Consider the following 121,003-nt stretch of genomic DNA (forward strand, 5'->3'; position numbering starts at 1 on the left):
GCCTAGCCTGGCACTCGCTCTGGAGACCAGGCTGGCCTCGAACTCACAGAGATCTGCCTGCCCCTGCCTCCCCAGTGCTGGGATTAAAGGTGTGTGCCACCAACGCCCGGCAAGATTTATTCATTTTTATTTGCAGGGAGTTTTTGCCTTCAGAATGTCTGTGTGCCACATGAATTCCTGGTGCCTACAGAAGCCAGAATAGGGTGTCAGATTCCCTGGAACCGGATGGTTGTTAGCTGCTATGTGAATTCTGGGGACCTGGGTCCTCTGGAAGAGTAACCAGTGTTCTTAACTTTGGGTCATCTCTCCAGCCCCACTTAAAGAAAATACGTGTGTGTGTGTGTGTGTGTGTGTGTGTGTGTGTGTGTGTGCTCTCGCGTGTGAGCATGTATACATGATATGCATATGTGGGTATGGGAGTATGTACCATGACACATGTGTGCAGATCAGAAGACAATTCTGTGAAGTTCTCTCTTTCCACCATTATGTGGGTTCTGGGGAATGGAACTCAGGACACCAAGATTGTATAACAAGTTTCTTTACACAGCTTGCCAGCTTTTTTTTTTTTTTTTTTTTTAAACTTAAAAACAATTTATTGTGCGCAGGTATTCGTGTGAGTTCCAGAAGTAGGTTCTCTTCTGCCACCTTGTGGACGATTGAATTCAGGTCATCAGGCCTATACAAAAGTCTTTCCAACCATTGAACAATCTTTTTTGTTGTTTGTTTTCAACAACAGGGTTTCTCTTCGTTGCCCTGGCTGTCCTGGATCTTGCTCTGTAGATAAGGCTAGCCTCGAACTCAGAAATCTGCCTCCAAGATTCTGGTATTAAAGGCAGGAGACACGGTTTTTCCTGGTCTTACTTCTGGAAGTCGCTTTCTGAGGCAGCCTACTCGTGTGGTCTTTGTGACTTCCACTATGGCATACTGCGGCCAGGGTCAGACGGTGCAGCCCATCAAACTCATCTTCAAATATTTGCAAATTAGGTCTCGGATTCAGGTGTGGCTATATGAGCAAGCGAATATGTGGATAGAGGGTTGTTTTACTGGCTTTGATGAGTATATGAACCTCATATTAGATGATACAGAGAGATCCACTCTAAAACAAAGTCAAGGAAGCAACTGGATTGGATCATGCTGAAAGGAGACAATATTACTCTGCTCCAAAGTGTTTCCGACTATAAACTCAGGCACTCGAGAAGCTGAAGAGGAAGTACAATGTTTTTAAAGGTTTCTTCTGCTTGGAGCACAGTCTGAAACATTTATTCATATTGTTTTAGTGGCCCTTATGTTATTATCAGGTGACAATAAATGCTGTGAGATTGTTTTTATTAAAAAAAAATAAAAGCTGGGCATTGGTGGCGCACGCTTTTAATCCCAGCACTTGGGAGGCAGAGGCAGGCGGATCTCTGTGAGATCGATACCAGCCTAGCCTACAGAGCAAGTTCCAGGACAGGCTCTAAACCCTGTCTCAAAAAACCAAAAAAAAAAAAAAAACCCAAAAAACCAAAAAAAAAAAAAAAAAAAAAAGCATGAGCCATTACTGCCTGGCCCCAGTGAGCAATCTTGCCTGCCCACTTTCTGTTTTTTTTGTTTTTTGTTTTTTGTTTTGTTTTTGGTTTTTTAGATAGGGTTTCTCTGTGTAGTCTTGACTGTCATGGAACTCACTCTGCAGACCAGGCTGGCCTCTCGAACTCACAGAGCTCTCCTGCTTCTGCCTCTGGGGCACTGAGATTAAAAGCATGCACCATCACTGCCTGGCCTATTAGGGTTTTTTGTTTTTTGTTTCTTTTTGTTTTTTCAAGACAAGTTTTCTCTGTAGCTTTGGAGCCTGTCTTGGAACTCAATGGAACTCGCTCTGTAGACCAGGCTGGCCTCAAACTCACAGAGATCCAGCTGTCTCTGCCTCCCAAGTGTTGGGATTAAAGGTGTGCACCACCACTGCATGGCTGGGCCTATGTGTTTTTAAGACAAGATTTACTCGTGGGGCATAGTGGCATACACCTTTAATCCCAGCACTTGGGAGGCAGGTGAATCTCTGATTTTGAGGCCAGCCTGGTCTACATAGTGAATTCTAGGACAGCCAGGGCTACACACAGAAAACCTGTCTCAAAAAACAAAAACAAACCTTACTATGTAACCTAGGCTGGCTTCAAACCTGCACTGATACTCTTGTTCAGCCGTCTGAGTGCTGTGATTATAGAGATGAGTTATTGAGCCTAGCTAAATCAGCAGATTCCTGGATCCAAAGCCTTTAACCTTTTTCCTGGGCTACTCTAGGATATTGGCTAGATTCAGACATCTCAGATGCTAGAGTATCTGAAATGTAGATTTTAGAATTTAGTGTAAAGGAATGTTAGCATTTTAGCATAAATCTTGGCATTTAGGGAGCAGATCCTTCATATGTTACCAGGGCTGATTGATTTCACCTGACCTTAAGCAAAACTACCCTACTTTTCAATTTTATTTATTTCTTTTGTGTGTGTAAATGCTGGGCAGTTCCCTTGTGTTCGTCCTTTTCTAGGTTCCCCCTCCTATCTCTTCTGTGAACTGGTTTTCTCTGGGAGCTTTGCCCAGGCGTTTGGTAGATAGCCAGGCCAGTGTGTGTGTGTGTGTGTGTGTGTGTGTGATCAATTTCTGGCCACAGCTGACTAAGTGAGGGGGTATAGAGTATTCCTCCAGCTACATGTTCATGAGGCAGCTGGCAGAGAAGCCGGTGATTGGCACTGCTCATGCTGTTCAATCATGGACACCTCTCCCCTTTTCTGGCTCTACACTTTCTCCCTTCTCAGCTAGCTGCTTGGTATACAGATGCCCATTTCCCCTTTCCTAAGCTCTGTCCTCAGAACATTTCCTAGGGGAGGAGCTCTCTATTAGGGTTCCTTCCCAGAAGTTTGGCTGGACTTCATTAAGCTTCTTTAAACAGGGCACTACGTGGGGGGACTTTTAAGGATCTAATTCTAGCCTTGGTCTTGGGAAAGGACCTCAGTTCTTGGTGATGTGTGGGTCTGTGCCCTCTCTCATGTACTCTTGTATGCTCTCTCTCCCCATCTCTCCTTTCTCCCTCCCTCTCTATTTTCTTTTTGAGTCAGGGTCTCACTATGCAGAATTTTAACTTTAAAACATGTTTTTTAGCTGAGCGGTGATGGCACACGTCTTTAATCCCAGCACTCAGGAAGCAGAGACAGGGAGATCTCTTGAGGAAGCTGAACTTGAGTCTGGTGCCTTAGACCACTCGGCCACCCTGACATGACAACAGGTGGATGTTTTGTGAGTTCGAGGCCAGCCTGGTATACAGATCAAATTCTAGGACAATCTTCAAAGCTACAGAGAAACTCTGTCTCAAAAAACAAAACAACCCCCCAAAACAAAACAACAACCAAAAAACTCACAAAAAAACAAAACAAAACCCAAAACATGTTTTTTTATGTTTATGAGTGCAAAACCCAAAACATGTTTTTTTTTTTTTTCTGTATGTGAGTGTTTTGCCTGTATATGCCCCTATACTCATTGAAGATAGAAGAGGGTGTAAGATGCCTTGGAACTAGAGTTATAGATGTTTGTGAGCCACCACATGGGTGTTGTAAATCAAATCCAAGTCCTTTGCAAGAACAGCCAGTGCTCCTAACTGCTGGGCCATCTCCCCTACCCTAGCCTTTGAACTTTTGATTTTCCTGACTCCATCTCCCTAGTATTGTGACTACAAGCATGAGACTTGTAATCCTTACCCCCTTATGTGTGTGTTTACAGTGGTGAGATTTACTGTAGGGCTTTATACATGATAGGCTCTACCACTGAGCTATATACCCCAAGTCCTGTATTTTAAACATTTAAGAGTCTCACTAAATTGCCCAGGCTGGCCTTGAACTTGTGACTATCCTGCTTCAGCTTCCTGAGTATCTGAGATCGCAGACCTTCCTCAGTAGGCCTGGCTTGTCCTTCAGTCTTTAACAAAAACGTCTGGAGTTCAATTCACAAGATAGCTTAGAATGGTCTATAATTCCTGTGCCAGGGATCTGATGCCCTCTTCTGGCCTTTGAGGACTTCATGTGGCACACAGACATCCACACAGGCAAAAAGACCAATCTGCATAGAATTAAAATAAACTTAAAAATGTATAACCTGGAACTTGCTATGAATCCCTAGCTGGCCTAGAATTAGCTCATGAACCTTCTGCCTCAGTCTTCAGAGTGCTGTGATTACAGGTGTATGGCATCTTGTTTGGTCCAGTTAGTGATCAATTAGTGAATAGTGCAACCATCCCTTGCTGCTAAGGGGAGTAGGGGATATGAACTTGGAAGCCAGAAAGACCCAAGTTAGAACACAGGTCAGCAACTGGGCATGGTGGTACATGCCTTTAATCCCAGCACTCAGGAGGCAGAGGCAGGGGAGCTACACAGAGAAATCCTGGCTCAAGAAAACAAGCAAAAACTAGCAAACAAAAAGCACAGAGGTCTGCTCTTAGTACTTCTGTCTCAGTTTCCTTATCAATAAAATGGTAATAGTGTATAGGCTATGCAGAATTTACAAATGAGGTACAAATGATAGTGTAAACTAGCCAGCTCATATGTCATGCAAACACTGAATAAATGGCATTCAAGTATGTACGTGTGTATGTAACACACGTCTTTTTATTTATTTTTATTATTTTTGTGTGCCGTGTATGGGTGTGTGCAATGTGAATACAGGTTCTCAAGGAGGCTAGTGGTGTCAGATCTCCATGGAGTTGGAATTACAAGTGGTTGTGTGCTGCCCAACATGGATGATGTGAACTTTATTCTGGTCCTCAATAAGAGCAGTGCATGCTCTTAGCCGATGGACCTTCTATCTCTTCAGCTCCTTACGCATTTTTTATTTTGTATATTTTTAAGGCAGGTTCTCATGTAGCCTAGGCTGGCCTTGAACTTGTAGATCCTCCTGCCTCTACCTATAAGTGCTGGGATCAAGCCCTCAAAGGAGTGGCGTTTCTCCTCCTGGTGAGCAGGCCTACCTCTTTAGACACTGTGCCCTGAAGCTGAACCACGCCCACAGTCCTCTCCCCATGGCACACAAAACGAGGGAAACCATCTCCTTCCTTAGCTCGCTTACCAGTTAACTCTGTCTGCCAAGTCCCTGGAGCCTAGCTCCCCGCCACACGCAGTCCTGTCCAGACTCCCAAAGTCTCGCCCAGGGATCTTTGATTCTTTTTCTTGTCCTTCTGCTCCACGAGCTACGGTCCAGTCCTCGACGGCACACAGAACCCGATCCTTGGGTTGCCTCATCCACAGAATCTGGTCCCTTTATGTCCCCGCTGAGTACTCCACACCTCAACCGCCTCCTCTAACTTTGTGGCCTCGCCACGACGCGGCTCCGACCCACTCCAAGCGGTCCCGCAGAGCATCCTTAGGTTACCCAGCAGCATCTCTTCAGTCTCTGCCGGGCCCCGCCCCCTTTGGCACCGCCCCCGACAGCCTGTCCTCCGAAGCTCCGCCCCCCGAGGCCCGGGGTAGGGTGGCGGCTGGCTCAGCAGCCCTGCCGCCCTCTGCCCTGGGCGCTGGGTCGGAGCCGGCCGGGTACGGTGGGACCGGGCGAGCGCAGCGGACTGGGACTTCGAGGCGAAGATGGCGTCAGGCAGACGCGCTCCGCGCACCGGGCTGCTGGAACTGCGCTCCGGGGCGGGCTCCGGGGCGGGAGGCGAGCGGTGGCAGCGGGTGTTGCTCACTCTGGCGGAGGACGCGCTGACCGTGAGCCCCGCCGACGGCGAGCCCGGCCCGGAGCCCGAGCCCGCGCAGTTCAACGGAGCCGCTGAGCCAGGCACTGCGCCCCCGCAGCTGTCAGAGGCTCTGCTGCTCCAGCGGCGCCGCGTGACGGTGCGCAAGGCCGACGCCGGCGGGCTGGGCATCAGCATCAAGGGTAGGTGGGGGGCACTGAGGGCATGGGGTCGTGGTGTCTATGCTGCTGCGAAGTGCCCAGGGGTCACGGGGCCTGGCAGAGCAAGGAGACTAGATAGCCAAAAGCCTGCTGTCTGAGCTGGAGCAGAGCTTGAGGGGAGGAAGGAACAGGAGTGAGGAAGGAGGAACACCAAGGTCGGAAGGGGCTTGGGGAGTTGGAGATCTTACAGGGAGCTCAGCAGACACAAGTGTGGAAGTGTGCGGGCGCACCAAGGACATGGGTTCGTAGTTCTGTGTTGAAGCAAAATGGTAGCTATAGGTATCAAGGGCATGAGGATCCTCAGGAAGGCAGACGACGGGGCGAAAAGGGACACTACTAGGACAAGAAGGGGGAAGTTCTGAGACACAACCTAAGTGCACAGGTGAAGGCCTGGCCAGTAAGAACCTAGATATCTTGGGCTCCAGAAGGTTGTATGCCTAGACTGGGAGTCTCGATGACTAGGTTTGAGTCTCCTCATCTGTCCATTTGTACCATGGACAGGGGGAAAGGGTGAGCCAGAGCTGCCATTCCTTCTTGAGAGTTCTTCGCCTCTAAGACTAACGACTGTTTGACAGGGTCTGGTGTATCCCAGGCTGGCCTCATAGTCACTACGTAGCAAAGGATAACACCGAAGTAATCCCAGAGTGCTGGGATTACTGGAATGTGAGGCTAAAATAGGTTTATGTTGTGCTGGGGATCAAGCCTAGAGCTTTATACATGTTAGACAAGCACTTTACCAACTGACTGCTTCCCCAGGTCACTTAGGCTGCAACCGGAGTTCTGGATCTCTGTGTGAACTTGGTCAAGTCACTCCCTATCTCTGAATCTGTTTTGGTAACTATATGATGAGGATGTTTCTGAGAGCAGGGCTTGCCAACATGTGATGAGAGGAAGAGAGGCCAGGAGGGACTCTCAAATCAGCTGAATGTGGTGCTTAAAATCCATGGGCACACCAGCTTCTGGTGCTTAAAATCCATGTGTATCCCTGACGTCTGGTGTTTTTTTTTTTTTTTTTTTTTTTTTTTGGTTTTTTGAGACAGGGTTTCTCTGTGTAGCTTTGGAGCCTATCCTGGCACTCGCTCTGGAGACCAGGCTGGCCTCGAACTCACAGAGATCCGCCTGCCTCTGCCTCCCAAGTGCTGGGATTAAAGGCATGCACCACCAACACCGGGCCTGACTTCTGGTGTTTAAAATCCATGTGCACCCCCAGCTTCTGGTGCTTAAAATCCATGTGTATCCTCAACTTCTGGGTTCACCATTCTTGCCTTGTCTACCAGTTTCAGCCCTCAACAGACTGCCAGCCTTTTTTAAAAAAACTGAATGTGTCGGTACATTCCCAGGCCTCCTGGGAGCTGACTGTATTCATTGATACCTTGTCTAGACTTTGGCCCAGGTTAGGAAGTGGGCATGGTGGTGAATGCCACTGTGTGCTAGGCGCTGTGTTCATTATGCTTAGTTCAGGGTCTACTTCATTTTGAGCATCAGTGCTAAAAAGACTCAAAAGGGAAAAGTGACTTTCCCAGGATCAGTCTGTGTACAGCAGAACCAGGACTTCAATCTTAATTATAGAGCCTTTATTGCCCTAAAGACTGCCCAGGGAGTCAGTTCTTCCCAGGAAGGGGTAAATTCCCAGGTAGTGAACCCCAAGAGTCTAAAGGAGAAACGGGAGAACAGGGAGTGGGCACCAGCTTTAATCCCAAACTCTGGTATAGGCTAGGGAAATAGCAATAAAAAAATACACTTGGTGTGTCAGAGCAGACAGACAGACTAACTCTTCGAGGAGCAGGGTCTTACCAAGGTACAGAGACACTACCCAAATCTGTACCTCCAGGTGATTGAAAGGATATTTTGGTGGGACTTTAGGGAATTTCATTCACTTCCTCCTGGATTGAAGACTGGGCTCCTGTTGCCATGGTAACTTCCCTTCTGGGGTCCAGCTGAGTCCCAGGCAGCTGGGAATGGTCATAGCTTCAAATGGAATGGAAGGCCTTACATTTAGGTGGAGAGGCTGGATATAAATAGAAACACCTTCCTCTCCTAGGCCTCAAGCCTTTTGCAGTGCCATGAGCAACTGTTGGCCTGGGTGGGGGTTGGGAGTGAGGTGTTCCAGGCTCAGATGTCACCAATTTATATAACCTTGAAACAATGACCTCTTGCTCTGTGCCACCAGTCTCTCTTCTTCAGTACTTTGAGGGTGGATCAGGAACGTGATATCTGAGGGTCTGACTTGAGTCTATATAGAGTCGACATTGATTTTTCTTTTTTGGAGACTGTTATACTGTCCTGAAACTTCATATGTGGAACAAGTTGGTCTTGAATTTGCAGTAATCCTTTATTCATTGTCACCTCGGTGCTTCGATTACAAGTATGTACCACCATACCCAGCCCCGCTAACTATTTAAAGAGACATTTGGTCTGGGTGTGGTGATGCATACCTTTAATCTTAGCACTCCAGAGGCAGAGGCAGGTAGATCTCTCCAAGTTTCAGACTAGCCTGTTAGACATAGTGAGTTCCAGGCCAGTCGGGGCTGCATAGTGAGATCCTTTCTCAAACAAACAAAACCACAAACAAAACAAGCAAAAGACATTTGAGGCTGATGAGATGACTCAGAAGCAGTGGTTTTCAACCTTCCTAATGCTTTGACCTTTTAACATAATTCTTCATGTTGTGATGACCCCCAACCTTAAAATTATTTTTGTTGCTATTTCATAACTGTCATTTTGGCCTGGTGGTGGTGGTGGCTCACACCTTTAATCCTAGCATTTGGGAGGCAGAGGCAAGCAATCTCTGTGAGTTAGAGACCAGCCTGGTCTACAGAGTGAGTTCCAGGACAGGCTCCAAAGCTACAAAGAAACCCTGTCTTGAACCCCCCCAAAAGATAACTGTAATTTTGCTACTGTTATGAACCATAATGTAAAGATGTGATATAAAGACTATCTGATTCCACCCCTGTGAAAGAGTCGTTTGACCCTCAAAGGGGTTGTGATCCAGTGGTTGAGAACCACTGGCTCAGAGGGTAAAGATGTCTTCTCTCAAGACTGCAGACCAGATTGATCTCCAGGACCCAAATGGTCCTGGAGAGAACCAAGTCCTGCAAGTTGTCCTCTGACTCCCACATTGTACTATATAGGACATGTGTATTTGTATACACGCATAAGACACAAAATAAATACATGTTGAATTATTTAAAATGACATTTGAGATTTTAACAATAAAGTAGTTCAGTGAAATGTATTATTTTCTTAGATCAGAGATGAAATTCAGATATACTTTTGAAATTTCTAGAACTTAAGGCCTTCCTTTCCAGTGTGAATCCTGGTTAGTAAAGCCCATTTAACTATTTATTTTTGAGATGGCCTTGTATACATCCCAGGCCGGCCTCAAACTCCCTTCATAGCTGAGGTTGATCTGAACTTCTGGCCTTCCCCACCCCCTTCCCCACATTAACTTCCCAAGTGCTGGGATAGCAGGCTTTGTGTACCACACCCAGCTCTGGATTCTAAAACTTGCTGATTGTAGAAGAGGTCCCTTCAGGCCATAGCAACCACTACTTTTCCCTTGACTCTAGATGGGGGTTATCAGTAAATTTTCATACTGTAGAAAATTGCTTAAAATCCAAAACATTTAAAAAATCAGTGAAGTGGTGAACAAACAAAACATTTAAACAAAAGATCTAGGAACCAAAATATAGCATTATGGATTTAGAAAATATATTATTTGTCTGTCTTGCTATATCTCTGAGTGACTCTGCACTCAAGGCACTCCATTCCTGCCTCAGCCTCCTAAATGTTGGAATTGTGGCTGCATGTCACCAAGTCTGGCTGTGGTCAAACTCCTAAGTTTCCTCCCTTTATTTCTCACTATTTGCTCATTTTCCCTTTCCCAGCACTGAGTCAGAATCAATTTCACCTTGGTAAGTTTCCCATTTTGAAGCACACGCCTCAGTTTCCCCTTCCTTCTGTGCCTGTGCAGGGGGCCGGGAAAACAAGATGCCTATTCTCATTTCCAAGATCTTCAAGGGACTGGCAGCAGACCAGACGGAGGCACTCTTTGTTGGGGATGCCATCCTGTCTGTGAATGGTGAAGATTTGTCCTCTGCCACCCATGATGAAGCCGTACAGGCCCTCAAGAAGACAGGCAAGGAGGTGGTGCTGGAGGGTAAGTACCAGGGAACAGAGCCGGAGGGCTGGGAAGGGCTGTTGTAATTTCTTTCCTGCTTACCCCAGGCACCAAGTGGCTCCAGCCTGGTCTTGAGGGATGGGATGTGGGCATGAAAATAGAATCAGCACCTACCTGGGGTCACCCTGGGGGGAGAAGCACAGAGCTAAGTAGCACTGGTTTGTATTTCTTGTCTCTCATTCACTAGTAGTGTGGTCTTGGACAAATCACTTCATTTCCAAGAACCTTGATTTCATCTTAAAATGGGGACATAACTCCGGGCTCTCTGGGTTGTGACTAGGATTTGTCACCTATTGGGAAGCTAAGGGAAAGGGAAGAATGGGGACTGGGAAAGGACAACTAGATTCTTTGCTAAAGGGCTGATGGAGCATTTAACTTCAGGTTCTTTTATCATCTGTGGCCCTCAAATCCTGAGATATGTAGTGACTCGTCACATCCAGTGAGGACCAGAGAAGTGCTTTGAGGAGAACCTTAATTGGGTGGCTCTCTCCACAACCTGTTCATGTGTGGTCTTGGAGACACTCACTTTTTCTGGGTCTCAGTTTCTCCATTGTTGCATAAGCCCCGTGATGTGGTTATTTGTTATCTGCCTTTTGACACTCTCAGGAGGTTTCTGCTTTGCTCAGCCCTTTCCTCAAGCTCCACTCTGTCAGCTCCAAACGCCTGTGGGGGCCTGAAGAATGTATTTTTGGCTTCTTGCCCAGAATGGGAACTGAGAGATGGTGGGGGCTGATACACAGTGCCATGGCTAGCAAAGCTGCTGAGCTCAGTCCCAGACTCAAATCCTGCCAAGTTTCCCCACAGGGGTCTCCAAGACGCCACAGAAGTAGAGAGGCTTTGGGACCTTGGGTGACCTTTGACACTTTCAAAGACTTATTTTTATCTCATGTGAATGGGTGTTTGCTGGCCTGTATGTTTGTGTATAGTACCTTGCCTGCATGTCTGTGCACTACGTATGTGTATAGTACCCTGGTCCTCCTTTAACCCACTCTTAACCATTGAGCTATTATTGCCCTAGACCCTCACCTTTGCCATGTTTGTGGTTCAAGACCTCAACTCCCATGCAGTTTTATTTTTCTTCATATTTTAGGCTCATCTACAACTGGTATTGATACATTTTATTTCATTGTGCATAGTGTTTTGTTTCTCAGTCTAGAATGTTAATCCTTAAAAGGTTAAAAGTATATCAAGCAGGGCTGGGGAGATGGCTCTGAGGTTAAGAGCACTTGCTGCTCTTCCAGAGGTCTTGAGTTCAATTCCCAGTAACCACATGGTGGATCACAAACATCTATAATGAGATCTGGTGCCCTCTTCTGATCTGCAGGAATATATGCTGCAGGCATAACACTTTATACATAACAAATAAATAAATCTCTTTTTAAAAAAAAAAGTATATCAAGCAGTTACATGAGTAATATAATCAAGGTCAGGTCTACTTTAATCACAGCAGCACTCAGGATGCAGAGGCAGGAAGACCTTTGTGAGTTCAAGGCCAGTCTGGTCTATATAGGGAGGTCCAGGTAAGCTAGAACTACAAAATGAGATCCTGTCTCAAAAAAGAATAAGAATAAGAAATTGGAATGGAGAGATGGTTCAGCAGTTACTCCTCTTCTGGAGGATTGAGTTTGATTCCAAGCACCCACATAATGGTTTACAACCACCTGAAACTCCAGAAACTCTAGTTCCAGGGGATTCAACACCCTCTTCTGACCTCTGGGGGCACCAGGCATGCAAGTGGCACACATAGCTACATACAGTCAAAATACACATTAAAAATGAATAGACCTAATAAAAAGAAAAAAAAAGTCATATTCCCAGGGCCTCTGGTCTTCCAGGCAGCATTCCTCCAGTGAGATATATCCCCCAGCTCCTATCAATCATATTTAACAACACAGTCAACAAATAGGATCATACATGTTATAGATATGAGAGAGACTTTCCACTTCAGACATCTTATTGTTTTGATGGTTATAGCCAGTGACGTGATTTAAAATAATGGGCATTAATTGAAACATCACATTTTATTGTATTTATAGGATTTATTTTAAACTTATGGTTTGACGGTATAAAGTAAAAATATGGCAGGAAGATATGGCTGAGTTTATGGCAGTGGGAGCATGCACCTGGGACTGCTCACACCCAGGTGGATAACATTGCAGTTGATGCTAAGGCTTCTTTAGTTTCTGCTATTTGAAGCTCTTAATTTGTTTGTTCATTTTGAGACAGGGTCTTTTTGTTTTACTCTGGCTATCCTGGAATTTTATATTTAGACCAGATTGGCATTGAACTCACAGAAATCTGTCTGCCTCTTGCTCCCAAGTGCTGGAATTAAAGACACATACCACTGTACCTGGATTACTGTTCAAAACCTTAGTTCTATAGATGGCAATTTTTTTTTTTTTTTCCGAGACAGGGTTTCTCTGTGGCTTTGGAGCCTATCCTGGAACTAGCTCTTGTAGACCAGGCTGGTCTCGAACTCACAGAGATCCACCTGCCTCTGCCTCCTGAGTGCTGGGATTAAAGGCATGCACCACCAACGCCTGGCAGATGGCAAAATTTTATCAGAGCCTTGTTCCTAATCTATACTCTCTCATCTTTAGGATGATAATATTTTATCATAGCACATACATCATTCTGAGAAGGATGAATGATTGACATTTGATGAGAGGTGGAGACAGGAAGATCAAAATTCAAGGTCATCCTTGGCTAGGAGAGCCTGGATCTGGTAAGGGAAGGTAGGGAGGGATCTGAGAGACTGTGTAGGTAGACACCCTAGCCCCGCCCAATAGTCCTGGGACAGGTACCAGGTGGACCCGGGACTATTGGGTGGGGCTAGGGTAAAAGGGGAATTGTACCGGGTCCACCTGGTACCTGTCCCAGGACTATTGGACGGGGCTAGGGTGTCTCCCTACAAGACTGCTCAGTGGTTAAGAGTACTTATTTATTGCTCTTTTAGAGGACCCAAGTTTAGTTGCCAGTCTCCAGGTCAGTGGTTCACAACTGCCTATAACTCCAGCTCCAGGGATCCAATGTCCTCTTCTGGCCTCCACAGACAACCTCACATTTATCTGTGGTACATACAGATAAAGACACACACACACACACACACACACACACACACACACACACACACACACACACTTATTAAAAGAATAATAGCAGCTGGGCATAGTGGTACATATCTTTAATCCCAGCACTCCGAGGTAAAAAGGCAAGTGAATGTCCATGAGTTTGAGGGAAAGCCTGGTATACATAGTTCAGATCAGCCAAGGCCTACATAGTGAGACTGTCTCAAAAACAAACAAAAGAATACTAACAAAGAAGGTAATTGAAACATCTCCCCTCACACCTTCATTTTATGTGTTGCTTATTTGTTGTAGTTTCAAGTAGCCCAGGCTGGCTTTGAACTCCCGATTCTCCTGCTATCATCTTTTGAATGTGGGGATTACAGGCTATGCCACTATGCCTGGATTCTTAAATTTTTTTTTTTTTCTGAGACAGGGTTTCTCTGTAGCTTTGTAGATGGAGTTTCTGTCCCACTTGTTCCCACAGACTCTTTGAACCCCAAATAAACACACAGAGGCTTATAATAATTATAAACTGGCCAATGGCTCAGGCTTCTTATTGGCTAGCTCTTTCTTAATTATTAACCCATTTCTAATAATCTAAGTATTTCCACATGGTCTTTTCTTACCGGAGAAGGGTCCAGACCTGTTAACTCCTTCCTCAGCTCCATGGAGACTCTCTTGCAACCTCTCTCTGTGACCTCTCCCCAGAGTTCTCCTCATCTTGTAGCCCCACCTATACAGACTGCCTGGCTACTTGCCAATCAGTGTTTTATTCATCAACCAATAAGAGAAATATATATACAGAAGGACATCCCCCATCAATCTTTAGTTATGTGTATGTCTGTATATGGGTTTGTGTATGTGAGTGCAGGTGACCTTGGATGCCAGAGGTGTCAGATTCCCTAGAGCTGGAGTTACCGTTCAATATAGGTGCTTGAAACTGAACTTGGGTCTTCTGGAAGAGCACTATGAGCTCTGAACTGCCAGAGCTCACTCTAGCCCCTCCAGCCCCCATGACTGGATTTTTTTTTTTGAGACAGTGTCTCATGTTGACCAGGATGGTCTTGTACTCACAGACATAAGATGCCCAAGCTTCTGGCATTAAAGGATATACCATCATATATGTCTTTTTAAAAAGTTTTTTAAAAAGATTTTATTTATTTATTATGTATACAACATTCTGCTTCCATGTATATCTGCACACCAGAAGAGGGCACTGGTTCTCATAAGGGATGGTTGTGAGCCACCATGTGGTTTCTGGGAATTGAACTCAGGACCTCTGGAAGAACAGCCAGTGCTCTTAATCGAGTCATCTCTCCAGCCCCTTAAAAAAGTTTTTTAAGATAGAGTCTTACTGTTTAGCTCAGGCTGATGAATTTACCCACCTTTTGCCCTAGCCTCTTAGCTATTAGGATTGTATGTCTTTTGTTTTTTTTCCTCCTCCTCCTTTTGGTTTTTCAAAACAGGGTTTCTCTGTGTAGCCCTGGGTGTCCTGGAACTCACTCTGTAGAGAGAGCTGCCTGCCTCTGCTTTCTGAGTGCTACGATTAAAGGTGTGAGCCACCGTTGTATGTCTTAATCACTATGTTCAGCTTTCCAGTTTTTCTTACTTGAACTCTCATTTTCTCTCCCTCCCTCTCCCAGCTCCCTGTTGTTTTGTGGTGGTGGGAGTGCTAGAGCTGAACTTAAAGGCTAGGCAGGTTATCTATCACTGAGCTCTGTTCCCAGCCCCGAAGTCTCTTTTGAGCTGGTCTTCTGGCCAACTGTCTCATGGAAAGGGGGAGTTTCCTTCAGGACAGCACCACAGGCTGGGTGAGGAACTGGGCTCAAGTCTGCACTGCAGGAGTGATTTGAAAAGCCTGGAGGACAGATGGATGCTGGGTTGCCCTTGTTCCTTGAGACTTTGAGGAGTTTGTATGAATTAGGCACTCAATTTTTCCTATTTGGAACCAGGGCTCTTAGGGGCTTGCCAGGGCCAAGGTTCCCTGAGAGCCCAGTCACTGGTTGCAACTTCCCCATTCCCCAACCTACTTCTAAGGCTTCTTGGATGAGCCATGGAAGGCTGGTCTGTCATTTGGATGTGAACTTGGCAAGGTGGCTTGGTGGATATAGAATCCCTGAGAATGTCCAGTAAGGACAGGTGTCACCAGTGAACTCTAGGTGTTTCCAATAGGCCTCCCTCCCTGGGCTGAGTTGGAGACCTGAGCATGTCTCCTAGAGCTTTTTTTCTGCTAAGTCAGGGATCTGCACAAATCTTCTGAGGCTTTTTTCAGCCACAGGGAAATGTTTGTCACTAGAGCCTGGGTGTAAGCTGGCAGCCAATATGCCTCTGTCTGCTGCTTAGAGAGGCCCATTGTGTGTGCAGATCTCATGCCAGGACTAGCCTGGGCCCTTAGAGACCAGGCCAGGGAGAAGAGGGAGGGATACCTACAAGGAAAATGCCCTTCTTTCTTTCGTTCGTTTTCCAGTTTGGCTGAACATACTGACAGTGACAGTAGTGAGTCTGTCATTCATTGAAAAATAATACTAAGAATTGGGGGCTGGAGAGATGGTTCAGTGGTTTAGAGCACTGGCTGCTCTTCCAGAGGTCCTGAGTTCAATTCCCAGCAACCACATGGTGGCTCACAACCATCTATAATGGGAGCTGGTGCCCTCTTGTGTCATGTGGGCATATGTGCAAGTGGAGCACTCATATGCGTAAAATACATAGAAATAAAAAAATACTAAGGCACAGTAAAAACTCATAAAGTAAGTCTAAGTGCTTTATTGAAAGTGGGAGAGTTACATGTAATACAGAGATTATGGCTTTTAAAGATAAACAAAAAGATGGCCAGGGTGGAACAAATCGTAAACTCATGAGACTGAACAAGAAAATCGATCTGAGCATTTAGAGCCAGAGCCATCGTGGGCAACACAGTGAGGGACTATTTTTTTTTTTTTTCAAGACAGGATTTCTCTGTAGCTTTGGAGCCTGTCCTGGAACTCATAGAGATCTGCCTGCCTCTGCTTCCCAAGTGCTGGGATTAAAGGCGTGCGCCACCACCATCTGGCTTGTGTGCTTTCTAAGTGCAGCACATAATGCTCATCAAAGAATCTTCCTTTTGTGATGGTCAGGGGCTATTTCAGAGAACCACAGCTGCTCAAGGTGCAGAGACTAAGTGACTTTGATGTGCCCAGCCTCAAATGGGACACTTGTAACATAACCCCTATAACCTAAGGCTAAGGGAAAACAAAAAGGGGGTGAAAAGATTGTAGGAACCAGAGGACCAAGGGAATTGCTACAGAGATAGAGTCTTCTGGACATGACAGGGATGCTGTGACCATGAACTGTCAATGATCAGTTGCCTGATTAGAGCACACACCAAGTTGACATGGCAACAGGGATGGGGAAAGGTTCAGAAGGCCCCACCCCCACTGAAGAGCTACAGGCAGTTACTGGCTACTGAAGGAGGAAGTTCTGGAGCTGGAGAGATGGCTCAGCTGTTAAGAGAACTGGCTGCTCTTCCAGAGGACCTAGATTCAATTCCCAGCACCTTCATGGCAGCTCACAACTGTCTGTAACTCCAGGATCCAGCACCCTCACACAGGCAAAACACAGATAAAAAATAAATTAATTAATAAAAAAACCGAGTCAGTTTTCTGTAGGGATCAGCTGCCTGATAGAGGGCATTTGTGTATAAACAATTTTAATTATAGAAGAAGAGGACATGGGTTTGAGAAGCAGATATAGTGAAGGGGACACGAGAAGACTTGGAAGGGTAGGAGTGAGATTCTAATGGCAGACAAACCCTTCCTTCTAACAGTAGTCCCTCCCATGAACCACACTCCAAATATGTATTCATAGGTACATGACAGAGTCGTATCAGGGTTTTCTAGGATGTGAGAGCCTATGGACAACATGCATGTCTGTGATGAACATCAACAGCACAAACCAATGTGAGCGCCCTCACTGGTGCATGTCATTCTGTGCCCTGGTGTCTGCATCCAGTCCTGGACCAGAAGGAAAGAGGAAATATTTGCTAGAAGAATGAGTGAACTTAGCATGGTAGAGCTTGCCTGTAATCATGCCAAGGAGGCTACACAAACACGACGATGACAGAGGGCCCATGAGACAGCTCAGTAGGCAAAGGTGCTGGCTGTTAAGCCTACTACCTGAGCACAGTCCCTTGGGCCCACATGCTGGAAGGAGGAAACTGACTCCCACAAGTTGTCCTCTGACCTCCACACATGCACAGTGATTCTTACACATAAACATCATACACACATTAACATACAAAATAAACAAAGGTGTAATTTAAAAATTAAAAAAAATGGGGCTTAGTGATTAAGGACATGAACAGTTTTGCAAGAGGACCAGAGTTCAGTTCCCAGAAATCATGTTGGGCAGCTCACAACTGCCTGTAACTCTAGCTCCAGGATTCAATCCCCTGGCCTCCATGGGTACTTATACTCGGATGTACATACCCATAACCATACATATACATAATTAAAATTTTAATTGAGAAATAAAGGACTAGCACATTTGTTTAGCATGGGCACATCCCATGGTACAAGACACCAAAGCATGCTAGGCACTGTGTTTTTTTTTTTTTTTTTTTTTTTTTTGGTTTTTCGAGACAGGGTTTCTCTGTGTAGCTTTTGGAGCCTATCCTGGCACTTGCTCTGGAGACCAGGCTGACCTCGAACTCACAGAGATCCGCCTACCTCTGCCTCCTGAGTGCTGGGATTAAAGGCGTGCACCACAAACGCCCGGCTGCTAGGCACTGTGTTAAGTGCCTTCCCTATGTCATCTCATTGGATCCTCAATGCCACCCCCTTGAGTGAAAATGAGGACACTGAAACTCAGGTGAGGTTACTTACCTAAGGTCACACTTGCCTAGTCTACAAAGTGAGTTACAGGTAAGTCAAGGCTACACACTTTCTCAAAAACAAGCAGATAAATAAATAAAAATATAAATTTTGAGCTCAAATCTCTGAGAAGCAATGTTCTTAAATACTCCTAGTGCATAGCATATTACCTGCGTGTGGCAAGATACCTGGCACTGTAAATAAAATAAAATAAAATAAAAAAGCCAGATATAGTGACACACTTGGGCGACTGAGGCAGGAGGATTGCTAAGACTAGCCAGGTATGGTCTACACAGGGATAACCAGGGCTGCATAATAAGACCCCATCTCAAAAAGTTACAAGTCCTTAACTTATAAGCACAAGCATATAAAGTTCCCCGATGTAAAAATATCAATAGAGATTATCATTGTGAAGTTGGGATGGAAGGGAGGGGGCGTTGTTGTTCTTGTTGTTTAAACATATAGCTCAGGCTGGCCTTGAACTCCTCCTGCCTCCACCTCCCAAGGTCCTATGTATGGGCAAGCGCTCCACCACTGAGTAGTATCTCAGCCCTGACTATGAGGTGACCTCCTTAATTCCCCGTTGTTTCATTCTGGATAGTGTATGCTGCTTTTTAATTTTTAAAACAACTTTATTTTTCTCAGGAGATGGTTCATCAGGTAAAGATGCTTGCAGCCTAGCCTGACAATCTAATGGCCAGGTTGTCCTCTGACCTCTACATGTACACCATGATGCAGAGGCAACTCATGCATGCAAATACATAAATACATACACACATACACACAAAAACATAAAGAAATCCATAAATAAGGCCCCTTCCAACTCAGAAATTATAGAATCAGAGTTCTACAATCTTTTGATTTTGTGTGTCAGTGTGATTTTGGTGATGCATGAGTTGTGGGTCCCTAGGGAAGCTTAGAGTCCAGTCTCTAGGTGTGTTGTGGGGATTGAACTGAGGTCATCACTCACCACCTGATGAGCCCTATCACTGGCCTCGCTGGCCCTAAAGTTTTAGGATCTTTTTGTTTTTTGGAGACAGAGTTTCTCTGTGTAACAGCCCTGGCTGTCCTGGAACTTGTTTTGTAGACTAGGCTGGCCTTGAATTTACAGGGATCCTTTGGCCTCTGCTTCTGCCTCCCTTGTGCTGGGATTAAGAGTGGATGCCACCACCTTCCTGCCTGAGTTTTAGGATCTTAATAATGGGAGAAAGAATTGTTTTTGTTGTTTGTTGAGAAAGGGTCTCACTCTGTAGCCCTACCTTGCCTGGAACTCACAATTAGACCAGGCAGGCAACTGTGACTTTAGGCAAGTAACCTTCATCTAAAGACCCAGAAGTTTTTCTGTTTGTTTTGTTTGTGGGAGAGGTGATGGTTTTGGGAAGTAAACACTGCCACTGTACTACTTCCCAGCCCTAATTATTTTTATTAATTTTTTGTATTGTGTGCGTGCTTATGTGAATGAACACACATGTGCATAGGTCAGAGAAGAACATGCAGGAGTCAGTTCTCTTCCTCCAGCATGGGGAGACTGAACTCAGGTCATTAGGCTTGACAGTGAGTGCCTTTACCTATTGAGCCATCTCACTGGGAATAGCCAAGCATTTCAATTGAGTTGTGCAGATCAGGCCAGGGTTGGATTAAGCCAACTTTTGTCTGTGGGGAGTCACATGATCCAAAGTTATGAGTGTGCAGCCAAAAAAATGTCTCCTTGAGAACAATGGTCAGAATAACAGGTCTTTGCATTCATGGGAGTCCTAGACAGGGTTTCCATTTATGTCTGTTCCAGGCACAGAAGTCCCTCTGGCACCTAAGAGGCGCAGAATACTCAGCTCTTCTGAATAGGTAACCAAAAATTAACTACATCCACTTTAAAACTGTTAACATGTGCAGCCAAATCCCATGGGATACACAGCAGTGTCTATCTCCTAGAGGAGCAGCAGAGTTGGCTGGCCTCGGAGTTCCAAGGACCCATAACAGAAAAGCTCAAATTTCACAAGCCAGAATGAGCCTGGAAACCTTCTTAAAGATTTAGGAATGACACCTGCAATCAGGAACGTTGTGGAAAAAGTACAAAAGGTCAGAGACGTACCCCCCTCCCCCCCAGTCAATCTTCACACACCCTCAAGATCCAACATGTACAGAGCTCAGTGCCAGCCCTGGAGGAGGCGGTAGGGCTCAGAAGTACACAATGGCTTCTGCTCTCGGAGAGTTTCTAGGTTGGAGGAATAGTTCGGTGGTACAGTACTTGCCAGTCATACATGGGGGCCTGGGATTTGTTTTTGAGATATTTGAGATAGGGTTTCTCCGAGTGTCCCTGACTGTGAAGCCCTGGGTTTGATTCCAGCACTGGGGAAAAAACAACTTCTAGCCTAGATGCTTGAAATGCAGAATGTCATCCTTATGAATGGGCTGGCTTTGGCTTTACATGAATTACTCTGTTTGGGGGAGGGTTCGAGACAAGATTTCTCCATGTAGCCCTGGCTGTCCTGGAACTTGCTCTGTGGACCAGGCTGGCCTCGAACTCAGAGATCTGCCTGGCTTTACTGCCCCCTTCTCCCTAGCGCTGGGATTAAAAACATTTGCCACCACCACCCAGCCTACATGCATTATTCTTTAATCTTGGGAGGGAAAAAGCATGGCAGAGAGTATCATCCAAGACTGAGGCAATAGTGGCCTCTGTAACAGATAGAAATCAGTTCAATTGGAGTCAGAATCTTCTTAGCGCAGGACTTAAGAAACATTACTTATTCTCGGAGCTGGAGAGACGGCCCAGTGACTAGGAAAGCTTGCTGCTCCTGCAAATGGCTTTGGTTCAGTTTCCAGAACCCACACCAGGCTGTTCACACTGTTAACCACAGCTACAGAAGAGGAGGCCACCCTTTTCTGGCCTCCAAAGGCACATGTAGTTATATGTATATACATGTGCATATATATAATTAAAAGTAATAGCAGTTCTTTTAGTCTAGGCTTTTATCATAAACATTTTTACATGCTAATATATACTTGTCTTTTTTATTTTATTTTATTTTTGGCAGGTTGGCTGGTTGGTTAGTTGGTTGGTTGGGTTTTTTTTTTGTTTTTTTGTTTTTTTTTTGTTTTGTTTTGTTTTTCCGATACAGGGTTTCTCTGTGTAACAGTCCTGGAACCCACTTTGTAGACCAGGGGATCTGAGACCCTCTTTTGGTGTCTGTGGCTACTTGCACCCATGCACTACCTAGCCACATAAAATTTAAAAGAAGGAAGGAAGGTTTCCACTCCCCCTCCCCCCACAGGGTTTCTCTTCAAAGACCTGGATGTCCTGGAACTATCTTTATAGATCAGGCTGACCTCAAACTCATAGAGATCTGCCTTCCTTTGCTTCCCCAATGCTGGGATTAAAGGTGTGCACCACTACTTGGTTTAAGAAGTTTTTTTTTTAATAGACATTTATTTTTTTCTCTGTGTATATGAGTGTTGTGTCTGCAAACATATGTATACTACTTGTGTGCCTAGCACCTTTAGAAGGCAGGACAGCCCTGGGAACTAGAGTTAAGGCTAGTTGGTTCTTGGTTTTTAGAGACGGTTTCTCAGTGTAACAGTACTGGCTGTCCTGGAACTTGTTTTGTAGACCTGGCTGGACTTGAACTCAGAGATCCACCTGCCTCTGCCTCCTGAGTGCCAGGATTAATGGTATGTGCCACCACTGCCCGGCCTATGTGGTTCTTAATGTTGCTCTTCATGCCTCAGCCACCAGTGCTGGAATTACAGGCATGCATTACCACACTTGGTTTGTGTTATTCTTCTGCTAGCTAGTGTAGGTCAATCAAATGCTAGTAGAAGCTGGGTGTGCCCTGGAAAATGAGATTGGGTTCCTCTGTTCACAGTATTGACATTTGGATTAGAGTAGAGAGGCCTTAGATTAGTAAAAAGATAAGTCCATAGTATAATTTCAACAGGGGAAGTAACCACCCACTCTGAACAGACAGGGAACAGGTTGAGCGTAGCCAACAGATTTTCCAAGATTCCAGGCCAGGACATTTAGTCACAGGCACTTAATGAGCCCTGGGATGCATTCTGAACATTTTTTGCATTGAGCCAAAACAAATGACTCCTCTTAGCAAGACATATGAGACCCTGTGCTCTTAGTTAAACTGGGCAGGGGTATGGCCTTGCTCCATTGTAGAATCTAGTGGAATGCCTTGAGTGGAATCTCTTCCTGTGTCCTGGGGCCAGAGCTAACCTCTGGCTTCCTTCATTATCCTCAGCTTCCTGTGTGAGCTTGTCCAGGCTTCTGGGCCAGAGACTTGCCTGGGGAGAATGTGGACTCTGGCTGGGCCTAACGTCATAGATTCCATGACCCTGGCGACCAGCCACAGTCATGTCCCTCAGTGCTAGAAGCCATAGTCTGTAGTCAGTCCCACCCTATCTGCTCAAATGAGTCAGGCAGAAATCAGAGTGGGAGGCAACTTCGGAACTGGGCTATTTATGGCCAAACTCTGGGGCCCCCAGGTTTCCACCCTCATTCAGGGAGAGGTCACTTGGTCTGTGAAATCCAAGCTCTGTTTCTGGCACCAGCTAGAACACTCCTCATTTATAGTACATTCCTGTGGGAATGGAGAAAGATGACCTGGTTCAGGGACAGCCAGACGAGCGGTGACTCTAATGGTTTCTTTGGCTTCAGAGTTGACAAATGTTCATTTGCTGAGCATGTAGCATATGAGAAGCCAGCCGGATTCTGAGGGCATAGATGAGTCACATGAAGTTCTTGCCCTGACAGTGTTCTCTCCAGGTGGGAACACTGATCTCAGGGGACCGGAGTTGGGTTCCCAGCATCCACATAAAGTTGCTCACAACCACCTGTGACTTCAGCTCTAGGGGATCCAACACCTCTGGCCTCCACAGGCACCTGTTAGACAGATGCAAGGAAACAGCCATTTTTCTGCTGGTCTCCTCTCTTCTTGCTTTGTATTTTGTGACATAAGGAATGATCGACTTGAGCTATGGCAGTCCTCCTGTGGCTATGACAGTGAAGGCAAGAGTAAGACCCAGACACTAGTGTCACACTTATCCCCTGAACTAAAGCTAAATTACCTTCCTTAGTTTTTTTTTTTTTTCCCCTTTTCAGTCATTTAAGATAGGGCCTAATTCTGTAACCCAAGCTAACCTATAACTCTTGACAATTCAATTGCCTTAGACTCTCCCAAGTGCTAGGATTACAGGTGTGAGCCACAATGCCTCCTCAAGATTCTGTCTTCTCTCTCCTTATAAAAGGCAGATTGATCTCAGATTCCCTATATAGTTAAGGATGACTCTGAATTCCTCAGGCCTGGCCAATCTCAAGACTTTGCTTCTATTTCTTTTCTTTTCTGTACAGGTTTCTCTGTAACAGTTCTTGGGAGTTCTGAAACTCAGTCTGTAAACCAGGCTGGCTCAAACTCACAGGTCTGCCTGCCTCTACCTCCCGAGTCCTGGGCTAAGGGTGTGCGCCACCACCATCCAGGTTTGTTTCTATTTCTTTTGAGACAGGTCTCAAGTGTCCTGGGTTTGAATGTGCTTTATAACTGGATATAATCTTAGCCTTGGGATCCTCCTGCATCCAACTCCCAGGATAAACTCTTTGGATCCCAGTCTGGCAGCTTTTTGGCTCAGATGTCCTTTCCTGTCCCTAGCACAGCTTGTAGGGTAGGGTCACATGTCAGAGAAGCATATATTCTAGGACTGTCCTGCCCATTGTGGTTGCCCTTAGTTCTCTGTGACTATTTGAGTTTACTTCTAGTTGTTTTAAATTACTGTTTACTGGTAGGCAGGGATGGGGGTATGACACAGTGTTTATATGGAGGTAAGGGAAGAGGATGACTTTTAGAGTTGGTTCTCACCTCCCAACAGTATGGGTTCTAGGAATCAAACTCAGGTCATTGGACTTGGTGGCAAGTGCCTTTACCTGATGAGCCTCTTGTTAGCCCTAAGTTTTTTTTTTTTTATTTATTTTTTTTCCTTCTTCGAGACAGGGTTTCTCTGTGTAGTTTTGGAGACTGTCCTGGAATTCACTCTGTAGATCAGGCTGGCCTCGAACTCATAGAGATCTGCCTGTCTTTGCCTCCTGAGTGCTGGGATTAAAGGTGTGTGGCACCAGCACCCGGCTTGTTGTAGACAGTCTTGTTTAACTCATATTGGCTCTGGATTCTTTATGTAGCCAAGGATGACCTTGAACTTCAGACCTTCCTGTTTTTGTCCGATGAGTGCTGAGATTACCAGTGTTTGTGGGCCACCACACCTGGTTTCTAAAATTAATTTTAATTGCAGCAGTAAAAATTTTTTGATTCTGTTTAGGGACTGGAGAGACAGCTCAGTGGTTAAGAGAACTGCTGTTCTTGTAGAGGGGCTGGGTTTGGTTCCCAGTCCTCATATCAGGTGGACTCTCAATTGCTTGTAACACCAGCTCCAGGGGATCTGAGACCCTCTTTTGGTGTCTGTGGCTACTTGCACCCATGCAGTGCCTAGCCACATAAAATAAAAAGAAAAAACAATCTTTTAAGCAATTCTGTTTGTACTGGTCTCATTCCATGTACTCATTGCAGTGTGTGACCAGAGGCAGACTCTTTTGTATAGAGCAATACATTTCAACCATCACAGAAGGTCCACTGTACCCTCTCAGTGATATTGTGAGATCTGCCAGGGTCCCTGGGCACATATACTGCTTAAGATACTAACTGCCCATGTAAGAAATAAACCCATTAACCACTGTGCCTTAAAGATAATAAAAGTAAGCCAGGGGATGGTGGTGACACACCCCTTCATTCCTAGGCCGAGGCAGGCAGATCTCTGAGTTCAAGGTCAGTCTGGTCTACAGAGTGAGTTCCAGGACAGTCAGGTCTACAAAGAGAAACTTTATCTCAAAAAAAAATTAGCTGGACTTGATCTTACATGCCTACAATCCAGTATTGGGGAGGACAGTATGAGACTCTGTTTCAAAAAGGCCAACAACAGGGCTGGAGAGATGGCTCATCCGATAAGAGCACTTGTTCTTGCAGAGGACCTGGGCATAATTCCTAGCACCCACATGGCATTCATGGTGTCCTCTCCTGACTGCTAAGGAGACCAGGCACACATGTGGTATACAGACATACATTTGAGCAAAACTTTCATACACATAAAATAAAATAAGTAAATCTGAAAGGAAAATTAAAAGGCCAAGAATGTAGTGGAAGTTTTTCTCTTCTTTTTCCTTCCCTTTATTCCTTCCTTCCTCTCTTCCTTCTTCTCTCCATCCTCTTTCATTCTTCCTACTTTTTATTTTATTCTATATTACATTTATTTATTGCTTTTTAAAATTTTTTTCTAGACAGGGTTTCTCTGTGTGGTTTTGACTATCCTGGAATTTACTCTATAGACAAGGCTGGCCTTGAATTTACAGAGGCTCTGCCTGCCTCTGCCCCTGCCACTGCCTCTGCTTCTGGAGTGCTGGGATCAAAGGCAGGTGCTACCACGCCTGGACTGTAGCAATGGTTCTCAACCCGTGTGTCGAGACCCCCACAGGGTTGGATATAGGCTAACCTGCATATCAGATATTTGCATTTCAATTTATAATAGTAGCAAAATTACATTTATAAAGTAGCAATGAAATAGTTCTATGATTGAGGGGTGTCTCTGTATCGTGAAGAACTGTATTAAAGGGCTACAGCATTAGGACAGTTTAGAGCCACACTCTGTGGCATCCAATTCTTGTCAATCCTCCTGCCCCATCCTCCTGAGTTCTGGGATTACAGGTGTGAACCATCATACAACTCTGTCTTCATTTCTTATACCCCCTTCCATTGCTTCTTTCTTTCTCTCTCTCTCTCTCTCTTTCTCTCTCTCTCTCTCTCTGTGTGTGTGTGTGTGTGTGTGTGTGTGTGTTACCAAGGATTGAACTCAGGAATCTGAACATGGAAGACACGTATTCTGCTGGAGTCACTTCCTGCCCCCCCCCTTTTTTTTTGAAGAGATGGGCTTGTGCGGCCCAGGCTAGTCTCAAACTCCTGATTTCTCTTTTTCTAGCTCTCAAATGCTTGGTTTACAGTCATGTGCTTATTTTATTTACTTTGTTTTTTTTTTCTTTTTTGTCTTGGAACTTGCTCTGTAGATCAGGCTGGCCTTGAAGTAGGATTATTGAGATGGGGTCTAGCTAAATCACCCATGCTGACCTCAACTCCTGACGCTTCTGTCTGATATCACCATGCCTGGAAGATGTTTTGCTTTAAATCAAACATCATCTTTAAAAATTTTAAATAGTGACAGAGAGAGAGAGAGAGAAAGAGAGAGAGAGAGAGAGAGAGAGAGAGAGAGAGAGAGAGAGAGAGAAAGAGAGAGAGTGTGTGTTTACCTGTGCTTGATAGCTCAAATGTTATGTTTAGGTAAGGGTTCCAAGTCTGATGTTAGCAATTCTGAGATGATTGCATCTGTTTATGGACTGCACTATTTTAAAAATTATTTTCATTTTACTATTTTATGTTTTGGAGTATTTTACCTGAATTTATGTCTGTGTACCATTTGCATGAATGGCCCATTGATGTCAGAAGAGGGCATTGGATCCTTTGGAACTGGAGTTAGAGACAGTTGTGAACTGCCATGTGGGTTCAGGGAATAGAATCTGGGTCCTCTGGAAGAGCAGCCAGTGCTCTTAACCACTGGGCCATCTGTCCAGCTCCATAAAGTAAGCTTTTAATTAACTAGCGACAATTGTGATATATGCTACATGGAGTTCATGCAGCAATGGTAACAGGCGGCCTCTCTTCTTGCCAGTTAAATACATGAAGGAGGTCTCACCGTATTTCAAGAATTCTGCTGGCGGGACCTCGGTTGGCTGGGACTCACCTCCTGCCTCACCTCTTCAGCGTCAGCCTTCTTCCCCTGGTCCCCAGCCCAGGAACCTCAGTGAGGCCAAACATATATCCTTGAAGATGGCATATGTCTCAAGGAGGTGCACGCCCACTGACCCGGAACCCAGGTGAGGCTGGAGTGGGGAGGCACTCAGATAATACAAACGAAGGATATCTGTGTTGTATGTAAGTGACAAACATCATACCAGCATCCATGCTGGCATGAAGCAGGTGCTTCACAACTGAGTCAAATGGACGCATGACTTAACTCTAGGGTGATGGTATGCACTGCTTGTTTTCTCTTCTCTTCTCTTCTCTTCTCTTCTCTTCTCTTCTCTTCTCTTCTCTTCTCTTCTCTTCTCTTCTCTTCTCTTCTCGCTGGGATCAAAGGTGTGTGCCACACTGCCCTTTGTCTCATCTTCCTCTGGGAAATTAACAGGTGAGCAGGAACTTGGCTTAGGGAGGAGCCCTGGCTTCCAGCCTTGGTTCTCCTTGGCTTTCTTCTTCTTAAGAAAGGGTCTCAAGTAGCTGGAGCTATTCTCAATTTCGCTGTGTAGCCCAGGAGGACCTTGAACTTCTGCTTGATCCTCCTGCTTTCACTTTACCAGTGGTGTGATTACAGGGTGCACTACCACATCTGGTATTTTGAATTGCATCCTTGTGCTGGGAGAACTAGACAATGTGTGTAGCGAGGGGTGGATTTGGTCTGTCTTTGGAAAGGTTTTCCTTTGATTTCCAGAGACCTCTGTCAAAGCCTCAGAGGTTAGAACTGGGTCATGTGGCTGGCATAACTGCAAGGGAATCCATGGACTCAAGTCCTTTGCTTTCAGCTCTGCAGTAGAGGAAGGCAGGGGCAAAGCTGGATGGGCTAGGTGTTGGGAGTAGCCTCCCCTTTCTGCCCTACTCCTTGTAGTACAGAAATCCAAAGGGGAGCGAATCTTTAACGGAACACAAAACATTTTGGAAAACCTTTCCAGTATCACTGTTGCTCTCCCTCCACACTTGATGGCATGGCTTTTTGTTTCTTTTCTCTCTACCCATTTTATCTCATTTCCCAACCTGTTTTTTTTTTTTTTTCTTTTTTTCTTTTTCGAGAAGGGGTCTGTATAGTTTAGGTAGTTCAGTGTTTTAAAATTTTGAATTACATTTATGTATTTGTTTATTTTGTATGTGCATGCATGTGCACATGCCACAATGTATGTGTGATGGCTGGAGGACAACTTTTCTCTTCTACCATGGGAATCAGGTTGCTGAGCTTGGCTGCAATGCCTCTACCCACCCTGGTGATAATGTGCTGACACTACAGACGGGACATCACACCTGGTTGCTCTCTTTTTCTCTTTTTCTTTTTCTTTTTTCTTTTTGGTTTTTTGAGACAAGATTTCTTTGCGGCTGTCTCTGGAAATTGCTCTGTAGACTAGGCTGGCCTTGAACTCACAAAGATACACCTGCCCCTGCCTCCTAAGTGCTGGGATTAAAGGCGTGTGCCACCAACGCCCGGCCAGCCAGTGCTCTTAACCTCTGAGCCATCTCTTCAGCCCTAAACACAATCCTTATCTCTCATGGACAGCCTGTGTGGCTTCTTCCAGTTTGGCAGTGGGTGGCTTTCTTGAACTAGATGTCTGGGATGGATAGCTGGCCAGTGACATGTCCTATCTTTTATCCCATTGTGCCTTCAGGTATCTGGAGATAGGGGCAGCAGATGGCCAGGATACCCTGTTCTTGAGGGCCAAGGATGAGGCCAGTGCAAGGTCATGGGCAGGTGCCATCCAAGCCCAGATCAGCACTTTCATACCTTGGGTCAAGGATGAGCTGCAGGCACTGCTGACAGCCACAGGTACAGCTGGGAGCCAGGACATCAAGCAGATTGGCTGGCTGACAGAACAGGTGCTTGCTGGGCCCCATTTCTGTCACACCTTATCACCCCATGCCCTCCCGGCCCTTTGACCTCTTTCATCCCATCCGTCCTCATTACCTTTTTGCTTGCAGTTGCCCAGTGGAGGTACAGCCCCAACCCTGGCCCTGCTGACAGAGAAGGAGTTGCTCCTTTACTGCTCTCTCCCCCAAACTCGAGAGGCCCTGAGCAGGCCAGCCCGTACTGCCCCGCTCATCGCCACCAGGTACTGAAGAGCAGGAACGCTCGGTGTTATACTCAGACTTGGGAGGGTGGTGTTCCAGATGGACCCCAGAAGCCCCAAACCCCAGTGCTGTTCTGCCTCCAGCTATTTCCCAGGTGATCTGAAGCAAGTTCTGCTCCCTACAGCCACAATTTCCCCCATTTATAAAGTTGAGGCTCAGAACAGAAAAATGTGAAGTGCTAACTGTCACTCAGTTATTGATACCTTCATCTTGTACTGCACGGTTCAGGGGACACACAGTGACATGAATAGTTACTGCCCTCAGGGAGAATCCGGAGTCAGTCAGGAGACAAACCCAGAATAACCATTATGTATGTCTAGCCATTACATTGAAGGTTATAGGAGACACTTAGCTGTCTGGCTTGGCCAGGGAAGACTTAAGGAGAAGGTGACACTTGAAATGGACTTTGATGAATAAGAACTGTAGCTTTTGAGGAAGCAAGGGAGAGCATCTTAGGTGTGGCCAGAGGTACAGAGGCATGGAGGGCTAGAACATGTTCATGACCTGTAAATGTGGCAGAACCACATACAGAATCCACATGGGAACTGGGGGGGAAAGAGACAGAGCTGCTGTCTGGTGAAGGAACACTGTGTTAGCAGGATTTTTTTTTTTTTTTTTTTGTGTGTGTGTATGTGTGTGTGTGCATGCACGTGAGTGCATACAAATATAGAAACCAGAAGTCATATTCAGGTACCTTTTTCTATTTAGCTCTACCTTATTTTTTGAGACTTTGTCTTTCATCAAACCTAGAGGTTGTTATTTTTGGCTAGACTGGCTAGCCATTAAGTTCACACAATCCACCTGTCTCTGCTCCCTCCAGTCCTGAGGTTTCAGATATATGCCACCACATTTGGCTTTACCATATATACATATATGTTTATGTATATATATATATATTTGTATATATATGTATTTATGTTAATTTTTGTGAGACAAAGTCTTACTATGTATCCATGGCTGGTTAGGAATTTGCACATGGACCAAGCTGACCTTGAACTGCTCTAAGTGCTGGGATTAAAGGCATGTGTTATCATGCCCACTCCATATTCTTTTTTAGAGACAGGGTCTCTCATTGGACTCAGAGCTTGTTTTGACTAGACTGACAGGCCAGTGACCCCTGTCTCAGCTTCCCCTAGCGCTGGGGCTGCAGGTGTCTGCTGCCATGTTTGGCTTTTACATAGATGCTAGGGACCCAAACTCAGGTTCACATGCTTGAACAGTAAGCACTTTTCCCACTGAGGCATCTCCCCAGTCCCAGCAGTGTCGCTGGAGGGGTTAAGCTGGGAAGTCAGGAGACTGCGACTAGCTGTATTCTAGAGGACACTCCTGCCACAGAGGACTTATGCTGGGGAGGGGAGGGCAGTAGCTGAGAGCCTGCCACATCTTTGGGAGACATGGGCTGAGGGAAGCAGGGGGTGGAGGAAGCATATGGAGAAGAATCATGGCATTTGCAGTAGAAAGTGCATGGGTGGGAACTCACAGGCTCAGTGCTTGCCAGATGGGAGAGGGCAGGAGGTGTCCTGGATGAATAGGAGGTTTGGAGTGTGTGCGTTGGTGTGGGCAGTGGGTCTGGAGTGAGGGTGCCTATGGAGGAGGTTCAATGGGATGCTGAGTCAGCAACAAGATGCTGAGTCAGGTCCAGAGTATATGTGGAAACATAGGGAATGTGGCTCAGAGGCTTGGTGGCTGTTGGGTCTGAGGCTCAGGGCTGGAGTGTGGGACTTAGTAGAGGCTCTAAAGGCAAACAGAGTGGGTAGAGTGAGGGACAGAGGTTGCTAAGGGCCATAATGTAGAGGTCTGCTGGCCAGAGAGGGCCAGTGAACTGCCTAAGGCCACAGCAGCAAATGAGAATCAAGCTGCAAGGTCTGGGGTCCTTGTTCCATGTCTCCTCTCTCTGGATTGGGTTCTCGGCCAGTGGACAAGTGGCAGGTTTTGGATTGCCTGCCTAGTCAAGTGATTTGTTAATTAAGACAATTATTTATTAAACAGCTACTATGTGCTCAGTTTAAATTGCTGGGAATATAGTGTTGCATAAAATAGACAAAAACTTCTATTTTAGAGACATTCTAGGGAAAAAGGCAAAAGCCTACTGAAACTAATAAGTAAAATATATAATTACATTTGAGTGTGGGGGCACATACCTGAAATTCTAGTACTTAGGAGGCTGAAGCTGGAGGTTCAAGGCAAGTTCAAGATCAGCCTGGTCTACACAGTGAATTCCAGGCTAGCAAGGCTACCTAGTGAGACCCTGCTCAAATAATAAAAGCATTCAAAATGCATAATTTCAGCAGTCCTGATGAAAAGTAAGGCCAGTGAGTGACAAAGGAGCTATTTTAGACAGATCTTCTCAGAGGAGGGGATATTTGAACAAAGATCCACAGGACGTGAAGAAGTGAGCCAGTGGGAGATAGGGAGGGGACAGTATCTGTGAGGACTCCACTAAGGTTGAAGTGAGTCAGGGGAAGGTGGAGGAGACACACCCCCTGTAATTCCTGTCCTCTGTAAGACACTGAAGGATGCAGGTCACTTCCCTGGCCCCACCCCACCCCACCCCACCTCAAAGTCTCATGCTTGTCCCTCTGCTCTGCATACAGGCTGGTGCACTCGGGCCCCTCCAAGGGCTCAGTGCTCTATGACGCAGAACTCTCCTTTGCCCTGCGCACGGGCACACGTCACGGTGTGGACACTCATCTATTCAGTGTGGAGTCACCACAAGAGCTGGCAGCCTGGACTCGACAGCTGGTGGATGGCTGCCATCGGGCTGCCGAAGGTGTACAGGAAGTGTCTACAGGTGTGCCAGGTGGAGCCTCTTGTGCCTAGAGGCGTTCAAGTTTGTTTGTTTGTTTTTTTCTTTATGACATTTGTGGAGGGGAATAAGGAATGGAGGTTGGGCCTTTTAAGAGGTCCCTGTTTGGGGTATGCAAGTGCTCTGGGAGGAAGGGAGACATTTTTTCTTAGAGTCTTTCTTATGTTATCCTTGTGATTCTGCTCGTAAGGATACATGGTGGTGTGCCCCTTTAATTCTAGCACTTGAGAGGCAGAGGCAGAGGCAGGTGGATCTCTGTGGGTTTGAGGCCAGCCTGGTCTACATAGCAAGTTCCAGGCAAGCCAGGGCTGCACTGTGAGAATCTGTCTTGGGGGTGAGGCTATAGGTAAGATAGTATACCAGTGTTAGCTTTGAATTTCAGGTAAACAATGAACACTTATTTATATGTCAATCTAAATTACCCACTTTAAATTTCATAGATTTAAATTTAACCAGGCAATCCTGTGCCTTTATGGGATAAACTGTGTACATCGCAGAAATTAACTCTCGTTTATTTTATTGTGCTAGAATTGAACCCAAGACCTTGCACGTGATAGCTGAATCCTCTCTCACAGAGCCTTCCAGCCCAAGCTTCTCCAACACATGTGCTAGAAGTGGGGCTAGATGCAGCTGGAGGTTCTCTGAAGGCCTGCTCTTCTGTATTTTAGGATAGGGGTGACTGGGCAGGTGGTTGTTCAGGTGTGATGAAAGAGTGAGCCTCCCATATCTGGGGGAAATCAAGCCAGATTCTGGGGGCTTCTTTTGAAGTTGAGTGGAGCTTGTGATCTTTGAAGTAGCCTCAGAGCAGCCTGTGTTCACTGCTTTCCTGCAGCCTGCACGTGGAATGGCCGTCCCTGTAACCTCTCTGTGCACATCGACAAGGGCTTCACGCTGTGGGCAGCTGAGCCAGGAGCAGCCCGAGCCGTACTTCTCCGACAGCCCTTCGAGAAACTTCAGATGTCATCAGATGATGGCACGAGTCTCCTTTTCCTGGACTTTGGGGGAGCTGAAGGAGAAATTGTAAGTGGGGCGGGGGGGGGGGGACGGGGGACACCTCTGCATCCTGGGGGTGGGGAATGCTATCCCGGAGGCCAGGCTGGAAAGAGCCCCTGATGCTTTTCTCTGTCCACTCTGCAGCAGCTGGACCTGCATTCGTGTCCTAAAACTATGGTCTTTATCATCCACTCCTTCCTCTCGGCCAAAGTCACCCGCTTGGGGCTCTTGGCCTAGAAGTTGTCAGATGCACTAGCCCTGAAGAGGATCACTTACCCCGTGACTTGACTTGTCCTTCTGCCGACTGCCTACTCATCTTTGGTCTGAGGGAAGGGAGAGGAGGGGAACATGGGCCCTACAGACCAGCCTGAGGAAGGCCGGCTTGGTCTTGGGGAATAGGACTCAGACCTGGGACAGTGGGTCTGGCTTGCGACGGGGCAGCCTTCCTACTGCTCACCTCCACCAGTGCCTTTTGAAGAGAGATATTTTGTGTACACAGAAGCCATTCCGACCCTGGGACCTGCCCCTGTGGGGATTCTGTCTCCAGTCAACAGCAGAGCTGCCAGGCCTCCTGGAGGCCCCTATGCCACCCCTGAGATCTCTGCAGCTGGTCAGTGGCAAGAGGAAGAAGAGGAACCTTTCTGTTCACTTTCTCCTGAGCCCAGGGGGGCCTCTGTCTTCTCCTCCTCCTCTTCCTCCTCCTCTTCTTCCTCCTCCTCCTCTTCTCTCTCTCTCTCTCTCTCTCTCTCTCTCTCTCTCTCTCTCTCTCTCCTCCTTCTTCTTGGATAATAAACAGCCTGTGACACAGAGGCGGCCTGGCTCTATGTCTGTGGTTTGTGTCTTGACATTTGGACTCTGAGGTGGCTCTGCAGTCCCAAGAGGAACCAGACCAAGATGTGAGACCCTTCTGGAGAACTGGGCCTCAAAGTGAATACAGGCTTTATCTGTGCTCTGTGACAAACGACTGTGCAATCTAGCAGCTCAAAGCAACTAGTATTCATTATGTTTTTCATTATGGGGGTGGGAAATCTAAGAGTGCCTGAGTTGAATTTATTTCTGTTTGAAGTCTCAAGAAATTTCATTCAATGAGGAAATTGTCCCATGAAGTTACTTAATTAGCATGTTTGGAAATTAGGCACCAAGAAATAGGGAGATGCATGTAGGTGAAGATTTTCCAGTCTGGCTTACCCATCCATCTCACTCCTGCACCCACCAACCCACGGGTCACCTACAAGTATCTAGGATACATCTTGTGCTAGTCTTTGGTGATGTAAAACCAGCAGGTCTCTATCCTCAGCAGGAAGAACTCCATCAAAATCAAATGTGTGATTCCAATTGGTCAGACACAGGGAGTAAGTGGAGAGGATGGTGGGACATCAGCTGGTCTCATTTCTGTAGGAGACACTGAAGCAGGGACAGCTTATAGAAACACGCTTCAGTCAGTTTCTCCGGAGAGAACACTGCGGCACAAGCACCAAACAAACCCGGTTCAATCTCCATGGCTATAACAACAGGCATTTATTTTCACTGTCCTGGCTGTGCCTAGACTACAGTTTTACTAGTTAAAACTGGGCTGAGAGCAGCGTACTTTTGCTCCTGGCTGTTGATTGGGGTTCCTCATCCTGCGGTAGGCCAGTGGAGTGTGAAGAACAGTCAATCACATAGAGCATTCAGGCCATCTGCCTGTCAGCAGTGAGAAGGAGAGCACACCCTGCTCACAGTAAGGTGGAGGGGGAGTGAGTGAGTGAGCGAGTGCTTGTTATCAGAACTTTCAGCAGCCAGTAGAATTCGGTGAAAGAGGGATGAACATCAGGTCCTAAAGCAGAGAGAATATGAGGTTCCCAATCTCCTGAAATCATAGGGTTTGGTTTATTTTTTCAAACTTCACGGCCCCAAATCCCACACTGGCCTAGGAATCCACAGTTGATCTCTGGACTACTGCCACAGCCCCAGTGCCTTTCTGATCCTTTGGCCCCTCCTTACCCTTTTTCTCCCCATGCCTCACCACAGTGTATTCACCACACAGTTGGCACTTTGTAGGCAAGGACACTGGAGTCAGCAGTGATTAGTTGGCCATGGTTATCCAACTGTCAGAAGCATAGCCCCAGCGGGAACCCAGCCAGTCTGAGGTTGAGTTAGTCAGAGCTAAGAATAGGACTTTGGGATCAGACTGAACTATGGGTGGGTCCCAACTACTGCACAGCTCTGTCTTGTAGTGTGAGCCTTTGTATGTGACTACTCTTGTATTCCTCATCTTTAAGTCTGTAAAATGAGTTAATCTCATATATTTTTTTTTTATGAAATCAAAAAGGAATTTTCTGAGACAGGTCTTACTCCAGACTTGCCTGGAACTCACCATATTGTCTAGGTAGCGTTGAATTCCCTACCTCTTGCTTCTGCTTCCTGAGTGCTGATTTACACATACAAATTCTTGAGATAGGGTCACACGTAGCCCAGGCTAGCTTTGAACTCCTAATGTAGCTGAGGCTGGCCTTGAACTCCTGATTCTTCTGCTTCCACCTTCCAAGCACTGTTATAGGCATGTGCAGCATACCTTTTTATACACTTTTTGTTTTAAAAAGTTTGTTTATTAGCCAGGCTTTGGTGGTGCACACCTTTAATCCCAGCACTCGGGAGGCAGAGGCAGGCGGATCTCTGTGAGTTGGAGGCCAGCCTGGTCTCCAGAATGAGTGCCAGGATAGGCTCCAAAGCTACACAGAGAAAACCTGTCTCAAAAAACCAAAAAAAAAGTTTATTTATTTATCAAGACAAATTCTCACTATTCAGCCCAGGCTGGCTTGGAGCTAGATATGTATAGGCCAGACTTAACCTCAAATTCACAGAGACCTGCCTGCCTCTGTTTCTGCATGAGGGAGGGCTCTGCCTTTATCTATCTATCTATCTATCTATCTATCTATCTATCTATCCATTTATTTAGTTTTTGATTCTTGAGCTGAGACAGTGAGAAAGATGATTTTTTTGTGTGAGGTGAACATGATAACCACTATACTACGGAAACAACACGCTTAGATGATTTATTGTGTACGAGTTACACTTGGCCACATGTGAGAACAGAATGAGTCCAGAATGCCACAGGTCCAGGGCAGAGGCCAGCGGGACTGTTTTGGTTGTGATGTCAACAGTCAAGTGTCTCAGGTGGTTTCTGTGAGCAGATGGTGATGTTCCAGGTCCATTGAGACTTATAGCAACAGTAGCACACAGTCCAACAACTTGTACCAGCCTCCCAGGCTTCAGAGTCCCTTACTTCTGCTCCTTCAGCCTTCGTGGGTGGATGAGCTAGTTTACTTGGACCTCTGCCTCATCTTTCTTCCCTTGTGCTTCAGCCTGCACATTGGCTTCTTCCTCCACTTTGATCTCATGGCGCAAGAGTTGCAAGCAAGATGGTGCTAAGGCCGAGAGAGGGCTCTGCCTTTATGGCCTAATCACTTTGCAAAGATCCTACCTCCTATTACCATTTTCTTGAAGGTTACAATTTCAATATGTGGATTTGAGGGAGACACCACATTGAGACCATAGCACTATCTGTATATTTGAAATAGTAGAATGAGGTGGAGAGTGAGGCCCAGAATGCCCTACACAGATTTTCAGAGTTACCGTACTAAAGAAACCAGTTACTCTAGCTTCGGTTGGAGGCTACGGGGTTTTTGGCTTCCCACACAGAGGTGTTTCCAGCTTCCCACACAGAGGTGTTTCTGACTTTCTGCACAGATTCACAACACAGATGAAAACAAAACAAAACAAAACAAAACAAAACAAAAACTTATTGTTCCAGAGGAAGGCTGGGAATGCCCCTCTCCTTCCCTCCACCCAAATCGAGTGTTTTGGTGGGAGTAGTGACAGGAACATGCCAGGAGGGGGCGCCTTTCCTCTGTTATCATGCCAGGCTTGTGGAATTTAAACTGTCCACATTCCACATGCAATTTGTGTTTCAACCACATGTTTACACTTTAAAACTAGGTGTTATGGTGGAGCTTGAAAAACACCTATGTTACACAGGGTGGTTCTCACCTCAGGGCTCTGGTCTGTCTGAATCCTGCTCTCAGCATTTTCCTGAGTGTGGAGTCTATAGGTTAGGTCTAAGGGAGAAGAGGCACCTTGGCTAGAGGCATGAACCACAGGGAAGGGAGAGTGGCTGAGAGTGTCAAGGCCCAGCCACGTGACAGGCAAAGACGTGGTGAGGAATAACTGAGCTGTCCAAGGCCATTTGGGAGATTCAGGAAAGGTGAGGCAGTTCAGAGGTAGCCACAGAAACCCCTCTTTAATTTCGTTTACATTTACTTACTATGAGACCGAGTCTTACTATGTATCTCTGTCTGGCCTTGAATTTATAAAGACCAGCCGCCTCTGCCTCCTGAGTGTTGGGATTACTGAAGTATGCTGGGCCAGGAGACATTTAATGTATATGTATCTGTGTGTGTGTTTGGCGGCCGGAGGGTGGGGTTGCGTATCCCATGGTGTATCTGTGGAGGTCAGAGGACTTGGGGTAGTCAATTCTCTTCTTTCACCTTGTGGATTCTGGGGATTGGAACTCAGGCTGTCAGGCTCTGCTACCTGAGTGTTGGAGTTACCAAAGTGTGATACCTCGCCAAGAGACAGTGTGCGTGCGTGTGAGTGTGTGTGTGTTGGTGTGTTGGGGGAGGGGGGTGTCGAATGTCCCCTGGCATATTTGTGGAGGTCAGAGGACTTGCAGGAGTCAATTTTCTTTCACCTTGTATGTTCTGGGGTTCGAACTTAGGTCCTCACGCTTGGCAGCAGGTGTCTTACACTCTGAGCCACCTTACCAGCCCCATCGGCCCCTTTCCATTAAGGGCCTGGTGCAGGGAGGAAAGGAGTACATGTGACAGACGGGTGACAAGGTAGAGCCCCTACTTTCCAAGGGCAGAACACTCCTAAGAATCCCTCATTTTCTTGGGACAAGGGTAGATGCAGACTCTCAGGGTGCCCACGTGCCCAACCTGTTTGTTTTTCGAGACAGGGTTTCTCCGTGTATCCCTGGCTGTCCTGGAACTCTCTCTGAGACCAGGCTGGCCTCAAACTCAGAGATCCACCTGCTCCTGCCTCTCGAGTGCTGGGACTAAAGACGCGCGCCACCACCGCTCGGCCCAACCTGGTTTTTAAGCTTTATTTAAAATTTTTTGGTTAGCATATAAATAATTGGGTTTCCCACCCAAATATTTTTCAAAGCCCGTAGCTTGAGTCTACCAGGCCGGTAGGAAACACTTCCGTTAGAACACCGTTGGCGGAAGTCACGGCGGAACAGAAGTTGCACGCCTCGGCGCGCAGAGGAGGACGCCTGAGAGCGACCCTCACCAGCGGACAGAGCTTCCGGTTCGGACGCGGGGTCTCGCGGTTGTGGGAGGTGAGAGGCTTGAGAGGGACTTGCTGCGGGTGACCTGCCGTGGCGTGGGCGCGCTCGCGGCGTCCCGGAAAAGCCAGGAGCACTGGGGGAAGGTGTCACTGGGCGGCGTGAGGCCCCGAGAGAGGCCGCTGCGAATGTAGCTCAGTCCCGCTGCCTACTTCTGTATGCGCTTGGCCAAGTCACCGGGTCCTTCGGAGCCCTAGCCTCTCCCGTTGGGATGCAGAGATGGGGGTCGGACCGGCCTTGCTGGGTGGCTGCGGGGGTTCTCCTGGGCGTGCACGCAGAGCCCCCTTGCCACGCCCAGCACCAGTATCTACCCAATCGCGTGCTTGGATGTGGCGGGCGGTTCCGCCCCCTTCACTGACATTAAGAGCTCCGCCCTGCGCTGTGCGGTGCAAAGCTTTAAGCTTGCATTTGATGCCCCCACCAGGTTCCACAGAGAGGATCGCTGCCCCATCCCAACGCTCTTAAAGAAGGCTCCCTGATCCGGGGCTTGCCTGGCCAGGCAGCAGTCACATTGACTTTACTTAAGGCCCATCCTGTGAAAAGATGTGTGAGGTGTAAATGAGTGGTTGCTGAAGTCTTAGTATGCCTCTTTGGGTCGTTCCCCTCCCGCCCCACTTCTTTAAAAGTATTATGTGTGTGTGAGTGTGCGCACAGCGAGTGATGGTCAGAGTCATTCCTCTCTCCACTGTCAGTTCTTTCCATTCACGGTGGGTTCAGGAGCTCTTAACTGAGGATTTCAGACTTGAGCCTCGGGCATTTTTACCCACTGAGCCATCTTGTCCCTTGTCCATTTTTTTTTTTTTTTTTTTAAGACAGGGTTCTTCTCTGTGAAGCCTTGGTTGTTTTAGAGCTCACTCTATAAACCAGGCTGGCCTCTGCCTCGGAAAAGCTGGCATTAAAGTCGAGTGTTACCACATCCAGCATGAGAGACCAAGTTTTTTTTTTTTTAAATCTTTTAAGATTTTATTTATTTATTTTGTATAGTCTTTTGCCTGCATGCCAGCAGAGGGCACCGGATCTCATTTAAGGTGGTTGTGAGCCACCACGTGGTTGCTGGGAATTGAACTCAGACCTCTGGAAGAACAGTCAGTGGTCTTAACCGCTGAGCCATCTCTTCAGCCCGAGACCAAGTTTTTAGAGACCTTGCTAGGTTGTCCAGGCAGGCCTGGAACCCCTGGGCTCAAATGATCTTCCTGCCTTATCCTTCCAAGGCACTGAGACTGCAGTTTTACCATGCTTGGGTTAAGGTAAACTATCAAGAGTACTTTTGAACTGGATATGGTGGTCTATGCTGGTGATTCTAGTACTTGGAAGACGGAGGCAGGAGGGATGAGGAGTTTGAGGCTGGTCTGCACTATAGACCAATATCTCAAAATATGAACAAACAAAACCTAGGGCTCCCCCCCCCCCAGCCTGGACTACATAGTGAGTTCCAGGCCAGCTCAGGATAATACTAAGATTGTCTCAACACCTCTTATGCCCCCACCCCACCCCCAAAGCATCCTCTCTTCTGCTTTTGTGAGGGGCAAGTGTCCAGAGTAGTACCTGTATAGAGTGTGCAGTAAATGTTGGTATGCCTCACTCTTTTGCAGATTTAGGACCACAGGTGTCATGCATCCTTTACAATGTGTCCTCCAAGCACAGAGGTCTCTAAAATGGGGGCCACTGAGCTCTGTGTCCTGGCTGCTGCTCAGGACCTGCAGGGCACATAGCAGTGTCCCCAGCTCTTCATGTCTTAGTTCAGAGGGGCAGAGCTCAGAAGGTGTTGAGAAGGATTTCAGCTCCAGGCTAGCCGCCGGACCAACTTTTCAGCATTTTTTAAGAAGTGCTTCGGTTCTTCAAGAGAAACCATCTTTTCCAGAAGTGGAGGACCCACCCCCGTATCTCACAGGGGATGAACTTCTAGGAAGGCAGAGAAAAGGTTAGTTTTACTTCTCCCTTCCCTTTGGCTTCCTTCCTTTCTCTGTCGCAGCCTCTGTGGCTCGACTGTCTTAGCAGTGTGGGCAGGTTGCTCAGTTACAGAATCATCAGGCTCTCCCAAGCAGCATTGCTGTAAAGAAACTCATAGGTTGGGCAGGGGAAGAGTTGTGTGTTACAGTGATTGCCTAGCGTGCTTGAAGCTCTGTTCTTCAGCCTCAACACTTCAAAAGACAAACTAGAACTCAGAGCTGTGCACACAGGAATTGGAGTCCTCTCTTTGGTTGCTTTTGGAAACACTATAATCTGTGTTCTAATTACAGTTTTTAAAGTTCCATTTAAATTTCACATTTACTCTATGTGTCTCTGTGTGTGGCACATGTGGATGTCAGAGGACAACTTGTGAGAGATGGTTGTCTCCTTCTACCATGTGTCATCAGGCTTGGTGGCAGAAGCCTTCAACCATTGAGCCATCTTGCTCAACTCTGCCCCTTACCTTTTGAATCTGGGTCTTGCTCTGTAACCCAGGTTAGTGTAAAACTCATAATCCTCTTGCCTCAGCCTCTTAACTTCTGGAATTACTGATGTCTGTCATCACTTCTGATTTAGAGTTTTATTCTTGGGGCTGGCAAGATAACTCAGAAGTTGCTTGCCACCAAGTCTGATGACCTGAGTTCGATCCCTGGAACCCACAAGGTGAAAGGGGAGAACTTACTACCACAAATTGTCCTTTGACTTCTGAAATGGCATATGTGACCCCCCCTTCCAAAGTATATAAAAAATTATCTAGGCCCGTGGTAAATACCTTTTATCTCAGCATTTGGCAGGCAGAGGCAGAGCATGGCCAGCCTGGTCTACATAGTGAGTTCTAGGCTAGCCAGAGCTGCATAGTGAGACCCTGGCTTAAAAAAAAGAAGAGCTGATGTTTCCTATTCTGTTTTGCTTTTTTGAGAAAGAATCAGTCTCTTTAGTCCAGGTTTGCCTGGAGCTCACTGTGTAGCTCATTCTGGTTTCAAGTTCATGATAATCCTCCTGCCTTGGCCCCCCATGCCCTGCTTCTAGTTGGAATAATAGCCTTCTGATGGTAATGGGGTTGTAACTAGAAATATGATTTGAAAGGGTCTACCAAAGTGTGAAATCCATGTTTTGGAACTTGGTGTAAATTTGTATTTTTACTTCATAATATGACCGTGTCTGCTTTCGTTTTTTTTTAGTCTGTGGTGTCTGTACCCTCTGGTCAGTGCTGCTGCTCCCAGAGGTTAGAGGACCTCTTGTTTAGAGGGAGGACTGTAATACGGGGATTTGAATTTAGTTCTTTCTCAGATGGATAAAAATGATCGTTAGTCTTCCCTGTTCTAATTGTTTCTGTAGCCCTATGCCCTTATTTCTTAAGGGGCACATTTCCCCTGTATTTAAACACCCTGTTTATTATAGGTGTGTGTATACGATATTGTGTTTCCTTTGTTCTAAAAGGCTATTATTAATTTGGGGGTACATCTGGCAGCTGATGGTATTTTAGGGTCAAGGCAGCAGGGGACTTTGTGGATGACAAGTTGCCTCAGGTGTCTCTGAGCACTTTGGGAAGGAGGCTGAAGACCCACATGGCCCTCTGCCTACTCAATCTCCCTTTCATTGCAGTCTACCTCGAGACCTATGGCTGCCAGATGAACGTGAATGACACAGAGATAGCCTGGTCCATTTTACAGAAGAGCGGATTCCTGCGGACCAGCAACCTCCAAGAGGTGCTTGCACCCCCTGCCTCCCTGTTTCCTGGGCCTGGGCTGCCCTGCCTTGGTGCAGATTCTTAGATGCAGTGAGTTTTTGGGGAGAAGATGTTGCCTGCTGAGTTAGTTCCTTTGAGTGAAGTGTACTGTAGGACTAGCGTATGCTGGTGTTCCAGCTATTTTGAGCCTTCATGATGCTGTTGATCTTCAGGAGAGGGGTTATCAGACTTGGTGTGGTCACACGTGTCTGCAATCCCAGCCTTGGGAAGTAGAGGCAGGAAGGTCTGGAATTTGAGGCCATGTTGACTGTAGGGCATGACTGTGTCTCCAGAGCAGCCAAACCCAACCCAACCAAACCAGAACAAAACAAAGCTATCTTGTGGAGTGAAGGTGAGGCTCGAGGGTTAGTGCATAATGGGTACAAAGCTTTCCCCGGGAAGTTCTGGAAGGAGATGGTGGTGATGGTTGCACTATAGTGTTCTTATTATAGCACTGTATCCTTAAAAATGGTTAAAATAAGATGTATGTATGTTTTACCATAATAATAGGAAAAAAGTAGGTGGACTGCATAGTAGTGATTTTGCAAGGTCAATGTCAAAGTTTATAAGTTTCTTTTTTTTGTTCTTCATTAGGCTGATGTGATCCTTCTTGTCACGTGCTCTATCAGGTACAAATTTGTTCTTTCCATAGGGAGTGAATAGATTGTGTGTAATCGTGTCAAGGAGGCTTGCTTATGGAGATGAGCCAATGCCTCGAGGCCACCGAGAGTTAATGGTTTTTCTGTAATAGAGATACTCTTGATATAAGTGGCTGATGTGTGATGAGCATGTCTTGTGGGTTCGGTTCCATGTGTACAGCATACATGGATGTACTAGTTTAATTCTCACAGTAGCAATTCTGTGAGTTTTTTTTTTTTTTTTCCTCTCACCAGACCCATTTTATCTGAGTACAGATTACAGGTAATACACACCTGTAATCTCTGCACTGCAGAAGTTGGGAGGATTGTGAGTTATAGACCAGCCTGGACTACACAATGAAACTGTCTACAAAGCAAACAGTAATCACAAAAATGCCCAAACCAAGCTCTGTACATTATATAGAATTTTTAAACCCAAAGTGCTGAGGTCCCAAATTTCCTAAAGTTTTTTGGTCACTGATGGCATATTCTTTTTTGTTTTTATTTTATTTTTTATTTTATTTTTTGTTTCTTGAGATAGGGTTTCTCTGTGTATCCCTGGCTGTCCTGGAACTAGCTCTGTAGACCGGGCTGGCCTCAAACTCATAGATTCACCTGCCTCTGCCTCCTGAGTGCTGGGATTAAAGGCATGCACCACCACCACCTGGCTCTAATGTCATATTCTTTAATATATATACCTGATTTGAGGTGTAGCCAATGGTTGGGAAACAGAATTCTGAAAAGATATGAGTGGTATCTTCAGAGCTTGCCAAGAAGTACCTGATCACAGGAAATTCATCAAAAGTGATAGACTTGAGAGATGGCTCAGCAGTTAAGAGCACTGACTGCTCTTCTAGAGGACTCAGGCTCAATCCCTAGCTCCCACATGGCAGCTTACAACCGTCTGTAGTTCCAATTCTAGGGGATCAGATCCCAGACACAGGGGTGGTGGGAGCACATACATGTAGGCAAAATACCCATACACATAACAAATTTTAAAAATGAATTAAGAAAAAGTGAACACATCCTCTTTTTTTGTTGTTTATTGCTGTTGAAGGCATGTTAGTGTTACTATTTCCACAGCTGCCTTTCACGTTAGTTTGTTAATCTGACACATTTTTTATGGGACCTGTGGAATGATACTGAGTTGGTTGTTATGGGAGATTTGGAAATGAACCTTCTATCATAAAGCCAGGCTCCAAAGAACTTGGTCTCACATGGGGACTAAGACAGGTGTGTAAGTAGTCTACTAACATCTGATGGAAAATATTAAGTAAATATCATATATAAACTGGGGTGGTGGTTTATGCCTATAATCTCAGTACTTGGGTAGTCAAGAAATATGGGTGAGTTTGAGGACAGCTCAGGCTACATAATGTGTTTTAGGGTAGCCTGGGCTACAGGATGTGTGAAACAACAAAAACAAAATTCCATGTTCAGGAGAAGTAGAGTTAAGGTAGAGGGTACTTGAAGGGAGGAGAGTCACAGAGGAGCTGGGGAAGGGCTTGTGAAGAATGGAGCTTTTGGGTTTTGCTTGAAAGCTAGTCTGGATTTTGAGATGTGTAGGGAGGATATTGTTAGAGGGAAGAGGATGATTGCAAGTGGTGCTTTCCCAGTTTGCCTCTGTGTGCCTTCCCTGAATTCAACGTAGATGCCTTTGCAAGGACTCAGATGGCTTTCATTTTCTCCTCGCTGTCCTGCTCTCCTATCCTGCTCATTTTGGCCTCTTTGGATTTTGCAGAGAGAAGGCTGAGCAGACCATCTGGAACCGTTTACATCAGCTGAAGGCCCTGAAGACAAAACGATCACGTTCCCGGGTACCTCTGAGGATTGGGATTCTAGGTATCCATTCATTTTCAGAATGAATTTTTCCATTTTGAGACTTGGGTTCCTAGAGTTTTTCCTTTAGAGCAGTGGTTCTCAGCCTTCCTCATTCTGCAACCCTTCAGTTGTGGCCCCCCCAACCATAAAATTATTTTCATTGCTACTTTCATAACTGTAATTTTGCTACTGTTATGAATCGAAATGTCGGTATTGATATGCAGGATATCTGATATGTGACCACAGATTGAGAATTGCTGCTTTAGAGGCCTGGATAACAGGGTGTAAATTAGCCATATCTACCCCATGAATCTCTTTTACTTGATGTTAGAGATTGCAAGATTAAATGAGATGAAGCTTCTAAAAGATCTTTTTGTAGCACTTAGAAATAATAGATGTCCCAGGCAGGGGTGCATGCCTTTAATCCCAGCACTTGGAAGGCAGAAGCAGGTGGATTTCTGTGAGTTCGAGGCTAGCTTGGTCTACGGAGTGACCGAACAGCCAGGACTGTTACACAGAAACCCTGTCTCAAAAAAAGCCAAAACCAAAACCAAAATAAAAACCAAAAACCAAAAAACTCAACCAACCAACAAACAAAAAACCTTCAAAAGAGTAGGATAATGGTATTCCTGCTATGAGGGATTTAACAGCTTGCATTTAGCAGGGTGGTAGTGGTGCACGCCTTTAATCCCAGCACTCAGGAGGCAGAAAGAGGCAGGCAGATCTCTGTGAGTTAGAGGCCAGCCTGGTCTACAGAGTGAGTTCTAGGACAACCAGAGTTGGTACACAGAGAGAGAAACCCTGTCTCAAAAAACAAAACAAAACAAAAACCCAAACAAACAAACAAATAAAGAAATAGTAGATGCTCAGATAGTGATGTGTTTTCCCTAGAACCTGATGCAGTTCATGTAGTACAGAGAGGGAGAGACAGTTTCAGCATTTGGAGTCTGGAGGGCAACACGAGTTTCCAGTGTAGTTACCTGTCATGTGAACTACGGAAGCAAGCCCAAGTGAAAATCCAGGCCTGTCTTGACCAATATGGTAGTCAGTAGTCACATTTGAAAAACAATTTCAAAAATGCACTTCTTCCTTTGCATCAGACACATCTCAGCTTCTCAGCAGCCACAGCTGATGAGGGTCCACCAATTTACACAGCACCTCCAGTCATTTCCATCCAGCACGTCCCTTCTCCTTGTTTGAAAGCTCTGTTGGACAGTTCTGGTCTAGGTGGTCAGGAAACATACTTCAAAAATAAGTGCTTGGGGGGTTGGCCAGATGGCTCAGCAGGGAAAGCACTTGCCATCAAGTCTATTGAACTGCCTTTGATTTTGGGGATGTACATGGTAGGAGGAGAGAACCAACTACCCCACTTTGACCTCCACATGGGTACTGTAGCATGTGCACACCCACACACACGCTAAATAAATAAATAAATGCAAAAAATACCCCAATCAAAAGAAAAATCTATGCATCCTTTCTGACCCCAATTTGGTTAATATATTTAACTTTATGCTTAGTGGACCGTGTCCATTGTAGTATAGTTAACTTAATCACTCTTGATAGTCAACACACAGTGTATCCAGTCATACTGATTAATATAGATAGATGCTAGAGGAGTTTTCTTCCTTTTCACTTCATTATAGTTGCCCTTGGGTATAAAATCTTTTGGAATTTTAGAAACCCCCATGGAAAAATGTAAAATAATGGTTGTATACATCAACTCACCATTTTAATCATTTTATATATATTCTGTAGTATTAAGTATATTCACGTGCTTATGCAGCCATTACTACTGTAAGTGTTCCAGCTCTGAGGGGAGCTAAGAAATACCCCAAAGTCACACTGTACAGCAAACCTCACACAAGAGATTTATTGAAGGAGATGCAAGAGGGAGTATTTTAGTTTTTTTTGTTGCTGTGATGAAGCACCCTGACCAAAAGGGAAGAAAAGGTTTTATTTGACTTTGCAATTCCAGGTTACAGTTTATCACTGAGGGGAAGTCAAGACAGGAAGGCAGGAAGTCAAGCAGCTAGTCACATGACGTCCACAATCAAGGCTGAGAGAGAATATGTGCATCATTTCTTTTCTCTCTCTCTCTCTCTCTCTCTCTCTCTCTCTCTCTCTCTCTCTCTCGGTTTTTTGATACAGGGTTTCTCTGTGTAACAGCTCTGGCTTTCCTGAAGACCAGACTGGCCTCAAACTCACAGAGATCTGCCTGCCTCTGCCTCCTGAGTGCTGGGATTAAAGGTGTGCGCCACCAACGCCCGGCACCCCACCCAATAATTAAAAAAATTGAAAAAAATTATTTAACTTTATTTTATGTGCATTGGTATAAAGGTGTCAGATCCCCTGAACTGGAGTTAGAGATAGTTATGAGCTGCCATGTGAGTGCTGGGAATGAACCAGGGTCCTCTGGAAGAGCAGCCAGTGTTCTTAACTGCTGAGCCATCTCTCCAGCCCCTAATTGTTTTTAAAATCTTTTTTAATAGATGATTTCCTTCCTTCCTTCCTTCCTTCCTTCCTTCCTTCCTTCCTTCCTTCCTTCCTTCCTTCCTTCCTGCCTTCCTTCCTGCCTTCCTTCCTCCCTGCCTCCCTCCCTCCCTGCCTCCCTCCTCCCTTCTTTTCTCTTTATTTTTAAGATTTATTTATTATGTATACAGTGTTCTGTCAGTGTGTATGCCTGCAGGCCAGAAGAGGGCACCAGATCTCATGGTTGTGAGTCATTATGTGGCTGCTAGGAATTGAACTCAGCAACTCTGGAAGAGCAGTCAGTGCTCTTAACCTCTGAGCCATCACAACCAAACTATGGGGCCGGAGAGATGTATTAGCAGTTAAGAGCATATATTGTTCTTTCAGAGGATCCTCGTTTGGTTCCCAGCATTTGTGTTGGGCAATTCACAACTGCCTGTAATTGCAGACCCAGGGGATCCAACACTCTTTACTGAACTGCAGGCACCTGCAGTCATGTGCACATACACAAGCACACATTCACATAAACAAAAATAATAAAACAATCTTTAAGAAAACCCCAAACAACTAACCATTCCAAAGACTTTGTAAAAGGTATGCTTTTAGGTTTTATAGTCTTAATAAAATGATGGTTTGGGGGTACAAATTTTATCTGCATAATTATTTATATAATTTCTCATGGGTTTAGCAAGTATTGTGGGCTGAAAGAGAAAAAAGCGTTAAGTGTAGTTGTAAACTTATAGACAGACTTCTGATGTAAGGATATCTTTTATCTTAGTGGTAAGTAATCTTTAACTGTGAGAAGAGGTGGTTCATGTTTGAGAGGCTTTGGGGGGCAGGGAATGCAGCTCACTCATGGTGTGCTTGGTTAGTATGTGGGAGGCTCTGACTTGCACCTCCAGCAGTGATGGAAAAAATGGGGGAAAGGCTTTTGGATGCCTCCCTGCACATTCCAGACATTTAATTGATTTGCTCTGAATATTTCTATGGTTTTCTTGTATTTGAAGATGTGGGTTCAGTTGTGTGGGTCCAGTTTTGCAGGGTAATACTAAACTCAGAGAAGTTTTCTGTACCCTGGTCTCCAGGGCAAGTTATAAATTATGTGCACTGAACAAAAGCCAGGAAAACAGGTGAACTGCAGAAGAGGTACTAGTTTCTTTTGCTTCCCAGGCTGCATGGCTGAGAGACTGAAGGGAGAGATCCTCAACAGGGAGAAAACAGTCGATCTCTTGGCTGGACCGGATGCCTATCGAGACCTTCCCCGGCTGCTGGCTGTTGTGGAGTCAGGTCAGCAGGCAGCAAACGTGCTTCTCTCTCTGGATGAGACCTATGCAGATATCATGCCAGTCCAAACAAGCCCCAGTGCCACTTCTGCCTTTGTGTGAGTCATCATGTGAGACCTGGAGGATGAGCATGTTTCAGTTTACTGTGTTGAGCATAAGGGAAAGGAATGCATTTGAACAGTTATGGTACAACATGCAGAAAACAACATGTGATACCGTAAGACTCCTCACACCCATCATCCCTGCTTTCTCAGGCCATTTCTCAAAGATTTCCATGTCAGTCATTCTTATTTAATCTTTCTAGAAGTATTCCTTGTATATGTAGTCATATACTCATATGGATACTTTTCTTACCCTCCTTTTAAAACATAAATATTATTGTTCTAAGTTTATTTTCACTTAAGGGAATGCCTTGGGCTTTCTTGATAGAAAGCTTTTTTTTTTTTTTTTTTTTTTTTTAAACTGCTGTAGTGTGTGCTCACAATCTGAGGCCAAAGCAGGAGGATTGTTGTGAGTTTATGGTCACTCTGGGGTTGATTGTTGCTCCAGGCTAATCTGTGTTATTTGGAAAGCCCTTGTTTCAGAAATAGAAAACAACAGCTGGGAAGAAAGAGGCTCATACTTATAATCCTAACAGTTGGGAGCAGGAGGCAGGAATATTGCTTGCTGTGCGTTCAAGGGCAGTCTGGGCTCCACAGCATGTACTAGGCAATTTAGAGCTCCATTGAGAGACCTTGTGTCAGAAAACCAAAGCTAGAGTCAGATATGATGATGCATATCTGTAAACACAACACTTGGAAATGGAGGCAGGAGCATCAGGAGTTCAAGATCCTCATCCATGTTTTTTGCTATATACCAGTTTAAGTCTAGTCTGACCCACAGAAGACCCTGTCTCAAAGAAAAAGATTGTATGAGAAATGCAAGCTATATTTTAAATTCAGGATCTTTTTGTTTTGCTTTGTTTTTGCTTTTTGAGACAGGGTTTCTCTGTGTAACAGTCCTGGCTGTCCTGGAACTCACTTTGTAGACCAGGCTGGTCTTGAACTCACTGAGACCCATCTGCCTCTGCCTCCCAAGTGCTGGGATTAAAGGCATGCACCACCACCGCCTGGCCTCAGAGTGTCTTTTATAACATAGGTAGACATAGAGTTTGTTTTCAATCTCTGCATAAAAAATTCCATCTAATATACCTATCAAAACGGTAGAAACTCCACAGTGCTGAGTCAGACCGTTTCCCCTCAACACTATGCTTCCTCACCAACATGTCTACCAATTACAGTCTGGTTCATATTCTGTGATTATACACTTACGGATTTCACATTAGTTCAGTGTGAGCTTAGAAGCAGGAGGATCCAGAGCCAAAGAAAAATCCCAAGAGAGCTGCAGAGATGGGACATGCTAAGACAGCATTGCTCCCCTGTTAACTGTGTTCTTGTACTTTCTTCCCTAGGTCGATCATGCGGGGCTGTGACAACATGTGCAGTTACTGCATTGTTCCTTTCACTCGTGGCCGGGAGAGGAGTCGGCCGGTTGCCTCCATTCTAGATGAAGTGAGGAAGCTCTCTGAGCAGGTGAGGTTATCCAAGCTTTCTTCATACGAGCATGTTCTGGACAGGCTGAGGATAGCCTTTCTAGCTTTGTAGCCTGTGGTGTCTCCTCCACCTCTGTCTGATCCACAGATAGTTCCATCACTGATAGCTTGTAAAATCTCAGTTTTTACTTGCTTAAATACTAAAGTTATCCCCTCCTCCCCATTTTAAGTTCTCCTACAGTACAAAACTCCTTTAGGATAGATATATTCTGTTTTAGGGATTGAGATGGTAACAGAAACCTGCCTTTACTTCCTGAGAGTTGGGATTACAGGCAGGTACACTCTTAAGGTCTTACTCTGTTGTTCAGTCTTTAGATAAGGTACTCCAGTGTGAGATTATCAGATTAAAGACAGGTTTCTTTATGGCTCTTGGTAGATTGAGCTAATTTTTAATTAGTGGTTTGAGATGAAGCCGTTCAAGAAGGTTAAACTTGTTTTCAACATGTTTTTCCTGTTTTTAGGGGCTAAAAGAAGTGACACTTCTTGGTCAGAATGTTAATAGTTTTCGGGACAATTCAGAGATCCAGTTCAATAATGCAGTGCCTACCAACCTCAGTCGTGGCTTCACTACCAACTATAAAACCAAACAAGGGGGGCTTCGCTTTTCCCATCTTCTGGATCAGGTTTCAAGAATAGACCCTGAAATGAGGATCCGTTTCACCTCTCCCCACCCCAAGGATTTTCCTGATGAGGTGAGTGTTGCTGATATTTAGTGTTGTGACAAACTTTTAGCAGCATCCTGAAGCATATTATTACCTGGACCCAGAAGTATACGGCAGAGACCTTGAATCCTGCTTTGGGGATTCTGTGTTACACTGCAATGTCTCCTTGCAGAATTACTGGCCTTTTGGCAAAACTTAAATTCCCCTAAGATCAGTGAGGCGATAGGATGGTTTTCAGTGGGAACTTGGGGCCACTTGTGTAGTGAGAAGTTTATCAAGGTGGGCAGCTGCATGGTGGAGATACAGTGAGAACAGCAAGGGAGGCAATGTGATGTAGTGGGAAGCCTGAGGCACACGTGGGTTCAAATCCCAGCTCTTGGTCAGTGAGTGATACATGCTTATAGTCCTAGCTTTGGGAGCTTATGAGTGTCAGGCCAGTAAGGGCAACTTAGCAAGACTGTCTCTTTTTTTCTTTTGTTTTTTGAGATGGTTTCTCTGTGTAACAGTCCTGACTGTTCTGGATGTCCTGGAATTCACTTTGTAGACCAGGCTGGCCTTGAATTCAGAGATCCATCTACCTTTGCCTCCCAAGTGCTGGGGTTAAAGGTGTGTGCCACCACTGCCTGGCTCTTTCTTCCTATTTTTTGAGACAGGTCTCAGTCCATGTTGGTCTGTGTAGTTGAGGCTGGCCTTGAACTCCTGATTCTTCCCCTCTCCTCCAAGTGCTGAGATTACAGATGTGCACTATCATGCCTAGTTTTATGCACTGCTGAGGATTGAACCCAGAGCCTCATGAATGCCAAGCAGTCACTACACTAACTGAGCTTTATCCTCAGTTCCCAATCAACCTTTTCATTACTTGAAAATTAGCCTCTGAGGAGAAACAATGAGAGGAGTATACTACCAAGTACTATGTTACACACCTTTAATTCCAGGACTCAGGAGGCAGGGTCAGGCAGAATGCCTGTAAACAAAACAAAACAACAGCAACCCCCTCCTGATATGGGATAATGTTCTTGTTCACTGTAAATATTTGTCACCTCTATCGGTTTAATAAAATACTGATTGGCCAGGAGCCAGGCAGGAGACATAAGCGGGGCTATGAGAATTCTGGGAAAAAGAAGGCAGAGTGAGTCGAGAACCAGAGGCAGAAGAAGCAAGATGAGAATGAGATGAGGCACCAAGCCATGCAGCTAAACATAGATAAGGATTGTGGGTTAATTTAAGTTGTAAGAGTTTGTTAGTAAGAAGCCTGGGCAATAGGCCAAACCGTTTATAATTAATATAAGCCTCTGAGTGTTTATTTGGGACTAAAGGGCTGCAGGACCTGACAGGACAGAAACTTCCATCTGCACCCTTTCAGAATGTATAGAATATTCTTTTTTACATGATTCTTTGATGAGACTTAGGTAACCCATATTGTGTTTTGTTTAATCAGGTTCTACAGCTGATTCATGAGAGACACAACATCTGCAAGCAGATCCATCTGCCAGCCCAGAGTGGAAGCAACCGTGTACTGGATGCCATGAGGAGAGGGTCAGACATACTTGGGGAGAGGACATCCTTAACCATTCCAGTTTTTCTGAATCACTAAACACTGCATTTGTTGCTAAGGACCTAGTATAGTATATGACACACAGTAGCAAATTAATAAGTGGTTGTTGTTTGAATGTATCTATGGACAGCTGAACTTTCTTCTGTGTATCCCCTAAGCAGAGTAAGCATTGAGCCTCTCATTTGCTTAACATTTTTTTAAAATTAAGTGCTTGCTGGGTGCCATATTTGAAATTTTAGCCTTTTACCTTGCAAGAATAATAAAGTTTTTTAGGTCTTAGAATATGAATGTAGATACTCACTTTGGAAATAAGTTTGCAGAGGTGAAACTGGAGGGGGGTAATATGACCTAAGGCAAAGCTCACAGAACTAGAACTTGGCCTTATTTTCCACAGAGGCAAAGATCTAGGGATCCTCTTTTTTTACGTGTATGTGTGTTTTGCCTGCGTGTATGCCTGCACCATGTGCATGCACTTCTCACGGAGGCCAGAAGAGGGCATCAGATCCCCTGCAATGGGAGTGGCAGATGATTGTGAGCTGCCATGTGGACGCTAGGAACTGAACCTGGGCCCTCTGCAGCGGCAGCTAGTTCTCTTAACCATCGAGCTATCTCTCCAGCCCCTAGAGGTCCTCTTAACTGTTTACTTTTTTTCTTGATTTATTAAATGAAAGGTCCTTAGGAGCTGGAACATGTGTGCATGTAAATCAGAGGACAATTGTCAGGAGTTGGTTTTCTTCTTCTACCATGTAGGTTCCAGGGATTGAACTGAAGTCATCAGGTTTGGTAGAAAGTATCTACTTGCTGAAACATCTCACTGGCTCAAAGGGGTGCTTTCATGTACTCTTCTACTGTGATTTGTGGTTGTGAAATCACAAATCGAAAAATGAATATACGTGGGAATTCATAGTATTATCTTTCTATAGTACTCATTTAAATAAGATTGAGTCAGGTGTGGTGGTGTAGCCCTAAGAGCCCAGCACTTGGGAGATAGAGCTAGGTGGAACAGAAGTTTAAGGCTAACTTCAGCTTCATGAGAACTTATCGTAACCTTGCTTCTCCTCTCAACTAGGTCTTTTCTTTTTGTTCTTTACTGCAGATATTCAAGGGAAGCTTATGTGGCATTGGTTCATCATATCAGAGAATGTATCCCAGGTACATTAAGAAATGCTGAGCACATTACCGCAGTCCAAATTCATCTTGCTCAATTTCCAGCCTCTTTGGCAAATTCCTTATGGTGTCATTTCATAGTTTTTGGTATTTTTATGTTCATTTGCTGCTTCTCTGTTTTCCTCTCTCTGTTCCACTTTTCCTTTCCATCTTTCTGACTGTGTGCATATTGCAAGAGATTAAATCCAAGCCTCATGTCTTGTGGACATATGCTCTGCCACTGAAGAGTAGCTCTAGCGCTTGAATTTTGACACAGTGTCTTGTTATGTTGCTCAGGGTGGCCTTGAACTTGGTCTTCTACTTTCATTGTTATTGCTGGGATTATAAACACGCACTATCATGTATTCTACTTTAATTAGGCAGATTTTAGACATCCCATTATACCTTTTCCCCCTTTCTCCTAATAAGATTACTGTTTTTGCTTCATTTTGCTTATATTTGATTGAGAATGTCAGAAATTTCCCTCAACTTTTATTTATTTATTTTTTCCTTTTTGAGCCCAGAGCTTACTAGACTAGGTTGGCCTTGAACTCACAAAGACCCACTTGCCTCTGTCTCCTGAGTGCTGAGACTAAAGATATGTGCCACCGTGCTTCTTGTATTATGTACACATACTTTTGTGGGTTGTTTTTGTTTGTTGGTTTGTTTTTTTGGTTTTTCGAGACAGGGTTTCTCTGTGGCTTTGGAGGCTGTCCTGGAACTACCTCTTGTAGACCAGGCTGGTCTCGAACTCACAGAGATCCACCTGCCTCTGCCTCCCCAGTGCTGGGACTAAAGGCATATGCCACCACCACCCAGCTGTACACATACTTTTGTTCTGATGGGGCAGGATGCTATGGCAGCTGGGTATACTGGCTTTGTATTGAGTACTGTATTATTGGTTATATGACAACAAAGAAGATTTGTAATTTATAAAATGGAGTAAATAGTAGTCATGTCATTTAATTTTGGGGAGTAATTGAATAGCTAATGACATGTAGCACTTTTTTTTTTTTTTTTTTTGATATTTTGAGACAGGGTTTCTCTGTTTAACAGTCCTAGCTGTCCTGGAACTTGCTCTGTACACCAGACTGGCCTCAAACTCACAGAGCTCCATCTGTCTTTGCCTCCCAAGTAATGGGATTTAAGGCATGTGCCACCACTGCCCGGCCATATAGCAATTTCCAAGTATTCAGTATCTGATAGTTTTGCTACTGCATTGTAAATGAACATAATGCTAATTTAAATTCAGTGTTTGATCATATATACATATACACAGTTATTATAAATTAAAATACATAGATACGGTCTAGTTTAGAGGTTGAATGGGTTCTGTCCCTAGCACAGTAGGAAAAAAAAATCCCCTATCAAAACAATAGCAACAAAACAAGATACATAGATGTATATGTTTATGTGAAGCACCGAAAGATTGACTAGTAAAAGTAGGACTTGGGAGCTGGAGTGTTAGTGTTAGCACAACAGTGCTTGTCTAGCATATATACAAGGCTCTGGGTTTAGTCTTTAGCACTGTCCCTCACCCTCCCCATGCAGAAGCAGGGCTGTTTGAAACTGCTCGTCTATAGTGTCTCTGAATCTAGCATTTGAAACCAAGATTTATTTTCTAGGGCTTAAGGAAATGTAGAGGGAGGAGCCAGTTCTGTCATGTTGTAGAAAAACAAGCCTCTTTCCCCTTGCTCTGTAATGACTTCTGAGCAGCTTTCCTTCCTTCTGTAATACGTAAATGCCCACATTCCTTCTGAGGTCGGCAGTAGCAGTCTCTAAGCACTGGTCCTTTGTTGAATATTGACAGGTGTGAGCCTCAGCAGCGACTTCATCACTGGCTTCTGTGGAGAGACAGAGGATGATCACCTGCAGACAGTGTCTTTACTTCGAGAAGTTCAGTATAATGCCGGTTTTCTCTTTGCATACAGCATGAGGCAGGTAAGTCCTGAATGGGAGACAATTAGCATCGTTTTCTTACCAGCTTGGGACTCATTGGAGGTGGTTGGGTAGAAAGAGTTTGACTTTGTAAAATCCCAGGATTTTTTGTTTGTTTTGAGACAGAGTCTCAGAACCAGGCTGGCCTTGAACTCAGAGATCTACCTGGTTCTGCTCTTGTTTGCTGGAATTAAAGGTGTGTGCCACCACACCCAGCTATATCACAGCATCTTACCGTCATTTTCTCTAATTAATTTTAATTTCTCTAATTTAATTTTAATTTCTCTAATTAATTCTCTAGTTAATTTTTGCTCTGGCTGGACTCAAGCCTGTTTTCCTTCTGCTTCACTTGGCTGCCTGATCATTAGCATTATGGGTGTTAGACACTACAGCCAACAAACCTCAGCAAATTGATATGAAAAAATTACCATGCTGGGCTGGGCTGCGGTGGTGGTGCATTCCTTTGATCCCAGTGCTCAAGAGGCAGAGACAGGCCAATCTATGTGAGTTGGAGGCCAGCCTGGTCTATGGAGTGAGTTCCAGGACAGCCAAGGGATACACAGAGAAACCCTGTCTCGAAAAAACAAAAAACACATAAAACCCAAAAAGATTGGGGCTGGAGAGATTGCTCAGTGGTTAAGATTACTGGCTGGTCTTTCAGAGGTGCCGAGTTCAATGCCCACCAACCACATGATGGCTCACAACCATCTATAATGAGATCTGGTGCCCTCTTCTGGCCTGCAGGCATACATGTAGACAGAATACTGTATAAATAATAAATAAATAAAACTTAAAAAAATTACCAAGCTAGTGTTCCTATTTATGAACTATTTTGCAGGTAGCTGGGTTTGGTGATATATGGCTGTAATCCTAGAACTTAGGAGGTTGAGGCAGGGGAATCTTAAGTTTGAAACAGGTCTGGACTATAGATTGAGACTGTCTTAAAAACAAAACAAACAAATAAATAAGTAAATCAAGACAAAATTGAAGTCCAGTGCTCAGTGTTCTGTAGTCAGTGTAAGTGGGCCAGTATCTTTTACAGTATTTCAGAAGTGAGACTTCCCCAGAGCCTGGACATCACAGATGCACAAGAGAAATTATTTATAAGACTGGTCTACTCGGGAAGTGGCCTGTCAACACACAATGGAAGTATGGCACTCAAAATGTGCCTTTGTCATGTAGTAACAGTGACCTTGTCTAAAGTCCTTAGTTGCTTCCTGAAGTGGGAATAGCAGTACCAGCTTAGGCGTGTTTTGAGGCTTGAATAAGATAGTGCATGTAACCCACTTAGAGTGGTGCTTCCTACAGTGCCATCGGATGGTTATCATTACTTACAACATGCTGACATCGAGTAGGATCTTATACCCAGTCCCCATTCTGTTTTCCTCTGTGGATATGGTAGTTCTTTCAGGGTAGATTGGTTTGAATCTCCAGACAGTGGTGTTTAGCTTTTCCTTTTATTCCTTGACTTTTTCCTAGCTCAGTGGTGTTCTCCACTTGATTTGAGCATGAGAATAAAGACATATATAAGTGTATACCCAGGATAGTTTTTAAACACTTTTCAAGGATAATTATTGTTTCTGACTAGGTAATAGGTGCTTATGGAATGAAGTGTGAAGGTTAAAACACTTCTTCCTTTTGTTGCTCCCAGGCTTAGTTCTCTTTTTGAAGGCAATTACTCTTAGTGATTTCTCTTTTTTTTTTTTTAAAGATTTTATTTATTTAGTATATATACAACACTGTGTTTCCATGTATATCTGCACACCAGAAGAGGGCACCAGATCCTATTACAGATGGTTGTGAGCCACCATGTGGTTGCTGGGAATTGAACTCAGGACCTCTGGAAGAGCAGCCAGTGCTCTTAACCTCTGAGCCATCTCGCCAGCCCCACTCTTAGTGATTTCTTTCTTTTATCAGTTTCCAGATACATGTTATGTGTTCATAAACATGAATGCTTTCTACACCAACGACATGCATGTTGATTAGATTTTACTAATTTCAGATTTTGGAGTATTTTGGAACAATTACATTAGTATTTGTGGTGTTATCTTATTAACAGTTGCTTAACACTCCATTGTGTTGATAGACCATAATTTATTAGGTACTAGTTAGTGAGTATTCAGGCTGCTTTATATCTGTGTCTCTATAAACAGCGCTGGTGAGTAGCTTAGTGTATGCATTATTTAGTCTGTGTCCAAATATAAACTTAGGACTAGTATGAAGACTAACTTTGAGTCTGTGATTTTCTTTTCTTTTCTTTTTTTTAATGGTTTTTTGAGACAGGGTTTCTTTGTATTGTTGTGGAGCCTGTCCTGGAACTCATTCTGTAGACCAGACTGGCATTGAATTGACAGAGATCTGCCTGACTCTGGGATTAAAGGCGAGTGCCACCAGCACCTGGCCTGAGTCTGTGATTTTTTAAATGTATTTATTTGTATACTTATTGATTTTGTGTATGCCTGTTTGTAGGGGTGTGCATGTGTTGTAGTGTGTGTAGGTCAGAGGGCCACTTGCTGGAGTTGGTTCTTTCATTCCACTGTATGGGGCTAGGATTGGATTCAGGTCATCAGTCTTGGTGTCAGGCACCTTTGCCCACTGACCCATCCTGCCAGCCATGAGTGTGATTTTCATTTGCTAAATTTAGAATGAATCTACAAAGATCTATTTTAGTTGCCCTTTTCTCATGGAATGTTCCCAGAACTAGAGAAATAAATGTGGTTCAGGTTTGGATTTTGGACCAAATTACATGTCTGTAACTTGTGAGTAGAATGAATATATTCCCTCCTTTGTGCCCTGAGGATTCTCTAACTCCTTAGTGACCTGGGTTCTGTTTTGTTTTTTAATAGAAGACACGGGCATATCATAGGCTGAAGGACGATGTTCCAGAAGAAGTCAAATTAAGGCGTTTGGAGGAACTTATTACTGTCTTCAGAGAAGAGGCGTCAAGAGCCAACCAGACCTCAGTGGGTTGTACCCAGCTAGTATTGGTTGAAGGGGTAAGTTCACATGCATGGTTTTTGCCTTTTAGAATAACACTATGTGTCTCTTTTATGTCGGTCTTACTTTTTTGAGACCTGGTCTCATGTAGTTTACCTAGGTTGATCTTAAAATTGCTATGTAGCTAAGGGTGACCTTGAATTTCTGATCCTCCTGCATATATCTTCCTAAGCACTGGGATTACAGGAGTGCACCCTCATGCCCCGGTTATGTGGTGTTGTATCAAACCCAGGGCCTCCTGCGTGCTAGACAAACACTGTACAATCAATCTCAAGCCCAAAATGTCTTACTTTTTTCATTTTATGACCTTGCTGGTTTATTTTCTTGTTGGTGTTTTGAATTTTCTTTCTTTCTTTCTCTTTTTTTTCAAGAGAGTGTTTCTCTAAGTATCCCTGTAAAGATTCATTGATTCATTAAAATAGTCAACAGAACTTTGTTTCTGTTGTGCACCACATGTTGTCCTATTGTTGAATCAGCCACACAAAGTGAGACTTCAGATTTCCTCATTAAGAAATGCTCTGTTCAAATTGAGAACATGGGAAGAGGGGGGAGGGAGCTACGAGAATGAGAAGGGAAGAAAAGAAAGAATGCAGAGGTCATGAGGGAGCAGAAAGGTTGAGTCAGTTGTAGATTAGAAGAAAAGGTATGTGATAGGTAGGGTTTTAGTTGGGGGGATGGTAGGGGAGGAAGGGAGGGAGAAGGGAACTGGGATTGTCAGGTAATTCAATCTTGTTTGTAATTCAAATAAAAAGTCAAAAAAAAAAAAAAAGAAAGAAATGTTCTGTGGGGCTGGATAGGTGGCTCAGCCGTTAAGAGCACTGCCTGCTCTTCCAAAGGTCCTGAGTTCAATTCCCAGCAACCACATGGTGGCTCAAACCATCTGTAATGAGACCTGGTACCCTCTTCTGGCCTTGTAGGGATACGTAAATAAATTAATTAAAAAGAAAAAAGAAAGAAAAGAAATGCTTTGTGATAGACCCAGGAGAGCCTCAGACAACAGGAGCAGTGTCTGCCTCCTAAAACTTCTAGAACTCCTGACAGATGCATATATTCTCTCTGTTTTCTGCAGTTCAGCAAACGTTCTTCCACAGACCTGTGTGGCCGGAATGATGCAAACCTTAAGGTGATCTTCCCTGATGCAGAGGTGGAGGATGTCACTAACTCTGGGCTCAAGGTCAGAGCTCAGCCTGGGGACTATGTGCTGGTGAAGGTAAGGTGTTTTGAGTTTCCTTGTTCTGTCTGTCTGACAAAACCTCAGAACACAACCAGTTTACTAGCTGGAGGCCCCTTCCCTTTCCTGACATTGGACCAAGAAATGCTCTTCTTAAAGTTGGGAATTCCCAGTGTGGGTGCTGGGAACTAAACTTAGGCCCTCTGGAAGATCAGCACTTTCTCTTCACCACTAAGCCACCTCTGAGACCCTATTTTCCTATTTTTAGTCGTGTGTATGTGTATGTCTGTTTTACTATTTTTAGTCGTGTGTATGTGTATGTCTGTGCACGGGAATGCAGGTACTTGCAGAGGTCAGAAGTTTCAGATCTCCCTGGAGCTCGAGTTAGAAGTGATTGTGGGTGCTAGGAACTAATTCAAATCCTCAGGAAGAGCAATATGCACCCCCTTCTTTCCTCTAAATTCATTCATTTACTTTATGTGTATAGATGTTTTGCTTGCATGTGTAGCTATTCACCATGTGTGTGCCTGGAGCCTGTGGAGGACAGAAGAGGGCTTTGGATCCCTCCTGGGACTGGAGTTACAGACAATGTGAGCTGCCATGTGGGTCCTGGGAATTGAAACCTGGTCCTCTGGAAGAGCAGCCATTGCTCTTGTCTGCTGAGCCATCTCTCCAACCCCCACAGTATGTGCTCTTATTTTCCGAGAGTGCCCAAGATTATTTTTTAAGATAGCAGTGTAACTTTGGATTTAGTTGCTATATGCAAGGTGGTGCAGTAAAGAAATTACTGACATGACCGCTCCGTTATTAGGGAAGGATTTTATTGTGAATAAGAGAGAGAAAGAGGCATCTGGAAGAGTCCAGAGCAGTGAGTAAAACAAACTGACTGGACATAGCCAGGGTTACCTGTGAGAGAAAAGAGACTAGCCAGAAAGGGGATAGTGAGGATAGCAAGCGTAGACAGGGGCAGGGGACACAAAGAGAGCAGGGATCTGAGATGAGAAAGGCCAGTGTGGACTTTGAAACATATTACTAATACTTGCGAGTAGGGATTGAGTGAGCCTGGAGGCAGCATGGGCTTTGATATGAAACCACAGGTAGCCATTTGTCTCTCTGCCAGAGGTAAGGGAAATTACTTCTTTTGACAGATGGGAACTAGTTTCACAAGTTGTCAAGGAAAACATGCTTTTATCTAACTGCTGGAAATCCTCTTATAATTCAGTTTGAGCTCATTTCTGGATATTTGGATTGCCTGAGCTCTAACAGTTGCCTTTTAATTTTGCCTCTTATCTTTTTCTCATTGTAATTAACTATGGATCACTTGATAAAAAGCAATTAGGTTGGTGATCAGGTTGTAATTTTTTTCTCCTGAAGACAGGGTTTTTCTGTGTAGCCCTGGATGTACTGGAACTAGCTCTGTAGACCCGGCCGGCCTAGAACACAGAGATCTGCCTGTCTCTCCCTCTACCTCTGGAGTGTTGATATTAAAGGCATGCACTGTCACTGCTCAGCTATTTATTGTATCTTTTGATACACGTTTTCTCTATGTAGCTCTAACTGTCCTGGAACTCTCTATGTAGATAAGGCTGTCCTTTAATTCACAGAAATCTGCCTGTCTCTGTGACCCCCATTCCCCCCATTCCAAGAGCTGAGGTTAAAGGCAAGTTCTGGCCTGGCAGACAACTTTGTTGTTATTTTTGTTTTCTGAGACAGAGTTTTCACTTTGTTGCCCTGGCCTGGAATTCACTATGTAGACCAAGCTGACCTTGAATTTACAGAGAGAGATATGGATATCTCAGATTTCTGAGTGCTGGGATTAAAGGCTGTGTCACTTCACCTAGCTTCTGGTACAAGACTTTAATCACAACACTGGGGAGGAGATAGGATCTCTATGGTTTACTGTCCAGCTGGGCCACCCTAGTTGATAAGCCCAAGTCCCAGTGTGACACTGTCTCAAAAACCAGGTGAGTAGCTCTTGTGCAATGACACCAAGGTTGATCTCTGGCCTCCACATATTCATGCACAAAGTGCATATATCCATATTATTTGTGCAGTTGTTCACAATGAATAGATAAATAAAAGTAAAAAATTTGTCCTCAAACCAAAAATAAAAGTTCATATCTTATCAAGGTTCCCATGCTATGATAATATAATTCTCTTTTGAGGCAGGGTCTATGTATCTGTGACTGGCCTGAAACTCACTATGGAGACTAGGCCTACCTGGAACTCAAGAGAGCATTTCTTTCTGAGCATTGGGATAAAAGGTGTGCATCACCAAGTCTGGTTTACCTACAGATTTGAATTAACTGGTTTGTTAAAGATTTAAATTCTATAAATTGAAAGGAATTTTGGGCTACTTATGGCAACACTCTCTCTTAGTTTAATATAAAAACATATAGAGCACCTGGAGAGATGGATTATCAATTAAGAGCACTTCTTCCTCTTCTAGAGGATCCAAGTTCCCTTTCCAGCACCTATTCCAGGCAGTCCACAAGCTCCTGTTTTAGGCAAGCCAGCTAAAGATTCATAGAGGGACTGTGTCTTCCTTCCTTCCCCACCAAAAGAAAAAATATATTATTCTTAGTAGAAACAAGGTTGAAATGAATACCTCAAAAAACACAGAGCTAAACTGCACACAATTGAGAATGGCTTAACTAAAAGCTAAAAGGTAGCCAGATTAGTAAGGCGGGAGGATAGCAATTGTGGAATAGAATATTTAACTATGTAAAGATATGTTTGAGGGAAGCCTGAGCGTCAGGCCCAGGAGCAGCCTTAGAGGGAGGCCTGAGCCACTGGCCCAGGAGCAGGGAGTGACTGCTGGAGGAAATGACAGCAGCAACTTCCAACAGTGGCTTCCAGAAGCTATCACAAGAAGTTCCTGTGGGAAAGTGCACCTGTGTCCCAGCCAGCATCCATTGCCATTTCTTGGTTCAAGATACCCCACTGTTATAGTGACCACTGGAACCTCAGCACCACCTTACATAGAGGAGCAATCACTGGAGCGGTGGTCCTTCTTCCTACTGTAGCTGTAGGCCCACCTGCACCTTGAGGAGCGACTGCCTGAGCCTTGGGCCCACTTCCACCAGGAAGAGTGATCACTGGAGGCTCTGTTCTGATTGTACATGAAGGAGTGGTCAACGGAACCACAGCTCCCAACTATACCATTTGGAGAAAGAGAGACCCCCTGAAGCACAAGCTCCTCCTATACCGATTGGAAGAAGAGAGGCATAGACAACAAGGTAAGAACACACTCAACAACATAAAGAGCAATATGGCACCACTAGAAACTAGTGGTGCTACAACAGCAAGGCCTGAACATCCCAATGGAGATGAAGCAGAAGACAACGACCTTAAACATAACTTTTTGAGGATGATTGAGGCCCTTAAAGAGGAAAAGAAAAAGTCCCTTAAAGAAATGGAGGAAAAGACAAACAATTGGGAGATAACGAAAAATCCCTTAAAGAAAACCAAGAAAAAGCATTCAAACATGTGAAGGAAACGATTCAAGATTTGAAATCTGAAATAGAGTCAATGAAGAAAACACAAACCAAGGGAACTCTGGAAATGGAAAATCTGGGTAAACAATCAGGAACCACAAATGCAAATATAAACAATAGAATACAAGAGATGGAAGAGAGAATTTCAGGCATTGAAGATACAATATTGGAAATAGACTAATTGGTCAAAGAAAATGTTAAATCCAACAAATCCTTAACACAAAACATGCAGGAAATCTGGGACACTAAGAAAAGACTGAACCTAAGAATAATAGGGATAGAAGAAAAAGTCCAACTCAAAGACATAGAAAATATATTCAACAAAGTCATAGAAGAAAACTTTCCCAACCTAGAGAAGGACATGCCTATGAAAGTACAAGAATCTTACAGAACACCAAGTAGACTGGACCAATAAAAAAGTTCCCTCACCACATAATAATCAAAACAATAAGCATACAGAATAAAGAAAGAATATTAAGAACTGCAAAATAAAAGGTCCAGGTAACATATAAAGGCAGACTTACACCTGACTTCTCAATAGAAACAATGAAAGCCAGAAGGTCCTGGACACACATTATGCAGACACTAAGGGACCACGGATGCCAGCCCAGACTACTATACCCAGCAAAGCTTTCAATAATCATAGATGGAGAAAACAAAATATTTCATGATAAAGCCAGATTTAAACAATACCTGTCCACAAACTCAGCCCTATAGAAAGTACTAGAAGGAAAATGCCAAGGAAGTCAGCTACATTCACAAGAACACAGGCAATAGATGAGCTTGTAGCAGCAAATCTGAAAGAAGGGAATTGAACACACAATGCCATCACCACCAACAAAAACAAAAATAACAGCAACTAGCAATCACTGGTCATTAATATCCATTAGTATGAATGGTCTCAAATCATCTATAAAAAGACACAAGCTAATAAATTGGATACAAAAACAGAATCCATCCTCCTGCTGCATACAAGAAACACACCTCAACCTTAGACAAACATTACCTCAGTTAGGATTGAGAAAAATTTTCCAATCAGAGGGACCTAAGAAACAAGCTGTCCTAATATCTAACAAAATAGACTTCTAACTAAAATCAATCAAAAAAGATGAAAAAGGGCATCATATTCATCATTGGAAAAACCCATCAAAAGGAAGTCTCAATTCTTAATATCTATGCCCCAAACACAAGGTCTCCGCATTTGTAAAAGAAACATTACTAAAGCTTAAATCATGAATTAAGCCCCCCACACTAATAGTGGGAGACTTCAGCATCCCACTGTCACCACTGGACAGGTCTGCCAGACAGAAGCTTAACAGAGAAATAAGGGAACTAATATGTTATGACTCAAATGGACTTAACAGACATCTATAGAACATTCCACCCAAAGACAAAAGAATATACTTTCTTCTTAACACTGCATGGAACCTTCTCAAAAATAGACAACATACTCAGTAACAAAACAAACCTCAACAGATATAAAAAAATTGGAATAACTCCAGGTATCTAATCGGATCATCATGGCTTAAAGTTAGAATTCAACAACAAATTGCATAAAGCCTAAAAACACATAGAAATTTAACAGTGATCAGCTGATTCACCACTGGGTCAAGGAAGAAATAAGGAAAGAAATTAAAGACTTCTTAAAATTTAATGAAAATGACCCCATAACATTGCCCGATTTATGGGACACAATGAAAGTAGTGCTAAGAGAAAAGTTCATAGCACTAAATGCCTACATAAAGAAGCTGGAAAAATCCCACACTAGTGAATTAACAGAACACCTGAAAGTGCTAGAAGAAAAGCAGAGTCACCCAGAAGGAGTAGACAGCAAGAAATAGTCAAATTGAAGGCTGAGATCAATAAAATAGAAACAAAGAAAACAATACAAAGAATCAATGAGACAAAGAATTGGTTCTTTGAGAAATTCAGCAAAATAGACAAACCTTTATCCAAATTAATCAAGACACAGAGAATATCCAAATTAACAAAATCAGAAACAAAAAGGCGGACATAACAACATACACTAAGGAAATACAGAGAATCATCAGGACATAGTTTAAAAACCTGTACTCCACAAAATTGGAAGACTTTAAGGAGATGGACAATTTTCTAGATAAGTACCACATACCAAAATGAAATCAAGAACAGATAAAGAACTGTAACCCCTAAGGAAGTACAAACAGTTATCAATAGTCTCCCAACCAAAAAAAGCCCAGGGCTAGATAGTTTCAGTGCAGAATTCTACCAGAAATTCAAAGAAGAGCTAATACCATTACTCCTGAAATTATTCCACACAATAAAAACAAAAGGAACATTGCCAAACTTTTTACAAGGCTACAGTTACCCTGATACCTAAATCACACAAAGACACAACTAAGAGGATTACAGACCAATTACCCTCATGAACATTGATGCAAAAATACTCAATAAAATACTGGCAAACTGAATCCAAGAACACATCAGAAAAATCATTCACTATTACCAAGTAGGATTCATCCCAGTGATTCAACATATGAAAATCTGTCAATGTAATCCACCATATAAACAAACTGAAAGAAAAACATGACATGGTCGTCTCATTAGATGCTGAAAAAGCCTTTGACAAAATTCAACACCCTTCATGATAAAGGCAATATACAGTAACCCAACAGCCAACATCAAACTTAATGGAGAGAAACTCAAAATGATCCCACTGAAATCAGTAACAAGACAAGGCTGTCCACTCTGTCTAAATCTATTTAATATGGTACTAGAAGTTCTAGCCAGAGCAATAAGACCACAAAAGGAGATCAAGGGGATACAAATTGGAAAAGAAGTCAAACCTTCACTATTTGCTGATGATATGGTAGTTTACATAAGAGACCCCCAAAATTCTACCAGGGGACTCCTACAACTGATAAACACCTACAGTAATGTAGCAGGATACAAGATTAACTAAAAAAAAAAAATCAGTAGCCCTCCTATATATAAATGATAAACAGGGTGAGAAAGAAATCAGAGAAATATCCATCTTTACAATAGCCACAAATAACATAACGTATCTTGGGGTAACTCTAGCCAAACAAGTGAAAGACCTGTATGAGAAGAACTTTAAGTCTCTAAAGAAGATATCAAAAAAATGGAAAGATCTTCCATGCTCATGGATAGGTAGGATCAACATAGTAAAAATGGTAATCCTACCAAAAGTAATCTACAGTTTCAATGCAATCTCCCTCAAAATCCCAGCACAATTCTTCACAGAACTGGAAAGAATAATACTCAACTTGATATGGAAAAACAAACAAACAAAAAACCTCAGGATAGCCAAAACAACCCTGTATAATAAAGGATCACCTGGGGGCATCACAATCCCTGACTTCAAGCTCTATTATAGAGATACAGAAATGAAAACAGCTTGGTATTGGCACAAAAATAGACAGGTGGACCAATGGAATCGAATACCCTGATATCAACCCACACTCCTATGAACACCTTATAAGAAGCTAAAAATATAAAATGGAAAAAGGAACACATTTTTGACAGATGGTTGTAGTATAACTGGAAGTTGACATGTAGAAGACTGAAAATAGATCCATAACTATCGCCATGCACAAAACTTAAGCCCAATTGGATCAAAAACCTCAATATAAATCCATCCACACTGAACCTCATAGAAGAGAAAGTGGGAAATACCCTTGAATGCATAGGCACAGGAGACCACTTCCTAAATGTAACTAACACCAGTAGCACAGACACTGGTATCAACAATTAATAATTGAGAACTAATGAAACTGAGAAACTTCTCTAAAGCAAAAGACAAAATGACTCTCTACAGAATAGGAAAAGGTCTTCACCAACTTCACATCTGACAGAGGGTTGATCTCCAAAATATACAAAGAATTCAAGATACTGGACATCAAACTACCACATAATCCAATTAAAAATGGGGTACAAATCTAAACAGAGAATTCTCAACAGAACAATCTCAAATGGTGGAAAGACACTTAAGGAAATGCTCAACATCCTTAGTCATATGGAAATGCAAATCAAAACACTCTAAGATATCTTATACTGATCATAATAGTTAAGATCAAAAACACTGATGACAGCTTATGCTGGAGAGGATGTGGAGTAAGGGGAACACTCCTCTATTGCTGCTGGGAGTTTGAACTTGTACAGCCTCTGTGGAAATCAGTATGGTGATTTCTAAGAAAATTAGCAATTGATCTACCTCAAGACCCTGCAATACCGCTTTTGGGCATGTACCCAAAGGAGACACATTCACACCACAAGGACATTTGCTCAACTATGTTCATAGCAACATTATTCATGATAGCTAGAACTTGGGAACAACCTTGATGCCCCTCAACAGAAGAATGGATAAAAAAAATGTGATACATTTACACAATGAAGTACTACTCAGCAGTAAGAAACAATGACATCCTAAAATTTGCAGGCAAATGGACGGAACTAGAAAAAAGCCATCCTGAGTGAGGTAATCCAGACCCAGAAAGACAAATATAGTATTAACTCACTCATAAGTCAATACCAGACATAAAGCAAAAGATACCCAGCCTACAATCCACAACCCCAGAGAAGCTAGAACCCTCTTCCAGAAACAGATGGAAGCAGATGCAGAAATTCACAACTAACTTTTGGGCTAAGCTCTTGGAGTACAATCAAGGTGAGGGAGGAGTGATAATCTGAACAAAGGAGTCAAGACCATGGTGGGGAAACCCACAGAATCAGCTGACCCGGGCTAGTGAGAGATTACTGACTCAGGTCTGACAACCCGAGAACCTGCATAAGACTGAACTGCACTCCCTGAATACAGGTGACAGTGGTGTGGCTGGGGCAATAATATATGAGGCCACCGGCAGTGGGTCCAAGATCTAACTCTAATGCACAAACTGACTTTGTGGAATCTAGGCATGGGGATGGGGTAGAGTGAGGAGCTGGGGGGAGGGGAGGAGGACCTTGTTCCTGCCTCAAGGAGATGATGGGACAGACTTAGTAGACTTCCTAGGGGAGGCCTCACCCTCTCCGAGGAGCAGATGGGAGGAGAAAGTGGGATTGGAATGTAAGTAATAATAATAAAACAATGTAGAAAAAAAAGAAAAACCAAACAACCAACCAAAGAAAAAGAAAGAAAAAAACAACCAGCAAAACAAAGAAACAACAAAAAAAGATATGTTACATTTGTTTATGCTGCATTTGTTTAGTTATGTAAAGATGTGTTGCTATTTAACCTTGCCTGCCGAAGGCACCTGATTGGTCAAATAAAAAGAGAACAGCCAATATCTAGGCAGAAGCGGGATCGTTGGGGCTAGGGGGGCGGAGAGAAAAGGGGAGCCAGCCAGCCAGCAGGGGGCCAGCCATGTGCACAGGAAGCAGGAAAGCAGGATGGACAGTGTGTAGATGAGGTAAACGAACCTTGGGGCAGCACATAGATGAAAAGAAATGGGTTAATTTAAGTTAAAAAAAAAAAACAACAAAACATAGAGAAACAAGCCTAAGCTAAGGCTGAGCATTCATGATTAATACGTCTCCGTGTCATGATTTGGGGACTGGCAGTTCAAGAAAGCCTGCTACAAATAGCCACAAATTCAAGGCTAGTCTGGACATAGTGAGTTCCAGGCCAGCCTGGGCTATTTCACAGAATGAAACACTGTCCCTGTCTCTGTCTCTGTCTCTGTGTCTGTCTCTCTTTTGGAGACAGGATTTCTCTGTGTAGCCCTGGCTGCCCTGGAACTCTCTGTGTAGACCAGGCTGGCCTCAAATTCACAGAGATCAGCCACCCTCTGCTTCCTGAATGCTAAGATTAAAGGTGTGCACCACCACAGCCCTGCCCAGTGAATTCTTACAGTGACCTCACTCAGGTAACTATTTCTGAGATCAAAAAGAATGGCTTTTGGGACCCAGAAATGCTCTTCATGTGCTTCCTAGTTACTCCCCAGCCATCTGAGTGCTGGAACTGTAGGCTTGTGCCATACCCCGTCCCACTTTTGTACTATAGTTTGGTTTTGTCTGGTTTTGATTTCTTGTAAACTGAATTCTATAGTATGTAGCTTGAATTTATGCCTCCTTTTCCTCAACTTATACCCCGTGGTTATTTTGTGAGTGTGTTTTTCTACCACAACAGTTTGTTGTGTGTTTATTGCTGATGGGCCATATTGGTTGTTTCCAGGTAGGAGCTCGTACATGTGATAGTGCTATGTGTTTCCCTGTGCATGTGCTGTAAGGCACATCTCTGTTGGGTATGTGACTGGGTATTGCTGGTCATAGCGTGGCTCTGGTCATGGGAATAGCCCAGGTGCTTTTACACCCCTCCTAGAAGGGCTAGAGAATTCTAGAAATTTCACCTTCTCTGCTTCTGTTCTTGTTGTCCTCTAGGGTCTGCCCCATGACAGCTGGTGTGATCTTTCTGATTCAAATCATTTACCCTGAGGCTTGGGCCCTCCATTGGCTTTTCACTGGAGCCAGAGAGTGATTCAGGCCTATGTGATCTGTACTGGCTACTTTCCAACTTGATGGTCTTCACTCATTCTCTGTTGACCTTTTTGTTGCTTAGACTCTGTTCTCAGGAACTTATACATGCTGTTTTGGCTTGGGAGGTTCTTGCTCTTTCCCTGGTTCCTTTCTTTTAATTTTGAGGTTACCTCTCCATGCTCACCTCTGAACATCATTGTTTAGAAGCAACTTTTCCTGCCTAATTCCCATGCCTATTAACCACTTGCCCCCCACAATTTTTAGAGTAATTTTTAGTGCCTGAAATCATTTTTATTACCTGTCTTCCTCTGAAACTCTGTTGTGGGTAAGGAAGTCTGTATTCCAATCAGGTATTCAGCTGTGTGCCCCATTAGAATACCGATTAATTACTGTGGTTGTGATGTTCATGGTCCCTCACAGACCTCACACACCTGATGGAGTGTGTGGCTTCTTACCTCATATGCATTGCCGTTCTGTCTGATGTGTCTTCCTTTCAGGTTTGAGGTAACATAAGTACCATGAACTTCCTGTCATCTCTATCCATGTTCCTGCATCTATGGTACTGTCAGGTTACATTGTCTTTTGCTGGGTTTTCTTTCAGATTACCTCTGCCAGTTCTCAAACTCTCAAAGGACACATTCTCTGCAGGACCACTTTGAAAGACTCATCAATGCATTGCTTGACCTGAGTGGATGGCTTAACAGTGGACTTGGCCAGTTTTTCCTTATGCTTTGGAGACAAGGCAGTGATCATGAAGCACCTTTGTACCAAATGGAAGAGCACATTTCTTTGTCACTTGAACAGCTTTTTACAACAATAAATTTCATAAATTAATGGCTCCTTTGTCTCTACGTTTCATTTTTATCTTGGCTTATTTACGGGTTTCTTTTCTGTCTCTATGTTAAGTGCTTCTCAGCACAGTGTTTGTTATTAAATGCTATTGACTCAGTTGCTAACCACCTCTACTTGTTCATTTACTTATTTATTTTGGCCTGAGTGTTTTCATCATGGTCGTCTTTTTTCAGCTTTTCCCTATTAATAGGCTCTGAGCAATGAATGGTTCTTGGCTTATTTCCTATTACACTTATTTTCATGAAGTAAAAACAAAAAGCACAAAAATCAAAATCCATGATGATAGCATGGAATAATTAGAACTAGATTTCAGTTCAAATCTTTACTCCTTTAGCAATTATATGAGGATTGTGGGTATAACTCAGTGGTATAATACTTGTTAAGAGTAAGCAAGGCCCTAGATTAGATCCCCAGCACCACATGGGGAAAAAGAAAAATAATTCTTGTAATGCTCCCACTCACCTCTTCCCCTGAGGTAGGTTCTTTTGTAATTGGGGCAGGCCTTGAATTTGCTGCTCCCTCTTCCTGAATGCTAGAATTAAAGTCATGAACCACCACACCAGGTATGCATATCTGGGGATCAAATCTAGAGCTTCATGCATGCTGAGCAAGTACTTCCCACTAACTGAGATATATCAACAGGTCCACTGTAAGCTCTTACCAATAGAAATAGTCCTTGAAATACTTCTGAATGCTTCTGAAACAGACTGTGTATTTGGACATGCTGAACTGTTAATTGTGTCTGGCCGTGATCTGCTTCAGACACTCTGCTGACTAGCATGCCAGCCCAGGGGAGCCTTCTTCAGTATGGTTCAGTCCTGAACAGTTGATTCTATTTTCAGTGTCCAACATTTATTTATTTATTTATTTATTTATTTATTTATTTACTTTTTTTATGTGCATTGGTGTTTTGCCTGCATATACGTTTGTATGAGGGTGTCAGTTCTTGGCTTAGCTGCCATGTAAGTGCTGGGAATTGAAGCCAGGTCCTCTGGAAGAACAGTCAGTGCTCTTAACCACTGAGCCATCTCTCCAGCCTCGTTAGTGTCCATCTTATCCTGAAGAGAACATCTGTTATGGCTCTTTTCCCAATTCTTTAAAAGTAAATTTTCCAAGCATAACAAAAGTTACCAGAAGGAAAATGACAAGAAGACCCAGATGAAAATCGTATGTAATTGGACATTTCTCTTGGACTGCCTATTCCCAAATACCTGGCAGCTGCTTTCCAAATAATTGACTTGGAGACATAATGTTACTTCTAAATGTTTGGCTGATAGCTCAGGCTTATTACTAACTAGCTCTTACATTTTAAGTTAACCCATATTCTTTATTTATGCTCTGCCACGTGGTGGTACCTTATTTAGCATGGTGAGTTCATCTCCTGCTCCCTCTGCATCTGATTGGGGATTCCTGACTCTGCCCTTCTCCTTCCCAGCATTCTCAATTTGACTTTCTTGCCTAACTTCCTACCCAGCTACCAGCCTTCTGCTTTTTATTAACCAATGAAAGTAATACATATTCATGGTGTAGAAAAGATTGTTCCATAGCAATCATACTCCCCAAGGGATGCCAGATCAGAAGTGGTGTCTACTCTTGGTTGCATGTGGTGCTGGACCGGCTCTCTCTGCCTTCCATCAATCTTGCCCCTGATTTATATCCCAGATACCAAAGAGACTTTGTATCTTTTGTGCCAAAAAGATAAAGGGTACAGTTTTATAAGGAAACAACAACAGAAGTCTTCACCCTAAATTTATAACACAAATGTGAACCTTTAAATGATTCTTCTACAGACAACTCTGAATAACTCAAAGATGGCCCAATGATATCTCTAGCTCAGGAAACTATTGACAGCTTTTATGTAGGAGTGTTAGTTGCTTCGTTTTTTTGACTAGTCAGTATCCCACAATTGTTTTTCATCCATCATTTAAATACTCTACAATTGCCTAAGTGTGGATATAATGGCATTCTTTTCTACCTTTTAAGCCCCTGCAATTTAGAAGATGATTCCCTGCCCCTTGGGAATTAACTACTGTTTAAGTGGAATGCATTTTGCTTCCACAGCTCAATTTCAGGAATCAGTGAATAGTTGTTTGGGAGACTTGCTCGCTTACTCTTTTTTTACTTAAGGCTTTGGCTTTATGTATGTTTAAATCTAAGGAAATTTTTAATTCTGTATTTCATTTCATAGTTAAAATTCATTTAGTGTATACCATTGCTATTTGTTGCTTAATATTTTTTTTGATGCAAACAGCACGAGGCTTTATTATAGTTGTTTAACGAGCTAACCCCATTTTAGCTCGGTTCTTTCATCCACCCACCATGGCAGATGGCTAGAAAGACAGCTCGAAGTGTCTGCATAGAGATCTTATAGGGCAGCGTAAAGGGAGTGTCTAGGGGTATGCACAGGCTCAGGATTGGTGTGCCTCCAGGCTTGGAGGGTTTGCCCTGTGTTGATTGGTCAACTGGTTGTTATGGCCCATAGGCCCTCCCAGGGTGGTTGCTATGCTCTTCGAGTCATTGCTGTGCACTTGTCGGTAAAGCACACCCAGAATGGTAAAGCATAGCACCACCAGCTAACTTCTGATTGGCTCCTTGCCACGAGGCAGGCATCTAACCTCCTAGTGACTAAGACAAGGTCAGACAAGCATGTGTTCGGCTGTTATGGCTGCCGAAATGGGGAGCTGGTCCCTTCATTCCCCCATTTTTTTTTTTGAAATTCCAATCATGGAATTGCTGTCTCTCTCGAGTCCCCATCAGGGAGTGAGAGATATTGGCATCCCCATGCAAGGGAGTTTCTTCTGACTTAGCATTTCAACCAGGGAAAATGGGCGACGTATTCTTTCCCATGCTATTTCCTGCTGACTTTGGGATGAAGTTAGGGACCTAAGAAGGCTGAAATGCTAGTCAAAAGCAAAAGAGGGAATTTAGGCAATGGGGAATCCATCAGAAGCTGTTGGCAGACTCTGTTGCAGAGACAGGGGGTGTCCACATCAGCTGGACTGGTTCACATCCACAGCAAGTCTAGGGTTCGCAGTCTATTTAGGAACAGCCTGTTGTCAGCAACTAATATACTCAGATGTGTCTGCCAGAAGCAGAAACCTGTTTAAGACATGTTTAAACTAGGAACAGAAGTTAAAACTTATTTACTGAAGCCCACAGTGCAGAAAAAGCAGATATCTGGATATCTGTTCAAACAGTAGGAACATATTTATAATTTTGAATCCTAGCAAAAATACAGATTTGGTCTAGAAGCATGTACATTTTTCTTCTGTCCAGAGAGCTAGGTATGGATTGGACAGAGGTGCCTTTGACCTGATGAAAAGCCCTTTAAGTTTATACTTAGATGACAACCAAAATAAACCTAAAAACCTTGAGCTTGTGTCTGAACAGTAGATAGTCATTATTTTATCAGCTAACATGCTGACTATAGCCTTGTGGATCTGACTGTCTGATGCCGTCAAGCTGACAACCATTAATATTTCAGAGATCTGAGAAGGGTATATTTTATCCGAATCTACTAAAATGTAACAGAAGCCAGTTAGAAGCCAGTCCATATACAGTTAGCCATACCCAAGTCTCTCCATTATCACTGGAGGCAGATGACTCAAAGAACAGTAATCTTTGCCAGGCCTATAAGGTGAGAGGTTTTTTTTTTTCTCTCTGTGGAAGAGGGACATGGAAAAGACTGACCTTGTTTTGTTTAGGCAAAGGGGGTGCAATCAATTTTCCAGTGTCCAGCAGCTTTGTCCACAGTCTTGGCCAGGTCCTGGCAGGCGGCAGGTATCACATTTGAACATCTCTCTCACTGGTCCAGGTGCAGGAACTGGGGTGCTTCATAATCTTCTTTGGAGACTTTGGGTCACTGTCAGGATCTGGCAGTCTGTCTGATATTATAAACTTTAAAGATAACATTTTAAATGCCATATTCTGCAGGTCTCTGAAGCATTAGATGTCTGTTTAGTTACCTGCCTTAAGCACATATTAAGCACACAGGTGGCTAGGTAAGGTCTTATTTCTGTAATTAATTTTCAGTCTGACTGTAACTGGTTTTAACTTAGAAAAATATTTGAAACTTAGCACAGCTGAATTTAAAACTGCATAGAGTTACCTTATATTCCTTAAACAGTAGCTACATGTACACATTTTAGCTGCGTGCTTAAACTTAACTTCTTTCTGAGACAGGGTTTTTCTGTGGCTTTGGAGGCTGTCCTGGAACTCGCTTTGTCGACCAGGCTGGCCTTGAACTCAAAGATCCACCCGCCTCTGCCTCCCAAGTGCTGGGATTAAAGGTATGCACCACAAACGCCCTAAACTTAACTTCTGAAAACATAAACTGTAACATCTTATTAGCAGCTTTTATAAAACAAGAACCTTCATTGTCAGGCTTTGCTTAAAAATGATTCTAAATTGAAGCTCTTTAAGCAAAAACATTAATAAAAACATTTTAAAAAAGCATAAACATTTAGAAAACTGGTTTTAAAAAGAAATTTAAAATCCCTTAATGTCTTTCTGTAATATATAGAAGCATTAACATTTTAAATCTTAATTGAAAAACTTGTTTCTAAGATGGTACCTCTAATTTCCATGCAGTCATCTTTAGTCAAGATGTCGGTTTAAGTATCTTTTTTTCAACCTTAGCAAAATGGCTACCAGTCAGCCATGTGACCAGTTTGCCGTGTGACTGGCTATAAAATGGAGGTGACTTGCACCATTTGTTTTAGCTGTATGCTTGTAACAGAGCTTAGGTTATGCCAGGAAACAGAACATTTTAAAACAAGCATACATAATTTACTTGAGAAATAAACAGAACTTTTAAATCAGAATTAACTTAGTATGGTTAAAATTTAACTTATTTTACCAATTTTTAAAATTTGTAGACATGAGAAACCATAGCAAACAGTTTACATTGTTCTCTGACTTTTAACAACCTTTTCTCTGACCTTCGACAATTTTCCTCTGACCTTCTATGGCTTGCTTTAACCCTCTATAACTTTCTATATACCTTTGGTTTATTCCTCTGATCTTTTAGACATTCTTAGACAAATTTCTCTTTCCCTTTCCCTCTTTATTACTTTAGTCTCCTACATTCTCTGTATTTCTCAGTCAACATAAAAACTCTTATCAAAGTCCCTTTTATAGTTTTTAATATCTTTAAGGCCATTTCTTTAGAAGGTCCCGATCAGGCCAGATAGTTCATCTGCCCCAGCTCCATGTGCTCAGGGCAGAGACCTGGGGATGTGTGTGCTGGTAATCCCAGACCCTTTGTCAATGCAGGGGTGGGAAAAAGACCCTTGTGGTCTCCCTGCATGCCATGTGTGTGGAGCATAGAGAAGGCCGGGCAGCCAGGCAGATGGTGGCCTTTCAACCATATGCTCAGGGCAGGGAAACTCCCGCCACAAGCCAGGACCCACAGCAGGATGGCATTTGGGGCAGAGACAGCCCCACTTCCCATGCCTCACAGACCAGCAGGTGAGGATAGAAAAACAAGACTCACCTATATTGGCCAGGCTCAGCTGTGAGGGCCCCAGCAATGGTTGGAGTTCAGAGTAGCAGCCTCAGGGGACTCCGCTGCAGCACATTCTAACCCATGGCACATGGGCAGAGGAACTCCTGAACCATGCCACGTGCTCAGGGCAGCAAGAAAAGACCCCTGACCCATGCATACCAAGTGCGTGGGCAGTAGGGACAGAAAGAGATGCTTAACAAACACACAGCACAAATGTGAAACTTGGACAGACAGCACAGTAACACAGACTAGGGTCCTATTCAGAATTTCAGATGGCTTGTTGCTTAATATTTTTTAAAAAAGATTTCTTTTTACTTTTATGTGCATGTGTGTGTCTGTGTTTGAGTATATATGGGTGTGTTCAGGTTCCTGTGGAGTCTGGAAGAGTGGTGTTGGATCCCAAAAATGAAGTTACAGGTGGTTGTGAGCTTCCTGACGTGGGTGCTTGGCACTGAACTTAGGTTCTCTGCAAGAGCAGCATGAACAAGGCAACTGTAATAAGAGAAAGCATTTAATTGGGGGGCTTGCTTACAGTGTCACAGTTAGTCCATTATCATGGCAGGGAGTATGACAGCATTCGGGCAGATACTGGAGTGGTGGCTGAGAACTACATTCTGATCCATAGGCAGAGAGGGAGAGACAGAGACAGAGAGACAGACAGACAGACAGATAGACAGACAGACAGACAGACACACACACACACACACACACACACACACAGACTCTGAGTTTAACATGGAACCTCAAAACCCTAGTGAGACCGGCCTCAAACTCATAGACCTGCCTGCCTCTGCCTCCTGAGCGCTGGGATTAAAGGCGTGTGCCACCACTGCCCGGCTGCCACATACTCTTTACCATTGCTTGTTCTCTCTAGTCCTTAAATTTTTTTGTGTGTTTATTTATCTTGTGTGTGTGTGTGTGTGTGTGTGTGTGTGTGTGTGTGTGTGTATGTGTGTGTGTGTATCAGAGAGAGAGAGAGAGAGAGAGATAGAGAGAGAGAGAGATAGAGAGAGAGAGAGGGAGAGGGAGAGGGAGAGGGAGAGGGAGAGGAGGAGGTCAGAGAACAACTTACAGGAGTTGGTTTTCTCCTTCCACAGTGTAGGTCATACATGTAGGTTTGTCAAGCTTGGTGACAAGTGACTTTATTTGTTGAGCCATCTTGTTGCCTCCTAGTTGGTAAGTGTGCTGGATAGTTTTATGTCAACTTGTTGCAAGCTAGTTATTTGAGAGGAGGGATCCTCAATTAAGAAAAGGTCTCTGTGGTGATATATTGCTTATGATCTGTTAAAGCCACTGAAGATCTGAATGCAAAGCTAGCCACAGCCATAGATGTGGGCAGTGATGGCACATACCTTTAATCTCAGAACTCGGGAGACAGAGGCAGATGAATCTCTGTGAGTTGAAGGGCACCTGGGACTACATGAGAGTGAATCAGTCTAAAATAGAAACAGAGCTCATGCCTTTAATACCAGCACTAGAGAGGTATGTAAGATAGGAGCAGGGCATTCAGTATTCAGTCTTGGGCACTTTGAGGTCAGGATTGCCCCAGCCTTGGTAGAGGTAAGAGCTCTCTGCTGGTTTGGCTGCTTTGCTTTTCTGATCTTCAACTTGAAACCCAATATCTGTCTCTGGGTTTTTATTATTCATGCTACAGGTCTCCATAAGATCCATCTGTAGGCAAATATGCAGGGCATTTTCTTAATTAGTGATTGATGGGGTAGGGTCCTGGGTTCTGAAAGAAAATAGGCTGACAACATCAACTTAAATGAAGAAAAACTCAAAGCAATACCAATAAAATCAGGAACAGGACAAGGCTGTTCACTCTCTCCATATCTATTTAATATGGTTCTCAAAGTTCTAGCTAGAGCAATAAGACAACAAAAGGAGATCAAGGGAATACAAATTGGAAAAGAAGAAGTCAAACTTTTACTATTTGCAGATGATATTATAGTATTCATAAGTGATCCCAAAAATTCTACCAGGGAACTCCTACAGCTGATAAACACCTTCAGTAATCTGGCAGGGTGTGGCTGCCCTTGGCCACCACTAAGTCCAAGTATTAGGTGAAAGCCTGGAGATTTGGATGAACCACAAGACAACTGGTTATTTTCTGAGAGAATATCTCTCACCTTTATTGTGGAGCAGCCCTATATACAAACTTACAAAAACCCCAGGTCAAAGGGTTCACAACAGGATATTGATCCTAGTGGGATGAGGTCAGGAAAATAGGAGGTACCTGTGGTTATGCTGGAAAACAACTCTTAAAGACCCTGTGGGGGCTGGGTCCCAACATCAGGGTATTGATGATTACAAAGTGGAGTCAGAGATATGTTGATAACCAGTAGTTTATTGGGGAAAATACACAAAGGAACCAGTGACCAAGTTTGCACCTGAGCAGGACAGACCCAGAAATGCTTCCCAGTCAGTTCAGTCAAGCCAGAGAGAGCCTCATTCTTGCCTCCCTGCTTCTTAAACCCCTGTTATGTAACTGTGGCCACGCCCAAGTAGGCGTGGTCAGCGGTACATCTAATCAGGGTTTCTCCCTACAGCAAGGTACAAGATAAACTAAAAAAAATCAGTAGCCCCCTATATACAAATGATAAATTGGATGAGAAAGAAATCAGAGAAACATTTCCCTCACTCTCACTAAACAAGTGAAAGACCTGCATGAGAAGAACTTTTAAGTCTTTGAAGAAAGAAATTGAAGAAGATATCAGAAAATGGAAAAATCTCCCATGCTCTTGGATAGGTAGGATCAACATAGTAAAAATGGTAATCTTAACAAAAGCAATCTACAGATTCAATGCAATCTCCATCAAAATCCCAGCACAATTCTTCACAGACCTGGAAAGAATAATACTCAAGTTTGTGTGGAAAAACACAAAACCCAGGATAGCCAAAACAACCCTGTGCAATAAAGGAACTTCTAGAGGCATCACCATCATTGACTTCAAGCTCTACTATAAAACTATAATAATAAAAACAGCTTGGTATTGGCATAAAAACAGATATGTGGATCAATGGAATTGAAGACACAGATATTAATCCACACACCTATGAACACCTGATACTTGACAAAGAAGCCAAAATTGTACAATGGAAAAAAGAAAGCATCTTCAGCAAGTCTCTGTGTCTTGATTTGGGAGCTGGTTGGTGGCCCAACAGAAAAAGCCTTTTACAAAAATCATGGTCATGTTCTTCATGGCAGTAAATCACTTTCTGTTGCCAACTTCTGTTTAAGTTACTTTTTGTTGATATGATAAAACACCATGACCAAAACAGCTTATGGAAGAGTTTATTTTGGCTTACCATCCCAGAGAATGAGTCCATAATAAACTGGAGAGTCCTATCCTGTAGTGGCTCAGTCCTTGAAGCTAGGTGTCACAGTAGTCCTAATCTGACATTGGAGGTCTGGAGGGTTCCTGAATAGCTGCTGATCTTCAATCTATATTGGTTTTTTTTTTCTCTCTCTCTCTTTCTCTCTCTTTTGAGACAGGGTTTCTCTATGTAGCTTTGGAGCCTATCGTGGCACTCGCTCTGTAGACCAGGCTGGCCTCCAACTCACAGAGATCCTCCTGCCTCTGCCTCCGGAGTGCTGGGATTAAAGGTGTGGGCCACCCATGCCCTGCTTCAGTCTATTTTGGAAGCTCAGAGTAGTTTCTAATATTGAAGAAGGAATGGCACAGCAACAGGATAAATAAACTTGCCAGTGAGAGTGAGGGCAAGCAGGCAAAAACCAATGTTTCCTTCTCCCAGGTCTTCTTATCTAGGTTGCCACCAGAAGGTGTTACCCACTTTTAGGGTGGATCTTCCTGCTTCAAATAACCTGACTAAGAAAAGGCCTCACAGAATACTCAGTAGCTTATGTTTTAGGTGATCCAGTCACTCTGACAACCAAGATTAGCTGTAACAGATTCCATGAAACTGAAGTTACAGCTGGTTGTGAGTCACTATGCTTGCACTGTTGATTGAACTCAGGTCCTCTGCAAGAGGGAAAGTACTCTTAACCAGCCCCTTGACTTGGTAAGTTTTGACATGTGTATATCTGTGACACTTCTTAAATCAAACACTGGCTGTGTTCATCAGTCTGAAGTATTTCTTGTGTTCCTTTGCAGTCTCTCTCATGGATTTTCATGTTACAACCCTTTTATTCCACTCCCCCAAATCATTTATTAAACAATATTGTTGAGGTGGTTTCTCTGTGTAACCCTGGTTGTCTTGGAACTCACTCAGTAGACCAGGCTGGTCTCAAACTCACAGGGATTTGCCTGAGTGCTGGGAGTAAAGGCATGGGTTCCCACCGTCTGGCTATTAAACAACATTTTTATAGTTTGTAATATTTCCAAATATTCCTGAAACACTAGAGCCAGAACAAGTGGTATGACATTCTTTTCCAACCAATGGCCATGGCCCACTTACAGATACTAGTAACAGTTGCAACAGGTATTCCATCAGGGAACAAACCGTGTCCTATAGAATCTTCTTTTTTTTTTTTTTGTGACAGGGTTCCTTTGTGTAGCCCTGGGTGTCCTGGAGTTAGCTCTGTAGACCAGGCTGGCCTCAAACTCACAGAGCTCCTCCTGCCTTTGCCTCCAAAGTGCTGGGATTAAAGGCATGCACCACCAACTCCTGGCTGAATTTCCCTATTTTGTTCCTGTTTTCTGTTGTGTTGTTTTGAGACTAGGGATCAAACCTAGGGCTTTATGCTAATCTCTGAACCAAATCTTCAATCTTGTGATTTCTGTCTTATTTCAAAGCTATATGTATCTCACTTCGGTAACTTTTTTTGTAATGGCATAGGTACACGCTAAATATTCATAAGCACAGAAATATAAAATAAAACTAATATGCATTAACAAGAGAACGATACCACCATGTGTCAGCCAGAGAAACTGTCTCCTTTCTGGGAAGCCAGCAGGACCACAGGAAGCCAGGAAATGAAGCTTACCTAGCTGGTGACAAACACCCCTTCTTCCCAGTAATGGGGAGGAGATGCCCAAGGATGAGGCACAAGTGTTAAGCCAGCTTTTAGGAAATTATTGGACAAAATCTGAACCCAAACTCTCTGTGCTCCCAAAAATGTCAGGAGAAGCAGGGCATGGTGACCCACACCTATAATGCTGTCATTTGGGAAGCCGAGGAAGAATCTGTACAAATTCATCATGTTTGTCATCAAGTTCAGTTAAAGTTCCTTTTAACTTTCCCTTTTATTTCTTCTTTGCCTCAGGGGCTAGTTAACACTAGGTTTCTCCCCCTCCCCCTTAGGGTTTGTCTGTGTACCTCTGAGTATTCTGGAACTTTCTCTGTAGACCAGGCTAGTTTTGAACTCAGAGATCTATCTGCCTCTGCTTCCTGAGTGCTGGGATTAAAGGCATGCACCACCACTGCCCAGCTCAATACTAGGTTTCTAATTTTGATATATTTGAGGATTTTTTTTCTGAGTTGTGTTCCTGATTTCCAATTGAATTCCATTGTAATCAGAGAATATACATATTGCCTTTGCTGAGGTTTGTTTAGTGACTCTGAATAAAATGTGTCTTGGTGCATTTTTGTTGCACACTTGACAAGAATATGTATTCGGTTACTGGGTAAAGACTTGTGATTGTTAATATTGATTAGCAACTTGACAATATGTAGAGTCACCTGGGGTTGAGCTTCTGGACACACTTGGATTAGGTTATTTGAGGTGGAAAAAACTCGCCCTAAAAGTGGTTAGCACCAGGCTGGAGAGATGGCTCAGCATCTAAAAGCACTGGCTGTTCTTCCAGAGGGCCTGGGTTCAATTCCCAGCACCCACAAGGCAGATCACAACTGTCTGTAACTCCAGTTCCAAGGAATCTGACACCCCCATAGAGATATACATGCAGGCAAAACACCAACACACACACACACACACACATACACACACACACACACACACACACACACACACACACACACACACACAGTGATAGCACTCTGGGCTGTATTAAAGTAGAAAGCTAGTTGAGTGCTAGCATTAGTTTTCCATTCAGGCATTATGCTGGCCTGCTCCCTGTCACCTGGCAGGATGTGCTGGCCAGTACTCAGTCAGTACTCTGACCTGCTCAAGGTCCTGACAACGTCATCAGCTACTTCACTATAGCTACGTCCCCTTTAAAAGTCATGGCCTGCCCATGTCCTCTTTCTCTGCCTCTCTGCCTCTCTGCCTCTCTCTCTGTCTCCCAGTATTCATCTCTCTCTCTCTCTCTCTCTCTCTCTCTCTCTCTCTCTCTCTCTGCCTCTCTACCTCTCTGTGTCTGCCTCTCTGCCTCTCTGTCTCTGCATCTTTGTACCTCTTTCTCTTTTCCCATGAGGCTGCTCTACACTCTCTTTCTCTTGCCCTTTCTCCCTTCCCCCCAATAAAAAAAAACTCTCCATGTGAGCTCTGTCTGCATGGTGTATCAGTCTCTCTTGAGCTGTTTTCCAACACCCCCACTTCTGTGACTTCTACCTCATGATCAGTGAGCTAAGGTAGACCCCTTCTCCCTTTAATTGCTTTTATCCAAGCACTTCTTCACAGGTACCGGATCTGTAACTAAGACAAGAATTTCACAAATGTCAGCTAATTCAGGATATTGTTCAAAGCTCTAATGTCCTTTTTATCCCCCAAGTTCTTCTGTTGACTGAGAGTCATTGAATTCAATGTGGTGTTTGCTGCAATTTTGATGCACTTGCTACCATGTTTTGTCTCAAGTACTTTGAAGCTTTTTGCCTATGTGAATAAACAGGATTCATATGTTCCCTTGTTCATTGACTATTATCGTTATCATTTTAGAATTACTTTCTTTTTTTTTTTTTTTTTGGTTTTTCGAGACAGGGTTTCTCTGTGTAGCTTTGGAGACTATCCTGGCACTCGCTCTTGTAGAACAGGCTGGCCTCGAACTCACAGAGATCCACCTGCCTCTGCCTCCCGAGCGCTGGGATTAAAGGCGTGCTCTACCACTGCCCATCTAGAATTACTTTCTTTGTCCTGAATAATATTGTTTGTTTTGAAATCTATGAAATAGATGTTATATGTATAGCCAGATATCCTCTTCTCTCTTGCTTCCCCCCTTCCTGTTTTCATACCTTTCTTTCTGTCTTTTTTTTTTTTTTTTTTTTTTTTTTTTTTTGGTGCTGGAGATTGAACTCAGGGCCTCTTGTGTGCTTACTACAGTGTCATCAAGATATACTGTTAGGGCCGAGCATTGGTGGCACACGCCTTTAATCCCAGCACTCGGGAGGCAGAGGCAGATGCAGAGGATCTCTGTGAGTTCGAGGCCAGCCTGGTCTACAAGAGCTAGTTCCAGGGCAGCCTCCAAAGCCACAGAGAAACCGTCTCAAAAAACAAAACAAAAAATATACCCTTAGCAAGGCACACACCTTTAACCCAGAAGGCAGAGTCAGGTGGATCTCTGTGAATTAGAGGCCATCCTGGTCTACAGAATGAGTTCCAGGATAGCCAGTGCTACACAGAGAAACCATGTCTTGAAAAAAAAAAGATAAAAAGATATATCCTTAGCTCCTTTCTTCTTTCCTCTCTGGAAAAGGATTCTGTGTGTACATATGTACATGTCTGTGTGTTGCTCACACATTTATGTTTGTCTGTTATAGAAGCCACCTGGGGGTCTGAGGACAACTTTGTGGAGTGGGTTATTATTTTGATATATGCAGTTTAGTGTTTGTAGCATAATTATAAACTTCAGCCATCACTGTTGTTCATTGAGAACATTTTCTAGACTCTAGAGAGAAACCTTGTCCTTGTTAGTAGTCACCCCAAACCCCTGGTTAACAGCTTTATGCATTTTGTGTTGTATAGATTGCTTATCTGAACATTTCAGATAAATGGAAATTATTAATGTGGCATCAAATTGGGCATGGTGGCACACGCTTGTATTTCTAGTACACAGGAAGCAGGCTGTAAAGAGCGGCCTGGACTACTACTAGCAAGTTTGAGACCAGTTTTGACCCCCTGCCTCAAAGAATGAGAAATAAGTGACCTTTTAAGGTTTTTCTTTGTTCACTTAGTGTAGTGTTTTATTTAGGTTCATCCACATTGCAGCATTTATCAGTTACATTTCATGGCTAAATAATATCCCATTGCATGTAGATAACACATTTGCTTATCCATCCAGAAATGAACATTTGAGTATTTTACGTCTTTTGATATTGTTCATATAGCTGCTGTGAATGATATGTTCAGAGTTTATTTGAGTATTTTCTTTTCAGTCTTTAAGTTTAAGCAGGAGTGGAATTGGTGGGCAGTATGCTACGTCTTCATTTAGCTTTTGAGGAATAGCCATTCTGCTATCCAAAAGTGATGGAAGTGTTTTTTTTTTTTTATATTGCCATCAGTAATGCTTAAACATTCTTTCTTTCTTTCTTTCTTTCTTTCTTTCTTTCTTTCTTTCTTTCTTTCTTTCTACCATATCCTATAATGGTTAGAAGTTCTTTTATTCTTTTTCTTTTTCTTTTTTGCAGTCACTCAAATAACAGTTTATTGGCAGGAATCATTTTCTTTTTATTTTTCTACTTTATTTAAATTTTTATTCTCTCATATATTACATCCTGACTGCAGTTTCCCCTCCCTCCTCTCCTCCAGTCCCTTCCCCCACCTTCCCTTTCTCCCAGATCGACTCCTCCTCCATTTCCCTTCAGAAAAGGCCAGGCCTTCAGAGATATCAAGAAAACGTGGCATATCTTGTTGTAAATGTTGCAATGAGACTATGCACACCCTCTCATATTAAGGCTGGATGAGGCAACTAGCCAGTATCCGGCTCATTGACTTTTTTGGGGGCGGGGGTGTTCATGTTTGGTTCTATCTTACGTTTCTGGGCTATCCAGCCTCTGGGTCCTAGCCCTCCAGACAGGTTCAGGCTTGGGCTCCCTCTGTGGCAAGGGTCTTAAGTTGGACCAGTCATTGGTTGGCCACTCCCACATGTTCTGTGCCAGCTTTACTACAGCACATCTTGCAGACAGGACAGATTATAGATTGAAGTTTTTGTGGCTAGGTTGGTGTCCCAGTCCCTCCACTGGAAGGAAGCCTTGCCTGGTTACGGAAGGTGGCTGGTCCAAGCTCCATATTTCCCATTACTAGGAGTTTTCAATAGGGTCACTCTTGTAGATTCCCAAGTTGCTTTTGGTCATGGTGTATCGTCACAACAATGATATAACCTTAAGTAAGACACAGAATGATAGAGTAAATATGTTACAAAAAGAAAGCAAGTAGAAGAACTCAGAAGACATCAAGGAGAATCTTCAAGTAAAAGAAGGCGGGTTTCGGGGGCTGGAGAGATGGCTCAGAGGTTAAGAGCACTGGCTGCTCTTCCAGAGGTCCTGAGTTCAATTCCCAGCAATCACATGGTGGCTCACAACCATCTGTAATGAGATCTGGTGCCCTCTTCTGGCGTGCAAGCATATGTGGAGACAGAATGTTGTATACAATAATAAATAAATAAATAAATAAATAAATAAATAAATAAAATCTTACAAAAAAAGGAAGGTGGGTTTCTTCTTCTGCCCTGCCTGGGGTAACCTGATGCCAGAGGGCTGCACACAGCAGATCTCAGTTCCACAGGATCCAGCACATCCAAGGACTTCCGGGTCTCCGGTGCCAGTCCTGCCTCCATCCACCAGACTAGGAGAGGAAGAGAATCCTTCTACACCCACTGGAAGAAAGGATGTGAAGAAGACAATATAAAAACACATTCAACAACAGAAAAACCAATATGACACCACTCGAGTCTAGAGACCCTACACCAGCAAGACCTGAACACCACAACGCAGATGATGCAGAAGAGAAATGACCTTAAAAACATCTTCATGAAAATGATAGAGGGGGAATCGGTCCCTCAGGACTCAGGGACCCCAACTCTGCTGAGATCGCTGGGCTATTCCGGCCCCCACAGAGTGCAGAGGTGAGCTGCTTTGGCTCCTGCCTTGGGCCAAACTTCTGCCTGCCCACTCTGGGAAATCCCGCCCCGGGATCTGCAGGCAAACTGAATCGGTCCCTGAGGACCCAGGGACCCTGACTCTGCTGAGATCACTGGGCTACTCTGCTCCCAGGCAGTGCAGAGTGCAGAGAGTGCAAAGAGTGCAGAGGTGAGCTGCTTTGGCCCCTGACTTGGGCCCAACTTCTGCCTGTCCACTCTGGGAACTCCTGTGGGGTCTGCAGGCAGGTCAACTCGGCTCCTGAGGACCAAGCAACCCAGAGTCTGCTGACATCTCTGCACCAGTCCTGCTCTCACTCACCTGGAGAGCGAGTGCCTCAGACCTGCCTGCATCCACCTTAAGACCCATCAGAGTATCGGAGCCAATTGCACCCACCTGAAGAGAACCCCAGACCCATACACACCAGGAAAGGAAGTGACACCACCTGCACCCACTGGAAGAAGCGATGGGAAGACAACAATATAAGAACACATCTAATGTGGGAAATTACCAATATGGATTCAGGTAAAAATGCAAGGGAATTTAATAGGGAAAAGCCTTACTTACAGAGCGACCTCGCCATCTGGCGGGGCAGCAGTCTGTACAGAAGCCGAAGATGAAAGTAAAAGCAGGCCGCTACGTAAGCGTCCCTCCCTCTTCAACTTTCCCTCACGGGCGTGGTCAGGCACACCTGTAGCCAGCCCCTAAGCAGGTGTGGCTACAGCATCCCCTACAATTCCCCTTTTAGTCTAAAAGAGGATTAAAACTTAACAGTGAAAAGTATCCAAAATTAACAATCATAAAGGTGAACTACAAGAAGATACAATAATCTGCTTATGTCACATCCTAACTATCTATTTTAACTAAACCCTAAAGTCATCTGAATACCTCCTTCCAATCCCAACCATAAATAATAGGAGCCTATCCCTAAATAGGTACATACACTATCCTAAGTGACAACAATGGGGGAAAGGTGGCGTAGCATTCTCCAAGTTACTTCTGCTGTAATGGGATGGCGATAGTCTTGTGGGGTCCTGTAGGAAGAAAATGTTAGTATAGTGAAAGTCTTGACTGGATTGTATCCAGTCCATGTTAGATGGGATTTGCTTGATTGAAGATCTAGGTTGAAATCCTCAACTTGATTGAAGTCAGTACTCCAAGCTCTGGATGGAGTGTTAGTTGAAATGGAGCAAGTTGGATCCAGTGCAGTTGAGGAGGTGTGGTCCATTTTCTTTCCAGGGTGTCCAGGAATTGCTGTCAGGCAGGTCTTCATTAGCTGTGTGGGACTCAAACATAAATGTTAGCAGAGAAATATTTGCTTGTGTAAGTATGCATACTAGAAAAAGTAACCATGAATAACAATTATGAGAGGGTGTACACCTTGAAAGAAAGAGCCAAGAAAAGACAAAGATAGTTCCCAAATTCTCTTATTCTGTATTACATCAATGGCTTCTTGATACAATGCAGAAACTCTAAAGTTTAGTTAAACAACGTGCTTGGATTTTAGAGGAGGAAAGCCAAATCCACCTCTAAATACAGCATTGGTTTAATTGAATAGGGACTAGGAAATAAAGAGAAATAAAGTTCTCTGAGAGACAGCTGTAAAGTTTACCGTATGGCACGTTCCTTTTGTTTGATGGTTATAGCTACCTTCTCTTCTTAAGTATCTACCCATGTAGTGTCGTTTGACTTTGGATATGAGTTTTCCTGTGAAGATAAAAGCAAAACACTTCCCTTTTCTTTGGGAGGTTTCTATTTAGTTTATGAGATATACCTTAGTAGAATACCTGTCATTTCACCTCGTCCAGAGGTTTTTCCTTTTTAACTCGAATCTTGATCAATTTTGATGGTATCCAAAGTTTTTCTTCTCCTGTGGATATCAATGCAAAACCCCTACCCCATCGTAACACATGTTCTGGTTTCCATACAGAGGTTAGTACATCTTTGAAGTATACTGGCTGATTCAATTAAGCAGTTTTTTTTCCTTAGTCCAGTGTCTTTCTGCAGCTGTTTGTCCTTTCTCATTGACATTAAGAAAGTTTAGTGTTAATAAAGCATTATGCAACCTATGTTTGGGGGGGTTTAGTCTTCCAAGCTTGTTTGTGGAGCATCTTCTTAAGTGTTCTATTAGATCTCTCAACCACTGCTTGTCCCATAGGATTGTGTGGTATACCAGTGACATGCTTTATGTTATAATATTTGAAAAACTGCTCCAATTTTGTGGAGACATATGCTGGAGCATTGTCAGTTTTTATTTGTGCAGGTATACCCATAACTGCCATCACCTCTAGCAGGTGTGTAATAACAGAGTCAGCCTTTTCAGAGTTAAGAGCAGTAGCCCATTGGAACCCTGAGAATATATCTATAGTATGATGTACATATTTTAAATTTCCAAATTCTGCAAAGTGGAAGACATCCATCTGCCAAACCTCATTTCTTCGAATGCCCTTAGGATTACAACCTACTGGCAATGGAGTTTGATTATAAAAAGAACAAGTAGGACAGTTTCTCACTATCTCCTTTTTCAAACCTTTGCTATTTACATGGTGTTTCTTATGAAATTCTGAGGCATCTAACACACTTCTTATTAATAAATGATCAATCTCATCATTGCCTTGTGATATATATATATATATATATATATATATATATATATATATATGGGATGAGTTCTGTTCCTGATTGTTTCCTGTAATTTTATAAACAGTGAAGTTAATTTTGTATTATCATGAATGAATTCTGCAGTCTTGTTTTGTAAAACACCTCTCTCTGCATGTTGAGAACCAGTAACTATATTAAGGGGCTCTGTAAAATCCATAAGTACCATGAAAATTGCATATAATTCTGCCTTCTGTACAGAGTTATACAGACTTTGAACTACTTTACTTACCTCTTCTGCTTTATAACCTGCCTTACCTGATTTGTTGGCATCAGAGTAAAAGGTACAGACTCCAGAAATAGGAGTTTGTCTTACAATATGGGTAAGGTTCCAGATTGTCTTTTAATGAATTTCATTCTGTTAGTTTTGGGGTAATTGTTGCTCATTGTTCCCATAATGTCAGTAAAAGCTATCTGCCAGTATTCATTGTTCTTCCATAAGAAGGAAAATTACTCATTAGTTAAAGGTACTATAATTTCTGCTGTGTCTTTTCCAGTCAGTTGACGAAGTCTTAATTTGCCCTTTAAAATCAAACCAGAAATCTTTTCTATATATGTCTTTAACTTTTTATTCTGTTTATGTGGCAGAAATATACACTCCAATATGGTATCTTCCCTCTGCATCAGAATCCCAGAAGGGTATTCTCTGGATGGCAAGATAACCAGAATACAGTCTAAATCAAGGTTTATCCGATCTACATGAGCATTCAATATTCTGTTTTCTACCCATTGTAACTCTTTTTCTGCCTCAGTGGATAATATTCTTGGACTTTTTAGGTCCTTATCACCGTTAAGGGCCATTTTAAAATACTTTAAGTCATGTCCTTCTACCCTAATAATCCTCTGGAGTTGAGAAATTTCCACTAATAATTTCTGAAGAGAATTAAGAGTTTGATAACAATCTCTCCCAATTTGTACCTTCTGTGGCCTGATTCTTAGTAAATCTATCTTGTTAACTAAATAGTTAATAGAATCTCCTCTTTGTATCTTTTCTGGGGCAATCTGTAACCCCCAATGCGGCAGAACTTCCTTCACCATTTCAAACATATGTTCCAAAGTTTTCTTATTGGAATCTGATAAAAGAATGTCATCTATGTAATGATAAACAAGAGACTGTGAAAATTTGTTACAAATTATTTCAAAGGTTGCTGTACAAAGTGCTGACACAAAGTAGGACTATTTAGCATTTCTTGTGGCAAAACCCTCCACTGATATCTCCTAACTGGCTGTGAATTATTAAGAGTTGGTACAGTAAATGCAAATTTTTCTCTATTATTTTCCTGTAATGATATTGTGAAAAACAGTTTTTTAGATCAATGACTATGATAGGCCATCCTTTAGGTATCAATGAAGGCAATGGCATTCCAGGTGCCCATTGATTGAATTACCTTATTTATGGCTCTCAGGTCTGTCAGCATTCTCCACTTACCTGACTTCTCTTTGATAACAAATACAGGAGAATTCCAAGGGCTGGTAGATTCCTCTATGTGTCCATCCTCTAGCTGTTCCTGTACTAACTTTTCTAAAGCTTCTAGCTTCTCAGAGGTCATAGGCCATTGTCCTACCCGAACAGGTTCATGTGTAAGCCACTTCAATGGCAGGGCCTTTGGCTCCTCTGAAGGTGTATCATTTGTATCTAGTTTCTGTACAGCCTGGATGGTTGGTAACCATTTTCGATGGTGTCTTACCAGATCTTTTCTACTATCTAAAGATTGTACATAATTTGTATCTGACATTGGAGGAATATTAATCTGAGTATTCCATTGCTGTAAGAGAGCACGACCCCAGAGATTTTAGCTATACCTGCCATGTATGGTTTCAGTCTTCCTTTCTGTCCTTCTGGTCCAATGCAGACCACTGAGTGAACACTCTGTCGAACTCTAGATAGAGGTCCAATTCCTAAAAATTGTACATTCACCTCTCTAAGAGGTTATTTCTGAGGCCAAGACTTTTGGGTAATAATAGTTATATCCGCCCCAGTGTCTACTAAGCCAGAAATAACTTTATTATTAATTTTCACTTTCAACTGAGACCTTTTATCATTAATAGAAGCTTGCCAAAATATGTGTTTCTCATTTTGTCCATTCATATTTGATTCTTCGTCACTATTCAAACTACCATCTAGAGCAGTATAATTTTTTCACAATAGGCAAAGAACTATCTATTCGTCCTGTGAGAGATTGTCTTTCACTGCTACTGGGAACAACCAGACCTTTCTCAGTGTGGGGGCCTTCTTGAGCCCCCCGTCGGGGTTTCCTGGCCTTAAAGGGTTTCCTTGCATGTCCCTGGTTGATCTACATTCATTGGTCCTGTGTCTGCCCTTACCACATCTTCTACACAATCCAGAGGGCAGTGGCCTTCCGTATGAGGCACTGTTAGAATTTCTTTGTCTACAATTTTTCTTGATATATCCCATTCTACCACAGCTGAAACATCTAGGTTCTGGGTGCCTTCATGGTGTCCTGGGGATGGCTCTTCTTACCCATGGTTCTGGTTCATAGTAGTAATAACCTCTGGCCTCTTGGTACCTATGTTGACCTCTGTAAGATGCTGCTTCTCCTTCCCAAGCCCTTGAGTCCTCACCTCTAGAACTTTTAATCTCCTGTTGGCTTTTTAAACCTTTTGAGATGGCTTCTCTTACCCAAGAACCAGTATCTTGCACATTATAGTCAATGTTGGCTGCATGCAAAACCCATTCTTCTAGCGGAGCTGATCTGATCTTTAAAGGTAAAAGTATTCTTTTGCATATTGGGTTTGCATTTTCATAAGCTATTGTATATATAATTGATTGTCTTGTTTCTGGATCTGTTACCTATAATTCTACTGCCCTAGTTAACCTTTGTAAGAAGCCCTGGACCTGTTCTGTAGGTCCCTGTTCTATTCTGGTATAAGCTTCTAGGTGTTCTCCTGGCTCACGAACCTTATCCCAGGTGTTTAAGCTGCTTTCCTGCATAGGGACAGTATATGGTCATCATACTCAGCCTGAGCTGTGGGTTAGCATAAATACTCTCACCAAGAACCTTATCTAGAGGGGCTTCATAACCTTCCTTTATGCCTTGATGCTCAAGGAGCTTTGCTTCCTCCCTGACCAATGCCTTCTACTGGATTTGGCATGAATTCTCAAGTACAGCTGCCACCAGTTTTTGCCAGTCTGTGGGCATCACCTTGTTAAAGGTTGCCCATGAATGTAATAGCTGTTTTACATATGGTCTCTATGGAGACCATATGAGACAACTGATTCTTTAATATTCTTAAGATCCTTCAGCTGTATAGGTTGCCATACATAAGCCATGTGTCCCTGAGGGTTTTTTCTTAGAAAATGTCTTCTACTATGGTAGCTGGGTACACTAATGGTGTATGAGTAACAATCTTAGAAGGATAGTCATGATACCTGGGTGGAGTAGTTGCCTCAGGCTGGAGTGATTCTGTGTCTGAGGCATCCCAATGATCTTTAAGCCTAGTAATGATATCCTCATGAAAAGTTTCATTTTTCTGCATCATAAAAGATTGTAATCGTGTTAGTGAATCTCTAAATTACTCTAACTGCTCCTGTACACATTTTTCTAGGTCTTTAATACACTCGTCCTTAGACAGCATCTGAATGGTATGGAAACTGCCTTTTAGGAATTGGAGTCTAGATTGGAGGTCATGATTTGCTGACTGTATGGACCTATCTAATCTGTCAGCCCTGTTCTGTAAATTATCTTCCAAACATTCAAATCTAGACTCAAATTTGTGATCTGCTGCCTTAGATGCTTCAATAATTGATTGAATGGCATTGTCCAATTCTTTAACTCTATCCTGGGTATTTTGCACCTTTGCATCTAGTTTCTGGGACACAGAGCCTATCTGAGTTTCTAGCTGGCTACAGATATTCTTTAGTTCACATGGTCCTCTGACAGCCTAGCCTCTAACGCCTCAGACATGGAGGATCTCTCTGTGTTTATCTTATCATAAATATGCTGCATCTCATCTTGGGTAACAGACAGCTCTGTCTTTAGCGTATTGGACATAGAACCAAGCTTATCATCCAACTTCTGTTCCACTTGCTGCAGAATTGTGGCTGGACCTAATCTGTTCTCCAAAACCTCATTGCGTAAAGCTGTTATTTCCTGTAAGTAGGTGGTGAGGTTATCTTTGTCCCTGTTCCTGAGGCTTCTGGCTAGTAATGTTATTTGTACCAGCAAGCTAACTGCCATTACTGTATATAGGCAGGTAATTGGCAGATTAGCATCCTCATCAAACATTGAATTCACATAATAAGCAAAAATATTACCAATTTTAGCAAATGATAAATATTCCGCCATGATTTTACCTTGTGGTTCCTACTCCAAATGCAGTAACTATTTTTGACCAGCAGGTGGCGCAGGCATTCAGCTAGTCTGCCTGTCTTTTCGAAGAGATTGGTCGGGCGAGATGGCAGTGGCAGCAGTGGAGCTGAGCTCACAGAGGTGGCTTCACTTAGCTGGGAGTGTACAGCCTTGTGGCTGCAACTGCTGATAGAAGCGAGGTTTTATGGCTGCGGCCAGGGGAAGCCTCGGACCCTGCTGAAAGCCAAGGCCTACTCCCGAGGCCTACTTGGCTCAAGGGCAGGAGGCCTCTGGGCATGGGTAGGCAGCAATCCGGGTTGGTCCAGGGCGTCGGGAGCTAGAAACTGTGGTGGTAAAACCTCTCAGAGGTCTGTAGAAGTCTCCCAGCAGGGCGAACTGTTCTGAGCACCTCAGTGGCAGCAGGAACGAACTTGAGTGGCACAGTGGGTCGGCTGGGAGCCGGGAGCACCTGTGGAGAGGGGAGCATTTCCTAGCCAGCTAGTCTGCTGTCCTGGTGGGACCCTTGGGGCTCTCCCAAATGGGGCCTAGGGTTACAATATCCCACTCCTGATGACCAGATAATGTGGGAAATTACCAATATGGAGCCAGGTAAAAACACAAGGGAATTTAATAGAGAAAAGCCTTACTTACAGAGTGACCTAGCCAGCCGGTGGGGCAGCAGTAAGTACAGCAAGCCAAAGATAAAAGTGAAGGAAGGAGCTGCCACGTGAACGTACCTCACTCTTAAACCTTCTCTACACCACCCTGACCATGCCCTCGCAGTTGTGGTCAGGCTCACCTGTAACCAGCCCCTAGCAGGTGTGGCTACAGTATCCCTACACATATCCACCAATCCAGCTCTACAGAAAGTTCTGGAAGGAAAACTCCAACCCAAGGAAGTTAACTACAACCAGAAAAACATAGGCAATAGATAATACCACTTTTACCAACAAGCAAAAGAAAAATGGGGTGGAAATCCACACACAATTCCACCACCACCACCAAATCCAAAACAAACATGAATGAACAATGGTCATTAATATCCCTAAATGTTAATGGTCTTAACTCGCCTATAAAAAGACACAGGCTAGTAGAATGGCTAAGAAGACAGAATCCATCCTTCTGTTGCATACAAGAAACACACCTCAACTTCAAAGACAGATGGTACCTCAGAGTAAAGGGGTGGGAAAAGATTTTCCAATCAAATGGTCCCAAGAAGCAAGCTGGGGTAGCAATCCTAATATCTAATAAATTAGACTTTAAACTAAAACCAATCAAAAGAGATGAAGATTGTCACTTCCTACTCATCACAGGAGAAATCCATCAAGATGAAGTCTCAATTCTGAACATCTATGCTCCAAATACAAAGGCATCCACGTTCATAAAAGAAACAAGACTGAAGCTCAAATCACACATAAAACCTCACATACTTATAGTGGGAGACTTCAGCACCCCACTCTCACTACTAGGCAGGAACACCAGACAGAAACTTAACAAAGAAACAAAGGAATTAATAGAAGTTATAATCCAATTGGGTTTAACAGATGTCTACAGAACATTCCACCCAAACACAAAAGAATATGCCTTCTCAGCACCACATGGAACCTTCTCTAAAATCGACCACATACTGGGCAACATAGCAAACCTCAACAAGTACAAACAATTAAAATAACCCTGTGAATCTTATCAGACCACCATGCTTTAAAGTTAGAATTCAACAACAACACAAATAGCAGAAAACCTACAAATTCATGGAAACTGGCCCAGTTGCACCATCCCTAGGTGGAGGAAGAAATAAAAAAAGAATTTAAAGATTCCCTAGAATTCAATGAGAATGTGGACACAACATAACCAAACTTATGGGGCACTTTGAAAGCAGTGGTATAGCACTAAGTGCCCACATGAAGAAACTGGAGAATAATCACACTAGAGAATTAACAGCACAACTGAAATCTCTAGAACACAAAAAAGCCAAAGAACCCCAGAGGAGCAGATGCCAGGAAATAATCAAATTGAGGGCTGAAATCATTAAAGTGAAAACTAGGAAAACAATACAAAGAATCATAACGAAAAGTTGGTTCTTCGACAAAATCATCAAGATAGACAAACTCTTATCCAAACTTACCAAACAGCAGAGAATGAACATGCAAATCAATAAAATCAGAAATGAAAAGGGTGACATAACCAGAGACACAAAGGAATTCCAGAGAATCATCAAGTTATACTTTGAAAACCTGTATTCCTCAAAATTGGAAAATCTAAAGGAAATGGACAATTTTTGGATAGATTTCACTTACCAAAATTAAATCAAGAACAGATAAGCAATTTAAATAGACCTATAACCCCTAATGAAATAGAAGCAGTCATCAAAAGTCTCCCAACCAAAAAAGCCCAGGGCCAGATTGCTTCAATGCAGAATTCTACAAGAAATTCTCCTCAAAGTATTCCACACAATAGAAGCAGAAGGGTCACTGCCAAACTCTTTTTATGGAGCTTCAATAACCTTGGTGCCCAAGCCACACAAAGACACAAATAAGAAAGAGAACTACAGACCAATATCCCTCATGATCATTGATACAAAAATACTCAATAAAATACTGGAAAATCAAATCCAAAAACATCAGAGAAATTATCTACCATGATCAAGTAGGCTTCATCCCAGGGATGCAAGGATGGTTCAACATACAAAAATCCATCAATGTAATCACCATATAAACAGACTGAGAAAGAAAAACTACATGATCATCTCACTAGATGCTGAAAAAGCCTTTGACAAAATCCAACACCCCTTTATAATAAAGGTCTTGGAGAGATCAGGGATAACAGGAACATACCTAAACATAATAAAAGCAATTTACAGCAAGCCAACAGCCAACATCAGAATAAATGGAGAGAAACTCAATGTGTTTTCCCTAAAATCAGGAAGAAGACAAGGCTGTCCACTCTCTCCATACCTCTTCAATATTGTCCTTGAAGTTCTAGCCAGAGCAATAAGACAACAAAAGGAGATCAAGGGGATTCAAATAGGAAAGGAAGAAGCCAAGCTTTCACTATATGCATATAATATGATAGTTTACATTAGTGACCCAAAAACTCTACTAGGGAACTCCTACAGCTGATAAACACCTTCATCAAGGTGGCAGGATACAAGATTAACTAAAAAAAATCAGTAGCCATGCTATATACGGATGATAAATGTGCTGAGAAAGAAATCAGAGAAACATCACCCTTTACAATTGCGACAAACAACATAAAATACCTTGGGGTAACACTAACCAAAAAAAGTGAAAGACCTGTATCATAAGACTTTTGAGTCTATAAAGAAAGAAATTAAAGAAGATACCAGAAAATAGAAAGATCTCCCATGCTCTTGGATAGGTAGGATCAACAAAGTAAAAATGGCAATCTTGCCAAAAACAATCTACAGATTCAATTCAATTCCCATCAAAATCCCAACACAATTCTTCATAGACCTTGAAAGAACAGTACTCAATTTTGTAGGGAGACACCCTAGCCCTGCCCAATGGTCCTGGGACAGGTGCCAGGTAGACCCGGGACTCGCCCATAAGGGCATGGTGAAGGAAAGCCGGGGTGATGTAAGGGAGCTTCTTAAGGGCTGCACAGGAAGACCCTAGCCTTTTTCTGGCCATGCTTGCTGGGTTCCTGTAACCTCGCTCTGGCCTGCGTTTTGCCCTGGTGTTTTCTTGAATAAAGAGACTTTACCATCCTGGATTACAGTTCATCTTTTGGCGCACGCTCCAACCTTTATTCATCACAACTTCATATGGGAAAAAACCCAGGATGGTCAAAACAATCCTGTACATTAAAGGAACTTCCGGAGGCATCACCATCCCTGACTTCAAGCTCTATTATAGAGCCATGGTCCTGAAAGCAGCTTGGTATTGGCACAAAAATAGACAGGTTGACCAATGGAACCGATTTTTGACAAAGAAACTAAAGCTATACAATGGAAAAAAGAAAGCATCTTCAACAAATGGTGTTGGCATAACTGGATTTGGACTTGTAGAAGATTGCAGTTAGATCCATATCTATCACTATGAACAAAACTTAAGTTTAAATGGATCAAAGACCTCAACATAAATTCATCCACACTGAACCTCCTAGAAGAGAAGGTAGGTGATACCCTCGAACAAATTGGTATATGAGACTGATTTCTGAACATAACACTAGTAGCACAAACATTAAGATTGACAATTAATAAATGAGACTTGCTGAAACTGAGAAGCTTCTGCAAGCTTCTCAAAGGACATAATTAACAAGACAAAAGCCAGCCCACAGAATGGGAAAAGATATTCACCAACCCCACATCTGACAGAGGGCTGATCACCAAAATATACAATGAACTCAAGAAGCTAGCCACCAAGACACCAAACAATGCAATTAAAAAGTTGAATGCAGAACTAAATAGAGAATTCTCAACGGAGGAATCTAAAATGGCTGAAAGACACTTGAGAAAGTATTCAATATCCTTAGCTATCAGGGAAATGCAGCTCAAAACCACTCTGAGATACCATCTTACTCCTATCAGAGTGGCTAAAATCAATAACACCAATGACAGTCTATGCTAGAGAGGATGTGGAGAAAGAGGAACACTCCTCCATTGCTGGTGGGAGTGCAAACTTGTATAACCACTTTGGAAATCAATATGGCAGTTTCTTGGGAAAATGGGAATCAGTCTACCTCAAGATCCATCAATCCCTCTCTTGGGCATATACCCAAAGAATGAACATTCATACAATAAGGACATATGTTCAACTATGTTCATCGCAGCATTATTTGTAATAGCCAGAACCTGGAAGCAACCTAGATGACCCTCAACTGAAGAATGGATACAGAACATGTGGTACATTTACACAATGGATTACTACTCAGCAGAAAAAAACCAACAACAATGGAATCTTGAAATTCGCAGGCAAACTAGAAGAAACCATCCTGAGTGAGGTAACTCAGTCACAAAATGATAAATGTGGTGTGTACTCACTCATATATGATATTTAGACATAGAACAAAGGATTACCAGTTTACAATCCATACTGCCAGAGGAGCTAGGAAACCAGGAGGACCCCAAGAGAAGATTGCATAGTTCCTCAAAGAAGGGGAGGGGGGACAAGAACCCCTGAACAAAGTGGGAGCACGGTGGGGGGTGGAGAGGAAGGAGGTGGGAAGGGAAGAAGTAGAGGGGAGAACAAGAGGACTGAAACAGGGGAGGAATAGAGGAGGGCAAGAAAGGAGATGCCTTGATAGAGGGAGACAGTACAGGTTTTTAGAGAGGCCTGGCACAGGGGAAATGTTAGGGGATCCATAGGGATGACCCCAACTAAGAATCCAAGCAGTGGTGGAGAAGATGCCATTGATGCCCTTCCCCTATAATGAGATTGATGTGTACCTTGGTTACCATTCCTAGAGCCTTCATCCAGTAGCTGTTTGAAGCAGAAACAGGCACCCACAGCTAAACACTGAACCATACTCCTGGAATCCAGTTGTGAGGAGGGAGGAGGGATGAGCAAAGGAGCCAAGACAGGGCTGCAGAAACCAGCTGAAACAGTTGACTTGACCTAGTGAGAGCATGGAGACCCTAGTCATAAAGCTGGGGAAACAGTGTTGGATCGAACCAAGCCCTCTGAATGTGGGTGCCAGCTAGGAGGCCAAGGCATTTATGGGACCTCTAACAATGGAGCCAGTCTTTAATCCTAGAGCACAAATGGACTTTGGGATCCCATTCCCTATGGAGGGATGCTATTGCAGCCCAGAAACAGCAAGGAGGGCTTAGGTCTTCCCCCAAATGATATGATAGACTTTAAAGGTCCCTGGTGGAGGGTCTCACTATCCTTGGGGATGCGTTGGGGGGATGGGCTGGGGTGCTTGATGGGGAACTTGGAAGGGTGGGAGGGGGAGGGAATGGATATGTAAATATGGGTATTAAAGAATTTAAATAAAAAATTTGAAAAAGAAAGAAATGAAAGCAGATACCAGAAAATGGAAGGACCTCCCATCCTCTTGGATAGGTTGGATCATCATAGTAAAAGTGGCAATCTTGCCAAAAGCAATCTACAGATTCAATGCAATCCCCCATCAAAATCCCAGCACAATTCTTCACAGAACTTGAAAGAACATTTCTCAACTTTATTTGGAAAAACAAAAGACCCAGGGTAGCAAAAATAACCCTGTACAATAAAGGAACTTCCGGAGGCATCACTATCCCGGAGTTCAACCTCTATTATAGAGCCATAGTCCTGAAAGCAGCTTGGTATTGGTACAAAAATAGACAGGCAGACCAATGGGATTGAATTGAAAACCCTGATATTAACCCGCACACCTACAAACACCTGATTTTTGACAAAGAAGCTAAAGCTATACAATGGAAAAAAAAAAGCATCCTCAACAAACGGTGCTGGCATAACTGGATGTTGGCATGTAGAAGGCTGCGGATAGATCCATGTCTATTGCCATGCACAAAACTTAAGTCCAAATGGATCAAAGACCTCAACATAAATCCAGCCACACTGAACTTATTAGAAGAGAAAGTAGGAAATACTCTTGAACAAATTGGTACAGGATACTGCTTCCTGAACATTGCACCAGTAGCACAGACACTGAGTTCCACAATTAATAAGTGGGACCTCTTGAAACTGAGAAGCTTCTGTAAGGCAAAGGACTCAGTCAACAAGACAAAACAGCAGCCCACAGAATGGGAAAGACCAACCCTACATCCGACAGAGGGCTGATCTACAAAATTTACAAGGAACTCAAGAAGCTAGTCTCCAAAACACCAAATAATCCAATTAAAAAGTGGGGTATAGAACTAAATAGACAATTCTCAACAGAGGATTCTAAAATGGTTGAAAGACACATAAGAAAGTGTTCAACGTCCTTAGCCATCAGGGAAATGCAAGTCAAAACAACTCTCAGATACCATCTTACTCCTGTCAGAATGGCTAAAATGAAAAACACCAATGACAGTTTATGCTGGAGAGGAAGTGGAGAAAGGGGAACACTCCTCCACTGGTGGTGGGAGTGCCAACTCATACAGCCACTTTGGAAATCAGTATGGCAATTCCTCAGGAAAATGGGAATCAGTCTAGCACAAGTTCCAGCAATTCCACTCTTAGGTGTATACCTAAAATAAGCACATTTATACAACAAGGACATCTGTTCAATGATTTCATTGAAGCATTATTTGTAATAACCAGAGCCTGGAAGCAACCTAGATGCCCCTCAACTGAAGAATGGATAGAGAAAATGTGGTACATTTACACATGGAGTACTACTCAGCAGAAAAAATAAAAAACAATGGAATCTTGAAATTCACAGGCAAATGGGTGGAACTAGAAGAAACTGTTCTGAGTGAGGTAATCCAGTCATAAAAAGACAAACTTGGTATGTTCTCACTCATATATGGATTCTAGACATAGAGCAAAGGATTACCAGCCTACAACCAGCACCGCCACAGAAGCTAAGAAACATGGAGGAGTCTAAGAGAGACATACATGGTCCCCTGGAGAAGAGGAAAGGGACAAGATCTCCTGAGCAAATTGGGAGCATGAGGGGATGGGAGAGAGAGCTAGGAGAATGAGAAGGGGAGAAGAGGAGGGATGAGGAGGACATGAGGGAGCAGGAAGATTGAGTTAGGGGAAGAACAGAAGAGAGCAAGATAAGAGATACCATAATAAAAGGGACATTATAGGTTTAAAGAGAATTCAGGCACTAGGGAAATGTCTGGAGATCTACAAAGATGACACCAACTAACAATCTAAGCAACAGAGGAGAGGCTACTTTAAATACCCTCCCCTGATAATGAGATTGAAGACTAACTTATATCCCATCCTATAGCCTTCATCCAGCAGCTGGTGGAAGTAGAAGCAGACACCCACAGCTAAACACTGAACTGAACTGTAATCCAGTTGCAGAGAAGGAGTAGTGATGAGCAAAAGGGTCCAAACCAGGCTGGTGAAACCCATAGAAACAGCTGACCTGAACAAGGGGGAGCTCTTGGTCTCCAGACTGATAGCTGGGAAACCAGCATGGGACTGATCCAGACCCCATAAATGTGGGTGTCAGTGAGGAGACCTCGGAAATCTATGGGGCCCCTTGTAGTAGATCAGTACTTATCCCTATCATAGGAATGGACTTCGGAAGCCCATCCTACATAGAGGGATACTCCCTGAGCTTAGTCACATGGGATGGGCCTAGGTCCTATCCCAAAGGATATGCCAGACTCGGAAGAACCCCTGTGGAAGGCCTCACCCTCGCTGGGGAGCAGGAAGGGTATGGGATAGCTAGGGTGTTAGTTGGGGGAGGGAGGGGAAACTGGAATTGACATGTAAAACAATGATGTTTCTAATTCAAATAAAAGTTCAACAAAACAAAACAAAACAAATTAAAAAAAAAGGAGGTGGGTTATGCAACTCTGCATCTGTGGGATTGGCTAGAGAAGGCACTGCCCTGGGGAGAAATCAAGACTTTAGATGTGGGCAAAGAGCTGAGGGCAATTAGGTAATCTGCTCTCAATTTTGTGGGGTACAATCTCTTAGTTTAAAGCAACCCCAATCTCAAGCTTTGTTTGCTTTATCTGGTCTCAGAGCAGACATGGTACTCAGGCTCTGAGCTAGGGTAGACAGTCTGCTTGCTGCAGGCATATCAGTTAGATTCCCAGCAGCCATCTTGTGCATGTTTCTGGGTTTGTTCTTGGCATTTTCTAGTCTACCTTTATTGAGTTGCTTTCTTTCCTTTTCTACTTGTTTGTTTATGTGCATGTATGTTTGAATGTTCTTGTATATACAGGTGTATGTGTCTATGAGGCACTTAATAACTGTGTGTGTGATTCCTTAGGTACTGTTCATGCATTTTAATTATTATCATTATTATTGAGAAAGTCTCTCATTAGCTTGGAACACAGCAAGTAAGCTAGGCTCGCTACTTAGAAATCCTCAGTGGTCCAACTGCCTGAATCTTACCCCACCTCTGGTCTAAGATTCTGCTGCTACCTAGAGTGTCCCCCCTCTCTAACTCTCTTGTGCACTAAGGCATTTCAGTAAGTGGAATATCCTCTAAGCCATTACTGGTGTGGCTTTTCACTCAGGGCCATGTGGCTAGGACTATAGTTACTGACCTGACATGCAAAGCCTTTTCTGCATGATTTCTAGTGGTATCAGGTTCCCACCTGCTCTGATCCATCTCATTGTTTGTGTTTAAACTGTGCTCTTCTATTTTCAACATGGAGGATTAGGGTTTCAGTCTCTGGTTTTTATTCATAAGAAAGTATGTAGAGTTGGAGAGTGTGCTAGCTTTCCCTCAGTGTAACAAGATAAGCATCCTTTTAAAATTTTTTTTCAAGACAGGGTTTCTCTGTATTGCTTTGGAGGTTGTCCTGGAACTTGTTCTGTAGACCAGGCTGGCCTCGACTCAAAGAGATCCACCTGCTCCTGCCTCCTCAGTGCTGGGATTAAAGGCATGCGCCACCAAGCCTGGCTCAAGATAAACATCTTAAGTGGGGAGAGGTAAGGTAAACTCACTATTGGAGGACCCAGGCTGTGACCTAATTTCTCTTCTGTTCTTTAGGTCTGTGCTGAGCAGTCTATGGTGATGAGAAGCAAAGTGTTTACAAGATGGCTAGGAAGCAGAAGCAACAACAGAAAGATACAGGATTCCTCATGAACTTGAAGGATGGGCCCCAGTGAATTAAGAACTAATTCTAGGGACCACTTCTTAAAGGTACCACCTCCATAAAGCAACAGGTGGAGAGCAAGGCTTTTTACCACATGAGCCTTTGGGAGGCACTACAGATCCAAAGTCAAACAGGAAAGTGAGCTGCAGAAAGATTTAATCACTGTCACGATTGTCCCCCAGAGGGCTGGAGAACCCTGGATTTGTTGTCTCATGTTTTTGTTCAGCCCCAAGTCAGAAGTTCTTTGCATGTTCAGGAATGTGTACCAGAGTTGAGACAGGCATCAGAGTCATTACTTTTGCATGAAGGGACTGTTTATTAAGTAGCTGATTAAACAATGCCCATGTCCTTGCTCTGTTCTTCTTCTTTGCCTTGTCAATCAAGGCAAAGGATCCTGAGCCTGCTGAGGGGACTACTGCTACTGTTTCCTTAATCATAAGGATGGGCTTCAAATGGCATGGAGAGATTCACAGGGGATTCCACTGTCTTCCAGGACATGGCCTGGCTTCAGTAGTGCTGGGTTCAGTTTGTTGCCTGAAGGTCACTCTAAGGGGAGAAAAAGAGAGCAATTACTGCCTTTAACCCCAGAAGTTGGCTGCAGTCATGATTGTCGTCAACCCCCACTCCTGGCAGATCACACAGCACTGCTTCAGGGATGGGGAGAGAACACCTGGAGTGAACACCCTAGAGAGTTTAGACTGTGAGAGGAGTTTTCAGGAGAAGCCTCTGGCAGGAGGGCATCCATGCAGATGCAGTTGGGGTGCACCCAGAGACAGAGGGTGTAAGGCACCGACCAACTCTGGGTTCGCAGGATCATGAGTGAAGCACCTGCTGACCCTGGCACAATGCTGGCTGTCAGTAACTACACTTCCACTGTTAGCACATAACTTGCTGCGGGCTGTGTTTCTTGTCACTGTAGTTGTATCTCAGATGTCATCCATCTGATCTGTTCCTGTGATCAAGGCTGGCTTGTGCAATGTCCCCTGGCCCCTGAGCTGGTCAGTAGGAAGAATGAGAGCATGGAAAGCCACGCTGAGCAAATGCTGCCTTTCTGTCATTTGGACCCTGTAGGGATCATTGGACTCAGATGCTGGAAAGCATGGGATCAAGCCCAGCTTAAGGTTTGAGTCCTATGAAAGAAGCTGATGGTTTCTGGGTTGCATTGAACACCGATCGCACAGGTAGATCAAGACTATTTGCAAGGTTCTGTATCTGGCAAAGCAAAGCAAAGCAGCACGGAAAACTGCCGTGTTTCAGTTTCTTACCGATTTCAGCGGTCTGATATTGGCATTCATTAATGCAAATGAAGACACTCCTTCTGGAATAGTCATCTGCTTATACATATCTGAAATGAGGAAGTACCACGTTGTAACAGGAGTTAAGGGAAACAATAACCTGGGTGTTTTGTTTGAGCACAGTCAATGTGGGATCAATGACCTGTATGTGGCCCTAACAGTAGTCCCTGCCACACACTTTCAATATGGTTTCATGAATACTGTATTCCCCAGCCTGTAGGATGTAGGCAAGTTGTGGTATAGGAGAAGAAAGGCCCCCAAAGCCCTCCTAACTTTGATGACAAGTGATAGATACACTGCCTCACTACAGGACCTGACTGGAGGTGACACATACATTTGACGATCAGTATACTATTTATGGTCACAATAGACCTAACCAGGTATGTGTGTACCCAGCATGTGGCACCATCGTCATTGTTGTCCAAGAGGTCATGCCATAAACTTCAAGTGTCATAAACCTAATGTCTACTGGGGGTTGACCAAGGTCCACTGTTCACATGTATCCTCTGATGGCCTTGGTCCCAAGGCACTTGTGGACAAGACTTCCTGGCAGGTGCCGAGGAGGCACTTTGGTCTGTTTTCTCTTTGTACCATGAGATGCTGTCATTTATGATAGAGAAGGCGATGTATAACTCAGCAGATGACAGGGTGACCTTGTTCTTGGTGCTTTAGTGTCCTACATGTGCCATTTCTTTCTTGCCTCTCCTGGGGCACTGACTATGCCAGCAATCAGAATTATTAATACTACATACCATTTAAGGAAGACCAAAATGCCTTTGCGAGTTCAGATAAAACGAGTTTCCCCTCTTCCTCCTGCAAGACACAGGAGGACATTTTCAGTAGAGCCTTGTAGTTCTCTCCTTGTGCTCAAGGCCCAAGAGCATTTGATCAGGGTTGAGGTTCCTGTGGGATTTCTCTAGTTGACAGGTCTGTCACATGTCATAGCCAAATGTGGAGATGGATCTCTATGTATCCTTAGAGCTTCCATCTTTAGGGGATGTTGGGGCCCCTATTATGTTTGTTGCCCTTTTCTCCATTAGCAGAAGTATTGGCCTGTTCACGGCCATCTTGCTACAGTTACAGCAGGTGGCTTAGGGCCTTCAGGAGTTACTTGGAGGCCTAAGTTGGGAGAAGTGGCTCCGGGTGGTCACTGCTGCCTGCTGTGATGAGGTCAGAGGATGTCAGGTCTGGGTTTCTCCATTAGTGTGCTCCCTCCCCTCACTGCTGACCCTCCTCTGAGAGCATATGGGGTTGCCTCTGCATGTCTGCCTCCTCAATGCTCACCCTTCTCTGTGGGAAGACAGGCTTCTGAAGAACTGGGTTGGGGTGCCACTGTAACAGTACCCCACTGTGTGCATAGAGAGGACACTCCTTAAACTCTGCTCTCTAACATCCAGGGGACAGCTGTTGGCATAAACACTGTATGCAGGAGTCTCTATGAGGTCAGGGTCACTCTTAGTCTTTTTTCACTGAGTCCACAGCAAGGAACTTCCTGTCACTTCCCTGCTCAGTAGAGATGGGGAATAGCTAGCCTTGGAATATTTCCCGAGTCTGCTATTTTACTGCCTGTCCATATATCGGGGTGCTAAGGGACACATTTCCTACCCTATCTCTGGACACCCACTGTGGGCCTCTCTCCAGCACGTGACACCAGACTTTCATATGTTCTGCCTCCTCTGTATGTGTTTGTATGCATGCTCCTTGCAAACCCACAAGCAGATGTCAATGTGAGCATGGGCAGTTGTGGTTTAAGAACTCTTCAGAGAGCCAGTGAGGAGCCTGTAGTACTGTTCCACAGTAAAGGTGTGCTCCAGTACCCATGAGCTTCCCTTTCCTCCACTCCTGAGTTACTGAGTGTCTGGCATTGACATGATTTCCCACCTATCATGGATCAAGATAAAAGAGTACATCAACTTACAGCCTCAGGGGGCTCCACTCTGTGGTCAGAACTGTCAGCAACAAAATACAGAGAAATGTTAGGTTCATGAGAACATGACTACTGAAGTTTAAGTTCAAGTCTTATCTCAATTGATTTAGAATGAGTCAGCTGTTGACTAGGACCTACTGAGCAGAATAGACAAGTGAGTAAGAGCATGGAAGCCACAACTCCGGATTCCCTGTAGGTATTCAAATGTTTGGCCAGAACCCATCAGTCCCATGTATTTCACAGGGTCTTTAAATGCTCAGGAGGACTGTGAATTTATAGAGTGTATTACCTTATGAGTTTGATGTTTGGTTCCAGTTTTGCTTTTGTAATCTTGCTGCCATGGCTAATGATTAATTGCTGAAATGACACAAGGGGGCATGAGTGAAACCTGGGACCTCGGCCTTTCCCTCTGCTGTGGGGACAGCAAGGCATAACAATGGGCCCCAGGCTCTTGGGAACAGTTCATCCCATGCATCCAAGTCCTTGGCCTTCTTCCAACTCATGAACCTCCATTTCTCAGCACTCACCGTCTTCCCAGTGGCAAAGTCCTCACTGTCCTTTGTTATTGCAGCCTCATAGGAGATTCTGAGTTGTTTGTCTTTCTGGAAGGCATAGGCTATTTTGGTGATGTTGGCGTCCAGGCCATTCATCTGTTGTGAAGAAGACCTCAGTTAGTGAGGGGAAGAGGATGGGCGGTGCTCCAGTCTTGCTTGAGATACTGTGTTTGGTCCTGGAGGCTTGGTCACCCAGCTGGGTGCTGGTGCAGCTGAGAAAAAGAAAGGGCAGGGCTGTTCCCACCCCTTTTCTGTGTTCACTTCAGCGGATGGATGTTGAGGCAGAGACTTTGTGAAATGTTGCTTACTATCCAGGCTTTCAAAGTAGAAGTGTGCTTCCCTGCCCTTGTGTCCTGGAAGGTCTCTGCTGAACACTTATGGACTCAGAGGTAAAGATTCCTGTATGGTGCTTCATCTGATCATGGTACCTAGAGCATGTGAGTTCCTCTCACTGCAGGGATCCTCCCATCTTTAACATGGGGAGGTTATATTAAAGTACCTCCTGGGAAGATAAGCCTGGTGCCCTTGCTGTTATTGTGACTAGCCACTCAACCTCTGAGAGCACCAGTAAACTGAAGAAGAGTTCCTATATTGATTTTCATTTTGAGGATCACTTGCCATTGATCATTTAAGGACACATGGATGTGTGTTTGGCATATGGATGACACACTCAATGTTTACCTCTCCAACCCACTTGATTGCTCCTGATGCCCCACTGATGGCATCAAGGCTCCTTCCAGATACCTAAGGATTGTATGTGCCTTATGGCATTTGGTCTTACTCATGTCTGCAGGAACTTTCAGATACTGCAGGCAATGGTGGCACACACCTGTAATCCTAGCACATGGCAGGCAGAGGTAGGCAAATCTCTTGATTTCAAGGCCAGCCTGGTTTACAGTGTTACTTCCAGGACAGCCAGAGCTATCCAAAGTAACCTTGTCTCGAAAAAACAATAAAACAAAACAAAACCATCCAAAGCTTCAGATGTTGTTCTTGTCTCCACCATCTCCCTCAGCAGTGACAGTCTCAGCTGACATCCACTGTAGGGCAGCCCTGGGACTGATGGAGGACACTCACCTTGACAGAGCTCTGCTTGGCCACATATATTATAAGTATCTTCAACATTGAGCTGGACATAGTTACAGAAATGGTGGCATCTTTGGGATCTGGAGGCAGGCGTCTTCCAGGCACTGGCACTGACTTTTTGCCCAAATTGGCTTCAACCTAAGGAGAGGAAAGTAGAAAAATATCTGTTTGTTTCAGGGGACCAGAAGGAGAGGGATGGCCTTGTTGCCTGCCTTGCACAGTGTAGGGTGAATTTGCCTTATCTTAGTTCCAGTGGCACTGTAGCAGGGCTCAGGGCAGCCACGCTTTCTTGAGAGGCCATGAATCGTCAACTAAATTGAGTCAGCAATTTATGATGTACTTCTTAAGGTGTGTGTGTGTGTGTGTGTGTGTGTGTGTGTGTGTGTGTTTAATAGCTAATCCTTGCTTGTCAAAGTTTCCAGAACTGAGGGTCAGTTTCCCTTAGTGATTCTTCCTTTATTTTTTCCTTCTCACGTCCCTCCATCCCATGTTTCTTAAACGATCATAGGTTGGGATAACTTTTTAGATATTTGGGCTCTTTTGGGTATTTCCTGTGTCTGTCTGTCTGTCTGTCTGTCTGTCTGTCTGTCTGTCCATTTCCTTCTTTTTTTGGTATGCCTTCTCTGGTCATATTTCTGAACTGTAATCTCTTTTTGGATGGGATGTTGGAGCACTCAGGGTAGAACACATACAAGAGAGACTTATGCCTAACATCACTGGTGTTCCCTCCTGCCTGGTGTCTCCCTCCTTCAGTTTCCTTGACTTTAGAGTGACTAATAGTATCTGGAAAGCATGGCTGTGAAATGCTTCCCACAAGTGACATGTGTAGAAAGATCAGCCCTCAGTCCTCTGTGTTGTAGGATGTTGATGAAGGTCACCCTGGGTGGACATGGCTTTGTGCTTCATCACCCTGGATGGGCATTGCTTTGTGCTTCAGCATGTGAGTGCAGCTTTCTTATGGATTTCCAGAGGAGAAACTGAGCTAACCATGTCCCCTGTCTTCAGCACTTGTCACACCCTGATTTTGCCTTCTTGGTTGGGGAGTGTGTAGTTGTCTGGAGCTGGTCCTTTGAGCTTTAATGTGTATACTCTACTGAGAGTGGAGCCCTGGGCTGGGCCAAGTTATGGTTCTGTCAGTTGATGAGCCTCACAGGCCATCATCCTGTGGATTTGAATGGAGAAGAGCACTAGGCTGACCAGGTCCCGAGGAGAACTCAGAAGACTGATGCCAGGAAAAGATGAGGGGTGTCAAAAGAGCTGACCCTTTCACTGTCTTGAAATCTTAATCCCTTTTGTGGGTATTAAATTAAATTCCAGGTATGCTTCCAGCCTTAATCCAGCTGTCATTGCAAAGACAGTGACTACTTACACAGTAGAGGATGGCAAGTCCTTTGGGAGAAATCCTGGCACTTTGAACCTGGTACTTGAATAAGCCGGTAGCTGTAGAGAAGAGGAGGAGGAGGAGTGGAGAGAGCACACACTGCCACTGATGGCTATTGTGTCCCAAACTGTAGTTGTGGCCAGCCCTAGACACCAGTATGGACAGCTGCCTCTGTCTGCATGCCAGACAGAAGATATTGCTCTGAACATCTTCCACATATCAAGGATGCTCTAAGCTTTTGGTTTACCCACAAGGATTTATTTTCTTACCTGATGTGTCAGGCTCTCTTTGGAGAAGGAAACAGTGGCTATGTAGACCACAGATTTTGTCTGTCATGGGACTTGAGTAATTAGCCCAATTTCCTACTTCAGCTCTTGGGTTGTTCAACCCAATATGTCCTCCCACCTTGGCTGTTGTCATATTCATAGGGATAGTGTAAGATGTCCTCATCTCAGGACCCCAGAGATGATGGCCTTGGACGGGTCTTGATTCAGACTTTATGGAGTGTGGCCTTGAAAGCTGTTAGGGTTGGGAAGCTCTGTGCAGCCCCCAGAGACACTGTGTCCTAATCTTTCCGTGTGTCAGAAGTCGAGTACCTTGAGGGAAAGGTCAATTGGACCATTCTCTTACCTCTGTGTGCCTAGTAGCTTGTGTGGGTCCTTGTAGTTTTGGAGTGTGGTATGCCAGAGTCCCTTCCTCTATGGTATATCACCCTATGAAATCCCCCATGGTCCGTGAGCCACTCCAGTCCACTGACAAGAGGACACCAAGGAAGTACTCACCATTTTTGCAGTCGTTGAAGTCCCCAAGAACGATGGCACAGGAGTTGGATTTCTCTAGCTGTGAAGTCACCACAGGTTAGCTTAGCTGAGGGAGCATCAGGAGCCTCTTTTATCAGCCTTCCTCCTCCCCTTCTCCCCTTGGCTTCCCCTTTTCCTGTGCTATTTCCCTGGCCTGTATTGGGCAGAACTTTCCACTGTCCCCAAATCTCATCTTCTCTAGTTCTGCTGCTAGACATAGGGTTAGAGGAGCTGCTTGTCCATGGTGGCCCTTCTTCTCCTGATGTCGCTGGTCTTGATTGAAATCTATCCTTGCAGCTGGCCCTTTACAAAGCTTCAAATTTCTCCACTGGTTCCCAGTGATTCAGGTCTGTGAGTGAGCCCCACCCCTTCCCTGGACTTACATTCTCATTCATCTCTGCTGAGAGCACTATTGGGATAAGGTCATTCAAGGGCAGAGACATGGGGAGAGGCACAGTTCCTGTGACTCTGTGGAAGATACACATGTGAAAATAAGTGATGGTCCTGTTTCTAGATGTGTCCATGTCTTAGACACACCAACTCACTGATGAACGAGTCAGGATGATGCTTGGTTTCTCTATGGGTGGGTAAGTCCTGAGCTCTTGCCTTGGTCTTTGGTCTTAAGGAAGATGCAAAGACACCTGGCTAAAGCACAGGATACATTGGCCCTGAGGTCCCCTGGTTGGAGGATGCATCCTTCAGACACTGGAACACAGATGTCCACAGACCTGTCTGTGGTCTTGCTGTAGCTGTGGGTCTGAATTCACAGCTTGCTAAACTCTAGCTGGAGAAATGGGAATGATGTCCTGCCTAGGGCATAGCAGATGGAAGGAAAGGATGTCAAAGCTGGTATTTGTGGGTGTGAAGCTCTTCCATCTTCCTAGTGAGAACCGAGTCAGAAGTAGGCAGCTGGCACAGAGATTCACTGTATGGCCTCATGCTTCCTTTTCCATTTTGCCTCAGGTCAGTGTACCGTTTAGGGAAAATATAGGATGAGTCACTGAGGTAGAGTCAGCAGGAAAGAGAGAAGGTCATGTGAGAAGGCTCTTGTCAAACACAGTATAACGTTGTTGTCAGCCCTCCTGGTACTTCCTGATTGTCCTGCACTGTATGGTGACCAGTATTCCTCTGGGACAGCAGTAGGACCCTCTGACACACATTTGGATTGATGCAGTATTAGAAGGAAGGTTTTACTTACGTTTCAATTAACTGAATCTTCATTTCGTTGACCTGGATGTGGGTGTCTTGGATGTCAAGGTTGACACACTGAGTGTTGTTGGAGGAAATAGCAATTTTCATTGTCACTTCCATGTCAGATTCAAATTTCAGTGCACTGATGACAGGTCCAAGTACACTGTGGAGAGGAATGTGAGGTGAATGGAATACTGCCTGAGATCTGAGGCTCCAGGGGAGGGATGTCTATTAGGGAATGGGTCTCCTGCTGTGGAGAAGGTCATCGTCTAGAGGGAAGGACTGTGTTTTCCAGTCCCCATGCTCTTAGGGCCTCAGTCCCATGCCAGAGAGTGAAGAGCCTGGTCATTTTTGGCAGTTAATGTTTGTGAAATAATTGATCTATCTTGACTTAAAGAGTTGCCTGTTGGTGGTAACACAGGTTACCAATTTTAAGTTCACCTTGAATCCTAGCTCTTAGGCCTGCTGAGTTTTGTGGAAATACATAAGAGAAGTGTAACAGGGAAAAGCCAGGGCTTCTTAACATAGGAAGTTCTGGACAGTGCAAATTGTGAGTTTATACATATACTTATATATGTGTACATCTATATATATGTTTTTTTGTGTGTATATACATACACACATGTATATGTAATATATATGTATGTATGTATAAATATATATCTATACATGTGATTTTTCTGAGGCACATTGCCCTCTTTAAGGAAGTCTTGCTGGGAATAGTTGTTCCTCTTTTCTCTATCTGTTTGTCCATGTCATCTGGCTCTAGGAGAGGTGGCTTGCATCATAATCCCTGTTGACCAGCAATTATTTTGGAAACAAGCTCACCCTTTTCCACCTATGGTGGCAGTGACTGTGGAGTGGACTTGGATCTCATCAGCTGCCATGGTTATGTCCGTGCTGTCCACTGTTACTTCGTCCACTTGGAATCTGCAGAATGACAACACAGACTCAGTTCTGCTTCCTGGAAACAGCCCAGCCCTCATGAGAAATACCTGTGAGGAAGCCAGTTCACCACCAACTAAGCTCTGCTACTCCTCTTGCCCCGGAATTCTGCTTCCCAACCAGTTTTTTAAGCTTAAGATATCCTGGCCATGCTTTGCAGAGATTCCAGTGGGAGTAAATATGTCTTTCTGTGAAAGGGTGGCTGTTACTGGGGTTGTTGTATGTTGAGTATAAGGGTTCTCAATGAGCGTCTTGTTTGTCCAGAGATCCTGAGAATTGTCAAGGAAGCACTTACTCAAGCAGAAGCTCTTTGAGGTTTATCTTGAGTAGATCTGAAACTGGGTCTTTGATTTCACTGGGGAGGATTTCCTTCACCTTGGTCTCCACAGAGTCTTTTATATTGTCTACATTTTCAACCATGTCATTCAGAGGCTTCTTGATACTGGAGAGCCCCTCTCCCTTCAGGAGTCCTTTCCCAGAGCCCTTGTCTCCCCCGAGGTTTAGTAAGCTGTCCAGTCCAGCACCACCCCCTGGGAGTAGCTTGTTGAGACCCCCAGTGGCCTTGGACCCTGAAGAGGGCTTTGAGGAATCCTCATTCCCTTCTTTGCCTAGGAGACCATCTAGGCCAAGACCACCTGCCCCTTTTAGGAGGGAAGAGGGATCCAAGAGTGAGAGCAGGTCAGCGCTGTCCAGTGTGGCTAACAGTGTCCCGAGCACACCTGCCATGCCAACATCATCACACTTCACAATGTCCTCAATCTGTGTGGGCAGATTGTTCATGAGATCTGAAAAAGACCAAGAGACAACCCTGCTGTGCTTTTCTGTTCAGGTTATCCTACCATCCTCCTTTCTGTAGGATGACATCTTGAAAGATGGGCCATATGGCAACTCTGAATTCTGCCTTTTAGGTTCTCCTGCTGCCCCTGCTCTAGTTCTGAATAGCCTTCTGTTGCTGGAGAGATTGCTCTAAGTTCAAGAGCAGAAGCAGATTCTAATTTGGTGTTTTCTTGTTTTGAAAACCAGGCTGAGGGAGTCTACACCAGCTTGGGTCCCAGCAAGGATGAACTCTAAGTGTGACACAGTGGTGGTAAGAATCCAAGAAGTCAGTGAATTTCCATGTCTAGGGTAGCATCGGCCTTTCCTGAATTATGTGTGTGGCCGTATCATGTCAATGTAGGCTGAGCCGTTTCCTGAGGTCTGACTCTCTGGGAATGTTTATATTCTCCTGCCATCTTGTGTAGCCACACTTTCTTGATTTTGCCTGACATATATTTTCTCCCTCTCGTTTTTCAGTGCTGGTATCATACACAGGGCTTGACTATGTTACACCATTACTCAAACAATGAGCTCTGTCTGCAGTTCCCTGGTAGTGTCCCAGTCCCTATTTTAAAGATGCCAAGTTGATTCCTTAGATCCAGTCTCAGGTCCATTATGAATAGTTTCTCCATCTCCCTGAGCTGTTGGATGAGCTGGATTCAGACCCTTGCTGTACCAGAATTTCTAGGAATGTCCCAAGTCATCCTCTCTCTCTAGACACAAGCAGATGCCACAGGCTCACCATGTTTGGAAACCACTTATTCACAGGGTTGACTGAACCTGCTATGAGCTCAGAAATGTGCAGGCCATGAAAGGTGTGGAACGGACTCAAGAAGACAGCTGAAATGAATCTTACTTACAGTCATGGAGTTTGCCACTGGAGAGGAAGTATCTGGCTGCAGGGGCACACTTGCCACCCTTGGAGGCAGCTGGATGTTTTTTGATAGGTGAGCCTTGGCTGCTGGAGGAACTTTTGTGGTGCGGTGATGTTGGCAGGCTAAGAGGAAGGGGGCTCCCATTGGGCACAGCAACAGGGAGACTGCTCACCACTGGAGGTGTTTCTACCAGGTCAAGTGTTCCCGCTTGAATGCTCAGTGCGATGACTAAGGCCCAGAGAGCCCACATGGCTATGGCTGACACCTGCGGAAGAGAAATGGGTCACATATGGAGTATTACAATGGACCTTAGAGCTGTTATGTAACTTTGTGTCAGTGACTCCCTGTGTCTCATAAAAGCTTGTTTTTCATGTTGACACTCTAGACTCTTCTGTCCCTGGGAATATGTCCTGATATATGCTAGTTAACATATTCTTATTACTGTTTCTACCATGGGCAATTGTACTGTGAGTATTGGCTGCAGCCTCTCAGTGCAGGTGAGCCCTGTCCTGAGGTCTGACTTCCTGGGTTCATATATATCTTCCTGCTCTCCTGTATAGTCACTCATCTTTGGTATTATATCACATATAAATTCCCCTCTTGCTGTGTTTTTCAGTGCTGTTGTATACAAAGTTGACCACGTTATGCATTGCTTTAAAACTGATTTGTGTTTTAGGCCCCTGGTAGTTTCTCAGTCCCCATTTTAGAAACGTCAATTTGAGTGCTCAGCTTCAATCTCAGTTCCTTTCCCTTAGGAATCTTCTTAGTGTGTAGTTAGTATTGGAGTTTTCCTGAGACATCTTATAGAATTGTGACAGCCAAGGTGGACATTAGTTCCTGTTTTTAACCCAGTTTCCCTTGTCAATTGGGTGGTATACCTCATTCATGGTGGAGCTGAGTTTTGCTGGTGACATCTGACATCATTTCCCATCTCCCCTTCCCAGATTCCTGGCCTCCGCTTATTCTCTAGATGTTTTGTCTCTGACGTTTACCTTGATGTGTTAGCTTAGTTATTTTTGAGACATGGTTTTACTCTTAATCCTGACTTTCCTTCAGCTTGCTTTCTATTTCTGGCTGGCCTTGAAATCTCTGAGAATTGTTTCCTCTGTTCCTCCAGTGTTGGGATTTAATCTGTACACCACCATGCCTGGCCTGTGTTTAAATCTTTGAGTTTTATTTATTTATTTATTGCTTTCCATTGGAGGTTATGTGTGTTCTAAGTCAATTGTATAAATCATGGGAAAATTTGATGGAGTTATTCTTTCCTTCTGTCATGTGTGTTCTAGTGATCAGACAGGTCCTCAGATGTGGTGGCAGGTACTGTTACCAGCTGAGTGATTTCACTGTCCCCAGTGTAACATATAGAATAGTGCTAAGGCCTATGTCCCTGATATTTTCCCCTAAGATATGTGTTGTACTGTTGTATTTCTTCCTTCTTGCTCTTCTTCACTTTTCAGGGTTTGTAAAATTAGGGTGTGGGCCTTTGCTCTGACCTTTAAAAGTGGTGTCAGAATTGTCATGGTGTCACTTTGTAAAATCCTCACCCTAAGACAATTAATTGTGATTTGCTTTATGGCAGAGGGGACCCTGTGCGTATGTTCTTGATAGCAGGGATCATTCATCAAGACTTCAACTGTAACAGCTACTTTACAGAAAGACCACTGTAGCTTCACATCATGGAGCTTCATGTGATATGTCTGCCCAGTAATTGCTCCTCTATGGTGACTGGTGCCATTCTGGTAATTACTTCATATTGTTTTATGATATCATCTACAATCCCTCTCCTATCATCCTTCAAATCTTTCCATGTCCACACTCCCATAATCTACAGTAGCTGTATCTTCCCAGAGCTGAGCTAGGCATTGTCTGTACATTTGATGATTCTTAGAGGGTAATGGTGATGGCTTAGGTGGGCACCGTGTACTTACACTAGAAAAAGTAATCCCTCTGCTGTGATTACCATCAGAAAAGTGGTTCCAGTAAATTGAAGCCAGTGACAGTTCCTTTTCTTGAATAAATTGCCTTTTTGCAAACTAAGTCTCATCACATTTCCACCAGACTTTTCCCTTTTCTCTATGACCTCTGGGAAATCTAAACAGCATGCCATTCATGTAAACACACTCAGGAAAAATGAGGCATGTATGCCTGTTAATGAGTTCATGGCTATGCTCACTTGGTGATATCTCTGAGAGTTCCAGCAGTCAGTTTCCTGTTTTGTCAAGAAAACAGTCTCCCAATTGACTCTTGCTATCCACTGGTCCACTTAAGGCCCAGTGTCCTGCAGTTCAGCAGCCCAGCAACATTTTAGATCATCAGTGAGTAAGCCCTAGTCATCTGCCCAGAGGTGACGTGTCCCACGGTCATTCCCACCTGGCCTGCCCTTCTTAGTGCATCCCTCTGGGCAGTCCTTACCTTGGCACTCTCAAGGGTCAAAGTCTTCAGATGTTGCTTCTCCTCCTTCTCCTGCCTCTGACTGTCCACCCAAAGGTGCACCCCATTTTATAGGCATTCACTGTCTCCTAGAAAGGTCATCATGTAGGAAGGGGCAGGATCTTGATGTGCAGATAAGACAGGTGTGATGCAGTCTGCTTTCCAAAATCAGCAGCTGCTCTTTGTTCTTGCTTTTGTTGGCATGTCCCCATGTCTGTGAGAGCTGGTCTTGGGATGGTGAGGCAGGCCCGTCACAGAGACAGTGTAATGTCCCTGGGGCCCTGGTGGTTCTTCCTGTTCTAATTTCAAACTTGGCATGTGATGAAGCCAATGAATTGTTTTAGTCAATATTTTCATGGCATTTATTGTAAGGTGGTTTACCTGTCCCCTTCTTATTTTAATCTCCACAAACTTTCTTATGTCTTGCTGTCTAGTAGTCATTAGGGTGTTGGATGACTCCATGCTGTGTCAAGATGGATAGAGGCCAATGGCAGACAGTTAGCAGTCCTTTTATGATGTCACATAATGTCCTACGTACTCAGCACCTAATGATCAGCAGATCACAGGCATCCATGATACCAAGTGTGATATTCCTTTGGTCATTGATGTCTGTGATGGCCTCTTGTCAAATACTCTGTGTCATGTATGAATGACATGAAGCATCCTGCCATATGAAAAACCTCCTCAGGGCTGGAGAGATGGCTCAGAGGTTAAGAGCACTGACTGCTCTTCCAGAGGTCCTGAGTTCAATTCCCAGCAACCACATGGTGGCTCACAACCATCCGTTATGAGATCTGGTGCCCTCTTCTGGTGTTCAGATATACATGGAAGCAGAATGTTGTATACATAATAAATAAATAAAATCTTTAAAAAAAAGAAAAACCTCCTCATGTTTAAGGGGTTTGCAGGGATGGATGGGTTCTAGTAAACTGATCAAAGCATAGCTGTTGTCAGGTGTGTTAAGCAGAGGTGTTATATAATTATGTAGGAACCTTATATCTTTTTTTGTTGTGTAATTATACCACAACAAAAAATATGGGGATATGGATATTATGTGTGTGTTTGTATTTTCAGTTATTCTTATTTATTCTTTGAAAAGGTATTACAGTTATACAACATATTTTGATGATGTTCACTTAGGACTACCTCTTTCTAACGTTCCCAGGTACTCTTGCTTCCTCTCCCTCACAGCTTCACAGTTTCCTTCTTTTGGTTATTTGTATACTCTGAGACCAGTTAGGGCTCTCTGCTGTTGTATGGGCAACATACTTGTAGCATCTGCAGAGGAGAGCAACTCCCGCTCAACCATCAAATCTGCCAATAGCTCATCCACTAAGGGTAGATCTTTGTTTTATTTGCTCCATCCATTCTGGAATCTTGGCTGGTTTGATCTCCTGGGGGACTTTGCAGGTGAACACATCTGGTAGGAATTGATGTGTGCAATAGCCATGCTATGTCCAGAAGTTAGCAGTTCACCATTCTTCCCATCCATGAATATTCTTTTCTGTTCTCTTTTCATGATGTCTGCTGTGCCTTGTGTGTTGGGAGGTAATGATTGTAGGTTACTTGTCCACAGGTGAACTCACAGTTACTTATGCTTGATACTTGGACCAGGTATGAGGTTGGATTAACTACTACCCAGTGCACAAAAAAGTGTCTTTGACTGAAGTCAAATTGACAAAAATATGTATGTGTGCATGTGTGTCCATAAATATTTAGAAGTGGGTTGACAACAGGTATTTGTACCAAACAAGAGTAGTAGATTTCCTGTCTTGGTCCTATGATCTCCTCAGTCATTGCTTTTAAGCAGTTTACAACAGCAGACATGAAATCGCTCTGTGAAGCAGGCCTCATATTCAATTAGAAAGCACTTGGTAATCCTCATCATCACTTCCACTCTTGCACCAGTGGGCAGGTCTTGTGTAGATCAGTATTACAGCACGCAGCATCCAGTGTTAGATGGGACACTGGTGTCTCTCCCACTCCCCAAGAATCATGCCTAGCACATTCTGGAGCTATGTATGCTACCAAGCAGGGAGAGATTTTCCTTGTCAGTTGACATTGATTTCTTTGCATCCTGCATCTTTTGTGAGTGCTGTATTTGTAATAGGGCCTTGTCACCTAGTTAGGGTCGGCACCTGTACTTTTTAATGTCAACTTGACACAGGTGAGACTAGTCATCATCGAGGAGGGAGCCTCAATTGTGAAAATGCCTCTGTAAGATCCAGCTGTCAGGCATTTTCTTGATTAGTGATTGATGGGGGAAGGCCCAGCCCAGTGTGTGTGGTGCCATCTATGGTTTGCTGATCCTGGGTTCTACAAGAATGCAGGCCAAGCAGACCATAGGGAAGCAAGTCAGTAATCAGAAGCCATCCTTGGCCTCTGCATCGGCTCTTCCTTCAGGTTACTGCCCTGTTTGAGTTCCTGCCTTGACTCTTCCATCTGTGATGGACTGTCACCGGGAAGCATAAACTCAAATAAGCCCTTTCCTTCCCATGTTGCTTTGGTCATGGTGTTTTGTTACAGCAAGGGAAACTCCAACTAATATAGCACCTAAGAGTAATATGTTTTGGGTACCTCTGGGACCTCCTTGACCTATAACTTGTAGGGTGGTATCTTGTGCCTGGCATTGAGAATTCCTGTGTGTAATGACCCATGACTTTTGGGAGTAGCATTGTCTAACCATGCAGGGTAGTTCTGCTTCAAAATCACTTAAAATGCATTTTCTAACTGGGCATGGTGTCACATGCTTTTAACCCCTGCACTGGGGAGGCAGAGGCTGGCATTTCTCTGAGTTCAATGACAGCCTGGTCTACAGAGTGAATTCCATCACAGCCAGAGCTACACAGAGAAACCATGCCTGAAAACTAAACAACATCAACAAGAAAAAAGACTTTTCTTCTGATTAGCTTACAAACTTGTGGATTTCAATGTGATATTTTCATATATCCTGCATTGGGCTAATTTACCCCTACCCTCTCATCTCCCCAGTCCCCTTTAATCTCCTTTTATGTAACCTGTGTTCTGTTGTGTGTTTTATCCCCTCTCATTAAGATTGTCTTCCTTGGGTTGTAAGATCATAGACTTTCATATAGCTTTTCATGTACTTGTGATTTTGTCAAGCCTTCTGACACCCCTCAGCTTCTCACTCCTCATCCACACTCATGCTTGCCTGGTATTGTTTATACCCTGTGGCTCCTTGAATGTGTTTATCCTCCTCCTCAATGTGAACTGTCCCTTTCAATATCCTCTGTAGAGCTGGCTTGATGGTCATAAAGTCCTTGAATCTGTTTTTAATGTAGAAAGTTTTTGTTTCTCCTTCATTTAATTGGTAATTTTGCTGGGTACAATGGTCTGGTTTTGCAGTTGGATCTTTTAGAGATTGGTTAGGTCTTTCTAGACATTTCTGGCCTTAAACTTCCTACCAGTTTATCAGATGTTACTTTAATGATCCTGCCTTTACAAGTCACATGACCTTTCTTGCAGATTGAAATACATCTTCTTCATTCTCTCTGTAGGGTCTTAATTATGATATGTTGTGGGAGTTTCTTTTCTGTCCGGTCTATTTGGTGTCCAATGAACCTGTTATACCTGGTTGGGCATTTTTTTCTAGACTTGGGAAATTTTCTTACATGTTTTTATTGAAAATATACTCCATGGTGAGGCTGGAGAGAGGACTAACTGTTTAAGAGCACTTGCAGCTTTTGGGGAAGATATGAATTTTCTTCCCAGCACCCACATCAGGCAGCTTACAGCCATCTGTAAGTCAGTTCCAGGGGACATAATACCCTCCTCTGGCCTCCTCAGGCCTCCTCCTGCATGCATGTTTTCATTCAGACATAAACACACACATAATATAAAAATCCACATAATAAAATTAACAAAATTTGAAAATATTCTCTGTGCTTTCAGTATGTTACTCTTCCTCTTCCATGGCCATAAAGTAAAGGTTGTGTCTTTTTGTGGTGTCCCAATGCTTTACCATGTTCCATTTGTAGACTTGTAGAAGTTTACTATTGACCTTTCATGAATAATCCACTTCCTCTATTTTGTCTTCCAGTTCTGACATTCTTTTTCTACATGATCTATTGTATTGGTGTGGATTTCCACTAAGGCTTTTATTTGGGTTATTTCAGCATTGTGTTCTTTGTGAATTCCATTTCCCTATCTTGGATTGACTTCCTCCCTTCATTCAGCGCTGTTTTCCTTGTCTTGGGTATTCCCATGGCTTCTTTGACTTGTTCCAACACAGTCGTAATCATGATTTTGAATTCTTTGTTTGAAAGTTCTTCCAGGTCATTTTCACTTGGGATCATTAATGCAGTCCAAAACTTATGGGAAGGGGCATGTTCCTGTTTTTTTTTTTTTTTTTCTTTTTCTTTTGCGTGTGTGTGTGTGTGTGTGTGTGTGTGTGTGTATGTGTGGTGTGGTGTGTGGTGTGTGTGTGTGTGGTGTGTGTGTGTGTGTGTGTGTGTGTGTGTGTGTGTTTTGGGGCTGGCACTTGCCTCTTTGAAGTAGTTTCTTAATTTAGTCATTCTCTATTTTGATTAAGTAACTGTTTTTCCTTCAGTGGAGGATTGTCAATGTTCAGAGAGGGTTGAGACATCATTTTCCCTTTGTGGCACTGGTACAGATGGGCCGACCTGGTGGTGAAGTCTAGTGAGCTTCCCAAAGGAGCTGGGTGGCCTAAGGGGTGGGAAGGAGCCGGCCTACCTATAGGCAAAGGGATGCAAGATGCTGGAGGAGTGGACCATAGGGCAGGAAAGAGGGATTCTGGAGAAGCTTGATGTAAAGTCAAATGTTCTGGAAGCACAGGGAGTTGAGATCCTGGTGGAACCTGTAGTCTATGGGTCAGGGAAGAATTGGGCCTGTTTGACTGATGGAACAGAAAGGAGAAAGATGAGCATATTTTAAAGAGGTACTTACTTGTTCCTGTGGTTAGCAGTTAGAAACACGGCACTGTTGTGGATTGGAAATGAGCCCTGGAATCCCAGTTTGGGAACAGAAAGGCTGGAGTTTAGTGCCTGCCAGAGGAGGGGTGTGTTCTTGAAGGCATTTTACAGGTGAGGCCTCATCAGATCACCAGCAGCAGAGACTGCAGAGGGGACAGTGATGGTAGCAGGCACATGCCAAGTGGGACTGCTTAGCTGTACATAACTCTGGCTTCTACTTACCCGAACCCCATGCCAGGACCTTAAAGAGGGTCTTGATGGGGAGACAGCATGTCACTGGATCTTTGTCTTGCTTCCCACTGTAGACATATTGATTAAATCTCCATTTTGTGGTTTTCACATTCATTTGGCTTTTAATTGTCTTATTGAGAATGGGTTGCCAAAACCTGTCTTGTTTTATGGGACACAGGGTGTGACCCTAAGTTCAGTTACAGAATGAGGCAAGAATATTGTTAGTGGTCTCTGATGGTTCTGGTTGTATTTATAAGTCCATCTGGAGGCCAGACTCCTTTCTGTCTCTCTCCTCATAGTGTGGTTCTCAAGCTTCCATGCCTGTTTCCTGTGTTTGCATTCCACTTTTAAATAAGACTGAGGGACTCCCATCCCTGAAGGATTTGTCACGTCCCCCCTCCCCTGTACATGATGTTGCAGGGTTGGGACAATCACAGGCCTAAAGCAGGATGGTATTATTTGCCTGGAGGACACTCATGCCTGCTTTGGATCCCTACA

The 121,003-nt window shown here is 43.8% G+C and overlaps 3 protein-coding genes and 1 pseudogene across 4 annotated transcripts; 3 read left to right on the forward strand and 1 right to left on the reverse strand.

Moving 5' to 3' along the window:
- The first annotated feature begins 916 nt into the window (after positions 1–916).
- On the forward strand, positions 917–1,203 carry LOC107978597 (annotated as a pseudogene).
- A 4,279-nt stretch (positions 1,204–5,482) lies between these two features.
- Snta1 (syntrophin alpha 1) lies at positions 5,483–33,709 on the forward strand. The gene is made up of 8 exons (XM_027421438.2): positions 5,483–5,889; positions 9,881–10,066; positions 26,763–26,967; positions 28,519–28,726; positions 28,829–28,959; positions 31,573–31,769; positions 32,617–32,804; positions 32,922–33,709. The coding sequence occupies exons 1-8, from the start codon at positions 5,598–5,600 to the stop codon at positions 33,012–33,014; spliced, it is 1,500 nt and encodes a 499-aa protein (XP_027277239.1). The 5' UTR covers positions 5,483–5,597; the 3' UTR covers positions 33,015–33,709.
- Positions 33,710–38,020: 4,311 nt separating this feature from the next.
- Cdk5rap1 (CDK5 regulatory subunit associated protein 1) lies at positions 38,021–69,920 on the forward strand. Of its 2 annotated transcripts, none has more exons than XM_027421440.2 (14): positions 38,021–38,157; positions 39,756–40,084; positions 41,719–41,822; positions 42,437–42,471; positions 44,222–44,322; positions 47,941–48,151; positions 49,504–49,624; positions 50,106–50,336; positions 51,745–51,842; positions 52,958–53,013; positions 54,818–54,948; positions 57,792–57,941; positions 59,012–59,152; positions 69,683–69,920. In XM_027421440.2, the coding sequence occupies exons 2-14, from the start codon at positions 39,775–39,777 to the stop codon at positions 69,767–69,769; spliced, it is 1,776 nt and encodes a 591-aa protein (XP_027277241.1). In that variant the 5' UTR covers positions 38,021–38,157; positions 39,756–39,774; the 3' UTR covers positions 69,770–69,920. The 2 variants fall into 2 exon arrangements, with proteins under 2 accessions (XP_027277241.1, XP_027277240.1); XM_027421439.2 differs by lacking the exon at positions 38,021–38,157 and adding an exon at positions 39,241–39,410.
- Positions 69,921–102,544: 32,624 nt separating this feature from the next.
- Positions 102,545–113,142, reverse strand: LOC100754858 (vomeromodulin-like). Its single transcript, XM_027421441.2, has 14 exons — positions 112,878–113,142; positions 111,497–111,986; positions 111,085–111,186; positions 110,264–110,419; positions 109,449–109,533; positions 109,048–109,105; positions 108,254–108,324; positions 106,876–107,022; positions 105,772–105,894; positions 105,534–105,601; positions 105,236–105,266; positions 104,070–104,130; positions 103,288–103,367; positions 102,545–102,568 (listed from the first exon to the last, which is right to left on the reverse strand). The coding sequence occupies exons 1-14, from the start codon at positions 113,140–113,142 to the stop codon at positions 102,545–102,547; spliced, it is 1,761 nt and encodes a 586-aa protein (XP_027277242.2).
- Between the last annotated feature and the right edge of the window lie 7,861 nt (positions 113,143–121,003).

The sequence above is a fragment of the Cricetulus griseus genome, chromosome 6 (genome assembly GCF_003668045.3).
Source record: "Cricetulus griseus strain 17A/GY chromosome 6, alternate assembly CriGri-PICRH-1.0, whole genome shotgun sequence".
Lineage (NCBI taxonomy): Eukaryota > Metazoa > Chordata > Mammalia > Rodentia > Cricetidae > Cricetulus > Cricetulus griseus.

Excerpts from the sequence above, each read along its gene's own strand:
- Snta1 (XM_027421438.2), top strand. The coding sequence starts at position 5,598 with ATGGCGTCAGGCAGACGCGCTCCGCGCACCGGGCTGCTGGAACTGCGC. Across the intron at positions 10,067-26,762 it reads CAAGGAGGTGGTGCTGGAGG|TTAAATACATGAAGGAGGTC; the intron begins GTAAGTACCAGG and ends TCTTCTTGCCAG. Across the intron at positions 28,727-28,828 it reads TTGGCTGGCTGACAGAACAG|TTGCCCAGTGGAGGTACAGC; the intron begins GTGCTTGCTGGG and ends TTTTGCTTGCAG.
- Cdk5rap1 (XM_027421439.2), top strand. Across the intron at positions 48,152-49,503 it reads AGTGCCACTTCTGCCTTTGT|GTCGATCATGCGGGGCTGTG; the intron begins GTGAGTCATCAT and ends TTTCTTCCCTAG. Across the intron at positions 59,153-69,682 it reads GGGACTATGTGCTGGTGAAG|ATTACCTCTGCCAGTTCTCA; the intron begins GTAAGGTGTTTT and ends GTTTTCTTTCAG.
- LOC100754858 (XM_027421441.2), bottom strand. The coding sequence starts at position 113,142 with ATGTGGGCTCTCTGGGCCTTAGTCATCGCACTGAGCATTCAAGCGGGA. Across the intron at positions 108,325-109,047 it reads CTTCAACGACTGCAAAAATG|CTACCGGCTTATTCAAGTAC; the intron begins GTGAGTACTTCC and ends TCTTCTCTACAG. Across the intron at positions 105,267-105,533 it reads CCAAACATCAAACTCATAAG|TTCTGACCACAGAGTGGAGC; the intron begins GTAATACACTCT and ends TGTTGCTGACAG.